Genomic DNA, 144,179 nt, shown 5'->3' on the forward strand with positions numbered 1-144,179 from the left:
AGCACCTAATACTTGTAAGTGTACAGCAATACAGAACTCATAGCTACAAGAAAACACCCAGTCCTATGTATAAATGTATAGCAAGCATCACATACTTCATTGCCTCACTAAAACACAATCATAGTTACAAACGTACAGCAAGCAGTACACAATTCCTAATAGCCCCCAAAACTTCAGGGCTAGAGAATAGTCCAGCACAGAACATGACTGTGGCTCAGAGCTCCCTCAACTATATAATTTCACGCTCAGCTCTTGTAATGGTCTTTATGGCTGGCTGTTGAAAGTCATCAGGCAGCTGCTCCATCTTCACACTTGCAGCAGCTTTTCCCTCTTTTTTTTCTCACAAATATTATGCAAGACACAACAGGCACCTACAGTCTTTGGGATATTTTTCTAGCTGAGATCCAGTCTAGCGCCTAAACACCATCAATGTTCCTTCAGTCTACCAAAAGCACATTCAACAGTCATTCTCCACCTGCTGAGCCTGTAGTTGAATCTTTACTTTGTCCTGGTGGCTGGTGTACAGCTTAGAGTTGCCAGGCATCTGATTTTCAAGCGAAACGCCTAGTCAAAAAGGGACCCAGTGGCTCCAGTCAGCACTGCTGACCAGGACACTAAAAGTCCAGGTATTGGAACAGGGGGCTAAGGCAGGCTCCCTGCTTGCCCTGGCTCCCAGAGGTGGCTGGCAGTCTGGCTCCTAGATACAGAGGTGGCCAAACCTCTCGTCCCTGGCCCCACCCCAAAACCTGTACTCCTAGCTGGAGCCTTCACCCCTTCCTGCACTCCAACTTGTACCCTAATTTGGTGAAAGTGAGTGAGGATGGGGGAGAATGAATGATGGAAAAAGGAAGGATGGAGTGGATGGAAGGTGGGGCCTCAGAGAAGGGGTGGGACAAGAAGTGGGGCAAAGGTGTTTGGTTTTGTGCTATTAGAAAGTTGGCAACCCTAGTACAGCTTCCTGAACAAGAGTGGGGTTCCCCCGGAATGACTGTCGTCATTTCCATGTTGCCAATGCTAATCCACCACGTGGGAAAGACTGTCCCTGCTTGCAGCATTCTGAACAGTCCTATGTTCTTATAGATGTGAGCATCATGCATCCCCTGGCCAGCCCACTCTTACTTATAACGGTGACCCATCAACACTTGCATAACTATAGAAAACCAGCCTTTCCTATGGGTGCACTCTGTGGCAAGGAGGGCTGGCACTAAAATAGGGATGTGCATGCCATCTATTGCTCTACTGCAGTTCAGGAATCCCATTGCTGAAAATCAATCCACTGTGTCCTGCATGATGCTGAGAGTCACAGTTCATCAGACAATTAATGGCCCCACTCACTTGCCTGACAATCACCCCCACAGTGGATTTTCTAATGCCAAAATGATTTCGCACTGACCAGTAGCAATCTGGCATTGCAGCCTTTCAGTTTGCAATGGCCAGTCCCTTTTCCAATGCCAGTGCAGCTCTCATTTGGGTGTCCCCCACAATGAGCTTGGCACACAGGCCCAGGGATGTGGCCTTTCACATCTGCAAGTTCGACAGCCGCTGCTCATTGTCCCAAGCTTGCATTCTGGTGCGATCCCACAACCCAGTGCTTCTTTCTTGAGTCCACAAGCAGCATTGCACCATCTGTAGCTGCTCAGAGAACATCACCACCAGCCTTGAATTGTTTTCTGCTATATCCCCTAGCAATCTGTCCTTGAAAGAATCATCGTCGCCTGTTCTTGCAGTACTTCCTGCAGATCTGAAAATACAAGAGGAGGCACATGTTTCCTCTATTTGCAGTGTTCATGAAAACTGGGCAGAGCTCCATGGACTCCATGCTTCTGTCAGGGATGGTAGACACTGAAAAGTGCCATGTGGAGTTGTGGGATGTTGGTGGCATTGGGGGATGGAGAAAGTTGCACGCTGAGAACTAGACCCCTAGCTCCCAGAGATCGTTGGGTGGCTAATTTCTGCCCACCATGCATTGTGAAAATTTCTCCAAAAGCATTGCACCAGCCGACAGCATGTATCCCAGACATACTGGGATACCTACCCATGGCACATAGCATTTTGCATTGGCGCAAGCAATCGTGGTGTGTAAGTGCAGCACCAAGCATGCATGTGCAAGGGCAGTATACTAAGTAACTATACTAAAGTTTGTAGTGTAGACATGGCCTCAGCAAAAAGGATCTCAAAAATCTTCCTGCTGCATTCTACTGCAGGCAACTGTATTATATGTAATTAAATCCACTGCAAAGCCTGTCAACAAATACGCTAGCTTTCAAACCAATTTGCTTTTTATAATGATGAAAACAATGTTTAACCAGCAGAGATTCAGTAAAGAAATGTACATGAGCTTCTATAAAATACACACACAAAACCATATAGAGGCTGCCACCATTCTCACGCAGCTCAGTGACTGTAGTGAAACAACTAGACACATGCACAGCCCTTTCTGTTTTGCAGAGCAGCTTATCGAATTGTCCCTTTCTGCTTCTGTAATTTTCATATCCAGGACATCCAGAACATTAATTTATTTCTATTATTATTTGTATTCCAGCAGCCTCGAGAAGGCCCCAGACAAAACACGGGGCCCCATTTTGCTAGGCACTATACCAACATAGATTAAGAAACAGCTTCCGCACCAAAGAAAATATACAGTAGTTTTTAAACTCTGCTTATTTCCAGGCACAGAATGAGGGGATGGCTTGGGGTGGGAGGAGGGATGTCTTTCAGCCCAACCTTAGACAATGCTGCTCTGGTCATTCAGTCATTCCATTCGGCATTTTATATTATGCTTGTGTTTCATTGTGCCCTTTGTGTCAGCTTTATGTAAAGCCAGGCATTTCTTTAGTGCCTAGGTACCTTGGGACATGTATACTAGAAATGCCTGGATGCATAGAACACCAGCATTTGGGAACCATTGCTCAGATGGTGAATCTTTTTCCTTGCATCCTTGTCTGTATTTTTCCTTTTTCAATTCTGAGCTCTTTAAGGATGGGAATATCTTCACGTATATATTCATATAGCTTCTAGAAGATTTTGGGTGCTACCCCATACAAATTACTACCAATACATATAGTATCATATATATTACTATGTAGACAATGTTGAGGTGACCTTAAATTTGGGAAGTCAAGAGGCAAAAAAAATCAAACACATACTTCAATGGAAATTGACTTAACGTCATTCTCATAGTGTCATGATTCTCCCACAGGCAGTTAGCAAGGTTTAAATGTAGGAACTTTATTTAGCACCAAAACACACAGACATCTACTACTTGAGTTAATGCAATAACTACTCTAGCTGGCAGCAGTAGTGGGCTGTTTTCCTTTACAAACACATTATACCTACACACTGCTTTGAAAATGTACGAGGTTAATTTTCTCATTTGCATGCTATTACCCAGAAAGCCTTTTCCGGTTCACAAGCTTCTTGTTTTAAACACCATTGATGTCTCCACTCTGAGAAGAAACCCTTCAAGTTTTGGACATGTCTGTATGTGCACTGAGTTCTGTTCTGAATGATCTATAGAATTGTCAGTTGCATATAATCACTTCTGTAAAAACCTTAAATAGTCCCTGATGTGTTCCATATGGCCTCAAATCCTGAACTGTAGGCCATATCAATTCCACTGTGCTAGTCAATCAAAGGGCCCCACCCTACAAACCTAGAAGGAGTTCTGGCTAAAGGAATGTGATGGTAGCATTACTGAAAGTGTTCGCAATATGTGAAATACCTGGATGTATCAAAACCTCAGTCTGTATATTATTGTCATTCTTACAACGAAAAAGCTAATTTTTCAGCATGTTGCCTCACAAATAATTATTCTGGTGTGTGCTCAGTGGAGAGTTTCTAATTCAGCCTTTCAATACCTTATCCTTCTCATGCGGGTGTAATGTAATTAGCAACAGAAAGTCATGCAAAAAATAATCCTTCCTGTTCCTTGATCTTTACACGGAATGAAATGCACTAATTGCCATTCATTCTGTAATTTCTGGAGCAATACTCTCTTTCCAGTGTCTGCTGAATCTATGTTGAACACAAGCTAATGGAATATGCAATAACTTATTGTTGTGGACCATCCTCCTGGGACAATTTCCAGGAATGCTAATTTGGGAGCCAGCATAATCTTGTTCAGTCATATTGAGAGTATTATAGTGAAGATTTCCAAATACTGAAGCCTAATAGCAGAGCAACTTCCCAGCTGGTCTATTTCTGCAGTATCTATTTCCACTGCTATTCTTTCTGAAAACTGTTTTCACTAGGGTGAAAATTTCATGTTTAGCAAGAATTAGGTTCCCAACTGCCTAAATCATGTTTGAAAAGGGGTCTTAAGCTCCCAAGTCTGGGTAAAAATGTCAAAAGACCTGAAGTCTATAATACTGGTCAGTGAATGAGGCACAATGAAGAACTTGTATATTTATATTTAACTTAAATAGTTTGTTGGTTTGGTTGTGGATTAAACATCCAGCTGTTTGCGGGGGGAGTGGGGGGAAGGGGAGAGGAAAAGAGCAGAGCACAGTTTTCTTTTGCCACTAGGAACTTTTAGATACAATAATGCCCCAAATGCCTCTCCTAGAAACCTTAATACCACATCAGACCAACATGGGTCCAGTAACTCAGCCTGGTTTTTGCAGGGGCTCTGGTTGGCACCCCTCTCCCTGTCCTACCTTGCCACAGGGAGACAGCATTGTGCAGCCATGTGCTGAAGTTCCTGCTTATTCAGGCCAACACTTAAATATGTGCTGAACTCCCATTGATTTCAGTTGTTAAGTATGTGCTGAAGCTTTCCTGACTCTCAGGCACTGGGGCCAGTTAATAGGAAACAAATACTGTGGGCCTGGTCTAGACAAGGATGTAAAGTGTTTTGTTAGGCTGTGTTTTCAAACATGTTCATTAGCCCGTACTAGCAAACTCTAGTGGAGACAAAGGAGTGTATGTATTAACACATGCTACAGTGATCAAGTTAAAAGCTGTGGGGTCCTCCTTAAGTTTTAACTCAATCAGTTTGGCATGTGTTAACAGCTGTGTGCCTTGTCTACACCAGACTTTTCAAAGGTGTGTGTTAGCGAATGCTTTCTAATAATAAATCCCAGCAGAGACAAGGTCAGACTCACTGTATGCCCTTTGGCAACATCTCTGTTCCAAGTTTCCTTTGCTGTAGAATCAATATAATGAAAATTATCTACCTGGCGTCAAGTGCTTCGAGATCTGTAGATGAACTTCTAGGGGAAGGTAGAAGGGCTCCAGGTTCATCAGATCACTTAAGATTCAGGAAGAAAAAGGAGTTTGATCCGGTGAGCTGGAGGTTGGGCAACTGAGAGTTAAGACTGCTGGGTTCTGTTCCTGGCACTGCCACTGACTTACTGTGACAGGTTAGGTAAATCCGGTGCCTTCAGTTTACCCACCTGTAAAATTACCTACCTCCTTCCCTGGGGCCCCAATTCAGCAAAAAATTTATGCATGTGCTTACTTTTAAACATAGGCTTAAATCCATCCCTGTTCAGCAAACCACTGAAGCACATCCGTAAGTCCCATTGATGTCAATCAGTTTTAAGAATGGGCCTCAAGTTACATATGAGTGTAAATGATTTGCTGAAGAGGGACTGACTGCATTTGGGCCCGCATGTTGGAGCTGGGTTCCCTCCTAGCCACTGTTGTTAAAGGCTCACAAACCTATATGACTTATCCAAAGATGCTCTCCCTAGGGAATTGCTGCCTTGAAAGATGATATTGCTGTTGTAATTAAGGTAATTGTTTAAATTTATTCTGGTAAGCAAGAACTCTCCCCATCCTAACCAATTATATCTATATCAACATAGGCATCACATGACCATTTCAGTATCTGAATAGATTTACAGATACAAACCTAGTTAAACTGAAAAGTCTAATAATGAAAGACTAGGAGAAAATCAGATCAGCAGGATAGAGTGGACATATGGCCTCTTTTAAGTCCTGTTATCAATGCTGCATCCACTGGCTACTTACTGAGCGAATGTAGGAACTGGAGTCCAACACTGTTCTATTTAAAAAGACAATTGAACAAATACCCCTACCCTGTATCACTAAACTTTCCAACTTGCTGGCCATATATCTTAAGATCAAATAGGACACAGGAAGTAGGCTGCTTGGGGATATTAATTTCCTTTTGACTTATCGCAGATGCTTTGTAATTCCATTGAAATCTTAAGATAATGGAATGTAATTGTTTAAAGAATTATTTAAATTACAGTGTAATGTCTGAAATAAAATGAAAATCTTCAGGAGTTCATTAGTTTTGTTGACATTTCTTCTGCCTGGAATAGATAAAAGTAAAGAATTTCATCTGATCAAAGTCCTAGGCATGTTGTGTATATATATATATATAGTATATATGTGCAAATAGTGTGCATGTAAGATCCAATTCAGCAAGGTGCAGCACACTTCTGTTGTTCTGCCGGACAAATACAGATAGGTGGCAAACATAGTTATAATCATGTTCAATATTACTGTAAAAAAATAATTGGCTCGGTGCAGTTGGGAGGCGGGAGGAAGAGTATTATTAGTGGTAGTGGAAATTTAAGATGTGGTGATGCAAGGGTTTATAAGGTTTGATTCTAGTGCATGGAAAAAAAGTACTCAAATGCTTTGAAGGGAGATAAACAAAATAGATGGATTGGGACTGGTCATATGGTTTATGCCTCTTTCTAGGCCAGTGGTTTGGCTGTCGCTTGGAGGCAGGTGTGGTTTGTGATCTGGCCTGTAATCCAAGAAGTCTTGACTTCTAATTCTGGCTGTAGTGCTAACCCCTTCTGCATCCTGGGGTCATTCACTTAACCTTCCTCTGCCTCCATTTTTCCATCATTTGCTTTAAAAGTTCAGTTCATAAGTTCTTGGGTTTGTCTCTGCTCGGAGGAGAGTGTGAAGGAGAGCAGCAGAGGGGAGGCTGAAAAAAAAATCAATACAAAATAATAGGTGCAAAGCAAATCCAGAGGGACTGTGATAAATGGAATGCCAGGGGGAGGAGGGTGGTGAGAGAATGATCAATGCATCTGGTATATTTACTGCACAGAGTGACCATATGTGCCAGGCTTGGCTTTGGTTGGTTTACCAACCCTTGTGCTAATCCACCTAGAAAAATCTGGATTTTTAAAAGCTGAATTGCCTTGAGATGGAGAAGGTTTACATGTTAGGTAATAAAGCCCTTCGCCAATATAAAGCTCACTGGGGTCAATAGAAAGCCTTCTGCTGAGTTAAGTGGGCTGTGTGGCTAGTATGTTTTCAAAGAGGTTCCCATCCAGCCTTTTAAAATGTCAGGTTCAACTTGCTCTCATGTTTATGTGAACACACATTTGGTTACATGTTTGCACATACACAGACTTGTGCATGCATAGCTCATGTACACATGCCTCGTGAGTCTTTCATTATGTAACTACAGTGGAGAGCAGCTTCAGCATGGGGGTGGGGAGAGCAAGCATGTATGGAATGACTCAACACCCTGTTAGTTAGTTAGAGCACTCACCTGGGAGGATCCAGTCACCCCACACCAAAGAATTTTTTATTTCGGCACTGTGGAACTGCTTCACCAGGAGGCAATGTAACCGGAGGTGAAGTGGTAAAACAAAATGAGCAGAGAACACCCAGTCATTTAATGGACAGAACAGGCCTCTCCACTGTGAATAAAAGCTGACCATAAAAGACAGGATTGCAAAACTACCGTATCCTTCCCTTATGGAAAATCCTATGGAATGTCCTAGAACACGCTATCTTTTGTACAATGTTGTACTGACATCGGCTGCATTCACACAGCTCCTAATGCATGCATTCAGCCCAAATATGTCTGTGCGGAATAGAAATGAAACTACTTTCCAAATGAAAATTAATGATGTGCCAGATTCTTAAACAGACCTGCCTTTTTTCAAAATGCATTCTCTCTATAGGGAGGTTTGTTTACCTACTACTCACAAAAGTTTGGTTGTAAATTAGATTTGGCTCAAAACCAGAATGCTGGGTACAAACCCCCTAATCTTTGGGGATGGATTGGGTTGAAATTCAAACACTGGTCTGAACTCTACAAATAGTCCATATCTTAATAATGGACCAAGCTAGAACCCCACATCTGAATCAGGCCCCCACTCCAGTTCTGTGATGATCAAAATCTGGACCTGCAGCTGAGTTCATCTATTTTTAACTCTTCAGCCATTTTCCCACAATATCTTACCCTCCTTTTTGTTTATAACTTATGTTGCCTTTCATAATACCTGGATGTTTTAAATTCCTAGGGCCAAAGCCTCTCACTGGACCCTGAAGACGTTAGCTGAGCAAATTCTGGGATCCTTCATCAATCCTCTGAAATCAATGAGAGTTTTGCTCTGTTTAAAGATTGCAACATTTGGCCCTAAATTAAAAAACGAACAAACTTTTTTAGTGTTGGAAAATAGCAATTAAAAACAAGCAAACAGTCCAGGCTGATGTCTTGGTGCTGTGCTGCTATGTCAACCGCTTGTGTTAGATCGCATTGGTAACATCATATGACATGATTGACATAACCGGACATGACAAGCCACAGCAACACATTTGCTGAGGAAAATGTAAAAAGACAGGGATGCCTGAGAATCATGCTCCAAAATTTTAACAGATTAGAAGAAAAGGAAGGGTCTTTAAAAAGACCCGGTCAAGATATTTTTTGATCACTAATAATTGTTATTGTTCAAACTATTGGAAACTCGAAATCGAAATCTGCACAGGTTATCAGTGTACCCTTGTTTTGTTTGTTTGTTTGTTAACTGTAGGATAATGTGATGGCCTGATGGTAACTGCATTTGCTTTTGCTCTTTTTCAAATAGCAGAGAGAAAAAAGTAAATTTAGGATCTGATCCCCAGCTGCCATAAACTCTTAGCTGAGAGGAACTTGCCTTTACTCTTGTTAAACACATAGACACACACACATGCAAATCACATGGGCTTCATAAACAAATATATGGGAGGGAGAAAGGTAGGTCGGATTTGTCTGATGACACTTCCCTTGCACGCAAAACTCCTGTTGACTTCAGCAATATGGGCAAGAAATGCAGCATTGCATCTGTTGAGTTTAACAGCCTTGTCAATCCACAATCTCTTCCCCTCCCCCGCCCCTTCTTTTGAGATATCAAGGTTTCTGGAAGTATATTTTTAAACAAATAAGGAAAAATACCATACTAATCACACTAATACTAACATCACACACATTCTTAATGCAGGGAATTAGTGGTGTGGGTTGAAATGTCTCATCTTACCTGCAGATTGTTGATTAATAGCTGTATGTCAGATGAATGCAATTCTAGCCAACTCTTTTAAAAAAAAAGTCCTGTTTTGCTAACATGTCATGCATGAATATCAAGTGTCAAGACTTGGGCCTCCTGCTTTGACACGAATGAGTGGAATTTTTCTTGTTTTTTTTTTCTGTTTCCATCCACTGCTTCGTAAATATACTGGGTTCAATTCCGATTTCAGTGTACGCAGTTGTAAATCAGAAGTGACTTCACTGAAATCAGTGAAGTTACCCCAGTGTGAAACCAGTATAAGTGAGACCACAGTCAAGCTCATCACACGTACCCACAGACGCATGCACGTGAATAGCCCTAATATTGGTAAGCTGTACATTTTGGCTTGTACAAGTATGTGAAATGGACAGCAGGGAGCTTTGCAACACTTTAAAACCAAACAGCCCCTTTACTAGTATAATGTTATCTAGCACAAACAAGGCAATGGAGCATGATGGGATTATGATAATTATTTACTGTATTTATTATAGGGGTTTTTTTGAACACCATTGAGTTCAGCGCCGTGCAAAATAAACGAGGATGCAGTTCCTTCTTGAAAGCATTTACAATCCAAATGCCATGAAAAGCTACTCCCTTATCCTGACATAGTACAATGTATGCTGATCATAACCCAATATTTTCATGTACTGTCAATATAGTTTTCTGTGCATCTCTACAGTATTGTACAGCGATTCTCCACACTCCAGATCTCTCTCTGTGTGTGTGTGTGTGTGTGTGTGTGTGTATAAAGCTATTCCCATGCATATATCATCATTAACTGAAATATCTGCAGCACCAAATCATTGATCTCTATTTTAATTACCAAAAGTCAAACAACTCATCCTTCAGGTTTGTGGGTATCGTGCAAGCTCAGTATTGGGCCACATTGCCGCATGATCGGGACAAAGAGATGATGATACAGTCTGGTTTCTATGGCAACAGAGGAGGGTAGTTAAAACAGAAATGTTGCAAACACCCATTCTGATCATCATAATATAATTAATGTTATTGCCAGGGACATTATTATTAAAAAAGTGAAAGTTCTATTACCTTTCAGTTTGTATGGATTTTAAATAAATAAATAAATAAATAAATAAATGGCAAAAAAAAATTTCTTAGTTTAGCTGCTAAGAGAAAGGAAACAACACACAGGCCTCATTTTTTGCGTGTAAAATGTGTGTGTTCTTTAAAAGGCAGTGGTTGGCTGGTTTTCCGGACATGATGTGGTTGAAGCTGTCATCGTAATGGAAATTCATTGCTGTAGCTATGGTAAATCGAGTTTTCTGCCTGTGCTGAATGCATTAGTCTAATGAGATGTTTGCAGCTGGAGAGCTGAGCTGCTGGAGACTTACAGTGTGCTAAAAGACAGGGAGAAGATGGCTTTTGCAATAGTCTGTGTGCATATGCTGAAAGTCATATGCCTGTTAGGTCGAAATACCTGGTCTCTGTAAGACACTGATCAGTGTTTTAACATAAGCAATAGGTAAGGGGAATGCATGCTTCTTCTGTGCCTTGTTTTTGTTGTTGAGCCCTGTTTTAAGCAGCTGTCATTCTGTTGTATGCACTGCTAGATGATAACTTTAGCAATCCTAAATTGCATACTGTATGTATGTGATACATGCATACAGTGACCCTGCTGTACGATGACTATGTACACTGAACCACACCTTAACTTAGTCATGCTACTAATATTGTGTTTTCAGGAACAGTTTAATAAAGAAAGGGGCAGGATATCAGTGTATTCAGCAGGTTTGGTCTGTGTCTGCGTGTCTGCTAGTCTATGAGTGTAACTGCTTCTCTATTTAAACTATTTCTTTGACTATGTGGAGTGTCTTCATGCTTTTTTCAAATGTAAATCAAAGTGGCTTTCTTTCCTTCCCTTGCCAGGTGTATGTCTCTTCCATTTTTAAAAGCTCCTTACCTGGAAACATGAATAGCGGGCAGCAGTATTTACAGCATGGGTTTGGGTTTTTAACAAACAATAGCTCCTCAGGCAGGCAATCTAAAAAATCATCTTTTTAATACCTCCAAATCATGTATTAAGTTGGATTTAATCCTTAGGATCCTTAACTGACAATTGCCAGAGGCAGTATTTTGATGTGCTGGTTTTTCTTTTAAGGATAGAAGGCTTCTAACTTACAAAGGAAGCAAAGGAGGACACTTTAGCTTAGTTGATTTGTCTTTTCAGATGTTTTAAAGATAGGCTTGGTTATTGGTACAACAGGCGCAAATAATTTCTTGATTAAGTAGACATACATCACCTGGGTGACGGGTGTGTGCAACTCCTGTTAGCCCTGCAATTGTGTCCCTTAACTTCACACGCCATCACTCCATCCAGTCTACAAAGAGCGAATCTTTTACAGAGGGTGCAGTTCCACCTGCTCAGTGAGTAATTTAACAATTGACATAGCTGGAAGTTGTTTCTCTCTCCAGAGCTCATAAATGAAAGAGGCTATGAATGCCATTTGCTTTGCTTGGGGTTTATGTAAAACTGCTAATTTGTTAGAACAAAATAGCATTGGGATTTTCAGTATGGATGAGGCAAGTTCCAGGAATCCAAAGCCAATGTAGAAATCTGCAGAAGGAACACATGCTAACTTGTCTGTTTGGGAGTGTGTGTGATTTTAATTCTGTATTTTATTTTAAGAATGTTCTGGAGACATTTTGACCAAGTATAGACCATGGGTATCTAAGGTTGCATAACACAGAGAATAATGAAAAATCAACTTAAAAAGGGGTTAGGTAGCAATATCTGGAAGATGTGTAATTGTTTGTGTCCACAGGACTGTATCTTAAAATGTACCTTTGTGTTCTGATAATACTTACAGCTTCTTCAGAAATGCTGTGCTGACACTCTTCCATTCAGATTAAACATTTAGAGCCAGGCAGCAGCTTGTGTAAATTAGTATAGCTCCATTGACTTCAAAGAACCTTTCTCAATTTACACCAGCTGAGGATCTGCCTTTTAGTTCTGAATGCCCAGTTTTAGAGATCTTGTTTAAACTCAGTGGCTTCCAGTCCTATCTGGCCACAGGTGACTTTTTGAAACTAAGATCTCACATTGATTTTTCCTGTACAATAAAAGAAAGAAACACAGTTATTAAGTCAATGCGAGCCACACTTTGCGTCTGAAAGAATTCCACTGTTGGGTGCTGTTTTACTTAAACCTCTGGGGAAAAATAACAAAACCCCTCAGTTCTTGGGCTCTATCAAAAACTCTTGAGATAAACCCATTGTTAAAATTTGTGGTGATGCAGTCTTGTCCGAAAGGGGCTGCTGGATAGATTTGCTATTTTTTTCATAGATCTATTTGAAATGGTGTAACCAGAACACTCTTAATACAATGGTGGACACTATGCAGAAAAGAATTAGTATAAATAGTTGATTTTTAAGTTTGAAAGACCTGGCCACATCCTGAAATCCAGCAGCAGCTGATAACGTATGAATGAATGAGTGACCACACTGCCTATAAAGAAGACACTGCGGAGAGAGATTTTTCTCAGACATCCCCTGAGCTCTGTGCTTGCCACAAAATGTACTTGTTTCTACTAAAAATGGACAATGCCAGGTTATAGAGTTACAGAATATTTCAGATGTCATCCCTAGAACTTTAAGAATATTCAATTTAATTTTGCCATGTTTTTTTTTTCTTTCTATAATGTAACGTAGCATTAACCACCCGCCTCCCTGACTGATTCTAGTCTGTTTGAGGTGAAGTTGGAAAGTGGGGTGTTGAGTGAGGTGCACCACAAACAACTTGTGTACACAGCAGCTGAAAGCCCTGCTTACTGAAGTGCTTCTGGATTTCACCCTACAACTCAGTATAAAGAGACTGTTCTTTGGATTGCAGCTCTGGAACTCTGAGTGCCTGCACTGTCCGTCAGGCATATTGACAGCTATGCACGGAGCAGCAGTGAGGGGCTATCCTCGCAAGAGACTGCAGCTTAGCTCCCAAAAGAGTATATTCATAACGAAACGAAATGAAAAGTCTCCAAAGCAGAACCACTCACTACTTATTCTTTAATCAATGGCAAGATTTTTTTTTTTTAATTTAGCGTTCCATAGTGGAGCCTTTGCTGCTGCAGTACAGCTTTGTTCTCCTCTGAGTTCACACCCTAAATCTGTGCCACTGTCTCTTCACTGCGCGTTTCGATGCATCTCAACAATGAGATAGCAGGAGGACCGATGCTAGGGCAAGAGTAGACTAGTGACAAAACTTCCAGCTGTTAAAGTATGTTATTCTGTCACAGGCAATAACATCACAATCTCGAGACAGTGAGTAGAAAAGCAGGCTGCCCCGATATCATTCCAATACTCTGTGCATCTGGGTTTTTTGCAAACCTGACCCTGCAAACCTTTACTTACCCCAGCCATCTCTTGGGCTCAATTGCATCTTTAATATGCAGTCCTGTGCCGAGTTGCACCCCTCCAGCTGCCTCTCTGAGCCCCACAGCATGCCGCTGGAGTGCACCTGTGCTTGCATCCCTGCAGGGGGAACTGCAATATACACTTGCTCTGTGGACCACTGCAAATGGTGGAAATAGCCATGGTGCTACCCCCTTGACTTCCCTCACATGCTTTGGGATGCTGTGTGCCTCTAGGAGAGCATGCAGGGAGCAGTGCCTGTGTTCTCCTTGGCCTTTGTAGGCCATACAAATGGGAGGGATAGCTCCTTGGGACCACTCCTGAAATGGCACACTCACAGGCTGGCCTTTGAGCTCCGTGCTATTATTCATATGTCTAAGGTACGCCTACACTTTGGTTAGACTCCCACGGCTGGTCTGGGCCAGCTGACGCAGGCTTGCAGGGGTGTTTCATTGTGGTGCAGATGTTCTGGCTTGGGCTGGAGCCCAAGCTTTGGGACAACTCCCCCCTCACAGGGTCCTAGAGTCTGGACTCCAGCTCTAGCCAGAACGTCTGCACCTCAATTAAACAGCCCCTTAGCCCGAGCCCCACGAGCCTGAGTCAGCTGGCCGGGATAACCGCAGGTGTCTAACTGCAGTGTTGACAACCCCTAAGTCTCACTGTAGCCTGGGTCCGCCGAAGGGAGAGGGCTCAAGAGAGAAATACCCTATTACTTCAAGTGATTATTTCTATTATTTTTTCTTACCCTTGCACAGAAGGCCGCTGTCCCCTCCAGTAAGGACTAAGTAGGAATTCTTCCCTGTTAAGGAAGGCCCTTACTCCACTCCAGCTAACAGAGTTATGTTGTTATTCCCTATACATACAAAACATGTACATGGCATGAACAAACCAAAGAGCGTGACGCATTCTCTGCCCCAAACTACTGGCAGCGGAGATAAATGAGGCAAATAAAACCAAGCCCCATGGACACAGGCCAGGTCAGGCAGGGGCTGGCGAGGTGTGTCAGGAAACTGTTTGGTGAGAACAAGAATGTTTGGAAGAACCGGGTTATAAGGAAAAATTTGAAGAAGCAAAATCCTTAGACTTGGTGGGCCTGATCCAAATCCCACTGATGTCAGTGAAGGTCTTTCCATTGGTTTCCATTAGATCAGGCCCTGTCTATACTGGTATTTTCAGCAGTATCACATCTTCAGAGTGTTACTAACACTTCCCCCTTTTTACAATGTAAGAAGAAACAGAGCTTTCCCCTAGGGTCCTCTTTCCCCCATCCCTGTGCGAGCTGAATAGTGGGTGGAGGGAGGAGTTAGCACTGATCCCAATGTGAAGGAACTCTCAGATGGATGGAAATCATCTTGCTGGCCATTAGAACTAGTGACAATATTTAGCAGGTGACTGTTACTATGGGTTTCACTGGACAGTGAAGGAACAATAATTAATAGTGTTTATTTGTACAATGGGAGACATGCCAATCTCACCTTGAATGAAAAATTATTTCTGGAATAAATTATTTGTTTTAAGGTGTTGCCTCGTGAAGAATTGGCTTCTTGAAGAAGGGAAACAAAATTATCTTTCTTTTTTAACTATGTTCTTATTAGCTCATTCACAACTGTGTCAGGGAGATTACACATTGTTCTGTGCAAACGTGAAGGAGAATTACAGTTGCTGTGTGTTAAAGATGTTAATTAATTTGCTATTGACATATATATTTCTTTAAAAATACAGTCTAAACTAGCCTCTTTGCACTAAGTTTTCCTGCTGACAAAGGTGAAGGATTTGGCAGAAGGAAACGTGGTGAGGGTGTGGTTAAATTTTGCTAACTAATCATTTAAATGTCTATGTTGTGGGGTTTTTTTTAATTGCCTTAAAACATCGTCAAAACTAGAGGTTGTTGACTAAGATTGAGTGCTACCTGAAGGAAACAATGTAAAACTGGACAGAGCACAAAGTTGCTGAGAACGTGCACTGGATGAGTAGTTATGTCACACTGAAGGATTGATAATTCTTCTTGTACTGGACAGTTTGCTCTTGTTCTGAGTCCACCTTTCCACACTCCCACTGATTTTCATCACATGAGAGATTCTGAGCTACAGTGCAAACCTTTTGCTCTCCACATGTTTTCACTTGTTCTTTTTGCTGGTGGGAAGGAAAAAGTTTCCTATTCACCCCTTCAGCCCTCCCTCCCCCACCCCGACCTCTTTGTGATGCACCAGAGCACCCCAAAGTCCTAGCTCTACTGAGGTACACTTTGCTTCTGAAAACCGTTCCTGCTCCTTTATGCAGATGTCTGTCTGTGTAGCTCTCCGTCAAAAGGTAGCTGGCAAAAAGGAGCCATTAGCACTTTACCAAATGCGTATCTGGATCATAATGAATATTAATTAGTAACTGGAAAATATATGGCAGGCATAAGAATTCCAGGTAACTAGGCAATCCCTGCTGAAAACTTCTTCATTGAAATTAGGGGTCTTGACTGCAGTTTGCAAGGCTGGAACCCAACAGGAGCTGAAGGAATAAAGCCTGGTGGTCTTTATATTAGAGATTGTGTAAACATCAGAGACCAGAGCCTCAGCTGGGCTGACGGTAAATTTGGCCCAGCTCAGGGGAGTTTGGAGTAGAGAGGGGAAAGTGCCTCTAAGCCACTTTGCCATGCCAGTGATCCTGGGCTGGTGTAACTTTGAGCATCTGAAATGAGTGCTGCTTGAAATGACATCAGCTGTCGTGATTCTAGAGGGACTGTGATGCTGACTGAAGATCAAATGGAGCGACATGTTCTTCATCTTGTCCTATCCCCACACAACCCCTATGTGGAGGGTGTAGGAGCAGGTTATTTCCTTCACCCAGGGGAAATCCTCCCCACACCTGCTGGGGAAACTTTTCAATCACTTCAAGGTGCTGGGGCAGAGCAACACTGCCAGGGCTGGGACCAAGAACCTGGCCCTCGTTTCTCCAGAGTTTTAAATGACCCATGGAACATTAGACTGTCTGCTTAATGAGTGATTTAGGGAGACACACATTTTGGTTCTGATCCTGCAAACACATACTCACATCCTTACCTCTACTCACACAAGTACTCCCAGTGGTGTTTCATTGATTTCAGTGGGACTACTCACACGAATAAAATTAAACCTGCAGGATCAGAACTATAAACTACACCTCTACCCTGATATAAAGCAACCCAATATAACACAAATTCGGCCATAACGCTGTAAAGCAGTGCTCTGGGGTGCAGGGCTGCGCACTCAGGTGGATCAAAGCAAGTTCGATATAACATGGTTTCACCTATAATGTGGTAAGAATTTTTGGCTCCCGAGGACACCATTATATCAGGGTAGAAGTATATTTTAAATCCTGGTGTTAAATTTATCCTCTGCAGAGGCTATATACGTACTCACATATGTACATTTATATACATTATATGTGTGCTAGTCAACATGCTCTTCTCAACCTGTTGCATCATGTGCAATTTTCTCGGCATATCCTTCTTGGTATTGATGCTATACTTAAAGTTGAGCAGGTTTCTGTGTAAAACAAATATATCTGAGCATGATCTACACAGATGGTGAAGGTAACTGTGATAGAAGTGTTGCTTTATTAAACACAAGGGGTTAATTTAAGATGTTACTTCTTGTGCTGCATCTCAGTGTATGTCACCTTAGTGTGACATAACACTAGTATGACATCATTTGTGATCTGAAGCAAGACAAGTTGTTTGTAAAAATCAGCTACTTTCCTCTTTGAAGTGCTCCTCAGGTGTGAATTGTGTGTTTGTGGGGGTACTTTCTGCTGAGGGAAAGCCTGTAACTCTAAGTGATGGAGATGCTCTATTTGTGCATTGTGCACACACATTTTCCTGGCACTTGCCTGATTCTCTGTGTTTTTGCCTGTGCATCAATGGACTGAGCAGAGCAGTGCAGAATGTACTGTGCACTGCCCTTACCTCACAGGTTAAATGTCCCTCTTCTTCCCCACATATCTCTGTTGGACTCCCTCTATTTTTAATAGATTAACTCATCATTAACATATTTATTTTCACAATTGCTCAGGGCAAGATGTCCAAGGGTGGTTTGATAATTAACTGAGAGCTTAACCTCTGCACCAGAGATGAAGGAAGGTCTTGGGCAAGCTCAGGCTGTAACCAGGGCATTTAATTCTGCATATGAAGGTTTCATTCTAGCAGTGCAATTTGTTAATGAGGACATTCTCCTGCTACTTCAGGTGTGGTGCAGTTGATGAAAGAGAGAGAAACACAGGCTTTGCCAGATCACGTGACTGTTCCATCAGAATCCCACTTGCAGTAGTGGCTGGTACCTGATGCTGCAGGGAGAAGAAAGTCTCTAACAATGCATCCCAGAGAGCATTCTCCAGTGTTTCCAAATACCTCCAGGAAAAATTATACTGATAGAACAGCCCCTGCACAGAGAGACACGGACGAGCTCCCTCATGCTGTAGCATATATTTCTTTTAGCTTTGAAAAGTGGAGGTCCCTGGAGGAAAATGCCTCCCTGATATTTCCATTTAAAAGATCAGGTTGGCTTGGCAACAACAGTTTTCAAGAGGGGCTTTATGCTGCACTCCCACTCCACTCCCACCCCCCCACCTCTCCCTTTCACCCCACTCTACATAATGAGAGAGACAACTTCCAACAATGCGGGGGAAATCCCTGGTGACATGAAGTCCTTGAAAGACCATTCCCCTCAAATAACCCCATTATCTCATTCTTCAAACAGGGCAAGCAACTCCCCTAAGACGTGTGAGATTCTAGGCCAAGGACCCTGTGCAATTCCACAGTTGGATATATTATTAATAGTTGTCTGGAGGCTCCCACCATGATTAAGGACCCATTTTTCTAGGCTGTATTTTGAATGAGGAACTTTCTCCAATAACTTACAGCATAAAGAGACAAGAAACTATGTGGTATTATTCCCATTTTATAGCTGTGGAGCTGAGACACAGACTGTGACTTGCCCAAGCTCCCTCAGGATGGCTGTAGCAGAGCTGAGAATGGAGCCAAGCTGTCCTTAGTGGTGCCTTAACCGCAAGACAGACCCCCACCCCACCCCCCTTGATGTGAAATCTCCCTTTCCTCTTCAAATTACCTCAGTAATTAGATATGGGATGTAATTCAATTGCAGTTTCACCAGAGTCTGTCACAGCCTGAGCTTTGAGAAGCTAAGAGGATAGTGCAGAATATCGTAGAAATTTCTATATACACTAGCATGTTTCTGAAAGAGTTTTGGTTTGATTCATTTACCTGTATAAACGTAAAACTGGGCTAACCACTGAGAAATCCACATGTTCACAGGCAGCATCCATACCCACGTTTCCTGACCTACCTGTAACACACTGATGGAACCACTGAGTTTGTGTTCCACTCCCAGAAAGGCCACCTCCCAACCAACCCACTAGTGTCTAAATACCCACAGGGTTTTACAGGCACCCAAAGTGTGTGCATGCGGAGAGGGGCGGGGTAATTTGGCTCATCATAAGCATATTTTATCCACTCTGACTAATGTATTTGTACTGTACCCAACGCCTTAGTAGCTAAGCATCTTTCAGGAGGTGAAGAAAGGAGCCAAAGAATGACAGAAATGTAATATAGCAAAGGGGTTTTTTTTGGATGTTTTATATAAAATGGCTTCATTTATGAAACTTAAACATAAGTTTACAAATGCTGGTTCACTCAGGGGAAGAACTGGGAACATATACATAGAAATGAAAAAGAGAGAAAAGGGAGAGAGAGAAATCCTGGAGGAGGGTTCCTCCAATTTCACCAGAAATAATATTTGGGCCTAATAATAAAGAGATTATTTTTTGTTTTTTGTTTTAAATGGGAAGCAGTTTTGAAAGGAGGGAAAGGGGGCACGGGACTGATAACTAGGGAGAAATTGCAGGGGCAATGTAGCATGATGGAATAGTAGTTTGGAGACAGAGCATCTGGTCAATATTTTCTTCTTTGTGATGAGCTCCATTTGTATTTGAGCAAATTAGACTGAATTGTTGAATATTAAGTCTTCATTCCTGAGTATGCTGGACTGGGTTTCTGGTTTAGTTAAGCACCAAACAAAAAAGCATGTATAGTCTGAAAAGTTCTTGGAGAACCTCCACTGAAAAAAGGCTTGTGCAGGTGGAAAGTATGATTATTTAGTTCTTCTCCTAGTCCCTCTCTCCCCGTCTATACAGGCAAACTGAGTGTGAACATCCCCAGAAGGAGTTCAGAGTCTCCCCACAAGTTTGAGAATTTAACAGGGATGAAAGCAGAATGTAATAAATAATGAGATCCTTGTTATAGATTTATTTGAACCATCCTACTGAGTTTGGTAACAGGTATGTAATTCTCTTTTGAAATTCCTAGGGTGGGTTTCAAACCCCCCACCCTAAACCTATGGAAAGGTTATTATTTAGGGCTTTGCTTTGAGAGGAATATAGCAAAGAGTAAACCAATGAACTAAGTACAAATGTAATGAGACATGTTGGTGTGAAAGGGAAATAATGAACAGCTCAGTGCGCTTTGGAGGATACACCTCTGTGTAAGGCATTTTTCAGTCACACCTATTGCCTGAGTGACTTGAGGTGTTTAAGGTGATGGGTTAATTCGCTTTCCAATACATTTTAAAAGGTTCCTTGGTGCAAAAAATTGGTTTTCTTCTGCTATGCAGCACCATTGACTTTAATTCTGACACCGTCTCATCGGTGCCCTGTCAAACAATCCCAGAAGAAAAATGTAAGAGTGAGCTAATTTTTTATTCTCTTTTCCCTGCCTGACTCCAGAGGCCATTATCGAATATACTTGGCTTTTGGTGTCAGGAAACCAAAGGGTTAAAGAGGGTTGACCCATCTTTCCAAGGCAGACTCGCTTCATTCATGCAAGTTGGGAAGCTGCCAAGTTACCAACCAGACCCTGAATGAGTAACCTGGTGAAATTACAAAGCATTATTCTGCTGCCCAGGGAATGGGTCAGAGGGAACCCAGTTTAACCAAGACAGAATGGCAATGCAAGAAACAAGGATCTGGAGATGGGTACCCAGGACACAAAAAAATGAACTAAACAGAAGACAGATTATCTGAGAGAAACTCAATTTATTATCATTATTTATGTACAGGCAGAGAGTCTATGTCCTTTTCCCCTTTGCAACAGAAAAGATATATTCATAACATTTATCTTCTGATTTCATCTGTCAGTCTCCATCTATTTTTCTATAAACGATGAATGAGAGATGTGCCTGGTAACTATCTCTTATGGCTCAGAAAATATTTGAATGTATTTGCATATTAAGTTAGCCACATTTACACTGCGTTTGCTAAATGCAGCAACACGAAATCCTACACAAAGGGGGCTTGTCGGCCATTAATGTGTGCGGGATTTATGTGAATGGCTTCCCTTAACGGTAATGGGAGTTACCTGCACAAATTGTCTATGCTTCTAAGAGGGGCTAGTGCATGTAAATATGTATCACTCTGTATGGTTTATTTGAAAAATGCAGCGCCCTGGCACACTAAGATATTGCTATGTTCCTGATTTTTGCCTAGTTTTTCCCTTCCACGTTGGAGTGGTGCCTGGTTATTGACTACGTGACATTCTTCCCTTTTAGGGACCAGTCCTGCAAACACTTACATGCACGTGCAGTCCCACTGACATCAGTGGGGCCTACTTGCAGGAGTAAAAGATTGATGGGAGCAAGACCTTACTGAACCAAAGTCTCAATATGATGTTAGGGCAACACTGTGATATTGCAGGTGCAAGAGGCAGGGTGTTAATTCCTGCCTGCTTGACTGCTGGCCAAACTTACACTCTTTCTACCTACTGTAAATTCCCCCTCCTTTTTTGGCTGGGTAAGGGATTCTTCATCTCTGGTCCTAAACTGGCATCTAATCTTGCTGTGCACTGCTCAGCACCTGCTACTTTCCGCCCCCGGCACGTCTGCATTTCGGTGTCACGTGCTGTGACTCTTTTGCTTATATAGGACCTGATTCTCCTGTCATTTACTCTGATGTCAGTGAGGAGTAAATCCAGTACATTCAATGGAGTACCATAGCTGTGTCACCCAGGAGCAAATTCTAGCCCAGTGTTTCTCAATGACCCATCTATGGACCGGCACCAGTCCCTGAGATCTCCCTGACACAGTTTAGGAAGGCAGCAAGCCAGTCCCTGGTATCAAAATAGTTGAGAAACGCAGCTCTAGCTTACTGTAAAAACAAGAGGACACCCCTATAATGAGCTATCCCTGATAGGAGAATATAGGACTGCCTTGTGACAATCCATTTCCATCTGCCTGTCACCAGACTCTTCCCTACACTGCCCCACTTTTCATTAGTACCCTATGTACTCTATTTATGCAGTGCTCTCCTTGAATACAGCCCTGTTCAAAGCCCCTGCCCCTTGTCTGGCTCAGGTGATAGTATACATGATAACAGCTCAGCGGCAAGAAGGTAGACAGCCCCTGTACCTTACTCCCATTTATACGAATGCCTCTCTATGCTGGCTGAGTGGTGTCTTAGTGTATAAGGCACCATGTCTTTGGAGAGCTTAGAATGACCCCAGACCTGACTACTGTGAAGCACAGTCTAAATCCCACCCTTTTTCAAAAGCCTCCCCAAAATACCAAGAGAAAGAATTGGAAGGAAGGAAGGAAATAAAGAAGAAAAAGCAGCTGCAGCTGGGAGCAGAGAAGGGCAGGGGCCACAAAGGACAAACCAATGCAAGTTTGGCAATGAATGGTCTTGGTGTCTGTTGGCCTCTTGAGAAAAACCTACACTAGATCATAATAGAAGATAATCATGAAAGGTGATTTTGGGGGAGAGTTATGGGGCCTGGGAAGTGGGTCTAAGGTTAATAGTGGTGTGTGTGTCAGAGAACACGCACTAAACCAGGAGATACGTGGATCCCAGCCTATCCAGACAAGGAGGTTTTGCTAAGTACATTCGAGTGGTTCTTTCCCACAGATCACCTGGGTTTTCACTGCCTGCCATCCCCTCTTGTGCGTCTCCTGCTTTTCCAATCACAATCAAAGCCACAGGTTTGGTTTCACAGAGCCTCAGTGCACCTCAGGTACATGAATACTTTTCAGTATTGAAGCTGGGTGTGTGTTTCCTTTCAGAGAGGGCACACAGGGAAGGCCTGTTCCCGAGTTTCCTGTTAGTCTAGTACTTCGTGCTGTAATGAAACAATGCATTGTATATGCAAATGATATTGATTGCCTGCAAGGTTTGGCCAGGCCACAGGAAATCTTTTATGGTTCCTTCATGGTGGAGTTGCTCCATTAATCATTTCATTCAGAGGTGTGCCCCGATTTGCACCAGATTCTCTGCTGAAGGCTGCCCTTGTTTTGGTTTTGGTTAGAACACGCCAGTTGGAAGTGTGTTTCTTGTAGGGGGGCAGTTGTTGAGAGAGTATTCTCGTGCTTGCCAGAATTTGTCATGCTTTTGATCAGAGTGGTTTTTACTTGTCAATCTAGTTTGTGTCTTCCCTCTGGCTGTTAGTTCCGCTTCTGAATTAATCCTGTGTCCTGCGGTGTTGGCAACATTTTCATTATTTGGGGTATTTTTGCAGGCTGCCAGGTCATGTGTTTTATCCTCACATAAGTGAGAGATACTGTCACCAAGGATGCAGTATCATCTAGTGGATAAAGCACTGCACTGGGACGCCACAGAACCGGCTTCTATTCCCAGCTCTGCCATTGACCTGCTGGGTGACCTTGAGCTAGTCACTTCACTACTGTACCTCATTTTCTCCTCTAACCCTCTGTCTGTCTTGTCTATTTAGAGTGTAAGCCCTTCAAGGCAAGGACTGACTTATTCCATGTTTGCACAGTGTCAAGCACAATGGGCCCTGAGCTCACTTAAGGCGCCAGGTGCTAACTATTACAATGATTAGTTGTTATAGTAAGTGGCTGGTCACATTATGCTATGGCTGACAGTCAGGTGCAGGTTTAGTTTAGGCGTTTGAAGGGGATTGTGCAGAGGTTTTTTGCTCTTATGGCCAGAAGTTGTTTCTTTCCCCCCAGAGCCCTTTTGGATGGGTTAACATTTGTACTTACACACATCACAGACCATGCTTATAGCTGCAACTCTGTGGCTTTTTTTTTTTTCGCGTGACGTGTATTTGTGGGGAGTCTAGATTTTATTTTGTGGTGATAATTTGCCCAGACATTAGAATGCAGGTTATTCCTTGTCTTACCTACACTCATACTAGCCCATCCTACTTAATTTGTAGACCACTGCCTTCTCTATGGGGATATCCATCTGTAGTCTTGCTATTTCAAGCATCAGCTGGCAAGCAGTGTTCATGCAGGAAGCAGCTTTCAACCTTCCTCCAAGCCAGCCTTACCAAAACGCTTCAACAACTCAGCTGAGTTGCCCCAGCTGGGGGAATGAAGGAGACACAGAAGCCAAGATTTTTCAAATGAGGCTAAGAGAATTAGGCACCCAGTTCCCACTCAGTTGGATTTGAGTGCCTAAATCCCTTAAGCACCTTTGAAAATCACAGCCAGGGAGACTGCTCCAGAGCACACTCCTTCCACACCACAGAATGCAATGCTACTACTGATCCTGTCAGCATTGTTCTTCAAATGAACTCCTGAATGCTTTTCAGTAGAGCTGTGCAAAATGTGTGCAATGAAAGCCGTGTGCAATCTGTCTGGCTTGAGGAGGGATTCTGATGAACTTGTAGCTCAGACCATCCAACAGTTTGCTAAGCTTTAGTCTGGGGCCTGGTCCCACTCCCAGTGAGTTCCGTGGTGAAACTCCCACGGACATCAATGGAAACTGGGCCCAAGCTCACTGCATGTTGTCACGGGTGTTTGAGCTTGGTACCCACACCGGCTGAGCTACTATCTTTGGTATCTATATGTCCCCCATTACCTTAGCATCCAAGCACTCACAGTCATTAACGTATTTACCCTCCCAACACCGGTGGGAGGTAGGGAAATACTGTTATCCCCATTTCACAGAGACAGAGTCACCAGACTTGGGTAATTTGCCTAAGATCACCCAGGATATGCCAGTTCTACAGAAACCTGAGTTGGTCCAAGTCCCAGGCTCATGATCTAACCACCAGACCCACCTTCTTCTCTATCCATTGACCCCTGACACAATATATTCATATGTTTTCAAGAAGACTATGTCCTTCCAATAATACACAACATAATTGCTAATCAAGGAAGATCAGTTTCCATAGGGATCTGTTAATAAAAGGTCTTATGAACAGAGAAACCCACCCTAAGAAATACAGCTCCCAGGGAAATGAATGCTATACGCTGTGGCATACATGGTGTGCCCTACACCCGGTGTGTTGTCAGCAGCTGCTACACATGCCAGCGTGTTATTTGTTGCCTGTCTTTTTATTGGATCGAATTTGCCCACTGCATAGTGAAAAAAAACCAAGAGCATGCAAAGCTCCTTCTTTGTGGCACTTTCTGGGGTTATAAGCAGCACTCTGGCACAAGCCTGCACCAAACACTGTTTTCCTGTGGGTATTTCAGAAAGAGAAGAAATAATTTTTTCAAACAGACTAGCTGAAGATAACTCAGTGCTAAACTGAAAATCAAGTCATTAGGCTAATGTGGTTGATCACAATGTTATTGTTTCGGTCTGTCTTAAGAACTCAGATGGCAATTAATTAGTGAAAGGAACACAGGTTGCTGAATTTCAGCAACCTGATAAAGGAGCAGTTCCTGGCAATAGCAGGAGCAGCATTAGCAGCAATCTAGTAATTTTACAGTAACTGCAGTGGCAGATAATTGCAGTCCTTTTGTTAACCTAATTCACACATCTATGAATCATATCAAGGTAAGAACCCAGTTGGAACAGAGGTTTTTTACGTGAGTCCTCTTCCATTATTAGGTTTGTACATGAGTTGTTGTGCTTTGTTTCACCCTGTGTTTTTCAAATAGCCATGGTGATCACTTTAAATCACCTTCTAATTCTAAGATGAGGTTATTACATGGAATTATGTTAATGAACACGATGACATTGACATTATAAAGGAGCACGCACTGGCTGACACAGCAGTTTGTCAGTTCATGTGGGGAACCTTGAAATACTAGTGCAAACCATGTGGGATAGTAACACCATCATTTGGAGTCACTGCCTTGACCTGTCTTCTTTAACAGGAGATACTGTACAACAGTTATGCCTGGCCTATTGCTTCTCTGCAGAGCTGGCCTCTTGCTCACCGTGCCTGGCGTGGTTGTGGTTTGCATGCTGTGCCCTGGCTTTTCTGCTCACCTCTGCAGATCTGAAAGTGACGTGCATGATCTGGGTGTGTTTCTGCGTGAAAAGAGAAGGATTAAAGAGAGAATGTGGGGCAAGTGAGAGGAAATGAGTGTATAATTAATTTGAGATGGAGTCTGTATCTTAATGTCAACGATCCACTCCCCCCTCCATCCTGGTTTTAAACAAGTAGTGACAAAGACTGTGCAAAGAAATGGTCTGAACAGTAGCCCTAGAACCAGGAACTCCTGAGTCCTAATTCAGCATTAATTCAGATTCTCTCCGAGGCCTTGGGAAAGTCACTTATGCCTAAAATTCTGGACACTTAACATAAGATGCTTGAGGCCTGATTTTCAGAAGAGCTGATCACCCACATCTCCTGCTGAAAACAATGAGAGCTGCTGACACCCAGGCCTTGTCTACACAAGAAAATTGTATCAATTTAACTAAGTCCTTTTTGAAATTGACCTAGTTAAATCAGACTTTGGACTGTGTGTGGACACTCTTCTTTCAGTTTGAGCATTTATATCAATTTTAGCTTAACGCTGTTCCTTAATGATGCAACAATTAGTCAGTGGAAAGATTCAAAATGGAAATGTTCATTTCAAATCAAATCAGTTTGGGGGGGAGGAAAGGGCTTGTTCTTGCCCTTCCTTTTCCTTTTTTCCTTTTTGTCTTCCCACTTTTTTCACCAGAAAAGGTAGTGAGGGAAAGGAGAAAAAAGGGAAGAAAAAACCTAAAGCCCCCAAATTTTCATATCTATTCCATTTGAATCCAAATTTGGTTTTCTTTCAAATCATTTTTGTCAAAAATCCTGGAAACATTTTAATCTCGTTTGACTTTTTTTCAGAAAAAGATTCCCATTTTTAAGCTGCCCTAATGAAAGCTAGTTATTGCTATTACGTGCACTGTTGTTGGAGCCGTATTGGTCCCAGGATATTAGTGAGACAAGGTGGGTGAGGTCATATCTTTTATTGGACCAACTACAGTTGGTGAGATATGGAAATATTTCTGGAAAACATTTAAAATATCCCTTTGATCATTTCTGACCTTTTGTATCATAATTTAGTTTGAATACAAATTATGACCACATGGGCTCCTCACATTTATGAGAATTACATACAAAAAAGAAAGGAATGTCTCCCTTTATAATTTACTAATTCGTATAGATGCATTTCACTTACAGTATAATCTGCCTTAAGCCTGTCAACAAAAATTGTTTGCATAAAAGATGTGGTTATTTAATAAGGCTTGGGGAGAGCTGCACTAGGATTGTATGGAATAACTTTTAGGGGTGAGGTGTAGTCTGTCACAATAGGAAATCACCCAAGGAAGGGGATCTCTTCACTATATTCTCCTTTCCCTTAATTCCCAATCTCTGGGGGCGGAGGAGGGGGAGAAATAGTCTTATAGTGAATGCTTTGCTCTGGGATGTAGTTCAGTTCCTGGCTCAGCCACAAACGTCCTCTGTGATCTTGGGCAAGTCACTTGACCCTGGTCTACACAACAGCCTTTTGCCTGCATAGCTGTGTCAGTCAGGGGTGTGATGAGGCATGGTCCAGGACCAACAGCTGGGCTGGCAAAAGACTCTAGTGTAGACACAGTGAAATCAGCAAAATTGTAGTTTTGTAGTGTAGACCTGGCCTCAGTTCCCGATTTAATAATCCTTCCCTCCCTCACAGGAATGCTATAAGGATAACATTAACGTTTGTCAGCATTCAGATACTACCGTGATATAGATAAATAAGTAGCATTAACTGGGGTCCATGCATTTATCACTCCCAAGATAGACATAGGAGAAAATGGCACAGACCAAGCATGTGTATATTTATATATTATTTACATGTTTATGTAAACACTTAGAACCCAGTAATCAGACACAAGCACAACTAGACTGACTTCTATGAAGTCTGCTCTGCTTATGCGAGCTGTGAATGTGGCCCTTTGAATGGGTAACTTTCTTGCTGAACAGATCCCCGAGCTGTTTCTGCTGAGTCGTCCTCACAGTGGTGGCCACTGAGTCACTGTTACAAGCTTTTAACAGGTGTCTTAAATAGAAATTTTCATTAACAGGAGTATTAGAGGCAGTAACATTAGTGAGGTGTCAGGTGTTTCAGGTAGTTATGTTACGTTTACCTGACGCATTTGCACATGATTTCTAATTAACTGAGGTTATTAAATTGGGAGAAAATATTGCAATGAACAATTGATCTCTTAGCCTTAACCATAATTTTCACACAATTAGCAGCAGCAGTCTCAGCTGATGAGACACCAGTACAGAGCTAGCAAGGCAACTAAATTACTTGTGATTGTTAAAAAGAAGATCCATTTGGCTGTGGTTCCATTCATCTTAAGATAGCAGGCCTTCGATCCTTGTAACATTTTAGAATCGCAGGATCCTTCGGAGAAGGAATTCAGTTTTTTTCTTTTGTTTGGTTATATAGGTATGTTGGAGAGCCTTTACTGTGGTTAGTCAGAAAATTGACTGTGAAAATGTCACATCAGGGTTCTTTATTTTTTCTCTTTCCACCTGCATAAGACTTTCTCACTTTGCAAGTCAAAAAGATTTTCATCTGTCTGCCTCGTACAGGATTAATCACTAGTAGTAAAGGTTGCACAGTCAAAACTCAGCCAACAGTTTTGTTGATGGGTGAGCTAGAAGAGAATCTGGCTCACTATCTCAAAGTTGTGTTGGATGTGTGGGGCTGTAACTTCGTATGTCTCAAACAAACAGGGTGCAAGAATATTATGTTGGGTGGGAAGGTACCGTTTTCATAGAGGGACTGATCCACACCTCACTGGAGTTAGTGGAAAAAATCCCATTGATTTCCTTGGGCTTTGGATCATACTTTACTGATAGGTCTATGGTCATGTTTTAGACAAAAGAACATTCACTTTTGCAGACCCTAGAGGCTTACACTGCCACTGCTTGTGCCAATAGGACCCCCATCATGAGGGAGGGCACAGGCAGTGAAATTGCCACCCTGCCTTGGGTATTCCAGAAGGAGGGAGCAGCTTTAAGTTCCGCTAGTGAAGGCTGCTGAAGGATCGCACTGCTTCAGTGCATCCTCCAGCATCCCTGGCCATCCTCTGCTGTCAGTCAGCTCTGCCTACTTTTAGAGGCAGAGGATCCACACCGCTCAGCCACATTCTCCCCCCGAGCATGGTGTGCATTTATGGGGAACTGTGCCAAGATCTATCCTGGCTTCTCCCGGTACCCACTCCAGGTTGTACCTCACCCAAGGACTTTTACCAGACCTCTCTGGCTCTTTCTGCTGTGTTGTAGAAAAGTCCCAACTCACTTTATATGCTTTGTTCAGTATCCTCTGTGGGCCCAGGCCTGACATCAGGCAAAGCAGTGCCTATCGCTACACTACCTTTTAAAATGATCTGCTGTGTTTGTGCCAGTTTGCACAGTAGTGGATTTGACAAGCTGCTGAGCAATGTGCTCCTACATATCTGAGATTACAGTCAGACACTGTGTCTTTATGATGGGAATAAACTGATTTCTCTCCACAATGAACCAGTTGGTGGTGTAATAAATGCAGTGCCGCATAGATGTTTCATCATGGGCTCTGTCGATTACATCTAAATATATCCTCCTCATATCTGTTCCTGGGCGACCTTGCAAAATAAGCAAGAAGCCATTCTAGTAACCCACCTATAAGCCATTGTTTTCATTAGCTCCTTTCCCCCTGGTGGCTATGACAGTACTTAACTTTCACATTTTGTTCAGAAGGCTGGTTTCACTTTGTTTAGGATTGAAAGATGGCAAGCTGTAGTAAGAGTTATTGTCATCTATCGCCATAATACGAATGCCTGGTGGAGCATGAAACATTATGCATTCCAAGGAGGATTGGTGATTAAGAGGGTCTTGGTGAGGAGTAAGTCCTCCAGGAGGCACAGAAATGTCATATTGCCTATCCATATGAGATGCAGTCTTTGGTTTGCTGAGACACACTTCCTGAAGGGTAGAAACAGAGTAGCCCAGGACAGGGCAGTCATGGGCTGCAGCTGCACCGAGCAGTAAGAAGAATTGTTACCTAATTTCTGTACATAGTTCTGTTCATTATAAAGAGTTTATCTTGGCACTGGTCTCTGCACACCAATGAGATACTACCTGGTACCAAGGGTGGGGGGGTGGGGAAGGGTAGAGTGTGCTGGAAGACCTAGAGGGACAAGTAACATTGCAATGGCTGCTACTGAGTAGCCTGTGTAACTGAAAGTAACTCCAACTCCCTTACCAGAGTCAGAGGAAATGCTGAATACACCTGGAAAAAAGTTCAAACAGCAATGTGAGCTCCATATAAAAGCCATAGCAGCAAATAAACTGGAGGATGAGCAAAAGATTGCTCTGCTGTTACCCGTGGCGGGCACAGAAGCCCTGGATGTACACAATGCACTCCATACAAAAGGCTGTGGGGAGGGAGAGAGGAAAGTTTTGCAGAAATCAAAATGTTTCAGGATCGTTATGTTCCTTTAGAAAAATGTTTTTTCTGAGAAAGATGTTCAGGATAAGAACACAGAATGAAGGGGAAACAATAGAGGAGTTTGTCACAGACATAAAACTAAGATGTGAGTCCTGTGAATATGAAAAATATTAAAAGATTCCCTCATTAAAGATCAGATTGTTTTGGGATGCAACAATGAGAAAATATGTGAATGGTTCCTAAGGAAATGGATCTAGTAGTAGAAAGGGTGATAGGTATATCAAGCAGCAGAATAAACAGAAACACAAATGAAAAGCCTAGAGAACGGAAGAGAGCTCATGACTTCAAGTACTACGGCTCAACCAGCAAGTGAAAAGTTTACAGAAATTAAATTAACCAATTACAGAAACATAGAAAACAAGAACCAATGCCAATAATGTAGCAACCAGGAAATCATGCCTGTGACATGGCAACCAGCATGAGTACAAGAAATGCCCAGCATCCAGGCAAATAAGAAGGAACATTAATAAATGCAACAATTAAGCTAAAACATGCAGCAAAAGCAGGAAAATGCATATATTATGGGCAGATAGGAATTCCTTCAATGAAAAGGAAGAGCTCTTTTTAAGGCCAATGATAGAAGAGGCTGAAAACTCAAAATATTGGCTAATTAAAATGTGCGCAAATGGCACATATGTGACAATGCAAGATAGACAGTGGGGTCCAAGTAAATGTAATAATGGAAACTGAATTAGAGAGATGTAAGGAGCCATTAAAAGTGGAAGAGTCAAAAGTGTCTGTGAAAGACTATAATGGAGGAACAATTCCAGTGTTGGGAGAGTACACATTGACACTTAAATACAAAGGGAAAATGAGAACACAAGAGTTTGTGGTTGAACACAGAGGCAATCAACCGTCTTGGGCCTACATGCATGGGAGTGCTTAGTCTCTTTAAGAGGATGTATATCACAGAGAAGACAGGAAGACAATCAGCTATGAAAATATTAATAGCACCACATGAAGATATATTTACAGGAAACGGATGCCTCCCAGCAACATGCAAGATACAGTTAAGAGAAGATGAAGAACCCGTGGTACATGCTACATGAAAAGAAAGAGGCAAGAAGAACTGCAAAACATGACAGCAAATGGTACTAGAAGAACCAACAAATGGAGTTCATAACATCATAACTGTTGAGAAAAAATAAGGAGGATTCTGGGTTGTGTATGGACCCTAAGGAGCTGAACAAAAATATAAAAAAATCCACTTCCACTTGCTCACAAGAAGTGAACTGTTGTCTGAGATGGCAGGAGACAAATTCTTCAGCAATGTAGCTGCATCAGCAGGATTTCGGCAGATCCTCATGGACAGCAATATCTCCAAGATCTACACATTCAATACACCATATGACAGATACTGCTTCCTCAGACTGCCTTTCAGAGTATGTTTGGCTCTGGAAACATTTCACTGTACAATGAGCCAGATGCTAGAGGGTCTAGCAGGCAAATGGAAAATGGACATTGATGACTTAATATTTTGGGGCAGCACTGCCACTGAACATCAGAAATGACTGAGGAGAGTACTGGAAATTGCAAGAGCTCATAACCTTAAACTGAATAAAATCAAATGTCAATTTCAAACGACATACTCGGGAGATTGACCTCCAAAGGAATCTTGCCTGACAAATCAGAAAGATTCAAGCAATACTGAACATACTGAGATATGAAAATAAAAGGGAATTCAAAGTCTGCCAGGCATGTTGAATTATGTCAGCAAGTTCATACTTAACTCTAGAGCTCTCACAACTCACCTAATACATCTCCTCCTGAAGGTCACTGAATGGGCATGGATGCCAGAGCATGAAAAAGAGTTCAGTAATGTAAAGCACATTCTGCCATCAGTTCCAGTGCTGCAATTTTTTAACTCATCAAACTTTCCACAGATGCCTCAAAAGGAGAGCTGGGAGCAGAGCTATCGTGTCATGGATCTGATTGGTTGCCAGTCTCATATGCATCTAGGGCTATGCAGTCGCAGAGATGACACACACCCACATTGAAAAAGAGTCACTAGGTCTGGCATACGGATGTACAAGATTTTATCGCTTTTTCTCAGTGGCTGTAGTTTCAAAGCAGAAACTGGTCACAAACCTCTGATTGCAATACACCAAAAGGGGCTTGAAGAAGAACCACCAAGGACACAGTGACTACTTTGGTCAATACAGAAGTATGATGTGACCTGGTGTTCCAACCTGGAAACTGCTTAATAATGGCAGAAGCACTCTCAGGAGTGTCTCCGTCTGCCAATACAGAGGCTGATGATTTGGAGCAAGCCATAAACATACAGCATGTGATGCTTTATAGTATGTTCGCAGGTATATTGGATGAACTGGAGACAGAAACAGCTAAAGATTAAATGCTTCCATAAGTGATACGAGCTATAAGTAAAGGAGGAAAAAAAACACTTCCTTACCTGCATATTCCCACTATAAAAATAAGCTTCCAGTGCTTTCAGGAGTGGTTTTCAAGAGATGCTGACAAGGAAAATATTGGGACAAATACCTGAAGGGCACCTGGGAATGACCAAATCAAAAAGGGCAGCTAGAGAAGGTGTTTCTGGGCATAGATGTATAGTGACAAAGAAATTGTGGCAAGTGTGGAACATGTCAGAAATAAGAGATTCCCATCAGAAAGAAGTAATGATACTGTATGAACAACTCACAGTTCAAGGGGATAAAGTTGGAACTGACATTTTTAACTTGGGAAGACATGCTCACCTGGTTATACTGGACTACGTTAACAACTTCCCAGATGTAGTCACTCTCGAACATACCACAGCAGCAAAAGTTGTCAGGCGTATTAAATCTGTATTTGCACATCAAGGAATTCCAAGAACAGTAATAACTTATCATGGACCAGAGTTCAAGAATAGGAAATTCCTGGACTTTCATCATGAGATATCTAGTCCCAGATATCCTTATACCAATGGATTAGCTGAATGTGGAGTATGTACAGTAAATAAATTGTTCAAAAAAGCAATGGATGCAAGAGAAGACCCATATTTAGCACTATATCACTGCAATGTGAAGGAGTCCACTGACACCTTAAAGAATAACAGATTTACCCATGAAAGCTTATGCCCAAATAAATCTGTTAGTCTTTAAGATGCCACCGGACTCCTTGTTGTTTTTGTGGATACAGACTAACACGGCTATCCCCGATACTTGACACTGCAACGTGGAAAGTCACCCGCTGATATCAGCTTCTACAACAGACATAAAAATACTGGATTACCCGATAGGGGACCAAAACAAAGGATGACTAAGGCGTCTGTTATCATGAGAAAAAGACTGGGAAAGTGCCATTAGACAAAATATTACAATGTAGGAGCAAGATCTTTTCCAGAGTTTAAAAAAACAAAGAATTAGTGAGAATTTGGCAAGATGGGCACTGGCTAGTCAGAACTACAGTGATCAAAGGGGAGTCAACTCATCATATTCAGGGAGCACGGGCTTCACAGCTGAAGGCAAAAATCTTACCAAGAAATCATAAGCAACTGCTCAAGATACCTGACAACTTGGCTGAGATAAGCAAAGTAAGAGCAGACCCACAAGTTGAAAACAATTCACCAGCTGACTTTGTTACTGACCATGAGACTAAACGATCTGTGACAGACAAGGATTTGACTAAAGAGAATTCGCAATATAGCAGAGCAGGAAGATTGCTGAAACACCCTGCGAGACTGATCGAGACATGGTAGGGTTGTGTTTAAGTAACCCAAAGAGTTGTTAGTTATTGTATTGGCAATAATTTGACAGTTTAATAAAGTTTTAGTTTAGGCAGGAAATTTTTCAAAAGGGAAGAAGTACTATAAGTCCTCCAGGAAGTGGAAGGATGCAGCCATTGGTTTCCTGGGACACACTTTCTGCTAGGGCAGAAACAGAGAAGCCCTGGATAGGGCAGTCACAAGCTTCAGCTAGACAAAGTAGTAAGAAATTTTGTGTTACTCTATTTCTGTAAATAGCTCCTGTTCATAGTAAAGTGTTTGTTCTTGAAATTGATCTGCTCATCAATAAGTTACTGCAGGTGTGAAATACTAAAGACCATTAGCAATTCTTTACAGCTGAGTTATATTGAGCCATACAAATGATGTACAAAATACAGGCCTCACGTGCCACTTTGTTAGTTCAGTTTTCTGTCAGTGTTACGCCATTGGTTTCACTGGAGTAAAGCAATGGTGGATTGTGCCCCATATATGAATGTTTCCTTACTCAGTGCCCTTGGAGAAAATAAATGCTTTCCTAAAGGTTTGTAACATAGCCTGGTATTCTCAAACCATTTGTTATAGAATTGTACATGCTGAAATGCCTAGGCACAAGTGAGAATTTGTTGAGTCTCGTGAGCTTATTTATGAAGCCAAATAAAACCTAACAACCTTAAAAAAGCCAGTGCAGTTTTGTTTGGGCTGTGGGCAGACACCACATGCTGTGGTCTAGGGAGGTAGTAATCCATCTCTATAGAGCACTGGTATTGATGATACTTTACTCCTGTGCAGAGGGGCAGATGCACCACTTCAGCGCCATATTAGCCTCTGTACAGGGGCAAATATTACTCTTAAACTGTATTTATGATCTTTTTGTGTTAATTTTTTACAAACATCCAGATGAGGAGAGCTGTGTGTATAACTGATTTTTCAGTTCAGTGGCCGAACCAAAAAAAAATAAAATTAAAAAATCAAATTTTTCATCAAAATCAAAAAGTTAAAAAGAAAAAAATTGTAGGCTGCATGAAACCTTTTGTGTCATTTGACTTTTTAAGCCTTTTTAAAGTAAAATAAAATAGAGGTAAAATTGTAAAATGGAGTCTTGAATAAAAAAAAGAAACATTTCATTTAGAAAATGTCAAAACGAAACATTTTGATTTTTTGGTTTTATTTAGGTTTTTTTGTTTGGCTTTTACATAAGAACATAAGAACGGCCGTACTGGGTCAGATCAAAGGTCCATCCAGCCCAGTATCCTGTCTACCGACAATGGCCAATGCCAGGTGCCCCAGGGGGAGTGAATCTAACAGGTAATGATCAAGTAATTTCTCTCCTGCCATGCATCTCCACCCCCTGACAAACAGAGGTTAGGGACACCGTTCCTTACCCATCCTGGCTAACAGCCATTAATGGACTTAACCTCCATGAATTTATACAGTTCTCTTTTAAACGCTGTTATAGTCCTAGCCTTCACAACCTCCTCAGGCAAGGAGTTCCACAGGTTGACTGAGCGCTGCATGAAGAAGAACTTCCTTTATTTGTTTTAAACCTGCTGCCCATTAATTTCATTTGGTGGCCCCTCATTCTTATATTATGGGAACAAGTAAATAATTTTTCCTTATTCACTTTCTCCACACCACTCATGATTTTATATACCTCTATCATATCCCCCCTTAGTCTCCTCTTTTCCAAGCTGAAAAGTCCTAGGCTCTTTAATCTCTCCTCATATGGGACCCATTCCAAACCCCTAATCATTTTAGTTGTCCTTCTCTGAACCTTTTCTAATGCCAATATATCATTTTTGAGTTGAGGAGACCACATCTGTACGCAGTATTCAAGATGTGAGCATACCATGGATTTATATAAGGGCAATAAGATATTCTCTGTCTTATTCTCTATCCCTTTTTGAATGATTCCTAACATCCTGGTTGCTTTTTTGACCGCCGCTGCACACTGCGTGGACGTCTTCAGAGAACTATCCACGATAACTCCAAGATCTCTTTCCTGATTAGTTGTAGCTAAATTAGCCCCCATCACATTGTATGTATAGTTGGGGTTATTTTTTCCAGTGTGTATTACTTTACATTTATCCACATTAAATTTCATTTGCCATTTTGTTGCCCAATCACTTAGTTTTGTGAGAACTTTCTGAAGTTCTTCACAGTCTGCTTTGTTCTTAACTATCTTGAGCAGTTTAGTATCGTCTGCAAACTTTGCCACCTCACTGTTTACCCCTTTCTCCAGATCATTTATGAATAAATTGAATAGGATTGGTCCTAGGACTGACCCTTGGGGAACACCACTAGTTACCCCTCTCCATTCTGAGAATTTATTCCTATCCTTTGTTCCCTGTCTTTTAACCAGTTCTCATTCCATAAAAGGATCTTCCCTCTTGTCCCATGACAGCTTAATTTACATAAGAGCCTTTGGTGAGAGACCTTGTCAAAGGCTTTCTGGAAATCTAAGAACAGTATATCCACTGGATCCCCCTTGTCCACATGTTTATTGACCCCTTTAAAGAACTCTAATAAATTAATAAGACATGATTTCCCTTTCCAGAAACCATGTTGATTTTTGCCCAACAATTTATGTTCTTTTATGTATCTGACAATTTTATTCTTTACTATTGTTTCAACTAATTTGCCCGGTACCTACTTTAGACTTACTGGTCTGTAATTGCCGGGATCACCTCTAGAGCCCTTTTTAAATATTGGTGTTACATTAGCTATCTTCCAGTCATTGGGTACAGAAGCCGATTTAAAGGACAGGTTATAAACCATGGTTAATAGTTCCACAATTTTACACTTGAGTTCTTTCAGAACTCTTGGGTGAATGCCATCTGGTCCCGGCAACTTGTTACTGTAAGTTTATCAATTAATTCCAAAACCTCCTCAAGTGACACTGCAGTCTGTGACAATTTCTCAGATTTGTCACCTACAAAGGATGGCTCAGGTTTGGGAATCTCCTTAACATCTTCAGCCGTGGAAACTGAAGAAAAGAATTATTTAGTTTCTCTGCAATGACTTAATCGTCTTTAAGTGCTCCTTTTGTATCTCAATCGTCCAGGGGCCCCATTGGTTGTTTAGCTTCCTGCTTCTGATGTACTTACAAAATATTTTGTTATTACCTTTTGAGTTTTGGGCTAGCTGTTCTTCAAACTCCTTCTTGTCTTTTCTTATTACATTTTTACACTTAATTTGGCAGTATTTATGCTCCTTTCTATTTACCTCACTAGTTTTTGACTTCCACTTTTTAAAAGATGCCTTTTTATCTCTCATTGTTTCTTTTACATGGTTGTTGTGCCATGGTGGCTCTTTTTTAGTTCTTTTACTGTGTTTTTTAATTTAATTTTTTAATTTTAGTTACAAAAAAACAAATTTGCAAATGTTTCAGCTGGCTTGAATCTGCATTTTTTGGCAAAAAAGATTTCAACTGAAAATTTTTGCCCATCCCTACTACTTTATCTGTTCACAAGAACCTTCCTGGGAAGAAAAATGCTCAGATATTTGTGATTATTATTATTATTATTATTTATTATTTTTGGCAGAACATATCTCTTCTAAAGCTTCCATATTGCCACATCAATCACCTCAACCATCCGGTCACCCTCAGCGTGCACACGGGGCTAGATTCCGAGCTAGTGTAAATCACCATACCTTCATTCACATCAGTGGAGCTCCACTGATTTACCCGCTCTGAGGATCAGGCCCATTGTATTTCTTTAGGAGGATAGGAACTAATGTAGAAGTGAAGTAGATCCTCTTTCAGTTTCCAGACTAAAAGAAAGATAGACAATGTACAATCTTCAAGAAAGCAAGAGCAGAATAATGCCCCCCTTCCCTGAAGAAAGAAAACATCTGCAAAATAAGAGGAGAAGGGCTAAGGGTTGTGGTTGCTGATTTATTGTAATTAATCTGGAATTGTTCTTAAACTCATTAATATTCATCACTGCAGGAACAGAGATTTCATATTTAGCAATACACATCAGGGAGTCAGTGACACACAGGAACCGTTTGTCCTTGGGCAAGATCTATAAACAATGTGAGGAGCCAGTGAAAGAAGGCTGTGAGACACCAGTTTCTACTCTCTCTCTCTCTGCACTGGCTATAAGACTCAGCTTTTAACAAAAGGGAGGTAGTTCCGAGTTCAGCTGCCACATCATCTGTCTCAGCTCAGCCTCGTCGTCCCTCAGAGTTTCAGCAAAGACTTCATAGCAGTGCGTTCCACGAGGAGACTGAAATGTAAGGGCTAGCTTGGGATACCCTCGCTCACACTGGACAGTTCTTTCATGGACTCCAATGAGGCCACTCGTGGAGTACCATGCTGGTATTTCAGAGCCCTCACTCAGAAGGGTGAGCAGTTTCTGATGTGAGCAGTCCCCCTATGTAGATGCACAGCTTTTCAGCCAGGGTTAACCTCTGAAATGACAAAGCAGAAACACATCTTGTGCCAGAGATTAACTGAAGCTAAGCAGAGAGAGCTTTATGTGTGTTTTCAGGCTGCATAGTCCACAATGTTGTGTGTACGTCACAGTTTGTGCCCATAAAGTAATCTCCTAGGTAGATCCTGAGGGAAAGTGGCCCTTTGGGTTGAACTGTTAAACCAACCACCTTGTTGGTGAGGAAAGCCAGCAGGCCAAAGAAAGAGTGATCAGTTTGAAGGGTACAGAACATGCACTGTGACCTAACAAATCTGTATGCTTTATGAGGTTTCAAGCTAAAAGTTTTTTTCCTGAGCTTCATGGGAGATTAAAGAAACATTTGATATTTCAGTCCAAAGGCAGAATAAAAGTGTGTTCCCCTTGAGTTATTTCTATCAACTGGGCCAGCATGTGGCCAAGCTGATTACCATAAAGGTGGAACGTTATGTCTGGCAAAGAATAAAGAAGCAGCTGTCCTCTGGGTTACTATATTATCAAAGGTTGATTTAAGTGCCTCAGTTACAACCATGTTTCTTCAGAGCATTATGCTTGCAGATTAGATTAAATACCTAATCTTGTTTTCAAGATCAAGCAGGGTTTGATTAAGTTTCCTGGCACAGGTCTATGAGATTAAAGCCCCTGCACCCAGGAAAGCATTAGCTATTTCCCCAAATAGGATGGGGTTACCCTGGTGGACAGTATTCCTCTCAATGAAAAACTTCCTTCAAATATTCCTTTAAAACAAAAAAAAACCAAACAAACAAAAAAAAAAGACACTGCAGTGATTTTTGTTCTTGGACATATTTAAAATCTTGATTTTTTTTTTTTACACTTCTCTTTTCAAGATCTAGTTGGGTTTGTCGTTTTTGATCTTCTTTCTTTAACCAAATTTCTCTGTCTTCATTTACGCACCTGCTTAGTTTATCACTGATTTGCTCAGAGGCTGACGTGTGTTTGTATTTTACCAGCAAAATAAAAATCCTAAGGAATGAGGTCTACTGGAAGTGACTGATCATGTTGTGTGCTCACCTCTGCATTTCCTGCTGTGAACAGAGCTTTATTTATTGCTAGATAAAGAAGTGCAGTAGAATGGTAGTTCAGGGGTGCTTTGTGTTTATTATTATTAAATCTGGGATGGCGTGAGTGATTTTTTTCCTGTCATAAGCCCCCCTCCTCACCCAACTGAAGTTTGTGTTAATTTGGAGGCAGTAAAAAGCTTGACATGGTTATCCTTCTAGCTGGTGATTTTTAGAAAAGGCAGAGCTGTCTGGTATGTGTGGAGGTTACAGAATCAGGGGGAAAAATGATGCAACCTGAGAGGACAGCAAGGAACCCTAAGTCAGGTGTAGATGGCACCGAGCCACAGACCCCTGCAGGCTCTTTGCTAGCTTGGAGGATGTTTCCGAATGAGGTATGAGAATTTGATTAAAATCTTCTCTTCTTGGGGGGATGAAAAAGGAGCTAAGAAATCTTGAGAAAAGTGATAAACTGTGGGGAAAAAATAACTTGAGCCAAGCAATCTGGGGCATAAAAATGCCATTGATTGCATTGGTCCCCATACGAAGTACAGTAAATATTACTTTGGGATTCAAGATGATACAAGAGGTGCACATAGCAGGGAACCTCTTTTGTGTGATTCTGGGCATCCTGAATATGTCCTATCCAATCCCATTTCAATTTAGATTAGGCTTTTGTAGAGCATTTTTTAATCTCCTATAGAAACATAATGGATATTTCAATCTACGATCATTGTTGTTTTTCTTCTGGTAGCACATGGAGGCCTCTATTAGGGATTAAGACCCAGTTGTGCCAGGCACTATATAGAAGTCCCTGCCCCAAAGATCTTATAATATAGCCATGTGATGAGACAGTGAGAGACAAATAAAAGAGGGGGGAGGACAAGGTAAATAGTGAAACAATCTTGAATAGCTGAATTAAGTAGAAGCATCATTACCACATACTGCCTAGCTGTTATTGAGTGAATTGTAGGCGTCACAGCCAAGGTGATACATACAACATTTTATCTGTGTAATAATCGTCTTCCTTTTCATTGGTGGGGGAACAATGTTAATATTGACTACATTCCATTAAACAATTTTTGAAATTATTCAGGAGCGGATAGGAACATAACTTGAAACCAAAGAAGTTTCTGGACACTTTCAAGTATAAAATTGGAAGGTTTAGAGCAGAACACACCACACTCATCACCTGGGTGTAGCAGGGCATAAAAAGAGGTGTTAAAAGTTTTAGGCTTAGCAAATGCAGAGTTTGACAGGTGAAAGAAGCTTAAAAGAGAGCTCTTTTCCAGAGAAGATTAACACTCCATTTGTCCCCTCTGATAGCTCACATACCTGTAAACTCTCAAAAGTCAATAGGGGATTCTAGCTATAGGTCAGTGAGCTGCGCATTCCTTGATGTAATGGGTGAGAAGCTTAAACTGACAATAATGTTAATCAGTGGAATCATAATAGGATGTTGTATTAAGTAAAAAACGTAGCTGTTGACTTAAAGATTCTGGCTGTCGAAGTCTCTCACGTTGCATTGGTATGTTCTCTCTTCTTTTTTTTTTTTTTGTATTTCCTTTTATTTAATTTCCTGATTTTTCACAACAGCATGCCAGGCTTTCACATAAGCAATAGAAGAGATTTGTTTTCTCTTGCTCTAATTATGATACATAGTATGTTACATGTGCAACTAAAATCCAGAGAACGTCCTCTAATTACAATTTCCAGGTAGGTCAAGCTCCATGCATACACAAGTTTACAATATCTTTCTTAACTCACAACATTCCTCTCCATATTCCAAAGACCCCTTTCTCTGCCATCAGCCCATCTCTAACACAGCAGAGGAACTCAAAGTTTGGAAGAAATACATTTTTTAAGTTCTATTCAAGTTTGGTCCAAACAATTTTGTAAAACAAACCCAAAAAGTGCCAAAATATTAACTCTGTGTCTGTCAATATGGAAACCCAGTCAGTTTATTTCTTTAACAAAGTAACTTACAATGCCACAAAGTTAGAATTTCTCTGGAAAAGCCATCATTTCTTCCTTGATTCTGTTCTCTATGTGTAATATAAAACTGCTGTCTGTATTCTGAAGATTGTAGCTAACGAAGATCTGTTTTTTAGTCTTCCTGGCTAGGCGCTGGGCTAGAGAATTTGAGGTGGTGTCAGAGGCATCTCCCAGGAGTGATGAAGACACTGGATTGGAGTCGTGGGGGCTGCACATGGCCACGGCCAGGCTGCAGAGTGCTGGCTCCGCCCCCACCCAGAGGAAGAGCGAGTCTCGCAGCCGCATGGCGTGGAAGTGCATGAGCTGCTCGCCCGCGCGCCCACAGAAATCGTGCAGGGAGATCCCGGCTGGCGCGTGGCGCGAGGACCCCGCCGCCTCCGCTAGCTGCTGCGGCTCCATCTGCAGATGCATTTTCTTTGTGCCACATTTAGTCTTACCCTTCTTTTGCTGATTTAGCTAATGGAATGTCTGTACCCATGCAGTTTACAAATGTATCCCTGTGTGGAAGACATTCCAAGTATGTTTACTGTAGGAGGGAATGCGTATTGTCAGTTTGGATCTAGACACAGGAAAAATGAAAATGCTGAAAATCTCAGGCAGCAATTGTTTACCACCTCTGTGCATCATGGAAAAAAATCACTCCTTTCAGAGGGCCAGCACAAGATCCTATTCACCACTTAAATCCCACTTAAGCTTGTTTTGAAGGGTTAAGTTGGATTTAACTGTTCTATAGGCCATTTGCTAGCTCTCCATACATAGAGTTACCATACATCCTGGTTTTTCCAGACACTGCCTCTTTTGGGGCCTCTGTCCTCTGTCCTGGTGAATTTTTCAGATAACAGGAAATGTCCTGGATTTTTGCAGAGCAGATGCTGTAGCTCAGAAAGAGCCCCAATTGGTCCTTTCCCCTGCAGCCAGAGCTGCCGGATTCTGCCCACTCAGGCTTGGATCCCAGCCCTGGGGAGGGTGTCTCTCAGGGAGGTGCTAACTGATGGCTGTTTCTGTGTCCTGGGATTGTGTCAGCCACCCTGCCACCATGACAGGGAGCAACACTGCTCCCAATCTCCAGTGAGTACCCCCACTACAGGTACCTCTTCAGCACCCCCAACTGTACCCTCCCTCCAGCTTCCCTTCCCCCAGCTCTGCCCCTCCTCACCACCACAGGGCCCTCTTTTTGGGAACTGGAAATATGGTAACCCTATCCATGCAGGAGTGAAATTCACCCCAGGGGAGCACTGTTGCAGTTATATGGGGCTGAGCTTTGTGACTACTAGCTAGTCTCCATATGATGTCTGAAAGCTCTCAGCTAGCTGGTTCTTGTGAATTCTGATAAGTCTATGAGATTATTGAGAAGTGTTTTTTCTACTAGCTGCCAATTGGAAAGGTGAAGAAAAACCATTCAACAAGAATTTTAATGTATGGTTTTTAAAAGAAGGTTTGTTTTTTTTTAATCTGTGAAAGCCGATGTTTAATAAGCAAAATCCTATAAAATTTATTGCTCAAGATGTATATACTGTAACCCACAAGCCAACGGGGCGTGGGTTTGGCGGTGGTTGTTTTTTTAGTGTAGAGTTTCTAGATGAACAAAACAGTTGTCACCAAGCTAAGTGTAAAGTAAAAATGCCTTACAAAACAGGAAACAGTGGTTGGTGGTGGTTGGGAGGGAAAGTATCATAACAGTTCTGAAAAGTGAAAGTAGTACATCTGCTTAGAAAATTAATTCAAGGTACAACCAGATTGTCTGACTGTAGTGAACATGGGCATCAGGTGACCTTTAGTATATTGTATGGCATTTGTTTTACTAACTATTCATAGTATGTATCCACTATTTTATGTTAGCCTTAATATGTTTCTCAGTTTATTAATGCAATGGGTGGTTTTTCTGTAGTCAAGTAGTAGTAGTTTGAGCAGGGGTGTGAAAGTCAGTATTCCAAGGTTCTAATCCCTTTCTTTGCTTGCTGCTTTACTGAGCGAGTGTGAGCAAATCACTTCGCTTCTCTTTGCCCTGGTTTACCCAACTGGAAAATGCTTCACAACAGGCCTGCGGGGTAGTTACATTTAGTTAATATTTGTAAAAAGTTTTGAGATCTTCTAATGAAAGGCTCTAAACACGCTGAATAAAATTCTGGTCTCCATGAAGTCAATGGGAGTGTTGCCATTGACTTCAATGGAACCAGGATTTCATCCTCTTACTGCAACATAGCAGTGATATTACAGTCTGTTATAGTACCATGTAATCCTTTATAGCAAAATGTACTTTAGCAATAGATAAAGGATATATATTTTTCTTGTTTTATGATTTAATAAATTATCTTCCTATTGGTTATATCACTGTTTTAATTATAAAACATGATTTTAAATATAATTTAAATCATGGTTATAATAACTTATATATATATAGCCTGAACATGAATATAAAATCTCATGGATCTTCAATATATCTGAAGTATAGTACCTGTTTTCTGTAAATGTAGAAATACGAAGCTACAACAATCTACACCAGCTCAGAATCTGTTCCAAAATGTAAAAGAACTGCAGCTTCCTAACAGGAATGTCATTTATTAATTAATCCTTTACTATTTTCTCTTTGAATCCAATCTAATAAGCCCCCAATTTAAAAGCTAAGACATTATAGTGAAATAGCAGGCATGGGGTTGCCAGTTGTAGGAAGCTGTCATTCCATGTTTCTAAGATTAATGGTAAGAAACAGAGGCTGATCACATCTCCCATTGTAAATTGGGAGTAACTCTTCTGAAATCATTGGAGGTACACTAGTGTAAAACCAGCACACTGTCAGAATCAGGCCAACAGTGTATGTGCGCCTGTAGTCTGTGAGGGATGTGCCCAATCCTTTTCCCACTACAGTCAACGGAAGTATTGCACTCAACTACTATTACTATTTATTATGTGTATAGTGCTAAAACTGTGCTAGGTGCATAGACTTTAACAGGAACAGGATTGGGCCCCAAATATACGTACCTATTAACCATTGCAATTTGTTTGAGTAGACCTATGTTTCAAAGGGCAAGGGTCGCTAGAGTTGTATTCCATTTTGTGGGCTCATGCAATGCAGGGGAGAGTGGGAGTTGTACGTCAAACTAGGGCAGGCTGGTGTTAAGAAATTATTGACTCAGTAAAGTAGTTTCACATTATATTATGTATGCAATCAGGGAATGCTTAGAACAGTACACAAGGCAGTAAATGTTGTCTGAAATGAAAGCACAAGACCATCCTGACTGCAGTGGGCTGAGCAACACAAAATTGGTTCTCCACTCTACTCGTTAGGATGCTGTGCTCTCTTATTCCCTATCAAACCAGAGGGAAAACTGCTGAAACAGGGCTGGGGGAAATTATTCAGCATTGCTCCAGTGCTTTGTTTTCTTTCTTGCTTTCTTTTAATGACTCTTTCACTGCTAATTGCAATTCAATTGGACTATAGATTGGTTGGTGTTTTATTGGCTGATAGTTGGCCATGCGTCATGAAAGAAATATTACAATCCCTTAAATGATGTTAGCTAGCCAGAACCACTTTTTAAATATCAAAGGGCCAAAGTGGAATCCGTTGCTCACAGCGGGGAGCAGTTACAGGAGTATTCTCACTAACTTCAACTAGCCTGCTCCTGTGAGTAACTGTTTATCAGTATGAGCCAGGCATTCCCGATCTGCCCCTTAGTGAATCAGAGAATGGGGGTAGGGGTGTGCATGCGCACACACAAAAAGCTATGTTAAAGGAATGTCTAGGTCACAAAGTGAAGTGCACGAAAGTTTGGAAATGCCAGAATTAAGATTGCCACCTTGCTTCAGCCCCCTTTGTGCATATCCATAATGATACAGTCTTTTAATTACATGATCACATTTTATTTTTTCCAGGCTTAATCCATTAAGGTTTATATAGTCCTTTATGATCTTTGAAGTGAAGGTATTAGAGAAATGCTAATGCACTAGAGTTTATATAGGCGTAGAGATGAGCTTATCAGATATAACCAAGCCAAATTATTGCCTGTCTCCTGAATTCCAATCTGGATCAGTTTGGTTATGTTATTCCTCAACTGACTATTTCTAATATATCTAGTTCCCAGGCTCTCTCATTGCCCTGTGAGAAGCAACTTTCCCCAGCAAAATCTTCTCCTCCTAGCTACTGCACTAAACCTCTCCTCCTCTGGTCTTGTGACAAGTGCACCCCCAAGAGGGAATGCAGGTGGAAGTGGGAAAAGAGAACGCAGGGCAGAAATGTTCAGATCATTATCCAAACTTTAGAATTCTTATCTGAAAAGAACTAATGGACCTTTTGAGGCTTGTCATCACTGCTGTGTATCATTTGAAGACATCTTCATAATGAATACATTATTGAAAAATAAAATAAAGCAGAAGAGGCCAGATCACTGCCAGACAATGATGGAAAAGCTATGAGTATCAGCCAATGATTTAGTTAGGGACTAAAACAAAAGATATTACTTCACTCTCCTTGTGTCTCAATATCTTTTATTGGACCAATTTCTGTTGGTGAGAGAGACATGAAATTGGTCTATAATATTCTGGGACCAACATGGGTACAACACTGCATACAATATATAAATTTGTGTGTATCTGTATAAGTATACACACACACACTATATATGTGTGTGTGTGTGTGTGTGTTAAGTATCAGAAGGGTAGCCGTGTTAGTCTGGATCTGTAAAAGCCAGGGCCTCATCCTCCCTGATTGAACTAACCTCGTTATCACTAGCCTACTTCTTGCTTGCATATATATACCTACCCCTGGAAATTTCCACTACATTTATCCGATGAAGTGGGTATTCACCTATGAAAGCTCATGCTCCAATATGTCTGTTAGTCTATAAGGTGCCACAGGACTCTTTGCTGTGTGTGTGTTGTTTATTCACTTCTTTCAAGTCTCAGACCATCTTTGAAAAGCAAAAGAAACCTTTGCATTGTCTGTTTAATGAAAGCTTCAGACCTTTATGTGATACACTGAAGATGAGAACAAAAGTAACTACATTTGAAAGAGAAGCTGGTGCTTTGCTGAGCTGAGAGTTGCGGATAAATATGACAGTGCTTCTTTCAGATGTCTTTTGTTCAAGGAAGACTAGCTTGTTAAACCATGCGAGTTTCAATAAGTATGGAAAGTTCTCTAGTAACAAGCTAATGGCAGAATGATACTCATAGAAGATAACCTGTAAATTACACTGGCAATAGTGTATGATTGGTAATGAAGTCATTTGAACTAGCAATCGCTTGGCTGAATTTGTGAAACAGGAGCTGTTAAAATACCAAATCCCAATATACAGTAATTGTAATTGCTTCTGAAACAGAATCAATCCAATCTGAGTTTTAAAGGTTAAAGCCCCATCAAGCCATATACCCAAATATCTATGATGAGACTTTTATTTCAGTTTTGCCTGATTAACAGCAGATACCTCAAGGAAGTTGGCAACCTAAATATCTACTGTCAAATTCACTCCGGCTGGGGAAACCTAGGCTCTGGGAATGCCGGGGTTGGAAAATCTGCTTGGAGTAGCAGGGAGATGACAATGATGCAAGGTGCTTGCAACCCTCACCCTGCTGGGCTGTATGCAACTGGCAGGTGCAGCTGAAACAGTGGACAGGGCCAGGCAAGGGTTGGATAGAATGCTTGGGAGATCTGCTGATAGACTCTAAGCAGGAATGGAAAGCTACTCACTATGGCAAAACCCCTGGTGGCAGTAGCACTGGCCATCCTCCTTCAGGTATAAATGGCTCCAAGAGTGCAGAGAGGGGCTGTGATGGGTTGTACTTGCCCCATACTGAGTCAGGTAGGGAAGGACATAACACTTTGCCAAGGGAACAGGGGAAAGGAGCTATCCTGCTCCAGAGAAGCTTCTCAGTTTGTCAGTTAGGATGGGAGAATTCCCACTTGAGCTAATTAGGACAGGAAGGTAAAGAGACCGTGGTAGACTGAGCGAGTAAGGCTCTCCCCCTTCCCAAAGAGAGAAATCATCTCTTGATTGCCAGTCCACCGAGGAAGCAAAGGAAGTCAGGAGGCTCTGAGAATAGAAACATTGCAGAGACCATGAAAGAAAGAGGAAACTGGAGCCTCTGGCTTCCTCTGCATGGCTCTGCTGGCTGCCAGGCTACTAGCAGACACTGAGTTAGATTGTTTCTCTGGGGACTGGGTGAAGAAAGCCCATCCTGTAGTTGTGGTAGCTAGCTGGGATTTGGCTGAAGGAAGCCAGGATTGAACCACTCTTACTTTCAGACTCAGCAGAACAAATCCGGGCCCTGATCTCATTACTTCAGGCCAGGGCTGAGAAAAGTTCTGCTCAGGCATGTGGGCATCAGAAAGCAGCAGGGCTGTCCCTTTTCTGCCACTATGGAATACAGCTAGGGACATGCACACATGCAAAGTGCACCCCCAGAGGGACAAATCCAGCCCTAAAGGTATCATCCCTGCTCAAAACCATGAAACGAAGGCAGCAGAACAAGATTTCTTGTTTGAAATGCACTGAGTCTGGATTTCATTTCGCAATCAAAACATCACAGGTGAGTTCAGATGGAGGTGTGCGATAGATGGCCCTCCAAAGTGCCACAGTTAAGAGGGCCATTGGGACAGACATTGAACTTTTTACAGCTAGCCATGAGCACCTTGTTCTCTGCCTGCTAACCTTGGAAGGGCACTTGGGAAATGGGCAGCTCCTCCAGGCCAATCAGCATTCTCCTTTTACCATGCTCCAGAATTTAGGCCTGCTGAATTTGAGATGCTCCTTTTAGCAAATTGGGATGGCCCCCTCCTCCTCACAGGCCTCTAGGATGGAGATGTCTTCTGAGCTTGTTGATGGGGGAGCAGAGGGGTCACTCATTCTGCTTAGGATGCAAAGCAGAGCTTGTCTTGTAAATCATAGACCACACTCTGAGGCACAGATCCATAACAAGATCTGCCACCTAGCATACTTTGTGGCCTTTATAGACTGAGTCTAGACACCAGCTTCCTTCTCTTTTCTCAACAATATCACAAATGGCAGTACTAGTGTTTCTGTAGCACTCACCAAAAAACCACAAAACCTTTAAAAAAAGAGAGGGAGAGAGAAAAAATTGCCTTTGTTTTCACCGTTCAGTCTGAGCACATTTTGCACACGTTTGGTTTGACTGTCACGGCAGAATAGCCCTGCCACTCATGTGACCTTGTCAGATCAATTGTTCACATATTTCTTTTTTTGCTCTGCCTGTATTCTCTTTCTCCATAAAGCCTCGTCTCGCCAATTCATTGCCATAGGCTACTAGTCTGCAACAAAAACATCAGACCAAATCAAGAAAGGTAAGATCAAAGAAGAAGTTCGCCAGTGCTACTCCTATGGGTCCCATTCTCGCAAGGTTTTCAGATTCTTCTGGCTCATTAACCAAACCCGAGTTAGAGGGGCATGCAGCTACTGCTTTTCCCAGTGTCACTGGGGTACTATCCTTCAAAAGAATAGCTCCTAAAGGACAGCAAAGTGTCACTACTGGTGAATTCAACTTCAAAAAAATCATTCTGTGGGATGACACCAGGACCCATTTTCTCCCACTCTTTGCTCCTAGTAGCGAGGAGAGAAGCAGACATTTTTTTCCAGGTCCCGAATGATGCTGTGTGATTTCTTATCAGTTACCTACTCCATCTTTGAGACACAACCCCTGAAAGTAAGAACCCCCCATCCTCATTATTGTGGAACACCAGTTTCTTTCGCAGCCCAAATGTATCCAGGATCATTGACAATCCATGATGCTGGGACCATGGATAAGCAAGTACAGAACAAATGATCCATTTGCAGAGACTTAAAGTAAGATCACTGCGGAGCCAATTTGTGAATTAATAGTCACTGGGATTTCCAATAAGTAAATACTTCATAAGATGAAGCAGCTGACAAAGGCACCTATACACCTCTACCCCAATATAACGCTGTCCTCGGGAGCCAAAAAATCTTACGGCGTTATAGGTGAAACCGCATTATATCGAATTTGCTTTGATCCGCCGAGCACTGCTTTACCGCGTTATATCCAAATTCGTGTTATATCGGGTCACGTTATATCGGGGTAGAGGTGTAATTGAAAAGTTGCTTAGGGCCTGTTATCTGCTGTGACTTGGCTGTGTGTAAATGGTTTTGAACCTTTATGAAATAAAGGTAAATGTAAGAGTTAAAAGATTTTTCTACTTAAACTCAGACCAGGAGTTTGCCTTTGCTTTTTCAGTGAAATTATTCATAAATGGCTTGGCTACACCTGATTCTTCTTGCTGGTGTTTCTTGTTGCATTCTACAGTTGTATAAAGTTATGTGCACTCAGGGAAACAGGTTGAAGCTGTATGGCCAATTGCGTTTCCATAGATGTGTGAGAAGTCAAACAATAGTTTTCAAGCATCAGAAGCATCCTATTCATCAATGTTTCAGGCTGCCCTCTGTACCCATTCCAACACTTGCAAACCAGGTGTCCTCCAGAAACATGCAGCAGTTAAAAAACAAACAAACAAACCCAAGACTCATCTATGTTCAGTGTGTAGCAGAACCTGACTTGCCACACTGGTGACTATCTTTCCTGTGTCACAATTACTAGCATTGTTACCTCTGCCGCTCATCTTTCTGCCCTGGATTTATTGTATTAGACAATGTGGGCAACTGTGTCTGTGAAGTAAAGGATGCCTGTGTACTCTGTTTTGAACACTACTACTTAGAATTCTATCAAGAAGAATTAATTCTCCAGGATGCTGCAGTAAGAAAACAAGATATGGCCTCCTGCTGCAGCCGGAGATTAGAGTGCCACATTCTCAGTGTCTGTGAACACGATGGAAGAAAGGGCCTTTCCTTCCTAGCTCTATTCCTCACTCATCACTGTAGTATCCAGATAGTTTACAAACTGTTTATCCATTTAACAAGTATTATTATTATCCTAGAGAGTAGAGCTGGTTGAAATATGCAGGATGTCCCCCCACCAGAGCCGGCTCCAGGGGTTTTGCAGCCCCAAGCAGCCAAAAAAAAAAAAAAAGCCGCGATCGCGATCTGTAGCAATTCAGTGGGAGGTCCTTCGCTCCGAGCGGGAGTGAGGGACCCTCCACCGAATTGCCGAATACCTGAACATGCCACCCAGCTCCGGAGTGGCCGCCCCAAGCACCTGCTTGCTAAGCTGGTGCCCGGAGCTGGCCCTGCCCCCCCACCGCCCCCCCCCAACTTTTTGTGACAGCTTTTAATTGGAGTTTTGAATCTATGAAAAAATTCACCCAGCTATAAAATGGTCAAAACACTGCAAACATTTTTAATGCAAAAATGTCCACCTAAGTATCAGCATGTTTTGCCACTGTTACTAGTCAGCATGGGCCAGTGGACAGGGGACTAGACTAGGAGGCCTGAGCTCCATTGCTGATTCTGCCACTGGTCTGCGTGGGACTTTGAGAAAATCACTTCCCCTTTCTGTGCCTTTATCTGTCTTGTCTACTTAGATTGCATGGTTTTAGGGGCAATGACTGTTTCTTATTCTGTGTCTCCAGAGTATGTAAGACAAAGGAGCTCTGACCCTCTTTGGGACGTCCAAACACTACCTTAATACTAATCCTCACGTTACACACAAGGAAACTGAGACATGGAGCGATTTAGTATGTGGCTTGTCTCAAGGCACACAGGAAGCTGTTGGGAATAAAACAGACTTTCAGTCCTATGCCTTAGTGACTAGGCCATGCTTCTTCCTTGAGGAAGGGCCCTGTTAGAGGGATCCCATGCAACTATTAGGAGGTATCCAAAAATCTCAGCCCATTCCTATCCATGATATGTGAGTTTCCATTTCATAAGTACATTCTAAGAGGGCAATGCATCATGTTGCAATGCAACACAGTCTTGTATTAACTCAGACTCACAACACGATCATGACCTGACAGTGTAAGGTCTAGAACAAATACAAGAGTCTAATTATCCCAAATGCTAGACTTGTGATACCCAGGATTGGCTAATGTATATAGGGGTGGATGGCAACCTTGTGTCTACAGCTAATACGGGTATGTAAAGACGGCCCTGGAAGTGTCTGACTTGTGAGTAAGAACCTCACACCTCTTAATAAAATGTCTGCCCCATCAACTGGCACTATAGAGTGACATAAAATAATCATATTTTCAAGTTGCACTGAAATTTGTGAGAGATGACATTGTTTCTATATGTGATTGTGATATGTGTGGTGTTCATGTTATTTATTTAAATGTGTCCTTCCACTTGGCTCATGTTGCCCATACAGCCAAGAATCTCTTATCAAGGGACAAAGAAAAAGGAGACTTTCCAGAACAAACAATCCCCTCTAACCTTAACTCCTGACATCCAAAAAAGAGATTAGCTATGAAATGTGCCTTTGCAGGTAACCTTTTCAATAGAACATTGCATGGCATGACATTATCATCAACTCTTCTCCCTGTGTGTTGGGAGAGATGGTCATCTTATGACTATGGTCACAGTCAAAAGACACATTCTGAGAGCAGAAAAGGAGGGAAAATTTGTCAAATTATTTGCTGCAAAGTGTTTGCTCATCTGCATTTTTAATATGCATATTTTGTTTTCTTTACAATTTGATGGTTGAAAGAAACAAGAAAGAATCACGAGCACACTATCCCTTATTTGTGTATAGAGGTTAAGGACTACCCAGAAGAACTGCAGCAGGCTTCAACAGCTGGAGATTTCTAGGACTCCAAGGTTCAGCAACTCAAAATATTTGAACTTGAGAAGAGTCAATACACAGATAGACTGAGGCCCCAATCCTGCAAAGGAAACCACTCGCATAGATCTTCATGTCTGGGCAAATAACACTGAAGTCATCAGAGCTCAGCACAGGCATGTAGATCTTTTTGCAGGACTGGGGCCTGAGAGTGTATTGAAAAACTAAAGTGTTCTTAAGAAACTGGGAAATGGGCACAAACTGCCCCATTTTGTGTCTGTGTGGTGTGATTTAGCTCTAGAGAATTAATAGTTGATCCTTTCCTGAGATTGAGTCTGGAATTATTGGAACTTTCCATGTGTCAATCGGGGTAGGCTAGTATCTGCACAAGACCTGGTATAGTCCACCAGGGCTAAACTGTCATCATCTTGGTTTATTCAGAGGTTATTTGTACCTTCAACTCTTGCTGTTATTGGAGTCCAGGTTTTAAAAGCTGCATTTATTCTAGAGATTTGCTTTTATTACTAACGGGTCTTTGTGGTCTATCAGAAAATACTAAACCTGGGGGAAGCACATTACAGATCTACTTGCATATCAGAGCTTCAGTAACTCCTGGTGCTGGCTAGAGAGGGACAAGTAAGTTAGTATGATCTAACTTATCACCCTGGCCAAGCAGAGTGCAGATGGTATCCAGTAAGATTCCCCCTGTAACTTGCCTATGCCTACTGACAGTATTTTTCTATTCCCATCCTTGGCCTTCCGCCGGCTGAGACTGCCAGTAATTCAAGGGTCTATGAGTGAAATCTGCTTCCGTTGGCCAAATCCATGTCCAATGGCAAAGCTCCTCTTGACTTAAGTGGGGCCAAGCAGGGTTTCTCCCTGGATGCAGTGGTTTGGGGAGGTGGGGGGTGATAGCCTGGTAGCAGTTCGGTTGTGGAGAGGGAGTTCTGAATTCTAGTGAAGAAGCAGCATCTCAGCAGGCCTCAAAGGAATGTTTTGGGAGGCAGAGGTTGAATGAAAGATGCTCAGTGCCCAGTATTTAAAAGGTGCTGAAGGAAAAGGTGACATACAGTGCCTCAGACCTACTCTGAATGCAGAGAAGCACCAGCCCTTCCCGCTGTACAGACACTGACTTCTCCTCTTGCTTCCCTCTGCTCCCAGAAGCTGCACTTGGACTTTATAGGTGCCATGGCATCCTCTTCTTAAGTAGCTCTGTCCTTACAGCTGACTGAGAGGGTTTGTTTTACCACAGCAACAACATGCTTCGGAGCCTCCTCCCAGCACAGCTGAATACATACTCTCCCTATTCCTCTCCAGGCTCTCCATATTAGACAAGGGGAAGCTTTCATGTGCTTTGTCCCTGACTGACCAGGAAGGGAGTAAGATCCTTCTTTAAAAAACAATAAGCAATCATGTTTGCTGGTACCTCTTGCAAATTACAAATGAAATCTCAGGCATGGGAAATTGGGGCGAGGAGGAGAACTGGCTAGTGCATTTCCCAGCAGGAAGTTCATCCCTGCTGAGCTCTTCCTGCAGGGTCAAAGGCATCTATAAAGCCTCCCAGGCTAGCAAGCAGCTGCTCTAACAAGCATGAGTCAGCACCTGATCTCCAGCAGATCAAGTTTCTGACTCTCCACAGGAACTTTTAACTCTGGAATAATAACACAGGAAAAAGCTATGCCAGGAGGCTGCATTTGAATGGCGTTTCCTTCTCCCTTACCGGCTTTGATCATACAATATGTTACAGAGTGTGAGGCCTGTGTTTGCATCTAGTGGACGGACTTTAGAAAGGAAGGGGAGCTGGTCCCTCCATCACAGGGACAAGGATCTACTGAAGACCGTGAAAACAGACTTCTAGTTCAATGCTTGCATTGTCTTGTGTGGGCTTCCAAATTGTGGCAGCCAAGCAGGAGTTTGATCAAATCAAAGAGAAGAAAAAGAAAACTATCAGTGATAAAAGATAAGCCCTTGTAGGCGTTGCATGGACAGGGTGAAACTCCAGCCCCACAGACATCAATGACCAAACTTTCACTGGCTTCAATGGGCCTGTATTTTTCCATATTAGAGAAAGCTATTTTCTCTTCTGTAATTGGAGATCCCTGGTTTATCAATGCCTTCATCAGCTTCCATAGGACAAAGGCGGCCTTTTTTTTTTTTTTTTTTTTTTTGGTTTTCCCCACAGATATTATTTATTTCCCCACAAATAAAGCTCAACAGAAGCATTGGGCCTGATTCTGATTTCATAAACACCAGTGGCTCTCAGAAATAGTTCCATTGATCTCAGTGGAGTCACACTGGTGTAAAATTGGAATAAAGTGAGATCAGAACTGGGCCAGGTACATATTGTTTGAATTTTGAGATTTTCAATTAAAAAAAACAACATAAAATTGTTGAGGGGGAATTGTCTAAAAGATAAGGAAATGTGCCATGACAAAGGAGAAAAACACCTTTAAAATCTCAAAGCAAAACTTCAGCCTTATATTAAAGGCATTTGCTGCATTTAGTTGGAATAATTTGTATCCGATTTATTTTTGCAGCTGGTTGGTGTGATTGTAAATCTAATGAACTGTTAAGGTGGCTAGAGCTTTTCATATGGGCTTTTAAAAAATATTGGTATTTAAATTTAAATACATTAAATAATACAGCAAACAGAAAGGACCTGATTCTTCTTTAACACCAGTTTTACATCATTGTAAGATAACTGACTTCAGTAGAGACGCTCTTGAGTTACACTAATGTAAACAGGAGAGGAATTAGGTTGTTGGTCATCTTTGCAATTAAATGTAGTAATTATAATGTATTTATACAGTAGATAAGCTTTTGGTTTTGGTGCATCAGTTCAAATACAAGACCTTGGTGTGTACAGTCAAATAGGTTAGTTAGGAAGCCAGTACAAACATCAAAAATCTTGATTTTAAAAATCCCTGGCAGATTCAAGAGATCATTAGTTCATAGTCTCATGGGCAGAGGACAAAAACTATTACCAATGTTTGATGTGCTTCCCGGGCATAAGATAATTGACGCTGTAGTAATTACACAAGAACTATGCACAAGGAACCTAGAACAGAAGAAATAGTATAGCAAGACTGTCAGAGTTATTGCCATTGCAAGTGGAAGAGAATCTTAGAATTCAAACAGAAAGAAGCTGGCAATTTTCCTAAGAAATAGTTATATCATCCACACCGAAGGCTTGTCATAGCTGCCTCTGTGGGTCACTCCCACAGAAAGAATAGAAATCACTAAACAAAACCAAAGAAGACACTGCTTCCCTGTTTCTTGGGGACATTCAGAATTCTATTTACAATGCTTGGATCATGAGGAAGTGACATGCACCCACCCAGACACTGACAAGGTAAAACACACAGACCAGCAGACACAGGTTCCATGCGGCACGTTCCCATCAGGCCATTGCGAAAGGCGCTTTTTTGAGAACAGGAAATGGCTTTGTGATAAGAAAGCCACTGAGGTTCAGAGACTGTAGTCGCTGTCATCTGTCCAGCGGTTTCAGCTCATCTGTCCTAACCTCCTTCCTACATATATGTTGTTTTCATTGGCAGCTTTAGCTTGTGTGGTTGGTTTTGGTTTACTCTGCTTTTGGTGTTTGAAAATCAAACAGTGGAAACAAAGTCCATCTCAGACTAGTGCACTTTTATTATGTTCATTGCCCCAGCAGCACACTCCCTCCCCCACCATCTTTTCTCCACATGCCAGTTCCTAGGCCTGTGCTCAGGGAACTTAATGCTTCATAAAACTAAGTTCAATACAGACTCTTGATGTGATAGTGTAATAGTATCCCAGGGGATGGCTTTGAGCAATTGTATTTTCAGTTGTTGTTAAGGCATTTGTGATCTGAACACTGAAGAGAAAGGGTGTTCTATCAACACCTGGAGCGAGGTTCTTGGTGATGGACTTCATGGCAATGCACCAGGGGCAGGCACACGTACGTACTGTACAAAAACATACAAAGTGGTGTTGTCAAGATGACACACTTGTATAATTGCATACCCTGCCATTTGGTTATGCCTTGTGTGGAGCACCCTATAGCTTCTATTGTATTTTACTGCTTGGGTCCTAGAAACAACAGTGTTAGGAGCTTTAGAAATGCCTAAGGTAGGTAGATAAATACAGAAAAAGTTTAATAGTGAGGATCCTTTGACTTACAAAGTCAATTTGTTCTCTGAATGTGCTCAATATAGTCATGTAAGTAAGGTTTCTTTGAATCATATTGACTGTACTGGCTTATTGTTACCTGAATCCATTCACATGTTTTTTCTCACTTAAGAGGTTTATTCCTTTAAAATGTCAGCTCTTCATTTGCGTTCACTCCAGGTGATACATACCTAGACTATAACTTCATTGACCAGGTTATTGCTGTATCGGACGTCCACTGAACAGAGTTTTGTATTCAAATAGAAGACAAAGGTTGGAGTGCAAAGGTTGGAGTGGGGATGTAAGGGCTAATCCAAAGGCTAGTGAAGTCAAAGGAAGGACTGTCTATGGGCATCTTTCCATTGGCTCATGGAGTCTCTCCACTGACTTCAATGGGTTTTGGATCAGGCCCTTATTCCCTGTCATTTTGTCCTTTCCCATAAATGAACAAATACATATGCAATGTACAAACCCGCACTACTTTAGGTTTCTAATTGCCTGAGAGTCTCCTCTGTGAAGTACTATTTTTTCAGTCCTTATAAAAAGCAAACTAAAAAGAAAAAACTAACTTTTTTGTGCCAAACGTTTATGTCTGTATCTGTGAGTCACACCCAAAATGTTGATATGCTTCATCTTCTGTTTCCTTTCCTTGGAAACAACCTCGTTCTAAGATGATCTGAAATCTCAAGAAGAATTTTTGTTTTGGGTGGCAGTAGAGGATCAGAAGGCACATTCAGAAAGCATCACAGTAAAAAAAACCATACATTGTATAAGAAGGAAGGAAAGAAGCTGTGGTGCTCAAGATACACAGAACCTTTCCATTTGACTCATGCTGTGTTCAACCTGCTGCTTTTAACCCAGCCTCTGTGCAAGAACAACCTGCATATACATACGGAGGAGACTTTGACTTTGTGTGAAGATAAGATTTACATATTAGGTTTCCACATAGCTCCTGAGTTAGCATTGTTCATCTAGAGAGCCTAACTGCACCATCCCCGGCCCCTCTGTATTAAACACTCTATATTTATCATACAGCATTTGCTTTGCTCTGGTGTGCGGCATCTACCATTTGCTTGAGAGTGTTGGGCAGCTGGTGTTAAGCACTAATGACTTGTTGACTGGTCTGCAAATCTTACAGTACGTCATGGGTCTGTTCAAGCTGAGCAAGTCTCCATCATTTTATTAAGAGATTGTTGTTAACCTATTTAAAATAAATATATTTTTGTGTGATGTTGGGAGCTTTTTGTTTTTCTGATCCAGTAATAAACACCAACAAAAAAAAGTACAAATGAATGCAGAAATGGGAGTCTTGTTTGTCAAACCTTTTTGTTAGGCAAAATATTTTTTAACCTCCTTGATATATTGAGCCCTACTCTTGCAAACACTTATTACCAGGCATACTGTTTACTATTGTAAATAATCCAACTGAAGTGAGTCTACAGCACTACATCAGCCGTAACCAGTCAAATCATGAACCAGGTCCCCAAAATCATGAGATTTTTAAAAATAATTTGGGAGGGGTTCTTTTTAATTGCCTTCTGCTTTCCTAGCCATGCACTTGGAGCATATTTTCAGGCTTTTCTCTGTTACCATGAAGGCTAGAAATATAGTTTTAACAATGAAAGCTGAGATTCTCATTTTATCACTTGCCTCAGGGAGTGGGGCTTTAAGAGACCACCAGATATTATGAGAATCATGGTAAAAGTACAAGAGCTGGCAACACTGAATTACTAACCAGTAATGGGAGGAATGGGACCTGAATTTGTAGTCCAGAAAAACAAATGGCTGGACAGACAAATATATGAAAATTCAATGTTTTCGTTGGGTTTTCACATCTTTCATTAGTGCTTTTTTTGCCAGAAGCGGCAAAGAATCTTTTTTATTCCCTCAATATTTTGCATATGTTTGTACACTTATTTTGTTTATTAAAAGCTGAATGGGAGAATATGAGCTAGATTCTGCTCCATTAAACCTGCTTAACTCCATCGGCTTCACGGAGTTGTGGGGGAGTGACAGAGCATGGTGACAAAAACCTGCTTATTGAAGTTCAGTAACAGATGCTAGAAAAATTGTAGAGAGTAAATATTTAACCATAACAGTGGGAAATTGCCTTTCTTTAACATACAAACCTCAGTCCCAGTCTTACACTCTTCACTCCTGGGAGTAGTTCTTGCACATCAGGTAGTCCCATTTGAAGTCAGTGGCACAACTTGTTTGAGTAAGGGTTGTACTAAGACAAAATAATAAAGTGAAAAAATTGCTGTGTTTTTTGCAGAGTTTGAAAAATTATTTTCAATGTAAACAACAAAAAATGCTTGGTGTTTTTTGTTGTTTGTTGATTTGTAGCTCCTCTGCAGATGAGTCACTTGTCCTCGCTGCCTCCAAGACTGGATACTGTTGACATGCAGTCTCCAAGAATACCTGGTAGAAAACGAGGAAGACCCCCACTCCATTCTACTTCGATGAAAATGGCTGTTCACAATCTCTATTCAGCGCCCTCTGGTTCCTTGCCAGTAGTGAAGATCCCAAAGAAGAGAGGAAGAAAACCCGGGTACAAGGTACATATACTCAACCCTGCCACTCCCCAGGTTCCTTTGCCATTAATGATTGTGCCTGATGCATTAGGATATAATACAATAGATATGAAATTTGAAATTTAAGATAAATGCATCAAAGGCCTTTGCGGTGCAATGCAATAATAGAACAAGAAATAAGCTTCTCATTAAGGAATTCATCAAACTGATTTAAAAAATGGGGGGAAATTGCAAAAATGTTGAAAATTTGTTTTCATTTGGAAGTATTTGAAAATAATCTATTTTTCAAAAAAAAAATTGTGACATTTTATCCACATTTTTTAGTGTTCTGATTTTTTTCTTCCCTTACCCACTTATTTTTCTTTTTCAACGAAAAAGAAAAAGAATGAGAAAAGAGGGAAAAATGGGAAACTGGGTGAAAAAATAGAAGTTTCCATTCAAATAACTTGAAATTTTGGAAAAATTGATTTTTAAAAAAGAAATGTGTATTTTGGGAGAAAAGGCCATTTTTCGATGACATTTTTTTTGAAAAAACTGTGACCAGCTCTCAGTGCAATTTACAGCTAGGGTTCCAGGGGAGTGCACTGACAAATCTCAGAGAATTTGGGAGTTTAGAGTATTCCCAGACTGAGACTCCTGAAGATGGAGTGTGTCTCTATCCACAAGAAGATATCAGCACAGGCAGGAACAGTGGCAGCTTCCCCAGGCTTCAAACCTGACCTGGAGGAACCTCTTCTAGGAATAGAAGGTTAGTTCACTTTCACTCTCCATGCCTTCAGCTTCTCTGCTGAGGCTGCCAGCTCTGCTGGTAGTTTGTGTCATAGGGACAATTGCCAAGTCGCAATTGAACTAAGACCACAGACTTCATTTAATCTAGGTGAGGAGAAAAGATTTAAAATCTGTAGTGACCTGGAAAATTATGCCTTAGGGTCTGTTTACACTAGAATCATAAGTCGGCCTATATTAGGTAATTACAGCCACCTCAGTATTTACTGCAGTGGTGCATGTCCACACTAATCTCTTTGGGTCTGTGGTGTGCATCCTCACCAGGAGCACTTCCACTGACCTAAGAGGTGTAGTGTGGTGAGCTGAGAGCCCAGGCTCTCAGCTCTGTTGACAGCTAAGCCTGGCTGCTCCACAGGCTCCCAGCAGGCTGACTGCCCTCCTGCCCTCTGCTCCCCGTCCCTGCCAGGAGGAAGCCACCCGGGGCTTCTCGCTCTGACTCCCAGCTTGGAACGGGGTCTAGCTGCCCAGCTCTCAAGGGGAGTGGGGACGGTTGGGCTCTAACCACCCAGCTTTCTTGTCAATTTCACGGCTTTGATGTTAGTAACGCAGTGTCTACACAGATGCTGCCTCATCCTAACTAACTGACATATGCCCTACGCCTCTCGTGGAGATGGAGTTATGATGTCGCTGTAGTAATATAATTGTCTGGGTAATATATAATTAGGTCGACGTACACTGCCTTATAGTAACCTAACTATGTAGTGTAGACCAGGCCTTAGTGAGGACAGGCTCATCTTTAGTTCTTGCTATGAAGACAGTAGACCAAATTCTGCACTGAATTGGGGGTGAGGAGATTTGGGCTGCTGGTGATTACCAGATGTAGGTCTTTATCTCTTCTCCTGCCAAGGAAGAAGCTGCGTATTTGTAGCTAGCCGCCAAGCTGCACAGTGGGAAGAGCAGGAATAAGGTGTTGTGGCAAGGAGGATGTACCCTGAAGAGTAAAATGAGCTATTTAGTAAGGTGGATGTTGTTGGCAGCAGATTGCTCTGTTGTTTTCTCAGTGAATTTTTGAAGGCAGGTAGGTGTATAATGCATGTTTGTTATTCATGTTACTTTATTTTACCCAGACAATTATAGATATGCAGCCTGTTTCTGAAAGATTGCAAACTGCCAAAAGTTAGAAAATAATAAACTGCTAAAGATCCTAAACAGAAAATACAGTTACTCCTGTGAACAGGTAGGGCCTTTTCCAATCTTCTTTAAAACAAAGCCCACATGCTGGTTAAGTCTCTTCCTGGGAAACTCTTCTTGCGCCATCCTCTTCTGGGATTTTGTCTTAACAAATACATTTACAAAAACATAAGGTTCACCTCAAGCTTTCTTTCCAGGTCTGACTGCTTCTCGAGCTCCCACTTCAGGGCTGCTTAGCCCTCACCTTACATTCTCTCTGCTCAAGCTGCTCCTGCTTCTCTTATATCTGGGTCGGGTAATGAGACACTTGGCTCTGTGAGTCAGGAGAACCCACTCAATCCTTTCTGAGCACAGACAACAAATGATAACAAGGCCAGGTAACACTGCTAGCCTGTTACACCTATGCACCAAAGATCCCACCTACAGTAGGAAATCCTTTGTCTTCTACGCCTCCCCAAGGCTTCCTGAATAATGTTATTCAACCTCTCATTACATGTGCCTCTTCTGTTATTTAAGACTGAGACACCTCAATCAAGCTGGGGCCCCATTGTGCCTCATGACAATCCCTGCTTTGAAATGCTTACAGTCTAAGGCACCAGGGGCCTGATCCATACCCCATTGGAAGGATTCCTGTTGACTTCAGAGCCCAGTTCAGAAAGAACTTAAGTATGTGCCTAACATTGAATTCAGTGGGACAACTCATGTGCTTAAAGTTAGACACATGCTTAAGGGTGTTACTGAATCAGAACCTAAAAGAGGGAAGGGGAAGATCTGGAAGATCTGTACCCTCTGCTACTGCTTGCCTACTGCCTTCTGTCAGACCTCACCAATGTTTGATGTGAGGGGTTGAGGGCACTGAGGTGCATTGGCTCCTCATAGGGTCCTCTTCTAGCCACAGGTGCCCAGCCAGTAGCAATCAGTCGTGTGCTGTGCTGCCTGTTGCTCAGACCCAATGCTTCAGGAGGCTGCCCTCAAACCACAGAGCCTGGCAAAAATCCAAGCATCATGCCTTAATCTGAAACTGCCTGGTTTTAGGGTCCCCCCTCCCTTTGATGGCCCCTCATATCCAGTCTCCTCCCTCTCTGCCATGTTCTACCTTGTTCCTATGACTATGCGTGGCTAGATAATACTTAGTCCTGCCATGAGTGCAGGGGACTGGACTAGATGACCTCCTGAGGTTCCTTCCAGTCTTATAATTCTATGACACCTTCCTCGTCTTCCCCATCCATCCATCTTGCGATCCCTTCCCAGGATTTGCCTTACTAGATGTGGAGAATTTTCTCCTTCCTCCCATACTAATCTTACCATAGCACCTTGCACCATCTCCAGGGCCTCTCTCTCCGGCCACTGATACTTTCTCCTTCTTTTGCTGTCTTCTCCCTGCCCTCACCACACATCCAACACCTGATTTTTCACTGTCCCCTCATGCGATTGATTCAGATTTTTAAGTGGCCATCCAGAGTTCTGGGTGCTGCGTGCGCACGTGCACACACACTAAAAACAGATTCATGAATGGCTAGAGAACATCTCCCAAGTCCTGTACCCAGTTCCCATAAAAAATGTTCCCATTCACCTTTTAAGATTTCACATTATTAACATCCTTGTGAATAATGTAAGTGAATGACAAAGTAGCATTAAACACACATCCAGCTCAATTACAGGCTTTGATGTCTGCTTTGGAAATACTGAAGGATTCTATAGTAACCATCCAAAATACTGTAGCAACATTATTACAAGTAGTAATGTTTTGAACAATTACTGTAAGATGTTGTGGTTTATTTATTTTAATATGGAATAACTAGCTATTTTCCAATACACTATTTATTGTTTTATTTAAGAGTTATTATTTATGTGGTGCCAGAAGGGTGCATAATAAATACCAGTGTATTATGTCAGTACCTTGGAACTGGAACTTTTTGGTTGTTTTATGCTAAGTATTTATTAGTAGCAACATTTGCACCCTTGCAATACGTTTATACCAAAAATCTCCAAATGCTTTCCAGTGCTTTGATGATAATAACTCTGCTTTACAGATGGGGAAACTGAGTCACAAGCTGATTAAATTATTTGCCCAAGTATCACAACAAGTTTGTGTGCAGAGTTGGAAACAGAATCCAGGCCTCCTGCTGCTACCGTTACACTAGCTGGCTCCCATTTCTTAGTACTGTAGCATTGCATTTCAACTTTAATCTGAAAATGTTCTGGAGAATCTATTTCTTCATCCTAGTCCTTCCGCTCCTCGGACTGTAGTTTTACCAAATACAGAACACTTTCAGCAAAGAGATGGAAACAATAACAGGATCTGAAACAATGGAACTGCAAAGTGAGTAGCAGTGGCACTGCAGTTAGGAAATATATAATGTAGCCAATCCAAATGTTTAAAAAAATTGGTTCTTCAATGCCTCCAACCTTATTGAAGGGAGAGTTTTGTCCCCAAGAGATGTAAAGCATTGCTGCAGCCAAAAGAAATCAAATAGACTTGTTTCAAATCATCTTTATGTACTGATTCTCCAAGGCATTGAGCACTCTATTTATTATACATATTTGTCTGGCTTGCATCACTGCAGCAAATGTGCACCACACCATCTTTAATGTATTTATCCTCACAACACTGCTGTGAAGTACGGAAGTGTCAATATGCCCATTTCACAGATGGGAAGTGGAGGCACAGAGAGGCTACATGACTTCCCCATGATCATACAGATGGCCTCTGGAGGAACAGGGAATTGCACCTGGGTTTCCCAAATTCTAGACTAGTGCCTTAGCATTCCTTTATTTCTCCTTCCAATCTCCATTCACTTGCATGGGAGTTGAGGAGTCTCATTACTCTGTCCAAGTCCTCAGCACTTTTCATGCAATGACACCTTCAGGGACAGATCCTTAGCTGTATAAATTGTCATAGGCCCATTGATCTGCTCCTCCACTCTGACTGAGCATCAATAAGAGTTTTACATAACTAGCGGAGGATGGTCTGGCAAAAAACATTCCCTCTCCTGGGTCTCAGTGGCTCCACATTTGCTGGCAGCATTAGGAGAAGAAAGAAAAGCTTGGAGATGATTCATTATTTATGGGATCTGCTTTTACACAATCATTTCTGGCCTCCAGTGTGTGTGACTGGCATCTTTAGGGACAATGCTATTTCTTGATGTGGGAAGGACAGAAATAGCTGCTGGCTTAAGTTTCCAAAGTTGACATTCACAACTGGTAACATTCAACACATCTGGCTTCGTGCTATTTATTTGCTTTATAGGATTTTCACACCAAAGCAATGTTTCTGCTAAGACTCTGTGTATATGATGTCCTCTACTGAAGTGCGCAGCTCTCAATAAAAACACACTCTGAACACCAGTCAAAGATTACATCTTGTGATGTGTAGCTCTTGCTTGATTTAACTAGCTCTCAAATTGTATGACTTTCTGATACCATGAGACTTCTATGCATTTTTAAAAGCGACTCCATGCCCAAATGGCAGACAACCAACTCTATCTATATAGCAACCAGCAAGCTGCATTATTACAGAACAGATGGACAAATGCTTTCTGAATTTTAGCAAACTATGAATTTACAGCCTGGATTCAAATATATTTTTGACTGAGATTTGAACAACAAAGACATTTTATCATACACAATATAGCATCTAATGACCCATGGACTTTTTTTACATAGACAGCTATTTCCTTTTAGTGTAAACGTGTTTCGAAAGTCCCATGCCCCATGTCAACATGCCCCATCATCAAGTGAGGTTTTCTCCCTGAGACACTGCTCGTTCTGCATCGTTCTTGTTCTAAGATTTCATCAGATGTTTTCCTCCTGTTCTAAACTCTTTTTCTTTCTGAATGAAACATTTTGAAACAAAAAGTCAAAATATTGTGTTTCAAAATGGCTGCAACACACTGTTTTGACTTTTAAAATAAATCTTTTTTTTTCCTGTACAAAATTATTCACCTGATTCAAACCCAAATTTGCAAATAGTTTTGGCGTCTGAAAAACACACTTTTCATCTAATTTACTATTCGCTGAAAAAATTTCTCCCAGCTCTAGTTTTCATTACCTTCTAGTTGAAGACCTCTGGCAATATCTCTAGTTCGTGTAACAACCATGGGCCCTGATCCCACAGTCAAATTGACAAAGGTGGACCCTTGAACCTATTTAGTCAATGAGCCTCATTGACTTCAGGAAGCCTCCACGTGGGAACAGGTACCACCTTGGGGAACCAGTTGCAGAATTACAGCCATAAAGCCCAGTTCTGCAACCTTTCATGATTACTGAATAGCACTTATTCATGTGTATGATCTCACTGAAACCAATAGGACAACTCATGAGCATAAGTGAGGCAATGTGAGGCAAAGGTGTAGAAATAGGCTCTTGCTATTACTTAGAAGGGGGTATAAATTTGCTTCCCTTGTTCTTCAAAGAGTAGGAATTCCTAGAGGAAAAATGTGTCACCGAAGTGTCCAAAATGAACGCCAGAAGTTTAGGGAGGATGGTCCCTCATTAAGGGTTCTGGACTGAGAGTCAGGAGACCCAGATTTAATTCTCTGCTGTGCTACAACCTTCATGCGTGACCTTGGGCAAGTCACTTAGGGTAACACTTTCCAAGGTACCAAAGTGACTTAGCAGCCTAAATTCTATTTTTAAAAGCCATTTAAGAGCTGAAGTCTCACTGAAAGGCAATGGAACATAGGGTATGTTTACACTGCAATTAAAAACCTGTGACTGACCCATGCCAGTTGGCTCAGGCTGCAGGGCTGTTTAATTGTAGTGTAGACATTTGGGCTCAGGATGGAACCCTGGCTCTAGGACTCTGCAAGGTGGGAGGGTCCCAGAACTCCGGTGCAGCTTGAGCCCGTAGGTCTACACTGCAGTTAAACAGCCCCTCAGCCTGAGTCCAAATCAAGTGAACCACAGCAGTCTAATTGCAGTGTAGACATACCCTAAGGCTTCTGATTGCCTAGATCACTTTTGAAAATGGCACTTAGACTCCTAAGTCACTTAGGCATTTTTTAAAATGTTACCCTTAGTCTCGCTGTGCCTCAGTTTCCCATCTGTAAAATAGGGATAATAGCACTTCTGTACCTCAGAGATGAGTTGCAAGGATTGTGAGGTGCTCAGATACCGTGGCTGGGAGGGCATGTAAGTACTTAAGATAGATAGACAGACTGTTGACAAAATAGACTGCATGCTTTTGTATGTGTAGACTTTTTAGGTGAAATCTTGGCCCCAGTGAAGTCAATGATAAAACTCCCCCTGATTTCTATGGGGACAGGATTTCATCCTTTGTGTACAAAGGATCCAGTCCTATAAACATTACTCAAGCTAAACGTCCATTGGTTTCAACTGGTCAAATCCTGACCTCATTAAAACCAATAGCAAAACATTAGCTCCATCCCCGAAAAAAGCTCTGGAAAATTTGTTCCTATGTACTGAACATTAGTAACAATACATATTTTGGGCCAGAGCCTCAGCTATGTCTTTGTTGTGCTTGCGCATGTGAGTGGGCCAGAGGAGAGGAGCATACTGCAGATGGCTTCTGGGAACAGCGCATGCTGGAGAAGTCTGAAGCCTGCTCTAATCCGAATTGGCTGGATTGGCTCAGGATCCATTGGAGCATTCTACATTGTAACAGAGAATCTGCCCAGAAAACTAAGAATGCTGTCCCTCTCTTTTGGTCTTAATTCTCAGCATATGGTAGCATAAGTAATGGGTTAGCTGTATTAATAAAACACCCCGTGACTCAACCCAGTGCCTTTCTTTAAGGCTAAATGTACATTACCACTTATGTAAAATGCTCACTGACATCAATGACACTTATGCGTGAATAAGAAATATACGATCGGGGCATGGATCTAATTTACATACTGTATCATCTGTTGGATTGGTTTAACTACTGAACAGCCTGCCCCTGAATCATTTGCTCTGACGTTTCCACTACTCCATTGTCATAGTGGTTGGGGCATGGTTAGCTATATTCCCACAAATCATTCATGAGCTTTTCATTTTGACTCTGTGCATAAAACATATCTGAATGATTTACAGGGAGGATTTTCCATATATTCTACACCATTTCAACACATTTGCTCTGACTGTCTGGCTCACTCTGTTTTTCATTTTTTTTCCATATCTGCCCTATTTTCTTCACAAACTCACTGTCCATCGTGGATTTGGTTAGATTTCCAGTAGAACAGAGTCAGCCCAAGATAAGAAGAGTGTTGGTATTAAATATTCAGAAACTCATGGACAGCAGTAACTCAGACTGAGATATTCAGTCTCCAAAGGCATTTAAGCTTCAGTAGCACTGTTACTATGTCATCTCCTGTAATCCTGCCATTACTTTATTATGGTCTAAGTATAAAATTTCCCCCTTCCCTCCCTCCAGGAAGTGGCATTTATTTGAACGTGGATGCTTTCGTGCAAATTCAGTTTTAATTAGATTTGCAGAAAACTGTTTACTAAAACTGAAAGAAGAGGCTTCCAAACTAGTGAGCTCACAGCAGTCTAGTACCCTGTTTATTTGCTCTTGAGCACCAGCCTCATCTGCACCGACTAGGATGAAGGTGCAGACGAAAACTTAAAAGAAGGCCAAGAATATGCCACTAAAGTCACATAAGCTGACAGATCTGCACTGCTCACCTCACAAAGGGCTCCTGTTAAAGTGATTCAAGAGACTTGAATTCTTGAGAGCTCGGGGGGACTAGTGTGTGTGAGTCAAGTTTGAGGCCAGCCTGCTGTGAGTCACTAAGAAGGACAAACAGCCAAACCGCAAATAAAGTACCGCTTTTAGGTGCCTCTTCTCCGAAACAAAAACAAACAAACCATATCGGACTGAATAGGGTTGCCAACCCTCCTGGATTGGCTGAGAGTCTTCTGGAATCTAAATCGATCTCCCGGTGGCTACTGTAACCACCCTGGGAGATTTTAATAGCCACTAAAAGTCCAGTCTGCCGCACAGTGGGGCTAAGACAGCCTCCCTGCCTGTCCTGGCTCTATGCAGCTCCCGGAAGCAACCAGCACGTCCCACTGGCTCATAGGCGCAGGGGAAGCCAAGGGGTCTCTGCACGCTTCCCCCACCCCAAGCACTGACCCTAGAACCACAGCCAGTTGGAGATGTGGGGAGGTGCCTGCAGGTAGGGGCAGCGCACAGAGCCACCTGACTGCCCTGAGCCTAGGAGCTGGACATGCCAGCTGCTTCTGGGAGCTGCCTGAGGTAAGTGTCACCCGGAGCCTGCACCCCTCACCCCTTCCACACCTCAACCCCCTGGCCTAGCCCTGAGCCCTGTCCCACACCCAAACTGCCTCCCAGAGCCTGCACCCCAACCCCCACTCACACTCCTGCCCCAGCCCCAAGTCCCTTCCCACACCCTGCACCCTCTCCTGCACCCCAACCCCCTGCCCCAGGCTCAGCCCAGAGCCCTCTTGCACACTCTGAACCCCTTGGCTTCACCCCCAGCCCAGAGCCCACATCCCCCGCACCCCAACTCCCTGCCTCAGCCAGGTGAAAGTGAATGAGGGTAGGGGAGAGAAAGTGGGGAGCGGGGCCTTGAGGAAGGGGCGGGGCCTTGGAGCTGGGGCATGGCAGGGGTGGGGCAAGGGTGTTTGGATTTGTGCAATTAGACAGCTGGCAACCCTAATTGAGAGGCGCACAGAACTCCAGCGTGAGGGACCCTGTAAGTTTCGTAGCATCAACCCACACTACCACGGATAAACTAACAATTTCACTTTCTGACTTACCACATTTTGCAAACGCCAAACAAGCTCCGGCTTAAGACTTTCCAATGCTTATCCTCCCCCCTTCCACAGCCATTGATTTTAATGGTTTAAAAATTACCAGTGGCTCTGAGCAGACTTTCTCAATTCTAATTTTAACACCCAAAGATTCTCTAAGTCTTGAACTGCGCATAATGCTACTAAAGAATGGACCAGAATGAACCACCTGCTCTGCCTAGCTCCCTGCAGGCCTGACCTGTGCATTGACTTAACATCAGGAGCTGCCACGTTTTATAACCTGATATCGCAGCAAATTTAAAACTGGTGAAGGAAATGCTTTTTAAAACAATGAACAATTAGTCTGTGGAGCTCATTGCCACAAGATCTTATTAGGACCAAGAGCTTAGCACTCTTCAGAAATGGATTGAACAATTAGGCCCTGATTCAGCAAAGCACTTAACCAATTCTTACCTTTTAGCATATATTTAAACCCCCTCTTCCTCCATTGATGTAAGTGCCATTGATCATCTTACTTGTTTATAAACCACCAGGCATCTCTCTAGTACTATATATGGATCATTATTTATCGTCATGAATAATGACACAACTAACATCACAGTAACCCATTTAATCAACGAGCTAGTTGAGCCACTGTACAAAATGCTAATATACAATATCTCATGCCCACACTTGCGCATCCTTCTGCCCCATGAACCTGGGGTTGGGGGGTGGGGAGTGTAGGGAATAGTAACTCTGCAATCATCTCAAAAATATTTCAGCTCCTTTGAATGTGCTAGTCAGTCCCCTGGTTTTGATTTTTCACCAGGGGCCACTAGGAATACCAAATGCAGGGGCTTTTGCTTTGTGTCTTCACAATAGGATTAAGTAATCGTGATCGTATTATTCTTCTATAGTACTACAAATGAGCTTGTTTCTTTCCAGATAGCAATGAGATGAAGTCCCTGCCTTAAAGAGCTCACAGTCTAATCAGACAACAGAGAGGGCTGGGATACAAGAAAGAGCACAGTGACTGCCTGATGAAGTTTAGATTTGATTTTATTAGGTATATATTGTATCAAGCATTCTGGAGCAAGTCCCCCTTGAGGGAAGGACTAGGTTTTATAAACCTCGTGGAGAAGTGTTTTTTAAGGATGGAGGACTGGCTGTATGGCAGGCTGGGTCAGGTAGATAGTTCCAACAGAAATTGCACCAACTGCAACAATAAGTTGTTTTTTTTAATTGAGAATATAAAAGTATTTGCTTAATCCTGTCCCAGGATTCAGGAGATATGGGTTCTAGTCCCAGCTCTGCTTCTGGGTGACCATGGGCCAGTTGCTTCCTTTCTTTGTGCTTCAGTTTTCTCATCTGTAAGAACAGTTGTAAGAACAGTCATCCTAGGGCTGACTGCTGATCCACCTATTCCAATAAATTGTTGTCTGACAGTGGCCAGTGCCAGGTGCTTCAGAGGGAATGCACAGAACAGAGCAATTATGAAGTGATCCACCCCTTGTCATCCAGTCCCAGCTTCTACCAATCAGAGGGACACCCAGAGCATGGGGTTGCATCCCTGACCATCTTGGCCAATAGCCATTGGTGCAACTATCCTCCATGAAGTTATCTAATTCTTTTTTGAACCCAACTATACTTTTGGCCTTCTCAACATCCCTGGCAATGAGTTCCACAGGTTGATTGTATGTTGTGCGAGGAAGTAATGAAAATGATACTGCTCTCTTCTGTGAAGTGCTTTAGGACCTACTGATGAAAAGCACTATATAAGCGCTAGATGGTGATATGATTACACAACTGAGCTCAAGAGATGCTGAAGCAATAACTTTGCTGAAGCGATAATTGGAATGAGTCTGTATTTGGGGCATGATCCAAAGTCCATGAAATACAATGGAAAGACTCTTATTGACTTCCATGGATTTCGGATCAGATTCCTGATCCAGCTGTTTTTACCACCATGATGAACTGAAGTGGTAGCTGTTTTAGGCATTTGCAACCATTGGCAGATATCCATCTTACCAATGAATTGTTGGACAAGACAAGCCTTTATCAAAGAGTGTCTGTCTCTCCACAAGATCTTGGTCACAGTTTGGTGTTTCAGCTAATGGTACCAACTTCTTTAGAACCTAAAGGATGCTTTGCACACCTTCGCTGGTTTGAGTGAAGGTTCATAGGCAGCGACATCCCTTATAATGAGTATGGATGTGAAAGTTGTTTAATTTTCCCCAAACCATTGTTCTGTAGCATTCTGTAGTTTGTCCATTAAAAACAAAGAAAAATCAGTTGTAAGAACATCTTGAACTGGCTGATGCAGAATGTGGAATTCACCTTTTTGTGTGCTGGAGAATAGCCAATATTCAGTCATGTGTTCTTGAAGCTTATCACTATACCAAAAGAAAAATCAGGGTGATGCTTTCAGGACTCATAAATCATCATGCCAGCACTCTTTAATTACAAGGTAACCGGCCATCATTTGATTGGATAGACATTGCCAGGTATTGTAAGAGTAATCGCACTGTATTATTTCACAGTAAATACTCATGGCGCTTATGGATATGTCTACACAGCAAAAAAAACCCTCTTCCCTTGCAAGCCTTCAGAACCCAGGCTCCTGTCCAAGCCTGACCGTCTACACTGCTACATTTAGCCCTGTACTGTGAGACCTGTGGGCCAGAATCAGTTGACCTGGGCTCTGAGACTCACTGTGGCAGTTCTTGTTTTTCTGTGTAGATGAACTCTTTGTCTCTAAAGCATACCACAAAGTTAGCAGGATTCCTAAGTGTAACTACTTAACAATTGACATTGACTAGGTAGTAATAACATGACTAGGTAGTAATAAACCATGTTAAGAGCCAAATCCTGTTTTCATTAGCTTCACTTGAGTCGTTGAGTTTTGCACCAGATTTACACTTGTGTAACTGAGAGCAAAACTTGGCCCTAAATTACTATGTAGATAAAGAGCCCGATTCTCTGCTGCTTTGAGTCTCGCCTAGTTATTTAAACCCGAGTAAAGGGTGTGTAAAATGCGACCATTGTGATTTGTTTGATTGTACACCCACTTTGCTCAAGTGTAAATAAGTACACGGTGGGGGTATAATATTGTATCCTGCTACTTAACGTGTTACTGCTCATTGCAAATCAATGTCAGTTTCTTTCAGTCCATTATCTTTCAAAGAATGAAAGGCATCTCTTGGCTGGAAGTAAAATGATGCGAGAGCAAATTGCTAATAAGTGGGAGTTCAGTGGAAGTGAAACGTGTGGGATACAAATCAAATGCACTGTACATATTTTCATTACCCAAATTGGTTATGTCTTGCAGCTGAAGTCTCGTGTCCTGATGACTCCCTTAGCAATCTCTCCTCCAAGAAGCACACCAGAACCTGATATTAGTTCAATCCCTCAGGATGCAGCTACAATACCCAATTCGGCTGCCCCACAAGCTCTCACCGGTATGTTGAATCAAATGCCGCATTGCAAAGCAGTGGGCAGATATAGTAGTTTGATACTTGTGCTTTCTATAGCAAACTTAATCCCTGCAAAATGCATACTGAAAGATTTAGTATGTTTGCCTGCTAAACTGATTGCTAAACACACAGAGCAGAGATGGAGCACGTTGCCTTCTGAGCTGTAACTTTTTATAAGACTGTACATTCAGGAGTGCTGGAACAATTTGTGCAGTGGAGGTGCTGAGAGCCTTTGAAACAAACTGTAAACCCTGTGTATGATGGAAACCACTTCAAGCCAGGGGGTGAGGCACCCCTAGCTCCAGCACCTAGGTTTACATTTTGACTGAGTAGTTTGAGGGTTGGCTAAGAGAGTCAGTGGGCCTGATTCTCCTTTGCCCTGCACCTTGTATTGTCATTTCCCCCTGTGCAAAGTTCAGGTAAACAGTATCATTCTGATTTTGTAGCATTTTATGCACATTTTGAATAGATGTGAATACCTATGCAAGGTACAGAGAAGTGGAGACTCAGGCACATGTATAGACGTCCCGCTTCTGTGTTTTTAATCCAGGTTTGGAACAGATCTCAAACCTATTCCCCATGAATAAATATATCAACCTCTCCCATGCACTTGCATTTCTAATATCAGAGATGCACCGGCATTGATGAAGCAATAACCAGAATCAGTGGTGTAGTGTGAACCTAAGGCACCTGTTAATTTAATTTTGGGAAAAGAAGAAACTTACATTTCTTGGAGAGGGAGGAATGTGATCTAAGGACTCTGAGTCAGATTCTCAACTGGTGTAAACCAGTATTGGTCCATCAACCTCCCTTACGCTGATTTATACCAGCTGAGGGTCTGGCCCTTTCTGTCTGACAAGGTTTAATGATTTATGGAAAATACGGGCCTGATTCTCTTCCCACTGACATTGGAGTTATCAGAAGTAACTATTTAAGTCATGTAAGTGAGAGGAGAAGCAGGCCATAATTTGGAGGAGGGTGGATTTCTCCTAAGACTTTGATACAGAAAAAGATTTGATGATGTTAGATATAAACGAAACCAAAAATCCTCCTTAGCTCAGGCATGCAAAGGAAAAACCTCACTTCTTTTTTGGTAGCATTCTAATAAGAATATAATATTTTGCATTTATTTAGTTCCTTACATTCTGGATCACAAAGTGCTTTACATATATTAAATAACAGAGCTTCACAATACCTTGGTGAGATAGATTTTGCTATTCCTAATTTACAGAAGGGTAAGGAGAGGCACAACGGTGAAGTGACTTCTTCAAGTCTGTGACATTGCTGTAAACAGAGTTCATGAAACTTGAGCTCCTAAATCAGTGGTTCTCAAACTTTTGTACTGGTGACCTCTTTCACATCGCAAGCCTCTGTGTGCGACCCCCTTATAAATTAAAAACACTTTTAAATATATTTAACACCATTATAAATGCTGGATGCAAAGTGGGGTTTGGGGTGGAGGCTCACAGCTCACGACCCCTGATATAGTACCTCATGACCTCTTGAGGGGTCCCGATCCCCAGTTTGAGAACCCCTATCCTAAATCATTTATGCCCTTTTGAAAAAATCCCTCTAAGTTTCTTAAATGTCAGAAGACTAAATGTTATCCAGGAGAGGCCTCCTTCCACCAAATCCTTCTTATTCATCCTTATGACCAAGAATGGGGTGCTGCAAATGACCAAATCCGGTTTTAGGCAAATTAAACAGATTCCAGAGCCAAATTCAGAAACACAAACACAGATAGGAATCAAGTCTTGATATTCTATTCTATCAGAAAAAAGAACAGGAGTAGTTGGGGCACCTTATTCTTTCAGAGGTTCCCCAATAGTGGATGAATGTTTGGGGGGGTAAAGCAAGGCCCAGGCCAGCCCCCATGTGGGGGGGAGTGCCACCCAGTCCTGCTCTCCTCCCAGATCTGGCTCTGCCCCCAGCTGGGGCCCCAGATCCTGGCCCTGGCCCTGGCCCTGCCCCCAGCCTCAGCCCCCAATCAGGGCCTGGCCACAGCTCCACACCTGGCCCCGGCCCCACTACCGGCCCCGCCCCCAGCCTCAGCTCCTGGCCAGGTCTCCATTCCTAGCCCTGGCCCCACCTCCAGCCTCAGCCCTGGCCACAGCCCCATTATCCCTGTCTGCACTCTCCCTCCACCCCAGAAGCCACAGCCCTGCTCCCAGCCCCAGCTCCAGAGGGGGCATGGACAGGGGTAAGGGGGGGGCACGACCCTGAAAAGTTTGGGGACCACTGTATTATATCTTATGTTGTATTTGGTTAGTAAATCTACAGCCTAAGAGCTCTCCACAGCTCATACATGCTGCTTATATTTTTAACTATATTGCATCTTTCTACGTACAGAACTTTGAAGATATAAAGCACTATGTAGTGTTAAGTATTATTGCTATTATATTCATATTTGCCCAGGATTTATTGCTGGAGTCCTTCCTGTTGTTCAATATGAGTGGCTATATCATAACCGTTAGAGTGCACTGTGACATTAGAACTAGATTTTCATTATGGTGATGCAAACTGTACGTTACTTCCAACATTACACAGCTGTCACCAAGTCCTCCGCTATGTTTGATATTTGTTGTCACATATCCGATTTCTGTCAGAGGATGATGTTATATTGCCTGGAAGATGACAGCTCTAGCACACTCAGTCAGCTATTATAATATATCTTACTTCAGACTTACCCAGGCCTTGTCTTACTCACCACGAGCTCATGTATAGTCACCCTGAAACTGAGATAACCTCCCGCATGCTTAAACAAGGCTCCTGCTAGCCAGGTGTTAACAAGGATTATCTTGGTATAGCTGGGCCCCCTAACTCCGTTATACATTTTACAAAACGGTGCTGCAGAACGGTTCAATGTGCTGCTGCCTACATACAGTTTTAGTCCCAGCAGTGCCCTCTATTGGGCAGCTACCCATCCAATTACTGTTATCCATATTCTCTACTTCTCTATTCTAAACATTTTCAATATAGGGGCAAACTTTTGCCCTCGCTTCTCTGAGGGCTTGGGATGGTAGCAGCCGAGTGTGTGGAGTGAACTATTCTGCCTTTGCAGGGTATGATGGTTCCTGAGGAGCTTGGAGGCAGCACAGTCAGCAGTTCGCTTCACTTCTGCTTCGGAAAGGCTCAACATGTAAATCTCACAGTGCCTGTTGCAGGATAGCAGTTTGTGTACACAACCCCAGGGCCTAGTCGTGCCCCTACTCTGCCCAGAAATCGCCCCTAGCAACCGCCTTTCTGAGGCTTGCATGCATGACCGCCTGAGGTGTACAGATCATATTGCTAGCTGGCCCACACCCTCTTTCCCATACACAGCCCCACTGCAGATCTTAAATGGTGCAGAGGGCCTTCCTGTGGGGCTTCTAAACTCCAGGCTTAATTTCACTCTAAGTGAGAAACTTTTCATATGACACAATCAGGAAGAAGCACGTGGCGTTTGAGCTCAAGAGTCTATGACAGTCTCTGTGAGCAGGCACAGAGATCGAATTTTGCACAGCATAACATTTTTAGTATCACACGACTCAGCAGTTTTTTCAGTAACTTCCTTAATTGCAAGTGACTTGCTATCACTTATCCAAATATAATACAGGGCCAATTTCTACTTGCTTTACTCATCCAATGGGCGTAAAACCATCAGCATTTAGTAATTTGTGTCACTGCGCATCATGATATTTCACACTGGAAAGGAATCTTAATTAAATATCATGAAATATACAAAACCAGAAAACAGGGTTGGTTGTGATGTGAATATCTTTTAACGACTGTGTTGGGATTTTGTGTCTACAGTCTGCATTTACGTCAACAAACAGGCAAACATGGGGCCATACCTTGACAGGAAAAAAGCGCAACAGCTTCCAGATCACTTTGGCCCTGAAAGACCTTCCATGGTCCTACAGCAGGCAGTTCAGGCATGCATTGACTGCGCACATCAGCAAAAGACTGTCTTCTCACTTGTCAAGCAGGGCTATGGAGGCGAGATGGTGTCAGGTAAAACATTGAAAAAAGGCTTTGCAATAAATCTGAAAGTGCTATAACATCATAACCTTTCTTTTAAATCTCAAGATCATATCAGCGTTATTCAAATCATCAGCCCAGCCTCATTTCCACCCAGAGAAGTTAGGAGTAACTCTACTGAAGTCGATAGAATTGTACAGATTTGAGATTAGAATTAGGCCTCAGGTATACAGTATATTGGCGCAAGATACAACAGTATCTGTTTTTGGAATGCTATTAAGTGATTACAGTTCTTGTAGAACTAGCTTGGAAGCTAGTTCTTGTTATTGACAGAACACATCGTGTGTTTGAAAATGTCATTTGTTTGGCCCAACAAAGCAGTCAGTAAAAATCAAATATCAAAAGAACTTCAATTTCCTATCTCATTTTTAAATTAGTTTCCCTTTGTCTTCTCACTTTTTTTTCCTGGTTCAAGAGGGTTTTTTTAATCAAACAGTGGGAAAAGAAGCAATACAGGGGAAACAAAAGGATTGGACTAACACAGACTGTGTATTAAATTTAATTGTACAGTGACACACAGCATTATCCATTTGCTTAAGCTATATGCATTATGGGTGGGTCAAATACTACTCCTCGGTAAAACACCCATTGACTTCACTGGTACAAGATTGCCCTCTGTGTACTATCCATGGGACAGATCTGCTCTCAGCCACATCCATGGAACCCCAATGAAGGATAGAGACTAGAATTTGCGTCCATGTCTGGGGCAGCTGAGAGCAGAGATCACTGTGAACGGAAGGCTTAGCATGAATACTTTTTATATAGCAGGAGGTTTAGGTTGTTGCTTTGGAACAAGGGAATAAAATAAAAATAATAATTTTCAAATGAGCTCCTGAAAATAGAGAGCTGCAAGCAAGCAGTAAGGCTGAAATCACTCGGGATCTAGTCCAACCTGCATTGCAAGGACCATCCCAGCTTTGCCCTACCACTGAGACTTTCCCTCTGCTTTGTGACCTAGATCTCTGTCCTGCTGGGCAGCACTTAATGATTCCTCCCTCCTCCTTTTGTTTCCCCTTTGGGCACTTTAACTCCAGCTACAGCTTTCTTGAGAGAACCCAGATACACTCAGCAAATTATTCTAACTCATTCCTGAAAACATGCAAATCAGCGGTGAGCAGTGCAGTGTAGTGTGAGGTTTCTACTGTTCATTTATTCTTCTCTCCTTGTGTGAGCATGATTCTCATTAACATTACTGAGGGAATTGCCCTATGGGCCAGGACTGAACAATTCATTAGACTCAGGTCTTCTGATTAGAATCAAACTCAAGTACCAAAGCTGAAAACCTTATTCAGATATTTTTTCTCTTCTTTCCCTCCCAGCAGCAACAGAAAAGGGACAGCAGTGACCATTAGGAACAAATGGCATCATAGTTGTTTCTACTCTTAAAAAATGATATTGGGTCAGAACTTCAGCTGATATAAATTGACACAGCTCCATTGAAGTCCTTGGAGCTATGCTGATTTACATCAGCAGAGGATCTGGCCCATCATCTCCCACTCCCAGTAAGAAGCATCCAACAAACAGAGGAACACAAGTCCTTCCACCGGGAAGCAGAGTGGGAACCTTTGCCCTTTTCTTGGAGTCATCTCAGCAGATGAACTTCCTGGATCTAGGAGACTTGAAGCCCTTATCCAGGAAGTAGCTCCTTATTCGCTCACCACACACTTGCCTCCTTCTGACAGGAAGTTGAGTGAGGCTTCCAACACAATTTCGGGCTGTAGACTTCACCTCCTTCCAGCCTAACTCCTTTACATAAATATTTTCTTCAAATGCTTCCCAATCCCAGCGCACCCCCCACTTTCCACTACTTGAACCACAAAGTTCGTCCTCAGATCTGATCTTTGTCAAAGTCCTGGCAGGACTAGCCTTGAGGTTAGTCCATTACAAAGGTCAGGGCCAGCTGCAAAATTTGGATCTGGATCTAGGGTTGTGGTTCAGATTCCTCTCTATGGAAAATATTCTATGCAACCAAAACAAACATTGCCTGGAACCATTTTCATGCACCATTAAAAAGACCTCTCAGACTGTTTTGCTCCCATGCATCGTTGAGTGCACTAAACTGTCCTCACTTGCTTTTCAGTTTCTGCTTCGTTTGATGGGAAGCAGCACCTCCTGAGCCTGCCAGTGGTGAACAGCATTGGCTATGTCCTGCGCTTCCTCAAGAAGCTCTGCCGCAGCCTCCTGTGTGACAACCTCTTCAGTAATCAGCCTTTCCCACAGTACAGCAGCACCTCTGGAAACCCAACGCAGTATGAGAATGGAAGGCTGGAGTCAGGTGGGTTTTGATTCAACTGCTGTTAAAGATGTGATGAGGACCAATAAAAATGAGGCTTTTCAGTGCTCAGCCAGAAGATAACTCTCATCGATTCCAAGGCCAGAAAAGACCGTTGTGATAATCTAGTCTGACCTCCTGTATAACACAGGCTGTACAACTCCCCCAAACTAATCCCTACAACAGATCTTTTATGAAAACATCCAATCTTGATTTAAAAATCTGTGGATTCTCCATCACTGGCACTCCCTTGGTAAATTGCTCCACCCCCCACTAGTTACCCCCCACTCAGACTGGGAAAGAAAGCTATTCTGTATGTAGCTTGTGGCAATTTGTAAGCAATCCAACACATTGGGCCAGGTTCCTATTAGTTACCTACTATAACTCCAGGGTAATGCCATTACCTTAACAGAACTATTCTGGATTTAGATAGTGGTAAACTGAGATTAGAATCAGGCCCAACTTCTCTCACTTTTAGATCTACCTAGTGAGTATAAATCTAGACTGGATTTGTGATTCTTTAAAAGATTTGGTTTATTATTTGCTGAGCACAGGCAATGTGCTCAGTGCTGTACAAACAGAAAAAGGAAGGTCTCTGCACCTTACAATCTAAAGAAGATATAGACCAAACAAACCATGCATTGAAAACCAAAACATCAAGCAATGCGCATGGGTGTGCGCGCGCACACACACACGCAGAGTGCTTGATGATTTAATATTGCTAGGTCTTGCAGATGCTGTGTGTTTTAAGGGAGGTGTTATGCTTCACAGCCTACAAAGAGAGAAATTAAATAAAAACATAGGATACTCTTGCCGGAAAGTTGCAATGTAACACTACTTTATTTCTTACAATTCAGAACAGACAAGAAGCCCAAAACAGAGAAACAAAACCTGCTGCTCCCTAAAAAAAAAAAGAAGACACAACTTGCTTTGAGCTGTCTCTTTTCAAACTGACTCTGATCACACCCACTATGCTGCAGAGTCCCCGAGGCTGCAAGCATGACTAAGGAACACCCCACCCCCTCTGTCTTAGGCCTAGTCTACACATGGGAGTTACATATCTGCAATTGTGAGAAGAATGCTATAGCGTCCACAGTTATGACCCCCAAATCACTCATTCCTCAGGAAGACCATAACCCTGCCTTCTTTACACACCATGCTAGTGGGAGTTTGCAGTGCACAATCCATGCAGGAGCAGACTTTTCTGGAAAACTGATGCAGCTGTCACCTCACTCTGAAGCCACATATTATGGGGGAAGAGATTTAGGAAACCAAACATTGTAAAGTTATATTGTCCTGCTCAGAATAAGGCATTTCCAGCACCCCTAATGTACCTGTGAATCCTGGACATTTGTATAGTAGTTGAAGGCCTGCTGTCTGGAGGCTTTGTGTGGAAAGTCTGTTTCTGATGGAAGGCTACAATTTATTAGATGTGGCTATTTTGTACTCTCTGCATCTCCTTTACAATGTCATTTCGTAGCAGCTGTTTCAGAAAACACTGGCTGCATTAGATATAGGGGTCAGTCACGGCTTTGCCACAAGTCCAGAATAAGGAGCAGCATGCTGTTACGTTGCCTCAGGAGCAGCCGGGGAGGGGACCTGTGACTGCTCTCCCTCTGGATCCACTCACTGCTGGAGGGAGAGAGTAAACTGCGCAAGGTCTATACACAGTGCCATGTGCATTCACCAGCACAGCTACTCCCTCCCCATGCCATTCCCCCTCTCTCCCACCTGCATGGGGTGGGGAACATAGCGGCCCTGGAGAGCTTGCTTCCCTTTGTCTTTACCTGCACTAGCGAAGTTCCTCTCATCTTTCCCAAAGCCAGCACTGCAAAGTCTCCTCTGATGTCCCATGTGAACCAGTATCTGTGGCCAAACTGAGCAGAATTATGAGCACCAAATTCAGACCAGCTGTAAACTCGTTAGTCTCTAAGGTGCCACAAGGACTCCTTGTTGTTTTTGCTGATACAGACTAACACAACTACCCCTCTAAAACATCAGACATAGTGTGTTCAGGAAACAAGTGCAAGTAGTAAGGGAATGTAAATGCATTGAGGCAGTGAGTGCGTCAAATAAGTGTCATTTACACACCAAAGGGCATAGTAGGAAAAGCAACATACAGAGAAGTGTAGGCTACAATGATGAGAGCCAGGTAGGTGGGAAATCAGTGGGAACTGGAGGGCTCAGCTCCTCTGAACATGAGGCTGCTTTTAATCACAAGCCTGAATGTGGATTCAGGAACCAAAGGTTAGGCATCCAGTTTAGGACATTTGTCCTGTAATGGTAGAGACTCTCTTCTAAATGACTGACAAAACACCTGGGCCATAATCTGCCATCTCTGAAGGACTATTTGAAGTGCCATTTTTCACCCTGAACTTGTGTTGGCCTTAGTGCTCAATTGGCAGTCAATGAGGAGTGTCACTTCAGAATCTGGCTGCACATTCTGACTGCAGAGTAGATCATGAGGCTGTTCTGAGCGAATAGCCCCAAGAGGGGAAAGAATTTCTTTTTCCATAAGGTTAACAGAAATAAAATGAGACAGAACTTACACTTATGATTAAATTGAGTGTCAATTACATGCTGATTCTACTGTACCTCACTTTGTGCAAATGTCATAACATGTCAAAAGGCAGCATAGAAAATCCCCTGGAAGCCACAATTCCAAACCTCAGTTTGTTCAAAAGTATTTTCCTAACACGACTATCGACATCAGTGAATTTTGCAATGACAATGCCACAGTGATCTCATATCACATCTCCTGTCATAATCTATTAGACCATTGGGGGCAGTCATTGCTCTGTCACCTACATGATTTTTCCTTTCCTTTTTAAAGTGCAGTTAATGTTTATGAAAGATGCCAGGTGAACAGAGCTGGGAAGCAAACGCTTATCGTTAGCTACTGAACTGGTGGGGCAGCAGCAGTGTGAGGTTCCCCACAGTGACCCATTCAAATCACTTCTGGCTTGGAGACACCAACTCAAGGGGAGAGAATCTCATGTCCATGCAGTCCTTAGCCTCTCTGCTTAGGCTGTCACTAAGGGGGTCTGATTGTGATGCTGGTTTTTGTAATGTGGAGATCTGTCTACTAGGAACTGGACTGAGATAGCCCTCTCATTTCACGAGGAAGAGACACCAGGTGGTAACAAGTCTCTGTCACTAACAGCCTGGTTTGGATGGGAACAAGTGAACTAGAGGTGAAAGGTTCTATAACCAATGACTATTCCACTACCTTCATTTTTCATCTGAAGTCACATTAAGTCAGGTGCTTGCCATGCGACAAGCGAATCTGACAAAGCATAGCGCTATTATACATCAACCTGGTGCTATTAGTTTGGAATGGCTAATATCAGGTTCACATCAATCACTTTCAGCCATTTAGGAGTGAACAACTGATAAGAAACATCATCCGCTCCCCCCCTCCACAGTATTTGCACTGTAGATGTGACGAGTGGCAACGTAGCTTTGAATCCAGTATTAAAGAATGATAGATTATAACGTATAGTTTTGTTTCTTTAATATTTTTTTCTTGGGCATTCAGGATAATTTTTTGTCTCTTAGCCAGTCAGCACCAGGGCAGGGTTTGTTTATTTAGTGTGGCCGTGGTTTCTGCCAGTGCCAGTGCTAGCCCACTGGGGGCCCTAAGCAGGAATATTTCACACACACACACACACACACATGCAACACATACTAATAATTAATTGGGGGGTGGTTCTTGAACTGCTTGTGGCCCTAAGCAATTGCTTCGTCTGCTTATGCGTAGCACTGGCTCTGTTCTGACTGAAGAACTATGATCCAAATTCTGCCATCCTTTCTCACTTTGAATAGCAGCTTACTGTGCTACCGGTCCCATTCATTTCCTGGTACTACTCAGCCTGAGTGCGAGTGGCAGACTATTCCAGCCGTGCTACTCCCTTTGCAAATGCTGTCGTTGTAGCTCAGGCTCTGTTATGTGTGGGGTAAATGGACAATGATGAGCCACTGAAGGGATTATTTTGTCACTTCATAGCATGAGGAATCCATATAGTGGCAGCATGTTATGTCATTGCTATTAGTGAAAAGATTACTTTCCTATGGAATGGCAGTGCAGCCCAATCCCATTCAGCCATACACTCCAGGAGACACCATGAAACAGGATTTTGGTGAAACTGGGGAATCAATGCATAATACATGTCGATGGTCTTGTGTAAGTCGGCATTTTGATTGAATGAGGTGGCACATACTGTACTGTACTAAGTACCTCAGTGTATATATCCTTGCTACAGTCAGTTATTATTGGTTTTGGAAACTCATTTACAAGATTATTGTCCAGACTCATAAAACACATTAAAGCATTTAATGAGAAATTGACTTTAGCCACATAAAGCCTATGAAGTGTAGGAGAGACGCTGGGGATGGTGAAGACTACCCTGTCAACCCTTAGCCAGCGAAGGGAGCTGAAATGCAGCTGCTACTCCAGGCTGTGAACTGGATAAGTGACCACAGCCCCTCATGCCACACCTACAAAGAGCCAATTGACCAACTACTACCCCCACTGATAGCAGTGTGAATCCTCAATCACTCCATTGCCATCAGTAGAACAACTCCAAATTTACAAAAGCAGCAAAGAATCCTGTGGCACCTTATAGATTAACAGACGTTTTGGAGCATGAGCTTTCGTGGGTGAATACCCACTTCCTCAGATGCATGTACACACTACATGCATCTGACGAAGTGGGTATTCACCCACGAAAGCTCATGCTCCAAAACGTCTGTTAGTCTATAAGGTGTCACAGGATTCTTTGCTGCTTTTACAGATCCAGACTAACACGGCTACCCCTCTGATACTTGACTCCAAATTTACACTGGTTTAAGTAGGAGCAGAGCTTGGCCTGCTGTACTTATGTCTCTTATGAACCTTCCTCTGGCAAGTTACTAACCCCTCCTTCTGCATCTTTGCAGCAGAGCCAGTACAGAGACCTCCTCTGTTATGTGCAATGCAGAGACCAATCCCTCCCCCCAAACCCTGTAGCTACTTCTGATGTAGCTCCCCCTGCACTTGTCATGATAATACCTTGTCCTTAGTGCAGAGGGATTGTGCAAGGCCCTGTACACCTGTGTGAATTTCACATCGAAGGTGAAATTCCCATAATAAAATGCCATAGGACATCATGCAAAGCAGCAATGTTTTTCATGGTTTCCGTTATCCGGTTTGGAATCTAGATGGTCTTTCTTTTAAAACTGCGTGTGCCTTTTAGCCTTTGTGCACTAATGAAAGTAACCCATATGGTGACTTTAGGGCAGTTATTCTTGAGTTACATCGGCAGGAGAGAGAGGAGAATCTGCTATTGCATCCAGTCATTAATCCACTGACATCAAGCAGTTGTCACCTTTCAACCCTGCCTATTTGCTCATGCTCACAGTCAGCTACCAAATGCCAATGGCTACATAAAGGCCTGGTGGGAATTGTTGATATATTTATTTAAGCATATATCATGTACAATGTTTTAAATGTCTGAGAACCCAGAACCATGAGGTCCTATTCATAGCTAGCCCCTGTGCCTATTCTTACCGTTGCCACCCTCATCTTCTTCATAACCCATACTGTTTGTTACAATCATTTGTTGCCTCGTGAATTAGACTGTGAGATATTGGGGAGGAGATCATGTCTTCCTGTGTGAACAGGGCCTAGCACAATGGGGCACTACTCCTTTTTGGGGCACTATCACAGCCATAGTATGAGCAGTCAGATTGAGTGGGTGGAGCTGGAACCAGGGGACAAGAACCAGAGCTGAGGGTCAGAACCAGAACCCAGAAACCAGAGCCAGAGCTGGAACCAAAGGCCAGGAACCAGAAACAAGGCAAAGGAGCAGGGTCTGTCACAGCAGCTGGCTGGGAATCCACCTAGTTGCACAGACAACTTTCTGGTGTCCCCACCAGGTTTAAGTAGTACACCTGGACCAATCAAGGACTCCAGGAGCACTGCCAGTCAGGTCCTTTATGGATAGCCCATCCTATAGTTCTTGGGCCCACAAAGCTCACAACCTGTCAATCACTGCACTGCCAGAGTTATCAATGGGTGGCTTGGATGCACCAGTTGCCAAGAGACTAGCAAACCCAGGTTCTAGCCCTCTCAAGCCTCACAGGTGCTACTGCAATACTACTAATAATATGTCCCACAGCCACATCACTCTGTGTTCTGATTCCATTAGGTTTCACATGGGAAGTGAGCATAGGCTTAGGTAAGTTCTTGGATGGCTGATCTCCAAAGAACTTCCAGGTGTACTGCAGGAAGTTGTGCTGGTGAAACAGAAGGTGTCAATATCCCCCCCTTGAGTCATTCCTGACCTGATGCCCCTTGCAATGTTAAGAAGCATTGGCTTTCTGGAGGTACCATCTTTTGGATGAAGTTCTGACCACATGTGGTCATTGATATTCCAAAGGCACCTTTGACAAAATCTGGAGTGTTAACCCTAGTAGCTACTTTCAAACCTGCCAGCTGTGTTTGACTTCTTGAAATTCCCCCTCCAATATCAACTGCATATTTAATTTGTTTACTCTTTTTGTCTTGTGTTGTACTATGCTATCAAATGACTGCTGTGTTCTACCACAGGGGTGGCTGCATTTAAATGAGGGGCAAGAGACAATTCCTCACTTCTCCCTATGGCCGCTGCTGATCCTTCTCCCCAAGGAAGGGATAGGAGGATCTGTGAACAGTGAATCTTCCAGATTTAGAATCATAGGACTGGAAGGGACCTTGAGAGGTCATCTAGTCCAGTCCCCTGTCTCATGGCAGGACTAAATATTATCTAGACCATTCCTGAAAGATGTTTGTCCAACCTGTTCTTAAAAATCTCCAATGAAGGAGATTCCACAACCTCCCCAGGCAATTTATTCCAGTGCTTAGCCACCCTGACAGTTTTTCCTAATGTCCAACCTAAACCTCTCTTGCTTTAAGCCCATTGCTTCTTGTCCTATCCTCAGAGGTTAAGAAAAACATTTTTCTCCTTACTCCTTGTAACAACCTTTTACGTATTTGAAAACTGTTGTCATGTCCTCCCTCAGTCTTCTCTTTTCCAAACTAAACAAACCCAATTTTTCCAATCTTCCCTCTCAGGTCATGTTTTCTTTAATTATTTTTGTCGCTCTTCTCTAGACTTTTTCTAGTTTGTCCACATCCTTCCTGAAATGTGGCACCCAGAACTGGACACAATACTCCAGTTGAGGCCTAATCAGTGCAGAGTAAAGTGGAAGAATTACTTCTCGTGTACTGATTACAGCACTCCTGCTAATACATCCCAGAACAATGTTCACGTTTTTTGCAACAGTGTTACACTGTCGATTCATATATTTAGCTTGTGGTCAACTGTAACCCCCAGATCCTTTCCGCAGTACTCCTTCCTCGACAGTCATTTCCCATTTTGTACATGTGCAACTGACGGTTCCTTCCTGAATGAAGTACTTTGCATTTGTTCTTATTGAATTTGCCCTTACCCTTTTCGGGTCCTTGCCATGCCAATGGTCTGGAAAAATACCTGTGGACCAGAGATCTGTACTGTGCAAGGGATGTTTGCACCCTATATTGTGCTGCCTACATCAGGCACTAGCAAAACAATACCAGTTCACCTGCAAAAGACCTCTCACTAGCTGCAAGGGGGGGAGGATTGCTCCTCTCTTTGTAAACACTCTATCAGCCTTGCACAGAACGCGGTATAGCAATCAAAGTAGTTGTGTGGTCCAGTGGAAAGAGCACTGGAGTGCGAGTCAGGAGACAGGATTCTATCCCTGGCTCTGCCATTGGCCTGCTGGCTGATCAGGGGCAAGTTTCTTCATGTCTCTGGGCCTCTGTCCTCATCTGTCAAATGAGAGTAATGATTCTCGCCTTCCTTTGAAAAGCCCTTTGAGCACTGTGGATGAAGAACGCTGAATAAGAGCTAAGGAATATTCTTACTATCTAAATTATTATGGAAATCTTGTCCTCAAAGTGACACAGGAGATACTGAATAAACAGAGGCACAGAAATTTCAAACCCTCAAAGGCCATGAAAAACACAGTGTTTTCTCTTGCCAGTGTTGTGCCTTGTTAAATCTTGTCCTGTCATGCACTAGGAGCAGTGCTCGTGGTTTTAGCGTATGCTCAAAATAAATGGCTTTTATGGTTATCAATAGCTTCAGCTTGGCTTCAGTGTTTAATTACCTGCAAAGGCCATTTATTGCCTCATATATTCCTCTACCATGAACATTATCCCTTAAATGCTAAATAAAATATTACGGTCACATTTAAAGTGGGAATGAAGGCATTGTGCGAGCCACCCAAGCACAGCCAAACTAACATAAAACATTTGCCTAATCTTAAAGTTGTTTTTTCTTTGAGGAGGGGGTGGGGGGCTTGGATTGATCACAGTGCTTGAATTGGAGTAGAGGGGGAAAGTATTTGTATTCTCAGGCTCTTTTCTTTCTTTTCACAACCAGCAGCTCTGAAAAAAGGGAGTATGACATTATCCACCCCGCAAAACCTCTCTCCCCTTTCAAGAACTGATTGACTGTATTTCAGTGAGGGGGTGTTACGTTACAGTGATAAGTCATTTATACCCTTCATTTAGATGGAACAGAAATTGATCTTTATGCACAGTCTTGCTTTCTGGACATAACATTTAAGGTGATGACTTGGTGAACAAGCAGCGAGAGCTGCAAATGTTGAGTATATGTTACTTGTGAACTTGTCTTTCAAAAATACCAAGGAGGGAGAGGAATTCTTGAGGGTGTTACGTGGGGATATAAGTAGGAAAAATAGATGAAGTTAAGTAACAGAAAATTAAAATACAGAATCAAGAGAAGTTTCCCTATAGAGTAATCTGTTAGGTTGTTGATAGTCTCCCATTGCAGGCAGTAGAAGTCCCATTGTCTGCGACCTTTAAAACTGAACTGGACAAAACACTAGTAAAGGTATAATGGGGAATAAATCCATCTTTGGCAGGGGGAGGGAGAGGGTGATCCAGCAGGTTAGATTCACCCAGTGTAAATCCACTGACAACTATGTAGTTCCACCAAGGAGGAACTTGACCCAGAAGATATTTTGGATCTCTAACATCTATGAGAGTATGTTTGCTAACTCAGTGATGGATTGAGGAGGCTTCTGAAAATTCTGCTATGGTGTTATCAGTATTCAGACATGAATAAATGGCTTCTCTTACTTAGCTCAGGAAAGACCAACACTTTCAGCTATGTTTGAAATTGAAACTCATGTGCATGCCCAGTAATGGAGTTGCTCCCACTTCCTCGGAACTGTGTCAAATGATGTGAAAAACCTCCTTCCAGCAGTCAGCCCGAGAAGAAACATTTCTCATTCTCCTCTGGATTACTGCATCCATGCTCACACTGCAAACAAACCGTCCCCTCTGAATAAGACCCATCACATGCTGAAGGCTGGAGCCTTGTTGATCTCTCTTCTTTTAGCAAGTGCCACTAAAAACAACTGAAAGGGAACATGAGTGACTTGCATTATTGAACAAACAGTACTTTCAGAGCAATGGCTTGGAGTCACCTGGTTCCAGTGCAAGATGATTTACAGCAGAATCAAAATGTTACTGATGCTGAGATCAGGGCAAAGGAGCCAAATATGGAATGGGCCTTTCCAAAGGAATCTAGATAAATCTGTTTTTGATAACACATAATTCAAAATGGGTCAACAAAGAATTTGGATGAAATGATTAGAGTAAGTGCCCAGAGTGTGATGGATGAGATAGCAGCCACTATGAACAAAATATACATGAGACAAGCATTTTAATTTATGTCTTACATGTCCAGATGTGCAGAATGAGTGTAAAATATATCTAGAATCCTAGTAAGATGTAGAATTTCATGCTTATGATTATATTTGTTTCAACTTGTTAGGATTTTTAAGATTTTCTTGGAATTTTTTTTCATTCTTTTGAAGCAGTTTGAATGTAAAATATCAGCAAGTTCTTTATTTTCAAATGTGTTAAATGAAAGTTAAATATGAATCTCCCATTCCTAAAACAATGTGTAAAATATTTCATGTTGGTTAACAATGTAATTCAAAATGCCCCTATTGCAAGGAGTCAGACCAACAGATGTGCTTAAAAATCCCACAGGCAGCAGTTCACCATTATCAAAAATATCACTTACCCAAGCGACATTTACATTAGTCAGTAACTTATAAAATTCATCATAGCCAACAGGGGAAGAAGGGCCTCAAACTTTTACCTCATGCCAGTTTGTGCCATGCTATATAGAGTTATTCACGTGTTGTGTGATCATACACTTAGTGATACTATAGAGAAAGGCTGTGAAATTTAATTTTCCATTGTTCATGTACAGGAAGCCCATGTATGCACACACGTGTAACACCGATGGACCCCAGTTGGAAGGAGGGATCAAACCTGGGGCTTCTGGAGCTTAGTGCATGAGCCTGTACTGCATGAGCTAAAAGCCCTATGGCTGTTAACTAAGGCTGTAGAGCAGACTCATTAATCTCTCTCTCTCTCTCTCTCTCTCTCTCTCTCTCTCTCTCTCTCTCTCTCTCTCTCTCTCTCTCTCTCTCTCTCTCTCTCTCTCTCTCTCTCTCTCTCTCTCTAAATGGTCTTGGTGCCATTAGATGGGCCAGAACATCACACTCAGAAGGTGTGTGCGTTACACGTGCAGTATGTGAATTGGATGCTTATGAAAGGAAAAGACTAATAGAACTGATTAGAGTGAAGTACAGTGCAGAATGGCGCAAACTCCTCCTCACAGCTATACCTGTGCAACTTGGCACTCAGGTGAAACACTTCTGCTATTCTAGTTTTGAACCTTTTCAGAGACTAGTCAGGTGCACTGAATGTTGTGGTTTGGTGACAAGGACCAAAAACAGGGGGGCATTCAATGGAATTAAAAGGTAGCAGATGTAAGCAGAGTCAGAATGAGCTCTACCCTGACATCTGGTGGTAAACTGTGGAAAAGGACTCCAGGGGCTGATCTCGTTTGCCTGGGCACACCCACCCTACCTAGCACGATGGGACTACTTTCCCAAATGGTCACTTTGGCCACTGTGGGATCCCCAGTCTCTTTGTTATTGGGGCAGGAGTAATGAAGTGTTGTTATCCTGGTTATGTGAATCAAGGACAGTAAAACTTTACTTGGCATTTTATGACGAAGGGATTCACCCTCTAGTAAGTAGCACTCGCTAGGCAAGGGACATGGGTTCCAAAGCCTAGTGAATTGAGTGAGTTTGTCTGGCTGTGCCTGAGTGAGTGAGTGAGGGAGGGAGGGAGGGAGGGAGGGAGGAGGTGGGACCTTCTGAAGGCCCTAAACATCACTTTGACTCCTCTTCTCTCCACTGTGTAATAGCAGAGCTAATTTTGATTCCATTGAGAGTCTTGTTACATGCTGCAGAGCTGAAATTGCTGATACCTAGGTCTAAGCATTAGATCTACTTTGGACTAGTGGTTCTGAGTACACCAGCACTGGGCTCCCCAACTAGCAGCTGAAATCACTGAAGAGCTGAAGTTACTAAAAGCTGAAATGAGTGAGAGCTATGTTAAGTAAGGAGGGTAGCTGAAGACATATTGGTGGTGAGCAGTTAGTGGAGAGGAGTGGCCAGCGGGGTGGCTAGCAGAAAGGAGCAGACAGCAGAATGGCTGGCAGTGAAGACTGCAGCGAACCCCACAGAGAGGCATGGCAATTGGCTGTTAACCCGAGCAGTGGAGCATGTAAGGTGCTCCCATACCTCCCCCCACTTCCACCCGGGCTGGGAAGTGAACTCTGCAGATGAAATTCTGAACTCTGGGGGTTGCACTGACCGAGGACAGAAACTGTGGGTGGGGTGACTGTTGGGTCGCTGGACTTAAGACCCTGAAGGGAAAAGGACACTGCCAAACTTACCTGAGAGTGGGTCTTTTGTGTTATGAATCTTGTTTGTGGTGTTTCCCCAACATAATGCCACATTGTTTCCCTCCTTTATTAAAAGGCTTTTGCTACACTAGACTCTGTGCTTGCAAGAGGGGAAGTATTGCCTCTTAGAGGCGCCCCGGGGGGTGGAACATAATTGCCCAGGTCACTGGGTGGGGGCTTGAGCTGGTTTTGCATTGTGTTATTGAAAAGAACCCCCTAGATACTGAACCCTGCCCTTGTTGCTGCCAACTCTGAAGGGCAGAAGGGTTACACAAATATAATACTGGAAAGAGGAAATACTTTTTCACTCATCCTGTTATTAGACTGCAGAACTCATTGCCACAGGACACTGTTGAGGCCAGGATTTAAAAAAAAAAGGAATTGGACATTTATCTGGAGGAAGACTATCAAGAGTTATAATAGTGAATGCTTTAAAAATAGGTTTGATTAGAAAATAAAACTTATGATTCAGGATTTAAACAATGTCTAACTATTAGGATGAGACCTTCATAGAGGTAAGATTATCCCACATCTTGCTACTGTGGGCTTCTTGAACATTGCTCAGAAGCATCTGGTGCTGGCCACTACTGAAGACAGGATACTAGACTAGATGGCCCTTGGGGCTGATCATTTGGCAGCTCTATGATCCTAAGAGCTCATTTCCATTAAGGCAGAATTTGAACTTGCATCTCTACAGGTGAAAAGAGGAGGAATTGCCCAAAAAATGTATAAAGTTGAAAGGTCATTTTTATTGCCCAGGTTCCCAAAAGGAATGTTTATGCAAAATTCTTCGTGAGTGACATGTTTACAGTTTTTCCTCCCCCCACTGTTTCTCCCTCTTTTTTTATCTCCTTCCCCTGCTTTTTTCAATTCTTTTCTGTTTCCATTTGCCTCTTACAAATAACAGGAGGGAAGGAGAAGGAAAACCAAAAAAGAAAACACTGCTACATTTCCATTTACCAGTTACAGCGAAAAAACAACACCGACCATTTTTTTTGAAAGCTGTAGTGTACGGTGAGTGCTTTAACTCACTCTGCTACCCAAACTCTGTGTAGTATACATTCATTCATAGCAATTATTTTATAGCACCCAGAAGTTTGCTACGTGCTTATATGTCATAGAAACACAGAGCCTGCCTCAGTTAGACTAAACCCAGGAGAAATAACTCTTTAGCAGTTCATCTCTACAGCAGTGCCGTGATTTCAATATTCATAATAAATATAGGCACAAATGGATGGGGTTTAATTATATTTCCCTGGTCCTGCCTATGGTTTGATTGTTTTGAAATGAGTCTGATCACATATTCCTGTTGAGGACGCAACAACTGCCATCCTATCCTTAGAAAAATTCAGATGTGGCTGCGATGAAATGCTGTCATCATGTGCCACATTCTTGCTGCTCACTGGCTGTTTGTGGTTGCCTCAGTGATGCTTTGACTCCTTAGGGAAGCATCTCTGTGTCACTCTCTTCTCTTAGTAGTGAGTTGCTTAGCTCCGCTGCCATAAAACAGATGTGGCTCCTTTAAAGGTTTTATTGCCTGACTAAGCTAAGACAGCCAGGGCATGGTGTGGAAAAGGTACTGTAAAGTTAAATTGCTTCTTTTGATCTGGCTTGTGTTGGATTGTGAGGGATATGGGAGTAACTTGTGAGCAGATGCTTTGTTTATAACCAGAGTCACAGATGGTGCTGCTGCCCGCAAGACTAGCACTTTATTGTAAAGAGCCCCTCTACATATTGCTACTGGAGATAAGAGCATGACAGTTATTTCTTGACAAGCTGTGAATAGTGCACATATGTGCATGATACTATGGTGCTGAGACTATGGAAATGCCTCTGAGTGGGTGACATATTTTCATGGCATTGTATATCTGGAGTGGGGCTTGAGCTAAAAGGAATGGGTGGTGTTGTCATCATAATGTAAGTCAGTTGCAGTAATTCGGAGCTGGAAAACCCCAATTCATGATCAGGCTTAGCTAGACGTATCAAATATTAAACTACAGTGGAGACAAGGTATAAAGAAGTATTTTGACCTGACAGAAATGTGTGAGACTGTGTTTGATAGACACAGAAAATGTTATTTTCTGATCCTTGGAGTCCAGGTTAAAATGAAGGTTGGCAGCTCACAGCTAATGCACGCCTGGTTGGTAAATATCAGTTAAATCTTCCTCTGTCTTTTTTTTTCAACTGGTTAGATTAGAATAAAAGGATGGTATATAAAAGTGGACCGTACTGCACCTCTTTATTTGATCTTTCTGTACTCCCCTATTCTATTTTTTCACGTGTAAAGTTTGAGAGGCAGTATCTTCATTCCTTGTTAATTGGAACTCATCAGATGAAAATGCAACATGTTTTCACAGTGATACCCTATGTTGTACAGAAAGCTTCCAGTAAATTAATACAGATGTCACTATTTCCACATCCATTCCATCTCCCCAATGCCTGAGCACAATGTGGGAGTTCCCTGGGGAAACAGTACTTAAAGATCCAACATAGTGGATCTCCTCTCTCTTGCCAAGCCTTATAACTCTAATGTGAGAAGGAAATAGGCAGTGGCTATCATGGGAAAGCTGTAGAGATTAGGTTCCGTTATGGTTAGGCAGCACCTCTTACAATTTCAATTAAAAAAAGAGAGAGAGAGAGCAAGAGAGAGAATGCATTCCCAGCAATAAACAGAACATTTAGCTAGCTAGAGACTCTATCAACATTAAACACAGGAATGAGGAATTTTCTGGGTCAGATCTTGAGTCTCTTAAGTTTCCTTCTGAAAGTTAGTGAGGAAGCTCTGGCTCTGCAAACAGGATGGCAGACCAGTGTTTATTCCAAGTTGTGTTGTTTCTCCTTTGGACTTTATTCATGAATACTAAGGACCAAATTCAGCGTTGGCGTAAGCAGAGGCAACTCAGTTGACTTCATCGATGTTACACTCACTTAGGCTGAATTACATACAAAGTACTTTCCTAATGTATTGAAATATCAAATACCAGGCTTCCACCAGAGTAATATGTGACCTTGGCAAAGGAACTGTAGCTGTGCCCAGTAACCACAACCCTTGCTTGGATAGGAGGCCTGTAAGCAGCTAGCCTAGCCCCATAAGTGGGTGATGCTGGCTGGGGAAGGGGTGTGGCCAGGAATCTGATTCAACAAATCCCCTGCCAAGTTAAAGCTGCTGTCCCCCAGCCAATCAAGCAGGGGAGGGTGTTGATGCGGACACCCCTTGCCATTCAACAGGGTGAATCCCTTTCTGATATAGGAGGTAAATTAAGCCCAGTGAGTATAAAACACAAAGGAATATAAGCTGTTTAGGGAGCCTCTGAAAGAGACTTTGAGAATCTGGTTGGCTCCTCTCAAAATATCTGGGCAAGGAGTAAAACCTGGCAGATTAACCGTGGCTAGGAAAGGAGAGGACAGAACTGAGGAAGACATGATATCATGCAGCTTAAAATAGTGAGTTCACATCTGGTCAACCCATTATAAGAAAAAATATTGTAGCACTTTAAACAGCCCAGGAAAGGGCCATAGGGTTGAGCCTACAACTAAATGATATGAGCAATGGGAGACAGGCTAAAAAGAGAGAGAGAGAAAGAAATCTATATTAGCTGGAAAAAATGTTAATGGGGAATTTAATGGGAGCAAATAAAATGACAAACCAATACAGATGGTGGAACAAGGGGTTATGAAGAGACAGTAAAGAAAAGCAGTGTCAGAACAAACGTTACAGAACCGTTTTCCACACGGAGATAAAAACAAACACCAGACCCTGACAGTTGTCCTGGGAAGCTACCAGTGCTTTGAAAAGGAGGTCTCTTGTTTAGGAAACTAGTACCTATGTCTCCAATTAACCTCTATGGGGATTTTCTCTAAGTATCCTCTGTCCTATGTGCACATCCTATATGGTATGAAACATACCAGACTGAAGGCCCTGGAGCTCTTTGACAGGCAAGAACTTATTGTGTAGCCTATAACACTGACAGGGGGGCTTCCTTTTGAGATGCTGTCTTGGGAATTTTTGGCAATGTTCCTATATGGGGCGAGGCAATTTGTAGCTGAATAACTGGCATTGTGGCGACAGAGAGACAGCTCGTGATATACTAGTCTAGACGAACTCATTACATCTAGTGCAGGGTAATTGTCAGATTTGCTTGTTGTGGTCTCTGTGCTGAAGGATGTTTTTGCGTAATGTCTGCAGCATGTAATCCAGAGCTATGACAGTTGTGTTTTGTTGCCCTGATTTGCTTTCTGAGCTGTGCTATGGGGATGGGGATTCATTATTATTAATAATAGTTTTTAAAATGGTACTTGGCAATAAATTTAGGTAGCATGTTAGAAATATAGGCCCTGATCCTGCAAATTGATCCATGCAGCTGGACCCCCTGACACTGCACAGAGCCCTGCTGATGTCAGTGGGGATCTGCCTGCGTGACACAGTTGTCTGCCTGCGTGGATCAGGACATTAGATTAAGACACTGTTGTGATGCATGACATGTAAATGTACACACAGGAAAGTAGATAGATCCCTTCCCCTTTATAGGAATTTATAATCTAAGACCTCAATCCTGCAAACATTTAGACTCAAACTGAACTTTGTACATGTGAGTCATCCCAGTGTGGAAATATTCCTAGGAGTGAGGTTAAGCATGTGCATTTGCAGGATTCGGGCCTTAAATAGCCAAGACAAAGAAAGGCACAAGAGTTCAGGAAAGGGAGAGTGTAGAGAGATTTAAGGATGAGAAGAATAAAATAGGAATGCTTCCGGGAGGAAATGTGGTTTAAGGGGGATTTGCAAGAGGAGAGAAAGGACACTTGGCAGGAAAGAAGAGGGCGATTGTTCCAGGCATAGGAAGGCAGCATTAAAGACAGCACAAAGTCGAGATGAGGGAAAGAGATGAAGGAAGCAGTAAGAAGGGGTGATAAAGGGGAGCTTAGGGAGAGAGGCGGGGAGGAGGAAATAAATTTGGGTATTTATATATATGCATATATAGATAGAGAGGTTTATGGAGGATGTTGAGTTTTAGGACAAACGGATGTGGTAAGAGAGAAAAGCAGTGGAAGGATTTAAGGAGGGAGGTGATGTAAGTGGAGAGGTAGAAGAAGATGATGACTTAAGGGGGTTTTGAACAATCTGCAATGGGCAGAAGCAGGCAGGCTGCAGGGGATAACGTTTGAGTAATAAGGAGATGAGGAGGAAAGTGCAGTTTTTGATTAAACTAAAAAAAGAAGTAGGAAACTGATCTGCCGGGAGGGAGAAGGGCTGTCCATCCTGCATGTTCTCTGTTCATGCTTTCCCTGTTAAATGTGTAGTTTAATGAAGGGGTTACATTCCTAAATTTATTCTGTAAAATATATTATTTGCATTTGAGTAGTACCTAGATGCCCCACCTGAAATCAGGGCTCCCTTGTGCAGATGCTGTACATATATGCATGCTAAGAGAGAAATAACTTACAAATTAAATAGGTAAGAGACGAAGGAAGTACTATTAGTATTATCCCCATTATACAGACAGGGAACTCCTATTTGCTAGCCAGGTGCATGGGGATCATAAAGATAAACCCATTCATTGGCCTCAATAGCTCAGGGTTTGTCTACACTGACAGTGTTGCAGTTATGCTTAGAGAAGACATTACCTATGCTGATGGCAGAGCTTCTCCTGTTGTAGGTATCCACTTCCCCAAGAGGTGGTACCTCTTCCCCACCCACTATCTCCCAAATGGAGAGTATCTGCACTCACTCCCCACCCCTCGAAGTGGGGTGCACTCCAGACACTGCACTCTGTATTTTGTAACCTTGGAAAAGAGCGTTCCTCCACGCAATGGACCTGATGGGCAGGCAGAGAGGAGGCACGACTGCTGTGACTTTAGACAAAGCCCAGTACCACAGGGGCTGTGAAAGAGTCAAGCCGATCACATTAGCTCTTCAGAAAGATGGAGGAATCTCCTTCCATAAAGGCCTGCTCTGTGGCTCCAGCAAACATTGCTGTGTAGTCAGGAGAAAACAAGACAAATCTTTGCTCAGAACGCCTTTAAATGTTCATCTGTTTACCAAAGTGTGCCTCCTGGAGCCTGCACTTATTTATTGTGAAACAAAATAGAGTTTGACAAGACCATGCAATGTTGAAGGATAATATTTTGACAGAGCAAACCCCCAGGGAGCTTATCCACTGTAGTAGGTACATTGCATCTCATCTATAATAGAATTAGGCTGTCCTCACAATTACCTTCCGTGTGTTAGAGACCATGTAATTCTTCCATCATAATTCTAGGATGCACTTAGACAATTAAAAAATACAACAAACCTGCCACTAAGGTACACAGATGGCAATATTGTGGCATCATCTTTTATCAAACCTGATTCCTACTCTGATGCTTTTCAAGGCCCTCTTCTCTGATTTCAGTTCCCTGCCCATCTATTACCCCTCCCCCCCTTGCTGGGGATACTGTTCCTCCCTTTTGGTTGGAGCTGGTTGGAGGGATTCATAGTTGTCTGGTGGCTATCTAGCTCTGCTCCCCTTCTCCTTTTCTGTGCCCCTGGGTCTATGAGGCTCCTAGGCTTTCTTCTCCACATAAGTCAGTCTCTGCCACCCCCTGCCCCTTGATATCTCCCTCCTCTTTTCCTGTGCTATCTTCTTTTACATCCATAGTTTCCCTTAGCCCTGTGCTTCATTTAAAAATTAGATTGACAGCTACTTTGCTCAAGGCTGTGAAAAATTTGGCACCCTGGGTGCCATAAGTCAGAATGACCTAACCCCCAGTGTAGACAAAACCAGGTTCATAGGAGAATTCTTCAGTCGACCAAGTCAACACTTCTCAGAGAGGTGCATTAACTACATGGATGAAAAAACCGTTTCCATCAATGTAGGAAGCGTTTACACTACAGTGCTACAGTGGTGTAGCTGGGGCTGTGCTGCTGTCGTGCTCATAGTGCAGACACAGCCTTACTACCACATCTCTTCCCTAACAGACTGTATTCCTGTTTCCTCTGGCCTCCCTGCATCCTCTTCTTTGTACTCTCTCCACCTCTTCCTGTGTGCGGGCTCTTTAGTTCTCCTCTCTAATTCCTGGTACAGCGCACCATGCTGCTTCATGGTCTCAAGACTGTGGACATGTCTTGACTAGAAAAATAAATTGTGCTTAAAATGCATCAGTGACCACAGTTTTAAACAAGACTTTGCACCTGCATGGATGCGGAGAGCCTAGGATTGACATGACCAGCTGATGCATTTTCAAGTTGCAAATCCCTGTTTAAAACTGGGTTAGTTAAAACATGTTAGGTAGCATTTTCCTAATCTAGACTTTGCAAATAACTAGATTTTGATTCAGTGGCTGAACAAAAAAGTTGGGGGGGAAACTGTTTCATGTCATGCTCAAACAAAATTTCTTGAATTTTTGTTGGTTTTTTTTTAATAATATTGAGGAAAATTCTGAAACAAGAGTCTTTCCTAAGTGAAAAGTCGAAGCAGTTTTGACCTTTCCAAATTGTTTTTTCTTTTCTTTTTTCCAAGTGAAACTATTCATTGAAATCGAGCCAAATTGGCAAATTGTTTGGGTTGACCTGAATCTGCATTTTTGGGGGGGAAAAAACAAACAAAAAAGCATTAGCACAAAAAAAGTCACCCTATTCCACTCAGCAGAATGTCTTGCTCAGAGGAAATTCCTGGTCAATCCAGAGTCAGGCTACTATTGTAGATATGATTATTCATGGTTGGAGATGATATTGGTTAAGCAGGTCATCCTGAAGACCAGAAGCCTTTAAACGGCACATTTTGAAGCCTGATGTTTGAAGAGGTTCATGTTGTTCCTATCTGTAGCCTGTCCTTCCTAATAACAACAACATAAAAATCACACTGTCAGCATCCTATGCACCTTCCCTTTGAGCATCTCAATGGGTTTATTAAACACGAATGAATTACACTTCACCACATTCTTGCAAAGTAGGTCCCTTTGTGCCTCTTTTACCTGTGGGATAATGGCGGTACAGATAGGTGAAATAATTTGACCAAGGAGGTCAAACAAAAAGTCTGTGGCAGAGCTCAGAATGGAACTCAAATCTCCTGGCTCCCAGTTGTATTCTTTAACCCAAAGACAACATTTTCTTGGGAATATATATTGACACAGGAGCCAAAAAATCTTACCATGTTATAGATGAAACCGCGTTATATCGAAGTTGCTTTGATCCACCAGCGTGCACAGCCCCATGCCCCAGAGCGCTGCTTTACATGTTATATCCAAATTTGTGTTATATTGGGTTGCGTTATATCGAGGTAAGGTGTATTATATATACATATAATCATCCAACTTGATTTCTACCTCCTTGTGTGTTCAGCCTGTGCACTGAATGAGACAGGGGTCCTGTGTAAAAAATAGTATGTGATCATGTAATTAAACACTGTATCATAATACAGGTACAAGGAGGAATTAAGGTTGTCCCAGCAAACATAAATCTGGTATTTCTGAACTTTCAAGTGCTTGTTTTGTCAATCTAAGTAACATTCTTTTAACACAGAGTTTTGTGGGGTTTTTTTAATTTAATTGTTTGTTTGTTTGGTTGTGATTTCCTACATTTTCTTAAAAAGGAAAATAAAAAAATCCTATTATATACAACTGCAACAACCCCCTCATCATGCATCAGCAGTAGGGTTTGAATCCTGTAGCTTCAGCATAATAGCACAGACTTTTACCACTTGGCCCGTAGGACTAAATAGGTTAACTGGCAGCAGGAGGGAAGGCTGTTATCCCACAGGGGAAAATGGGCTGCCATCACTGTGTGCTGGGGCCAGGAGGTGGCTGGGGGAGGCCCAACCAAGGTCTCTCTCTTTTCCCTGCACTGCTATCCCCATTTGGGAGTTGAGGGAGCTTTTATCCCATGGGGGGCCCTAAAAGGGAGGCTGGGCTGCCGAGGTTAGGGGTAAGCTGTTGCAGGGAAGGAACCAGGCCTGGGTCTCCTTCCTCCCCATTGCTACAGTTCCTCTGGCAGCTCTCACAGATATTGCTGGCGGTGCTACTGCTGCTGCTTTGGTGATGGTATGGCCTGTTCTGGGTTCAATTATTATTTTGCCAAACTTCCAAAATGTTCCTGGGGGAATGCAAGTGAAAAAAGGGAACTGGTGATTTTTAATAGTTTGTATCTCAGCTGAACCTGAATGGAATTTCATGGGGTAAAGAAAAGGCCCTTGTCTAATTTAAGGGCTTTCTCTCTTCCTCCAAACCATGGAGGTGGTAGCACTTCCTGAATAAAAGTTCTAAGAATCTTATATAATAGAAAGTGTTAAGCAACCTACGTATACAGGGTTGCTAACAACTCCCCCTATATACACTGTACACACAATACTATCCATCCTATGTATTCATGCCACAGTCCTTCCCAAACCAAACCCCTACTACTCCATCCCCTCCAACCTCTTCCTGTTGCAGTCTTCTCTCTTCCCCACATCTGGCTCCTTGTCCCAGTCCCAATCTCCACTCAGGCTTCTTATCCCAATTTCCTTGCCCAGCAAGTCCTAATCTTCCTCTTCAGGTTCCCTGTCCAAGTCTCAGTCTTCCCCCACTCCCCGTCTCCTTGCCAGCCAGTCCCAGTACCCCTGGCTGGCTCCTTCACGGATCTGTCTTTCCACTTTCCACAGCTTTCAGTCATCCTCCCGCACCCTTGTTTCTCCCAGTCTCAGTTTTCCTCCCTGGTCTTCTCATCTAATCTCAGTCTCTGTTCCGCGCTACTCTCTCCATGGGTCATTGTCACAGTCCCTTTGCCCAGCTTATCCCAGTACTGCTCCTGCTCCCTGGTTCCTCATCAGTTCTGCCTTGCCTCTCTCCCCATACTTCTTCCCTGTCTTCTTATGCAGTCAGTATTAGTCTCCCAGTTTTCCCCCGTCCCAGCAGCTCCTCATCTGACCTCTGTGTCCCCCCCACCACCAACTGGCTCTCAGTCTCCCCCCATTTCCCTCACTACCTCTCAGTTCCACCCTCCCTTCACTTGCTCCCAGTCTCAGTTTCCTTGTCCAACCAGTCCCATTTCCTCCCTGGTCCTCCAGTTCCCAATCACAACTTTCCTCTGCCCAGTGCCAGTCCCAGAAAGCGCCTTGTTGCAATCTCCTCCTCTCTCCCCATCTTGTGCTGTCTGCACTTGAGTCATGTGCCTTCCTCCCCTTTGGTGCCTGGGCCCAGCAAGGGGGTCACTGAGAGATACAGGTTCTCTTGTCTCATTTCCAATGCTTAGGCCTATCCTGACCACAATCAATCACTTGGTGGGGACGGTGCACTCACAGTCTGGTCATACATATTAGCTGTGAGCAGCTGGAGCATGCTCAGTATGCATGGAATCTTTGGTGATTTTAGCTACAAATCTCTAAGTCTCTACTGAGCTTGTGTGCAGTGTGATTTTTTCAAACACTTTATAATTTAGTCAATGTCGGGAGATTTTCACAGGAACAGCAAAAGGCACATCCCTAACATGAAGTTCACTCCCTTGGCAAATTTCAAGTCCGTGCTCCAAAGCATGGGAGACGCAGATAAAAGTTTGCCAGAATGTTTTCAATATTGAAATATAATGTATTTTTCTCTAGCCTTGTTCTTGCAAGTAGTTTTACTGGTATGACTGAAACTTTCCAAGCTACATCAATCTGAGGCAGATAGATGACATGGAAAATTTTAACTCAAACAGTTAAACTTTGGCAAAGTTATAAGTAACTGAAAACAGGGCCTTAAAATGGAAATTGTCAGGCAACCTTAGTAATAGATTGTGGTATCAGTCTTGCCTATTGTATATGCGAAGTGCCATAAACACCTATAGGACTTTATAGATAATAATATAAACTGATGGCTACATGATAAAAGGAAAGGACATTCTGTTTGGGTTTGGATAGTTATTATTTCAGAAAGCAACAACTGTTCAAAACAGGGAAGGGGTGCAACAGGACAAAAACTTATAAATGGCTGTGTAGCCTGTATTCATGTTTGCACCTGAAATGTATTTGGAAAGCTCAATTATCCCTCTCTGTTGGTAATCAAACTTGGGAGTGCTCATGAATTATCTAGTCTTTCTTTCCCTTGGGGAATATCAGGCCTGACGTCTGTCTGGAGCCGATTATATTTCCTGATTAATTTTTGTAATTGCAGCCAGAACATTTTGGTTTATTATCTTTACTCTTTCTCATTGGGTGACAGGAGTTTTTACCCAATAAATTGCATGCCCCATTGTCCTCCTTTTCCTTCTGACTTTCATGCTTTAAGTGCAAGGGAATAAGAGAATGATGGATTCATAACCCGCATCCTCTGTTATTCATGTAGCACCATTAAGCAAATGAGACCTGTGCCTCATCCCATCAGGAACATACTTCCCCCACCCTCCTTTCAAATTTAACCGTAAATGTCCCCTGATTCTGAAGAAATAATTACTCCAAAACAAAACTAACACAGCTGAATCAGACTGAGCCACACCCAACCCTCCTGTAACTCCAATCACATTGGTGGAGTTACACCTGTTATTATTATTTAGTATCAGAGGTATGAATTTGTCCCATTACCCATTGTCACTTCTTAAAACCCAGCAGATGCATTCAGTTGTCTGTACAGCAGTTGCAGCAGCAATTACTTTTATGCTCCCAAAGGCATAAATGCTACTCTGCCCACGCTGAGGGCTCTGGCTGGTGGATTCCAGTTGGCTATGTGTGATATTGCCAAGAGAGTTAAACTAATTGCACAAAACAACTTTTTAAACAAGATGTTCAATGGCTGAATAGAAATGATCTACATTTCATTGATCTATATTTCTCTTCACTGGCTTCCCGCCAAGCAGAAACTATCATACCTGAAGATTACCTGGTTGACCCTATGAACATGAAGCGCTACAGTGTTGATCCTTCTGATTCTGCCTTTAATTGCATGGGCTCCCTGTATACCATGAGACAGAGCTCTGGAGATGGACGTCTTGCTGGAGGCTCCTCTTCCTCTTGCAGTCATCGTTCCGGTCCGATGTCCTCCGGGGGACCTTCATCTACTGGTTTGAGGCATCAGACATCCAGCCCAACTAGAAACGGAACCTATCTTGAAGGAAACAGAAGTGGTAACATAATATATATATATGATTCCATCTTGATATTAACCATGTGTGTTATTTTGTTCTCCTGTAGCTCCATCCCACTGTCCTTACTCACCTCAAACTCCCTTTGATGTTAGGTGTGTTTCATGTAAGAGCTACAGAATAATAACGCCAGTGGTCAAATCACAAACATTGAGAGTTAGAGGAAGCAATAGCAAACTATGGAGAAGGAGAAATAAATGATGAACATGTTGTCCAGTAGAAAACATGAATGTTTTCTTGTACTCTTACTATTCAGTTTAAATCTGTTATGTGTAATGCATATGACAGAACTGGAGTAACTGATTTTATGGCTACAAATATTCATCTGAATATCAAGTTATTCATTCCCCAAATTCAACACAATTCAAACATATGAAGGTACCTATTATTTATAGACCTCGATAAGTGTACATGGTGCTGTGCAATGCAGATCCCAACAGCCAGCTGGCAAATAAAGGCATGATTCTTATCATTAATTATCTCAACAAAAAGGATTATTTCCTAGCTGTACTTCATAGCCCACTATCACTCGTCATCTACGAATTATGTCAAATTTTGTCACAAAAAGTTTGTTGAGAAACATGTAATCTTTATAAACCCAGGCTGCTTACTGCTCATTGCTCCATTCTCCGTTAAGGGCTCGCTTCTGCTCCCATTAAAGTTAAGAGTTTTTCTATTGAATTCAATAGGTATTGGTTGAGCCTTATGTGTTTAATGATTTTTTCCCCGTCTAATTTTTTGTTCCAATATTTTACATGGCCTTAAGCTTATGTAACCTGATCCCTTGACCCATTAACACTGCTTTGTACTGCTCTGGTTATACAAAACAGCCTATATAACAGTTCAGATGGCAATAGGAGTATTCTGTCAGTGAAGAATTCTCTGACGGTGTAGGGCCAGTGTCGGCGTATGGATGGGTTAAAGAGGCAGCCAGCCAGGGGTAAAGTAGAGGAGCCCTGTGGGACCAGGTAGAGACCTATCCAGCAGCCAGATGGCCACAGGATCAGGGGAGAATGGAGGAAGGGGTCACAAAAAATGGCTTACTGCTCCCTTTCAATGCATCCCTTCTGAGCTGTGATGATTGCAGTGTAAGAGCTCAGTCATGGTGCAGTAACGACTGGAATTGTTCTCTTTTCCTTTTTTAGGAAATCAGAATTAATTTACTTTTTCCCAGCCTTTTAGTATCCACAATTTTTCAAAAATAATTGTCAGTTTCCTTGTTAACTAATTCTCTTACTCTAAAATCCATATCTTTGTTCACTTTTTCCAAGTATTCCATTAGCTTCTCTTTATCATTAGAGTGATTTTAGCAGTGTCTTCCTTCCTTTCTAATTATTCACACTCCATTTACATGTTTGTCATCTTAAAGACAGATTTAACAAAGGAATTGAGTGTCTCAGCCATTTTAAGTTATTAATTTCTTTCCCTTCCTCCTTTATTAATGGGGCCTACTGTCGTTCTAGTGTTTCTTTTTCCCTTGATATATTTGCAGAAGCCTTTCTTATTTCTCTTCACACACACACACCTCCGTCTAGCATTAACTTATGACAGCAAAAAAAGCATATTTCCCTTGCAAACCTTACCTGGCTATGAGCATTGCTGTGTGGTTTCCGCCCCAATTACAGTTGTCAGTAAAATATTATATTAACATCAGTTCTTTGAGTAATCCTTCATGAATCCACACTGATCTTTAATGCAGTTCCTGCATTCTGCACGCTGAATTGCATTGAACTATAGGCCACTCCTCTTAACTGTAGTGTCTTTTTGGATTTAACAGTCACTTTTCAAAACAGTGCTGTGACAGACTGACAACCTTCTGTAATATCCCGAACAAACCTTATGGAATTAAGATAAACTTTATTGAGCTACTTGAACTCTTACTGAATGAAGGTTAATACCATTGGGGTACATTGTATTAAAAATGCAGTTGTGTATGTGGTGTTGTGGCTTTGTATGTACCTTCTCTAGTAGGAAGAGGAGATTTTACAGTATTTGCTCCATTTTCAAATCTTTGAAGCCCTCTCGTCCCCCAGAAGGTATACGTGCACTACATGTGTGCAGTCTTTTTTATTCTTTTTCATGTGTTTTCTCTGTGGTGCTTTCCTCTTCAGAATAAAATAGGCTTGTTTAGAAAGAACTGTGTGGTACTTATAACTTTAGCAATCACCCCTGGTGACCGTCCCTGAAGAGAAAGCAAGCAGGTGTCCTTGGGCAGCCTGTCTCTGTTGGGAGCAACACAGTGAAGGCAGGGAGCTTTGCAGCCTGGAAATACCCTGGTCAGAAGGGAGAGAGATGCGGGTTTCCACCCGGAAAGGCAATGGCTGGGGAGCTGGAAGACTGATACCGGGTGCCATTGCTGGACCAATGAGGGGAAATACAGCTGCAGTTGCCCTGAACTGAGACAGGGGCTTTTCCAAATTTCCTTGTATTTCACCTCCACATCTCTTTAATCCTTGACCCTGGTCTTCTCATAGGCTATGTCTACAGTGCAACTGGATTGCAATCGAAGGTGTGGTTGCAGCTTAGCCAGGCATACTCACACTAGCTTTAATCTGGTTAGCGGCACTGACTTCAGCACAGGCTAGCAATAGGAATATGTACCCAGGAATATGTACCCAGGAATATGTACCCGTGCTTAAACAGCCGGGGCTGAAGCCCGTGCCACCGCGTCTTCATTGTTATTTTAGCTGTGATCGCTAATGAAAGCTAGTACGGATATGCCTAACGGAGCTGCAATCAGACCTTCCAGTTCAGTTCAGTGGCCCTGGAGACATAGACCCAAACACTATCATGTTTTCAATATTGTTTCAAAAACACTGTAGCATTCTGGTCAATCAGGGCTCACTCGTGTACTCGTTTAAGTGATCCTCTCTATTGACTTCAACTGGTGTTGGAATGATTTGTTCTGCAGTATATTCTCCATTCAGCGACTCTCTTCTCAAACACTTAAAGTTCTCTTGCTCCCAGCCCGAGTTATGCACCTAAAGTGTCTTTCCAGCATCCCATCTGTTCCCATCGGGTTCTATCTAGCTGCATGCATCCAGGATGTGGAAAACACCAGTGACTGCCCAGGAAGCAGTTTATTACAATTTTCACAAAACCGATAGCCTTTGAAACCTGCCTACACTTTATCCCAGTATTTAGAGTCAGCTCTTCTGTAGCAGGTTAGGAAACAAAGCAGGGGAGAGGGGAGGAGAAATGTTTAAAAAAGTAGCTTGGGCTCAGGCATTAGAGCCATTTGGTTGTTTTTGAGGTGAGTTGGCAGAACTTCAGGCTGCCGCATAAAACACAAGGAGATAATGAGTCTTTGCCAAAACCATTTAATACTTTTTCATGTGACTCATGCACACGAGACCAGCAAGACCTGGCCAGCTAGGGAGCTGAACAAGTGTTCTAGCCAAAAAAGGAAAGGATGAGGGTTCCATGTAGTTGATATTTGTTATTTGTATGTGAAGCTGAAAATTGGCAGATTAATCCGCAACGTAACATTGATATGCTCGGTATTGTCTACACAAACAAGAAGACAAAGACCTTGCCCCAAGCAGCTTACTGCCTACAACAATATCAATATCAGTTTCCACACACATCTCAGATACTCTAACATGCAGGACTGTTGCAATGAACTGGCTAGTGTGCATCTGTACCAGTGCTACCTATTTAACCAGAATTCCCAGAGGCTCTGTACTGCTAGCTGAGATTCTCCTTTAGTCAAGGATAGAAGCTGGTGCTTTTTGGAGCAGAGATCTGAATTCTACTACACAGTGTCCCTGTGAAGTTGTGAGTGGCCCATGTGCTGCAAAGTTACAGGTGGTCATGATTTCATTACAATACAGCACACAGATTTAGGGAAACAGTTACATTCCCATTCACCATTTGGTTTCATTTTTCTTCTAGATATTTGTGATTGTATCAGTTCTCAAGCACTTCTCCACAATAACACTGAAGTTCTTACCATAGTTTTTGCAAAGTATTCTGCACATTTCCTTAAACTTTATGTATTTCTTCACAGTGATTGTATGTTTCAGCTAACCTGCAGCATTCACCTTCACTGGTATTGCTGGGCTTTGTTAATAACAGATTTTCCTGTGCAGCAGGAGTGAAGTTTATTTATTGCCTTCACAACACACTCAGCTGGAAAGGTTTTAGAAATCTGCAATCTCACTAGGATGCTTCTTTGTGTTTTTCTTCTCTCTGGAGCTAGTTTACATGCTGCTCAATCATAAGCAAACACAGATGAGCAATTAGAATCTGTACTTATCCATCTCCGTTTGCATACTAACAAGGCGGTGACAAGAAGGGCTTATTAAACTGAGGTGGCCTTAAAAGGGGAACAAATTTAGAAGGACTTTTTTTTTTTTGAAGCCTCAAGCCAAATCTTCTTTATTCACTGATATTTTTGTAAAAGAGCAAGCATTATTTACTGTAAACGACACTTTAAAAAAAACCACATTATTCAGGCTATAAAATATATACTGATGCATAGCAGAACCCATTTTTCAAGTGCAATACATACGTTTTAACCTCAAAGTTCCCATGATGAAGTCAGGTGAATGGGAGGTTGGTGGCTAATTCCCCACAATTACACTAAAAACATCTCCAGATTGTGGTTTTAAGGAGGTGCCTCCACATTGCCACCTGCTGTGGCTTCTGCCTCATCTTAGGTCATTGTGCTTCAGCATCTGCTAGTGATGCTTGTGGAATTATTCTGCTGTAACCCACATAGCCTTGGAAATCTTCCTGCTTTCTAGAGCTTTAAGAGTTTGGAGAAATCTGCCAGTTTCCCTCTTCACCAGGCTTTCTAATGTCAGTAGTTCTCCCTCTCTGACACACTTCCAGATTCTCTAAATCAACATCTTTAAATGCTGACTGTATGGCACTCACATGCTCTCTAACAAGCTTGGGCTGCTCTTGTGATTTTGATTTCAGCTACAGAACAGCCATTGCTCCATTGCAGATTAAGGTGTGTCGAGCTATATGCCAGGACCCAGCACATAGTTTCATCATTAAGGTGGGGAGCAGGAGCCAATATTACTAGTCACATGGTCTAAACCAGACATGCCAAATCCGCTAAAAAAATGCAGAAATTGGACCTGTTTTTGTCTTAACTGGCTTGTGAGTCGCTTGTGGGCTATTTTTTTGCTTGTAGCATGTTGCTTGTTGTCCGAGACAGATGCAGGTTCAAGTAAGTATTTGACTGAGAGGAAAATCAAAACGTAACAGATTGAAATTTCAAACCACTTGGCTGTTTATTAACGAGGTTAAGTTACAACTTGGACTGGGGAGAAGCAATTTATCAACTAGAAATACTACCAGAATAAAACCATACACAACTTGAAACAGTCTATTTACATCCAACAACAAGAAACCAAACGATTTATAATCAACTGCTCACTAAAATCCAGAGCAGAAACACAAAACTAAGTAAACTGTACACGCATTAACCATATGCTGTAAAATGCACCAAACAACCACCATAGCAATCAGTACAACAATTTGACTTTCATATACTATATACACAACTTTGCACCAAGTAAGGGAAGGAAAAAGGGGGAAAGGCTAAGCAAACAAAGTATTTACAGAAATTAAAATGCATATACCATACTCCAAGTGCGGCTGACCAGCAGTACAGACACCAAGAGCATGACGAATTGGTGAGAAATAATCCGAAAAACAAAAAGAAATGACATGACACGAGCTGGCAAAATCCAGAGGAGACCCTGGCTGAAAGGGTGATCAGGCCTTTCAGCTAACATGCGGATACTCCTGCCGTTTTTGGCACGAGACATAGTTTTATTCGAAGACTCTTACTCGTGTCAGCGTCTGATTGGTCCCTAGCTCCTTCACCAACCGGGTTCCAAGCTGGTGCCCTTTACGTAAACAGGATCTGCACCCGGCACACTAGGGGCTGCAAATGGCACATTTGTAGCTCATGGCCCTGCAGTAGCACGTGGCACACAAGTGGCACACAGCCCACTAATAGCACACGGCCCTATACTGACCTTTTGACCAGACAGAAGGTTCGAGAATAGGCACACGGCACTATAATATTGCACACCGCACCATAGGGTAGCACACAGCACTACAGTGTTGCACATGGTACCAATGTGACCTTTTGACCGACAATTGGCCATACAGACGCCATATTTGAGCATAGGTTTAGGGTTGCTACACTTGTTTGGCTTGTAGCTTGTTGCTTGTTCCTTCTCTTTTTTGATCGGCTCCCGACAAGCAGGGGTGGGGGCGGGAGCAAACAGGGGCAAGAAGGGGAGAAAGTCAGGGGTGCACAATGGGCCCACCACAGTCCCAGCCTCCACGCTGGAGGGGATCTAGTCACATAGAGTGTTGGGGTTCTTAGGGATTGGCTTGTTTGGGCCTTGTTTGGGGATGGGATTAGCTAGATTTTTGACTTATTGTGGAAGTCGGGGCGCTTATTTACCGTGTTAAAGTTGGCGACTGTGGTCTAAAAGTATCAGTACTGGGGATGCACAGTGGTAGCTGGGAACCACCGAGGTGTATAATTTGAGTAGACAAGTCAAGCATGAGCTATCTTTTCATGGATCTTTGCTGACTGTGCCTTCCTAAATTTGACTGTTCCTTTTAAATAGTTTGTAATTGCATTCCCATGTTTCTGATGGTTCTGTGCTCCCTCTGTTCTGTCTTGTCCCTTTTTAAAAGTATGTTATCCATACTTTTTACGCCAGTCTATAGTAAGCTTTTAAAAAATGTTTCCTTGATATATCTTTGAGTATTCTTTGCCTGCTAGTCTTGTTTACTTTCAGTAGATCTACTTTCCCTTATTATCTGTTCCAGGGCAATGAGAGGGAAGCTTTTCAGATTTCATTCCCATCCCTTTCCTCTGAGGCAAAGAAATCATTTAGGCCCATGGCAATATTAAAGATAATCTGTCACTCACTTTGCACTCTTATCTTTCAATGGCCTTAATCTCTCCTGGGCCTGTTTGTTTGCCTTGTATGTATTTAAGGAGCACATTATTTATCTTCCCTTCTTTTCCTATTTTTATCTCCGTTTCTGAATTATGTTTCTTTACTATGTTTTGACATTTAGTTGTTGGGCTTTACACCACTTTATCATCCTCTTCGGGGTGGCGCCAGGCCCGGGAGGAAGGCCAAAAGACTAGAATCAAAGAAAAGGACAAATGGGGCAGAGAGTCCTTGGGCTTAGTCACCCCAAGGTGGTACATATGGGCCTGATCCAAAGCTCACTGAAGTCAGCAAGAGTCTTTCCATTGACTTCAGTAGGCGTTAGATATTGTCCATGAGTCTCAGAATTCTTGCTTAAAGCCTCCTTGGCATATACCATTCTGCTTCTCATCTGCAGCAACTATTCCCTGTTACTGATGTATTTTTGCCATGGACTTTCCAAGAATCAGTTGTTTAAATAGGATCCATTCCTTTTCTTCCACATCATCTGGTTTTGGGAAGAATGGAGAAGTGCTTTCTTCTCCCTCCTTTCATTGCCTAGCTTTTCACATCCCATTCCATTAATTTGGTAATTTTTTGCCACCTGTCAAAAACGGGAAATTGGATTTGACCTAGATTATGATCTCTAAAAATAATTATTCGTACTAAGCATTCGCATCTCTTTGGAATCTGAGTATTCATTAACTTCTTGATTAATTCTGATGACAGGATGGCATAAAATACCCATGAGAGATGAGACTTCTTCTTTTATCTAAACCCTGTGTTAAGTGCAAGTACCTTCAGACACAAAAAAGTACAGTACTTATCATAAAACCATCAAGCAATTTTGTTTATAATGTAGGATTCTTCCAGCAAAATGATGTTACCAAATCACCTTATATAACGTGTAATAAAGTCCTGTTGAAATTAAGGTTTTGTAAATAAAGACGTTTGAGGGGGGGAGGGTGTTTAAATTCCCAGATCAATAGATTATATGACCAGAGTGAAAAGCTTGAAAAATGTTCTAAAACATATTGGAAACTGATCTTCTTGTACTTGCTTACCAAGACCTGAGTTCTGGATTTTGTGTGCAAATTAATGGTATCCCAGTTTCAACAAGACCTTGAAATTTTAATGCGTACTCATATGAGGTGGTTATACTGCTGTGATAAACCCTGTAAAATAAATAGGGGTAAATTGGCTCCAAAACAGGACAGATAATGTCAGCAAATAATCTGTTGTAGGTGCTTGTGATGTCATTAACTAATGTCATAGAAACACATAACCCTGAATTCAGGTTCTAGCGGGGGAAATGGATTTCAAATATTAATATTTGGAAAAAAAACTAACTGTTTTTAAATCTGTGCTCTGTTATTGATTTGGAATTTGAAAGAGTGATTTTAAACTTCTGGGGCTTTTCAGATTCCCTTGAAGAGTTCTACCAAATATGGTCTCCTTAAAAGGGTCATTTATATTTTATCTTAAAACCCTTAGCTTCAAGTTATTGATTGTTGCATTGTCAGGGGCGAATTGAATTCTCTTGTCATTTCAACCTCTTTTCTCCACCCTCCCCCTTCCTTTTATTAGAGAAATGGCTGATACTGTTAAAGACTTCCTGCTGTTCCCAGTGGGTCATGTGTTCTCCTCTGCCCTTCCGTGGCATTTCTGGAAGCAATGCACAGACCAGACAAGAGTCACTGGGCCATACTCTGCCCTCATGTACACTGGTGTAACAGAAAGCAGAGCTTTGCCTGCCATTTTCACTGTCATGCTCATTCAGCACAATGGAGGCTAGATCACCCAGCAGGAGCAGTATCAAGGTCATCATCTTCTACAGTTTATAGTGTCAGGGAAGAAACTTCCCTCTCAAATTCACTAGGTGCATCTGACTCGCCACGCCACTGCCTCACCACCCTTTTCGGAGTAAAAACCTAAAGTCTGCCCTGGCCGGCCGCTGACAGCCTTCCCTTTGAACAGCCAACTGGCAGTTTCTAGGTATCTCCACGCACATGTCTGCATCTGGATTAGACTGAAAGCAAGGCTCCACCTGAATCAAGCAGGATAGAAATTGGTGTATTTTTCTGTCTAGCTGAAATCTGCCTCCAAGATGCATCCTGTTTCTTTCGCTTGTCCCTGACAACATTTTCTATGTTACTGATCATCCGATGGCTGGCAGAGATTGTGCCATTCATTCAGCATGCTTTGGCTTCACAGCTTCATGCCATTGATCCCAGATGTGCACTGTATTTATTCTGCTAGTGGAACCCAGAGTTGTGTGATTCCATATGAACATGAACACTAGCAGTCTAATTAGAGGATCTGCAGCTACCCCTTGTCCTGTATATCCAAAAGAGTGACCTAGTAAATGATATTTACATCAAATCCCAATACAAAGCCCCATCAATCAGATCTGCACATCCATAGTATTGCTGCTTATTGGAGTCCATCTTTCATAATAGCAAAAATATACCTAATTATGTTACACTGGGAGATCCTTAGGGTGGCAAAAAAGTACCAGTATGCACAGCCTGGACATTATGCAGGGATCCGGCTTGTAGGGGCAGATCCTCCGATGGTGCAAATCAGCAGAGCGCCATTTAAGTCCATGAGATACCAATTTACATGAGCCGCTGATTCAGCCCATTCCATTTGCTCACATATATTTATAATGCTCTCACTGGTCCATGGGATTCTTACAGAGTTGATACATTTTTCCAAGCTCAGTGTTTCTTTGGACCTCTCAAATCTTCTCTAATCAGCTGCTTTGAGCCTCTCTGATTCCACTCTTAACTACTCTGGGCTTCTCTGGCCTCCATTTTTTCAACTCGTCAGGTATTTCTGATCTCCCTCTGCCTGCTCTGTTCTTTTTCTGTTGTGCCTGGTCTCTTACTGTTCATATCTACTCATTAACAATTCTGTTCTAACAAAGAGACACGAGATGGTTTTGGCTACTAACGTGTTCTGAATCCGTGTGCTGCTTCCAGTTAATGTGAAGTTTGCTTTTTGTAGCTATAAACAAATGTAAACAGCTTTCCTGTAATCTAATGTCATCACATAGCTCTGGAAATAGTGCAGCAGCACGGAGGAGGTGTGGGGGGCAGGTTGCATACATGTGATGACTGAGATTTATAATTCTGCAGAGACTAGGAATAAAAACATAAATGCACTTTCATTCCAATGTGCCTTTATTGCCTTGATTTAAAGCTGGAACAGGCTGAAGTGACCTTAAATCATCCTGGGCTTATACCATTAAGAAGTCACATGTGCAACGTTCATCTTCGCACATTTTAGTAGTTCTCCAAATAGACAATCACTGGGGACCTTCAGCTTCATGAGAGCCCGAGATTAGGAGGATATCAAATGGAAATGCTCTTTTAAACTGCAGGATAAGTCAAAATATCCGAACACTAAGAGCAAACAATTTGCTAAATCCCCATTTCATCCTCCAGCCTTTGCATTGGATGGCTAATTCCTTTGTTTAGCGCTGTGGTGTTTTATCTCCAGGTGGGAGAGCAGTGCCTTCTTGAGCCAATATCCCTGCTGCCTGCAGATCAGACAGTAGTGGCTGCTCTGTTAAGAGCATGGCAGCTGGTACATTTTTTCCTTCCCCAGCAGGAGACTGAGTATTTCATCATTTTTAACACAATTCACCAGCTGGGATCGATTCTCCTAGTAAGGAATCAAATATCTCCCCCCAACACATACACACCAGCCCAGACGCCAACACTGTAGCAACCATGTAAGGCTGCCCTACTCCAGAGTGCTCTCAAAACACGTTAACTAGTATTAAGTTGTAACATGCTGTTATGGGCTTTTTATATCAATAGCCTCAAGTCCTTCACCGGAAAGACAAGATACAGCTCGGCCATCAAGCAAGAACCCTTCAACCTGGACTGTCGATGATGTGGTTTGGTTTGTGAAGGATGCAGACCCTCATGCATTAGGTCCACACGTGGAGCTTTTCAGAAAACATGTACGTAGGAGGCAGTCCATGGTGTGACCAGGCTATTTGGGCTAAGTCTACAGGTCATTGACTTTACCAAGTGAGAGCCTTATCTTGTGAGGCAATGAGCATTCCCAGTGCCCATTGGCTGCAGAGGGAATTGCTTGTGCTCAGCGGCTTACAAGACACGGCTGATCTTAACATCTAAGTGTTGGAATTTAACTCTAAATTTAAATTAAAAGAACTTCTAGGTCCAACCAGGTGATTCGTGCCAGCAGAGATTGAGAGTAATGTGTGGAGGAACTGCTCTCTCAACCCCTGGGAGGGAAGCAATGCCTTATGTCATTCTATAGCTCCTCCCCTGGGCTGGAAGCTTAAGGCCATATCTTAATTAGCTCCAGCACAGTGTTTAAATGAAGTTCAGGCCACTAAGGAGCTAACTTAGTTTCCTTGACCATTACAAACAGGGCATGACTCTCCTATAAACCATTTGACAAAAGCATGGTATAAACCAGCAATGTAGACAACACAGTTTAGCCATCTGCAGGTTGAAAGAAAGTTGCCTTGCCAGAAGGTTTTGAGTCTGGGGCAGGGGAGGGAAATTAGGGGAAGCAGGTGTGAATGTGAGGGAGGATCCCAGAAACATGTGTAGACCTTCCTTGCTATTCCTCACCTCATCACTCTGTCCCAGAAAGAAGAGCATTTAGGAAGTTACAAGTCTCCCTTGTACAAAAGCGTCAGGGTATTTTTTTGTTTTGTTATTGCATATGTAGCAGATTCTGACATTATATTGTCTTATACAGCATGGAGCCTAGTGCATTGACACAACAGTCTCTAGGTGAACTACGCTGTAGGATTCTATGCGGTGCCATAGTCCTACAGTATTTGTGACAAAAGAGACTTAGCTAAATGGGCACTAAAATTTTCCACATCATCCATTGTGAAGCACCTCGCACCTATTGTATATACTTAAAGTCATTTTCATTGTAAAATATGCAATAGGTCTGAGAGCTTTGGTGAGGCTACTGCACAACTCAATTCAATTAGGCCTTTGAAAATATATATACCCCTTCAATTTTCCAACCTTCTAATCTAAGCTGGATTAGCATGGAGACCCCAGAGGGGAGAGACAAGTGATTAGTCCATTAACCTTAGCCATATCTTCCTGTGTGTTAAATCTTTCTATGAAGCATAATTTACTTGGAAGCACTTAATGTCATTGACAGGCCCAACAAGCACCTGAAATCATTGCTTTAGCAATCAGCTAATCTTAGTCATGACACTACTGTTGTAGCAGGGAGGTACAATAAGGAGAAAGTGGGAAAAGCAAAAGCAAATGAGGGCAGTGCTAGCCCTGTTATATTTAAAGTGACCATCAGAGATTGGGGATTGACTTACACTTACTGTCCCAAATTCACCTAAACAGCTGTAGCAAGAGACAATCCCCCTGAGCCAGTCTACTCCCCTATCTCCACAACAGGGAGGGCAGTGCGTGGTACCATCACAGCCCTCCCTTGTGTTTTTCCCACATAGGAAGGCAGCTCTTGCTTATGGCCAAGATTCTGCAGTTACTCTGTCAAAAGTGGCTACTGAGGGTGTGCACTGAATCCACAAATCCCCAAACCTCTGTTTTCTGCATTGCAGCCTCTCCCACGGAGAGTTTCTGCATCTGGAGCCACTGCAGCAGGGTCCAGTCTGAGAGGAATCTAGCCCATAATTGATAGGGTCACTGAAGGAGGCAGAATTAGTGTGAGACCATCAGCTGCACACCTCTCTCGCAGTAGCACTTCTGGCAATGAGTGTGAGCCATTTTGCAGTGACCTCTCAGCAAGAAGAAAGGAGCAAAAGTGAAACCAGCAGAGAGAAAGAGAGAATGAGTTCGAAGGGGATATTACATGAGGGAGGAATATATGGAGAATTAACAAGTAGCAAAATCAAACCAAGAGGGAGCAAAGCAATGCAACGCTCTGATAGTTTAATTATTGTCAGTAATTGGCAAACGCATATGTGAAGGAGACTAAAACCTTTATGTTTAAGGTAATTAAACCTGTTCATTCAGAATTATAACCTACCTCTTCCAGTGACGGATATTGTAATTGTGAGCACACACCGTTTTCTAGACCTTCTTCCTATTGATTATTTTAGCTTTGTTCCAGTTAGCTTACCACTGACAGTATTGCTTGGAGAGGGTGACCTTACTGGGAGGGGAAGCCTCCATTTCCAGCTTCTGAAGTGAGAGGCGCAGTCTTAATCTTTTCATTCACTAGCGGCCTGATCCTGCAAACCCTCATTACTGAATATAGCACCAGCTATTCCGGATAGTCCTAGTGAATCAACCCCACAGGGTTAGTGCCCCTTTAGGGACTACTCACCATGCTGAGAAATATGCTCGGGAATAAGTGTTTGCAGAAACAAGGCTTAATACAATAATACTTTCCTATTGCAGCTGGAAGCTGCTCACTAACTCCAAATGCTATTGCAGTCTTGCAGGCTGTACTTGAGAAACCTGTGTCATTTCTTGCTCCCAATCCCTTATAAAAACACTCCAGTGGCCTACAGTAATGATCCAAATTACTGTGGGCCAGATCTCAACTAGTGTAAGTCAACCTAACTCCATTGGCTTCAGTGATTTACACCAGCTAAGGATCTGGTCCTGCATCTGCTAATAGCACTATTGCAGAGTTTTAGATCACTACGATAGAATTCTGCAGTATATTTTTATAAGCGCTGACACAATATTAATAAAGAGAAATCAAGCAAACATACTTTTTCTTCAGAGGGACATAGCTATTGCAGGATATTTAAATATGAATGCTCCCTCTGGCACACTCATGTCCTGTAATTTAATTCTAACCTTTATATACTAATAATGTTAAAGGGAAAAAAAGACCTTCATTAACATTTTGAAAAATCCGAATTCACTCTAATCGCTTGACAGTATTTTATTTTACGTTATTCTAAGCTCCTGAAGTTTGTTTTTCTTTATGCTATGCCCATGTTTGTTGTATCCATATTTGAATGCAACATTGATTCTTCCTTTATCTTACCTTCCTAAAATGATAGGAAGAAGAGATAAGGAGAAAGTGGTTTCTAATATGGAGAGGGGAGGGGAGGCAGGGAGTGGAAATTGACCATCAACTGCTGATTGAGTGAATCAGAAAGTGATCGTACTGCGGATCATCAGTAAGCACAATAATGGTCCATGCAAATTAAGATCCATAGTAATGCTTCATTAGTATAACATGGATCACGCAGACAAAATCTGGCCATCAAACAGAAACAACGCAACGTATGGAAGGCCATGCTAATACTTAGCACTGATATGGCACTTTTTAATTTCAATAGGCTTTGATGAAACTTTAAAATTGACAAAATTTCCACCAGCTCTACTCTGAATGAAGCCCTTTGAAAATGCAGCTGGAAGATGTCCTAGCTGCATTGGAATGCCTGCTCTCTTACTTTTTCAGCACTGGTCACAGATTAAACATCTTGATTTTCTCTCTCTTTTTTTAAAACAGGAGATTGATGGCAATGCTTTATTGTTGCTGAAAAGTGACATGATCATGAAATACTTGGGTCTGAAATTGGGACCAGCATTGAAACTTTGTTACCACATCGATAAACTCAAGCAAGCAAAGTTCTGACATTTCCTTGAACAGTGACCCAATCTCAACATAATCCGAGATAGCAGACTAAAGGTAACATGTTGCCTTATAGAAATACATCAACTTGTGAATTGTTTTTCTCTCTTTTTTAACAAAGACTTTGTCTTTTTTAACACTTGTGCATCTTCACCATTTTTTAATCCAATGGGGTCTTTTGGCTGTTCTGTGTTAATAATTTGCCAAAAAGTATATAATTACAATAATTATTTTATATCATTAATATTCTTATTATGATTATAGTAAGTCCTATTTTTGTAATCAGAAGTGGGAAGTCGGAAACAAATACAGCTTTGACACATTCTGAGGACTGATGACAGATTATAGAAGAGTCACTCATTAGCCACCTGTCAGCTTCTGGGGCATAATTAGTAACTTGCCAACATCTGGGGTGTGGTTATTATGCAGACCCAAGAACAACATCATTATAAGATAAAAGGCCCGGAAAAGGTCCAATTAATGCCCTTTGTTTGGTCAGCTATTGTTGTTTTATGGGCACTACCCCATGTCTTGCACTATCTGGAAAACTTGAAATTCTTTAGTTAAAAAAAAAAAGTTTTTCTGAAGATTTAAGTACCTTGTTTTCCCACTAGAGGGAAAAAATCCTAATAAACTCCAGGCTTTAGCTGCTGATGACATGGTGGCTTTCTATAGGGTGTGATTGAGCCACTTTGATTTTACGTCTAGTATACACACAAATTAGGAACTGCAGCTCCTAGCGTGATCGACCCTTCACTGCTCAAGGACAACTAGTTCACCATTTAGAAAAACCAAAACGCAGAAAGCGTTCCTGAGAGAATGCCACAACACACTGCGTCTCATTAAGTCAAAGAGTGGTTGGATAGCTCCCAGAGCATCTGGCATTCTCAGCAGTCTGCCTCCTTCCTTGAGCCATGACTGTGTTCCATACATTTTGTGGCACTCTTTAAAAAAGCAAAAGAATACAGTGGAAATGTTCTCCAAAACGAAGTTGAAATCACAACGCACACTGTACATTTGCAACTGTGTTTGATCTAAAAGGTATATTTTCTAGATTAATTTCCTGACTGAAGCTGCCATTGTGGGTAATCTTGTTAACGTTCAGCACGTATGCAGAGGTGTTGAGCTTTGGGACTTAAGTGGATTCAAAATGTCCCTCTGCACCATAAAAGAACCAAAAAATGATGATTGTCCACATCTTATGTAGCCATGCCAGGACAAGTATATTTTTAAAAAATAGTAGATTACTTATGGGTTGGATATGCTCTTATTTTCTTCTTTAAAAATGAGATTTATCAAAAGGATACCTCCATCCGTTCAGCTTAAACGGCATTCTCTTTAAATGAGTGTCCAGATTTTTTAGCAACTCTTTGAGACAGGGCTGTGTGATAGCCAGGCTCAACCTGTCTCAGAGAATGGATTCCTGAACCTTTACCTGGCAGTGATAAGATAGTACCATCCAATGCTGTTCATGTAGAATAAAATGTTACCAAAAATGTCTTGCAGAATAAAGCTCATTTTTATGTGCAACATTAGAATAAACCTGCTACAAAAAGATACAAATTCAGGGCCTGTTCCTGAAAACACATATGAATGTGAATCACTTTAATACCATGAGTAGTTTAATAACTCACTGGGGTTATTCACATGAGTAAAGTTACTTAGGTGTTTATATGTTTGCAGCATTAGATCTGCAAATGACTGACCAGTTTTCAACAAGTCCTGTATGCACACTGAAATGCCTTTTAAATGAACACCTGAATAAATGTGTTAAATGAAATTCCTATAAGACTAAGTATAAAATATACTAATATCTAAACATACTGACTATTAGAACTTTAAACTGAGCTGCATTGCTTTATGTCCAGGTTGCACAGAATGAAAATCTGCTCAGCCAGATGTGTGCTAGGGACATAAATGTGTTCACAACAACATGACAGTTACACAGTTCATTGTTCACAGTTGCATTTTTGAAAGTTGAGTCTTTTACTTACAATAATGCTACTTATTTGACCTGCTTTTAAGTCAGCCCAAAAGAGTGTAAAGACCTTGATATAGCTGTAATGTCAAGCTCAGCAAATCCTAGGACAATCTAGTTTTCTTACATGTTCTTCAGTGTAGCCCATCTTTCTTATTTAAAAAAAAACCTCTCTGATTTTAGTTCCTTCCATCCAAAAACTCACTTCACTGTAATATAGCTAACTCCAAATGAGAGCAGGTGAAAAATTTCCCAGTGGAATGTTTTTTTCCATTGCAAAATGCCATTTCCTCAAAATCTAAACTTTCCATGGGAACCTGTTGATTTTGAGAAAATTTTGTTTTGGAAACCTCCCTGAAACAAACATTTCACCATTATTGAAACACTTCACTTTTGACATTCTTGGGAGGAAATATTTTTGGGGTTTTGTTCTCAAAACAACTTTGTCATTTGAAAATGTATTTGATTGTATATTATGTAGAAAGTCAAACTTGAATGAAATGTTTCGATTGACCCAAATATTTTTTTTCTTTCATTTTTCAATTTCTCTAAATTTCTAATACTGGACTTTCCCACAGAACAGAAGTTCTGGTTCCTCGCAGTTCAATTCCTAATATACTTTCTTTCCTCTTCCTTCCCCTCTTTTCGCCATTAAAATTGAATAGCAGTCAGAAGCCTGAGACAATTCTAACAACATATATAAATTAGTTAGCAACAATGATATTTTTACATCCAATGTGCTGGAACAATTTTCATACACCATTGTATGAATCTTGTACATACAGTCAGTGGTGCTATTTTTTTTATATTAAACTTTGAAATATGACAGACCATTGAAGCCAGGATGTTTAATGTTTTGTCCTTGGTGTTTTGTTTTCATTAATTGTATTGCATAGAAGTACAACATATAGCAAAAAAACTCCTTTTTGAGTGTTTTGAAATTAAAGGCAATTAGAGGGAAAGTATTATTGTAGCAATATTGCAATTATAACTAATTTTTCCCCTCATAAGTCTTGTCCAAAATGGTATTTAAATAGCTCTGCTATGTAAAACCAGTCAGGCTACTTCCTCTGAACAAGCACGAAAGAGTCAGAACATATATGTCATTCTATAGGCCTTTTAGTTTGACATCTGTAGTGTGTAAGGTCTTGGAAAAAATTTTGAAGGAGAAAGTAGTTAAGGACATAGATGTCAATGGTAATTGGGACAAATTACAACATGGTTTTACAAAAAGTAGATCGTGCCAAACCAACCTGATCTCCTTCTTTGAGAAGGTGACAGATTATTTAGACAAAGGAAATGCAGGAGATCTAATTTACCTCGATTTCAGTAAGGCATTTGACACGGATCCACATGGGGAATTATTAGTTAAATTGGAAAAGATGGAGATCAATATGAAAATTGAAAGGTGGATAAGGAACTGGTTAAAGAGGAGACTACAACGGGTCGTACTGAAGGGTGAACTGTCAGGCTGGAAGGAGGTTACTAGTGGAGTTCCTCAAGGATCAGTTTTGGGACCAATCTTATTTAACCTTTTTATTACTGACCTTGGCATAAAAAGCGAGAATGTGCTAATAAAGTTTGCGGATGACACGAAGCTGGGAGCTATTGCTAACACAGAGAAGGACCGGGATATCATACAGGAAGATCTGGATGACCTTGTAAACTGAAGTAATAGTAATAGGATGAAATTTAATAGTGAAAAGTGCAAGGTCATGCATTTAGGGATTAATAATAATAATTTTAGTTATAAATTGGGGACACATCAGTTGGAAGCAACAGAGGAGGGGAAGGACCTTGGAGTATTGTTTGATCACAGGATGACTATGAGCCGCCAATGTGATATGGCTGTTAAAAAAGCTAATGCGGTTTTAGGATGCATCAGGCGAGGTATTTCCAGCAAAGAAAAGGAGGTGTTAGTACCATTAGGCACTGGTGAGACCTCATCTGGAATACTGTGTGCAGTTCTGGTCTCCCATGTTTAAGAAGGATGAATTCAAACTGGAACAGGTTCAGAGACGGGCTACTAGGATGATCCGAGGAATGGAAAACCTGTCATATGAAAGGAGACTAAAAGAGCTTGGCTTGTTTAGCCTAACCAAAAGAAGGCTGAGGGGGGATATGCTTGCTCTTTATAAATATATCAGAGGGATTAATATTAGGGACGGAGAGGAATTATTTAAGCTTAGTACCAATGTAGACACAAGAACAAATGGGTATAAACTGGACACTAGGAAGTTTAGACTTGAAATTAAATGAAGGTTTCTAACCATTAGAGGAGTGTAGTTCTGGAACAGCCTTCCAAGGGGAGTAGTGAGGGCAAAAGACATATCTGGCTTTAAGACTAAGCTTGATAAGTTTATGGAAGGGATGGTATGATGGGATAGCTCAATTTTGACAATTGATCTTTGATTATCAGCAGGTAAGTATGCCCAGTGGTCTGTGATGGGATGTTAGATGGGATGGGATCTGAGTTATTGCAGAGAATTCTTTCCTGAGAGCTGGCTAGTGAGTCTTGCTCACATGCTCCGGATTTAGCTGATCGCCATATTTGGGGTCAGGAAGGAATTTTCCTCCGGGGCAGATTGGCAGAGGCCCTGGAGGTTTTTCGCCTTCCTCTGCAGAGTGGGGCATGGGTCACTTGCTGGTGGATTCTCTGCAGCTTGAGGTCTTCAAACCGCAATTTGAAGACTTCAATAACTCAGACATAGGTTAGGAGTTTGTTATAGAAGTGGATGGGTAGGAATCTGTGGCCTGCTTTGTGCAGGAGGTCAGACTAGATGAGCATATTGGTCCCTTCTGACCCTAAAATCTATTTGTCTATGAGTCATTGCCAAATTAGATGCCTTTTTAGACATTGTTAGTACAAATTACTTTGCTTCTTGTTCCGTTCATGGCTTTCACTTCAGACAGTAGCCAATCAAGTTCTATTTTTGAACCATTCTGAGAGATGTATGCATGTATGTATCCTCATAAGCAATTATGTGGGTCTGTTTTCTACTTTTAAAGAATCATAGTTGGATCAAAAGTCATTTGCTACAAGAAATGTCAACATTTTATGAGTATTCCCTTTTGTAAACAAATGTAGGCATAGTCTAAGAATTTGGGAGAGAGTTGTGAGTGAGTTCCTTAGATGTAATTAAAACAGCCTATCCTCCAAATATACCTGCTACTGACCTTTTTTTAAAAAACTGACCAATTCCACCTATTCTGTTAACACAGCTCATTCATTTTTCCTTCTCATTGACCACTGCTATTGTCATGGCATCTTCTCTCTCACTGACAAATGCCTCCCTCCAGAGCAAGGGCTAGGTTAGCTCCACAAATTGCCCCATGGCAATCCAGTGCTGTTAGCCTCCACTTGGGCTGAGCCTGCTTTTGAACCTAGGACCCTCTTATATGGCAGCCAGGGGAGCTGCAGCCTCTGCAGAACTATCAGTCTCACTCGATATGATCAATGCATAAAGGCACTCTTGAAACAGGCTGTGGCAAAAGCATTGTTGAGAGCCATATACTGCCCCCAAACCATACACTGAATTCCCATGGAGTGAGCTGTCTTAGAAAGATGCTGTCATTTTATTTTTTAAAAAGGGTGAACAACATAGGGGAAAAAAACAAATAGAACATTAGTAGTAGTAAAAAACTGGGAATATACTGCCTGGACTTTTGACTTAAAAAGACTGTTTGCAGCTCAGTTAGCACCATTAACAAATGGGAGGTTGAAAATGGCTTGAGAAATGAGATTATGGGTTTAGATTTGAAAGGTTTGAGTGCCAGGGCCTGATTCTCATTGGCACAAGCACTCCTTTGAAGCTCTCTGGCATAACCTGCTATAACCCCCCTTTGTGCTGCTAGAACAACATAAATTGGTTGTAAATGAGAATTGTTTCCCCCACCTTTGCCCCATAACCATGCTTGTATCTTTAGTTGTTCTGATCTGAAAGACAGAGATGTACCTGCCAGTGGTCGAGCAGCAATATTTGCATTGAAGTAGGAGGGGGGATGTCATTTCCATCTCTAGACTGGGATACGCTCACACTTTACAGCGCTGCAACTTTCGCGCTCAGGGGTGTGAAAAAACACCCCGCTGAGCGCTGCAAGATACAGCGCTGTAAAGCTTCAGTGTAATCAGGGCGGCAGCGCCGGGAGCGCGGCTCCCAGCGCTGCACGCTACACCCGTAAGGGATGTGGTTTACATGCAGCGCTGGGAGAGCTCCCTCCCAGCGCTGCCGCTCCGACCACACTCACACTTCAAACCGCTGCCGCGGCAGCTTTACCGCAGAGCTGCCGGGGCAGCGCTTTGAAATTCCAAATGTAGCCATACCCTGATGAGATTAAAGTGCCCCAGTGACCCCCAGTAGGTGGTGGAGCTACGGCAGGTCATCCCTGCAGCCCAGCTGGATGTGTGAGGATTCAGCCAGGCTGCCAAATGGGTGAGAGGGATGTCAGAGGTGTGGGTGCAAGCCAAATGGGTGACACCTGGCAGCCCTGTTCTCTGCTCACACTACTTCTGATCACAAGCCCACTGATGTCATTAGAAAAGAGTCCCATTGGCTTCAGTGGGCTTTACTCCGGCCCTAAATCAGGTGGGAGTCTATTCAAGTCAATAGTGATACTGGTGTGAAACTAGTGGAACAGAGATGAGACTCATGCCTCTAGTGTTCCTGTCCAGAGGATTACTGTGTATTGTTTGTAAGCCACAGTGAAGTGTTCAGTTCTGTACACTGAGTCCATTTCTACACATGGGTTTTCTCCAATCTCCCCTTTGGAGTTAATGTTATGAGAATGTTCTGTTGGCACATGCTTCTTCTGTATCAAAGGACTTGGGACTATTAGGAAAATAACTCACGATAAGCCTTTTGAGGGGAAAGTGGAGGAGAATTGTGTCCTTTTCCAAAAGAAGACCTTAGTGTAGGGGTTCCAGAATGCAGCACACAAACACAAAAAGTGTCACACTTTTTATAATATTGCAGTAGGTCAAACAGGGTTGCAGAAATGGGAAAATCCATACCCACAAAATATGGTTCTAAAGCTGTACAGCTTTGCCAGAAAATGCTAGCAAATCACAGCTCACACTGCCTTTGAGTGCTTGCGATAGTTACATGCTGCTTCCTAATCCACACTCCCTTCATGGACAATTGGAAATGGTTTCTCTTGGAAATCTAAAATTGTACTTGAAAAAGAATCACTTTTATTCATTGCCATGAGTTCAATATTATGGAAACATGTCTGCTAACCATTTGCTTTGTGTAATTTGTACTAATGCTAATAAGAAACAGCTGTGATGCTTCCTGTTGTAAATTCTTTTGTGGTTGCAGTGGTATTATCACATATGCTTCCCCAAAGTGGTAGACTCTAGTAAGACAGAGCTCTTATTCTGACACTACGCAGCTTGAACAAACTCCATCCACTCAAAATTAGAACTATGAAAAACTTAATTTAGAGGATGTGTTTCTTTGTTCTCAGTCTCTGAACTACCAGGTTCTTCGCTCTGAACTGATGGGTGAGTTCACATGATGCATTGGAGATAAGTCACTGCGTGTGTAGTGTTTTCAACAGGACTGGATTCCGCATAAGTGTAAGCGGCGGGTTAGGTTACTTGCAGTGTAAGCAATGGGCTTTCAGTCTGAGGTTAAGCAGTAGAGGAAGACAGTTAATTTTTTTTAAAAAATGTTCTAGTAAAATATGTTGGCACTTTAAGACTCAGATTGAAACACAGACGACTTTTCTCAGCAGCAGTCCCAAGTAAAATGTTTCCCTTATCTATGACTAAATCAAAAATCTTGATCCTACTGTGGCCAATGTAAGTTTCGCTATTGACTTCAGTGGGACCCGAGCTTGGCCCAGAAAACAGGGCTAGCTTCAGCCAAGTTCTAAAGTAAGCAGAACCTAACAAGGCCCATTCCATCCTCCCTTGATCTACTAAGAAATAACAAAAGCCCACCAACCTACACCAGCCCCTCTCCCATACAACTCTTTCCCTGCTGGTTTATATACTCTGCTGCCCAGGGAATCATTTCCTGTTGCTAAGGAAGCCTATTAGTATTCCAATAGGGAGCTTTGCTAATCCACCCATTTTTGCCAGCAAAGTGCACGTTGGGTGGCAGTGTGAGAGGGGGAGGTGTTAACCCCCTGCCTACCAGAATCTTTTTAGGAGCCTTTCAGCCCTGTGGCAGAAGGAAACGTTCCATAAGACTGTTACGTACACATGGATGTTTGATAAGTTCTCAGTTTTGAAAGGCAAATTAAATTCTATATACAGAGCTTTTAAATAAGGAACCAAGCAAAATCTCCCATTCATTTATACATGATTCCACTGGGAGTTTTCCCAGCATAAGGACTCTGGGATCAGACCCTTAGTGGAATTTAAAAACAAAACTGCTTAAAACCTATCTAAGTGGCCCATTACATTCAGCCACTTTAATAGTAATGGCACTCGATAGTGCTTCAAATGCATCAGTCTCTTGGATGGTGTCATACTAAAATAATAAGGCCAGATAGGACAATAGGAAAGCGTCCACGTGCTATTGAAAAGTCTTCCTCTTCTTGGTTTCTGAAGAGCTGCCAAGAACAGTGCTTGAGAGACTGGGCAGGAGAAGGGCATGTGTGTGGCTTAGCTAGGCTGGCCTGGTTATGTAGGCAGGCAGTGAAGTGAGTAAAATAAAAGCAGGGCTCAGAAGCTGAGAAGAGCAGGTTTCAAAGAGGAGGAAGTTCTGTGTTTTCCTGGGGCCCCCTTCTCGTCTGTGGCCTACTTCCAGAGGTGTATAAAATCTTTCCTGAACGTATCAGTGTTTCTTTATAACTCGGAGTTTTCATTGTTATTGTTAAGGGTAGAGATCATGGTGCCCTTCTCTTTTAAAGATAAAAATACAGGCTGCAAGTTCCTCATTATAAGTACTTTATAAAAGAACAGGAATCAGTAAAGGGCTGCGGACAAAGGGAAATAATAGTAAGGACATTTTAGAATGTAATTGCTATGCAACTGTCACTGTCTTTGTACCCAGAACTAAGGCAGGGTGAGAGAGAGAACTTCTGAACTTGGGTGAATCTAAGCCGGCAAAAGACTGATGTTTAATTGTATTCCTTACTTTGATGGTTGCCTGATCCGTAAAGAGTTTTCTGACCTGCGTATTTGCTGCAATGGCAGTTTTGAGAATTGATCAGCACACCTGAGTTTCAGTGGAAAAAAACGACTGTCTGTCAAATGTAATCTCTCTTCTCCATGGCATTTCTAATGTGCTATAGTACCTCAGCGTGTCCTTGCCAATTTGATCCCAGTTTGTGTTATATTTAAGGAAGAAGCATTCTTCTTTTCTTATGGTACAGTAATTCAAAGAGTTCAAAGAGCAGATGCTGCTGGATGCTGTAGGCCAGATTCTCAGGTGGTATATATTGGCATCACTGCACTGACTTCATTGGAATTACACTGATTTACATCAGCTGAGGATCTGGCTCTGTACGTAACATGTACAGTAAAACCTCCGAGTTATGAACACCTCGGGAATAGAGGTTGTTCATCTGAAATGTCCGTAACTCTGAACAAAACATTAAGGTTGTTCTTTCAAAAGTTTACAACTGAACACTGACTTCATACAACTTTACTGTGAGGAAGGAAAATGCTGCTTTTAACCACCTTAATTTAAACAAAACAATCACAGAAACAGTTTCCTTGTCTTGTCAATTTTTTTTTAACTTTCCTTTATTTTTTGAGTAGTTTACATTTAACATAGTGCTGTGCTGTATCGGAATGAGGTGTGTGGCTGACTGGTCAGTTTGTAACTCTGGTGGTTGTAACTCTGTGGTTCTACTGTAAAATGTGACTGGCAGAAGTTAGGAATCTAGCGTCTGTGACGGGGAGCCTGTGTGCATTTTTTTACACCATAGAGCAGAAAATCAAGACCCAAACCATTAGTGCACTATTCCTCTATCACACAAAACCCACTGCCTGTGATTCATCTATGCACTTTGCAATCCTAGAAATGAAGAGCAGAAAAGAGCTATTAGCTCATCCAGTCCATGTCCCCATAAGAAGCCAGACCAGATTACAGTCTTTCAGTTCCACTGCTGTAAATTCAGTGCAATTAGTCCACATTTACACCAGTGTAACTGAGAGCAGAAGCTGACCCTCCACCCCTGGGTGCTAATGAGGTTCAAACCCAGGATCTCTTGTTTACTAGAGAGGTGTGTTAGCCAGCTATTATTATTAACAACAATAATAATTTCTATTACAGTAGCATTTAGAGATTGAGAGTCCATTCTGTTAGGCCCTGTCCATAAACATACTAAGAGACTGTCCCTGCTCTGAAGCGTTTATAGACTAATTAGACCAGATAGGCAAAGGTGAGGAGAAAGGCAAGGGTGTTTATTCTTCTTCCCTTATTGCACATGGGAATGGAAGCACAGAAAGAAAGTGACCTGCCAAGGTCACACAGGAAGCCTGTGGCTGAAGCTGGCTGAAAAACATGGAAAAACTGTAATGAAAAGTTTTTGAAAATATTTTTGTGACTTTTCTTTAAATCAAAAATTTGAATCTTTGAAAAGCATTGGCAATTCTGTGAGATGGCCAAAACGGTATCACCATTTTCAATTAGCATTTCATGAAGCCTGACCTTTGGCAAAGCCAGGAATTTGTACGTCTATTGAGGCCTAGGCTAGACCACAAAACAATCCTCCATCTCGTTAGTCTGCCCTTTTTCCTTATGTTGTCCACATCTAACCTGCTCTCACACAAGTATCTCTTGCATCTTCCTTAGTCCTTCTCCTATTCTTCTTCTGCCTCCTCCTTCCCTACCATCCTATCTCTTTACTCATTCCTCTCTGCATCTCTCTTCTCTTTTCCCTTCCTCTGCATCTCTCTCGACCTCTCTTCCTCTTTCCCTCCAGTTCCAGCTCGCTACAATTCCCCTTCCCATCCTTCTCCTCGCAGCAACCTCTCTTTTTTTCTTTACCCACCTCTACCATCTCCCTGCCTCTCCATACTATCTCACCTGACTGCTTTTCGTCTGTCCCGCCCCTTCCCTTTTCTCTGCTTTTCTCTTCTCCTTTTCCAGACCCTTTTCTCCTTCCACTCCTTTCAGGAAAGAGAACACAAAGTGGACTTATTTCCAGTACAAGATTTCTTCTGACTAAGGTTACCACCTGCTGATATTTTTGGATTGGAATCTCTTTTTTTCCCCTAACCTCCTCATTATCTTGTCTGCGAAATGTTCCTCTGTTTTAATGTGCCAGCATCAAAGATACTTTTTAAGGGAGCTTTTCAGGTGTCTAGTTAATTATTATTTGCAATCTATACCTCATTAAAAGTCTCAGCAAATTTACACATGGTGAACACAAGTTTTTCTCTAACTTCTGTCTGTCTCTGCTGCCTGCTAACATTCCCTTTTGCCTGGGCTTTTAAGTTAAAGTTGTTTAAATGTTTAGTATTTCTAGGCTACAATTACAAAACATAGAATAATAGATCACATCATACATTGTTCTTTGGAAATCGTAGAGATGAATCAGATATGGATCGAGATCTGTTCTCATGACTACACTGGGTCCCACAATGTTTATTGTTTCTTTTATAGTATGTGAGGGCTAGCACATAGGTGTACACTTAATAGCCCCCTGACTGATGCAGTATTAGGCAGGTGCAGACATCCTCACACACAAAGCCAACCAGTTTGCTCGCACAAAATCTAAAGAGATTCCACTTTCCCTCCAGCTTGAGTCTGACAGTTGGCAGCTCCCAATGCCATCAGTGGGGGATAAGGAGACAGGGAGGCAAGACATAGCCATTGGAGAAAGGGGAGAACTAGCCCCAGCGATCAGGCCAGTGGTATGCTGGGACATCTTTAGTAAGGCATGTAATTCTACACTTGCATGCAAGGCATGACCATGCACTTACAGTGCAGCCCTCCTCACACTGCTTGAAGGGCGTCATTTTGTTCACAAAATGGCGTCCTCCATGCACATTTGGGGGCTGGACAGAATTGTCCCAGGGGTATAGCTGGTCAGGAAGTCATCGTCATGGCTTTCATAGCATACAATGCATGTGTTGCCAACGTAGAGGGTGCACCACTGATTCAGGGTACTCGTGGTGTGAGAGGGAGAGCGAGAAGTCAAGACGAGAGACTGTGTTCAATAGCACATAAAGTATCCTGTAAATATTAATCTTGTTACTTTCATTACAGTATTTGCAGGGTCCTCATGTCATCCTGAAATGTGCAAACAGATTTGAACTCAGTTACACCAGTGTGAATTCAGAGTGACTCCTTGGCACATCCCCAGCATTATCCTGGTGTTACTGATATCAGAATTTGGCTCTGTATCTCTTGTTTCAACCAGTGGGAGGGACATGTGCAGGAGAGTTTTTATCCAGCTGTGGAAGGTGGGGATCCTACACCATGCCTCAAATAGCACAAATCCTGCATACACTTTTTAATATTGCACTTAGTTAGGGTTACCAGATAGCAACTGTGAAAAATCGAGACAGGGGGTGGGGGAGTAATAGGTGCCTGTATAAGAAAAAGTCCCAAAAACCAGGGCTGTCCCTTTAAAAATGAGACATCTGGTCACCCTACACATAGTTCCCTTCCAAATCCCCAGCATTAGATCCCACAGCCAGTGAAGTGTGGATGAGTTTATGTATGGGGGGAGACGTTTAGTTGCTAATTGGGCTCAAAATGTGTTAGCTTTGATCTTTAATGTGCTGTAATTTGATAACTAAGCCTCAGATTCTGCAGTGACTGAATAAGAACGGTTGCTTGCATCACATTCTGTAGCAATTTTACAATCTCAGACTGTTTTAAAAATTTAGTATATATTAACCTTGACCTCATCAAACCATGAATTGCATCTTCTCCTTCTCCTTACTCTAGATCCCTAGAAATAGCTATTTTGCAAGGGACTTTACATATCAAGTGAGTTTGTAGATACTTTTCTTATATTTTTCATGTTTGTACAGCATCAAGCGGCAAACTGAATAGAAGACAGTGAAATCCTATTCAAATTCTCAGACTCATGTTGTCTTCGATTCAGTTTTCCCTAATTTGTTATCATCTAAACAATTTACTACCGATAAATAAAAAACCACTGCATCACAGATTATTAAGAGCGAATACCTGCATTCCTGGTCTGGTTCAAAGCCCATCAAAATCAATGGAGCCTTTCCATTGACTTCCAGCGGCTTTCAATCAGGCCCCTTGTATCTGGTCTCTAAATGGATAAATTAGCTCAGCTATATTAACTTACCAGGGCTCTTCAATAGCAATTTGTATATTGCGAAATAACTTGTAAATAAATGAGATTTCCTTTTTCTTGGAAATGTGTTATCATGGTGCAATTATGGGATTGAATGATGTTGACAGAAATATTAGGTCTTGTGACTAAATGTCAGGTGTGTACATAAGCCTCTTTCGTTTTGAAACTGTTTGACTCAAGAGCCCTGATTACTTTCATGTTTCTGCTTCATTATTCCACCCTCATACTGCCATATTGGGTTGACCAGGCTTGCTACTAGCAGCCTACCTGTGAAAGGCAGCTTGGTACATTTCCCCGGCAGGATTGTTTCCGTATAAAACTATTATCACAGCATACAGTGCAGCCCAATGGCAATGGCTCGATTCAAACCTTTCCTCATCTTGCTAAGAAAGCCCCAGGGTCAACCCCTGTCCCAGTGCATCATCCACCAGTAGCTGTAGAGTCTATTCCCTTTTGTGCTCTTATTGGCTTTTTTGCATCATGGGCCAGTTTACCAGCATGTCTGATTCATGCACTGGCTTTTAAAACGTGATTCTTCTCTCACATTGGTATAAATTGGGAGCAACTCCATTGACTGGAGAGGAGAATCGGACTCACATTTTTCTTGTTTGGCCTTGGCACCAGGTTTTTTCCTTCAATGAGAGAAAAATCATCATGGTCTGGGAGTTTGTTAAGGCCCTGACTGAGCAAAATACTTACACACATTCTGAAGATCCATTGACTTTAATGTGACTAAGGCACATGCTTAGAATTCAATCCCCGTTTAAAGTGCTTTGCTGAATCTGGGCCGAAGCTATGCAGTTTCTGACTCATATGGAATAGGCAATCCTTTCATGTATGTGGGGTTTATTCTGCAGCTCTTTTTGTTCAGTCAGTGCAATATTTTAGCATTACTTTATTTTTTAAATATTTTCTGGGGATTCCCAATAAATTTGTGGGTTACAGAGACACTTTAGAGGCCTGTGATTTTTTAAAATGTTTATTTTACTATGCTTATTATTAATAATAATAATAACTAATAATTAATAATGCGAGTGCTCTCTATTTCAGACCTGTCATACTTACTAAAGATGACTCATAGGGTATATTGTTAATTATGCCAGTGTTATAGTATGGTACTAACATCAGGGAACAGACATCTTATTTCTTGGAAATACAATGCTGCCTCTTTAACACTTTAATATTTTCTCAGATGGCAAAATCTCTCAAAGATTCATGTTTGACAATAATCATTTCATACAAGTGAATACTGTATTATATGAAATAATTTTGTATTCACTTAGCGACTACGCATACAACAGAGACCTAGCAGCAAAGACAAATGTGAAACTTATACAATGGGTGAGAATAATTAAGAGATAAGAAGCCTGGAGTTCCAGGAATGGCATGAGTATGACAAAGAACACAGTAGTATTATTGGCCTCAGAATTAAAGAGATTTGGCTTCAATTTATATGCTGTGTGCACACATATGTGTATTATAGATGCAAACCCACGCCCCTGGATATGTGTACATACACACATGCAAACAAAACAAAGACTTTCAATTTAGCATGTTCTGTATGGGTGGGTCTAATGTATTCATTCTGACTATGTACAGTGTTTTCATACATTTATTATCCTGTAACAAACATTGTGTCAAACTGTGCTTTTTTATTTCTTCATATCGATTTTTTTTATTATTTGTAACTTATTCCTTCAAGAGGATTCTCTGTCACTATGAGAGGCATGTTTTAATGTGTAGTTGTATACTGACTATTCTGTGTGCTGTATTCTGCTGTTTGCATCTTAATTAAGCTGGTTATTACTGGCCTTAATGGTTTACAGTTGTTTAAAAACTAAATTTGTCTGGGTTTCAATATTTGATGCAGTATGTTTAAGATACAGTATATTGGAGGACCAGCTGTGATTAAACAGACAGGTCCCAAACTTTCAAATTTATGTTTCATGAGCAATGCCAGTACTTTCTTTTACTATTGCAAAATTATTTCTGTATTTTTAATAAAGAATTGCATTTACTTGGTTCTATGTATGTTTTATCTAATAAACTGTATTTTTAAGTAACTGTCTGATCTCAACAATATATCTGTATGCATGCATGTATACACACTAACACGGCATTTTTACTAGCACAACGCAGCTAGCTTGAAAAAGTCCCTGTGGTATTACACACTTCAGCGCTGTTAATGATAGAATTACCACCTAGCCTGTCCTGTGCAGAGCTAGGCTCATATTTTTAGTCTCACGCCTTTGGTACACAAGCAAGGGATGGATACTGTGGTGTCAGTCTATTGATAAATCTCCACTGCAGCACATTAGCATCAATGATTAGTTGCAGGAAAGGCAGTTTCTCCGGGTTCTGCACTGAATCAGGGGTGTTGAAGCCGCTACACACATTGTCAGACTCCTAACGCTCTAGGCTGTAGTCATAGGGCTAAACTGTGGTGTCAGTTAAGCCAGTGTAAATCTGAAATAACACCACTACAGACATAACTGCAGTGAAGATAGACGTGCCAGTCTCAAGACAGACATGCCATTCTTCCCCTGCCCACCTAACAGACTAAGGACAGTTAGAGTAATCTAGCAATGCATTAATAAAGGGCCTGATGAAGCTCCAAAAACCTAGCCAATTGCCCTAAGAACTGCTGTCCCTAGAAAATAAGAAACGGTTACACTGTTGCATATTATGGCACCTAGCTACCTCCACTATATCCATGCATTAAATAAACTGTCTCCTCTTCTTTCTCCCTCATTGTATTTCCACCTCTATAATGCTATCAACCCATAGTCATGTTGTTACTTCCATGTAGAGCTGGCAACTTTCACATGCAGTAAGTTCACAGGCATTAAATGTTTTAGCGGAGGAAGAAAAGCTGCCTGGGATGCTAGTTGCTCCACATCAGAGACGGTCCCGCACTCAGCTGCTGTGGTGGAAAATGGAGTTCCACTGGGATGCTGCAGCCCCTGCCATGTCTGAATAATGCCTGACGCTACATGGGGTTCCTCCCCTGCCCTATTTCACTACAACTAACCCAGCCCTACTCCTGCCCTGACACTGTAAAAACACTTTGAACATACCCCTGTGGTGGCAGCTCTGCTAGAAGTTTCTAACCACATTTGGACCCAGTCCAAAAATTCATTCTGGCTAAGTCTTGTACTTTCTGCGTGACCCTAGCCCACAGTGTGCAGCATTTTCCTGCACCCACTGTGGAGAACCTGCCCCTCTCCCGAGACAGTCGTTAAAGCTGCTGGGCAGGGACACCTCTAATAGTATATATGCAGTTGCAATCAGAAGTCACTGAGGGGCCAGATTTCTCAGCAGGAAGTGTGCAGCTTCTTACAGGGTCTGGTCTGTGCATCTATAAAATGCCCAGTCACTGTGAGCTGAGGGGGCTCAGGATAACACCTTGGCTGTACAAACACAGGAAGCCACCTTCTTCAGAGTACTCGAAGTCTAGCAGCTAGAGCACAGGGTTGAGCCAAGAGTTTGGAACAGTGCTTGGGGAAAAGGCTCTGCATTATTATTCATTGCTATTTCTTCTGCAGTAGGGTCTAAGGACCCCAGTCAGGGATCAGAGCCACATTCTGCTAGCCTTTTTACAGGCCTATAACACAGAGACAATCCCTGCCTCAGAAAGCTCACGCTGCAGGATTTAGCCACCATGCAGCAGCTGAAAAAACAGTCAGGGCCTGGGTGACAGTAGAGGCATCTGCATTTCAATGTGCAATTCTATGTACTAGTTGCTATATAATTATTGGGGGTGATTGTTTCCCTGTACGAGATATTGGGAGTGAGAGTTTTACTGTAGGCAAAGCTGGTACACCACCTGTAGTTACAGTTGCCTGACACTTCCCAGTATAAGGCTATGTCTACATTAGCACGTTTGCTGATAGTACTTATGTCGCATAGGGCTGTGAAAAAACACACCCTGACCAACATAAGTTACATCATTCCACCAGCTGCCCTCTGTTCAGAGAGCCCCCTTACAAGGAGGGTATACCTTGATGCTGGCTCTGCTCCTTTCACAGATCTGCCTGAATCAGACCACAAGAGTTTGTTTCTGTTGGTCCTAACAGTGCCCAGTAGCAGGCCTTTCCTTCTGATCATTGACTTCTATTTTGCATTTCTTTTTTCCCTGGTGACTTTTAAAACTAATATGCACATTTTGCTCAAAAGCAAATAAACATCTTTATAAATACTATTACTGCTCTCCTTGAACATTTCTCCATGAAAGACTTGATGTTAGTCTGGTAGTTGCTCTTAACTAATTGTTAACCTATTAGTTGAGGCCATAAAAATTATTGAAAGGTCAAAGCTAAAGCTGTTTGAATGAGAACTATTTCTATACAATTCCCCTGAGATGAAATAAAAAAGCCCCTGCTGGCAGAGTGGCTGCCAGTTTCAGATTAACAGGTTTGAAGATGATGTTTTGCTAATAGCAGTTAATCAGTAAATTCCTATTACTAATAAGGCCATCACTCTTGGCTGAAGCTACAAATTACATGTTATGTTTCTTTAAATATTGCATCTGCATCTATAACATTTAGCACAAACACTATCAGGAAAAACAAGAGGAAAATTGAAAGAGTGTCATATACATTCAGCATCAATTTGCTCTTCTGTCACTGAAATTATATGTCTTTTTGTTCAAGTATTTATTATTGGCTTAAAATGTGTATTTATGAAGGGAGAAAGCAAACACAGGCGGGTGGATTCTGATTTCACTAATGGTTTATAGCCAGAGCAACTCTATTGAAGTCAGATTTAATCAGCTGTAATTGAAATCAGAATCTGGCCCAGTCACTAGCATAATATTTTTAAAAAGCTTACCGTACTTACTTAATACTGACTGTACTTACTTAATATGATATGCTGGTTATGGGACAGCTTCTTCTTTCAGTTAAAGTAGTGTAAATCTGGAGTAATTCTACTGAAATTACAGAGTAATTCCAAAAAGGGAGGGGGATGGTTTGACCCTTTAAAGAATTTTTTTAATTAATTGGTTAATTTCTGCTCTGTTGCATGAGAGTAAATCTGGAGTAACTTCCATTTACGATGGTTTAACTGAGAGCAGAATCAGGGGCAATTACTGGGTACGGAAGAAGATGAGTACCAATAATTATAGGGTAGGAAGGAGTTGTCCAGTGTGGAATGTTCTTGAGCAATATTTCCAGCTCTTGCTATTCAGCTGCTACAATCACAGCTCATCTTGTTTGATTCTGAATGATTATTAGGGAGAGTCATCAGCCTTATGTGTCTCATTTCTGCCAACCTCCTGAGGTTTAACTCTGCTCTCCTCTACACTCATTAGCACTGGTGTGAGTGAGAGCAGAGTTTTATCCTCTGAAATATAAATTCCATAAAGATAGTCACAAAACAAACAAAAACCTGTGGGCCTGCCTCAGACCTCACTGAGATTGGTTTAAATCTGGAGTAAATCATTTGGCATCACTGGAGTCCTGCGAGTGAGCTGAGAATCAAGCCGCTATATGATTACATGCGTGTGTTTTCAGCTTGCATTCAGAGCACCCGAGCCTTTCTGCCTTAGCCAGAGAAAGTGCTTTCCTATATCCATCAATTCCAGCTCCATTCTGGAATATATACAGAATGACTGACCCTTGTGGAAGGAAAGATGGTGTAATGGTATACAGGCAGCAGATAGGAAATACTGTGCTTGGCTCCAAGGGAAGCTTACTCACGCAGTGGGATAAAACTGCAAGACAATAGTTGGTTTGAAGCGAAACATATGTGACCCAGGAGAAAACACAATATGTGCTATACGTTAAAGTCCCTCTGCTAGAGAGGCCAGTGTCTCTAACTGGCTGAGAGAGAGCACAGAACAGGGTCACACTGAAGCTGCCCTCGTCAATGATGCCGGAACATCTTTAGAATTTCTCGTGCTGCATTTTCTTGGCACTGACTAACCAACCAGAGACATTTTCAGTTAAGATTTTGACCTCATCGCCAGCTGATGATGTCTTGTGTTTTCTTCTTCCCCTTCTTTTCTGTTAACACCCTGGTATTTCTTAGTTTCCTGCTGGGTGGGACCTTGTAATTTTTGGCTGTGTTTTTCTTTATATGTTTTATGCAGAATTTTCCCTCTTTTGGTTGCGCCACTGTATGCTTCCTTCAGCCCAGTGAGCTTTTTTTAATTATTATTTTTCCTTCCAGACCCCTTAGAACAGCCATGTTATTCTCTTACATCTTGACATTTTCCACCAGCAAATTTACATCCAAGGAAGTCTTGTGAAAAACTCTGTCTGCATTGGTCTCCTGGAAACTGAGTATCAGCTGAAAGGTTTCTGTGTCAAACTGGGAAATTGTAAGAGACACAAAATACGTGTTCCAGAGAGCAGGTCTGGAAAGCTACAAATTCTTCTTCAGTTGTAGCTATGCCAAACAAATGGAAGGAAAGGGAGCAAGTGAGCTGGAGTCTGTTCTTCGGTCCTTTCCCCAGAGCTGCCAATCACTTACTCTATATCTCAGTTTACCCAGCTATAAAAGGGAGTTAATAATAGTTCTTGTCTACACTAGGGATTTTAGCCAATGGTGCCCAGACACTGGTCTAGTTGCCCCAGTCCTAACCCTAGTGGCTATAAACTTGAGATCATGATAAGCTGAACTAGTGCAAACTTAAGTTTACAGTGACTTTGTTTCTCTACACCAGGGCTTTGCACTAATGGCTGTAATTAGGGTAAATGCAGTGGAGGAGAAGGCCATAGTTTTGTCTTTCCCGGGCGGGTTGTAGAAATCAATTAGTGTACGAACTAGAGATGGGCCTGAACAAAACTCCTGAATCTGAACACTCCCAGTTCAGATTTGAGCTCCATAACCGGGTCCTTGCTCTAAAAAGCCCACAACAGAATCCAGAAGCTAAGCATTCTCTCAGTTGAGATCTGGATCTAATTTCTCAGCTCGCTTGTCTCTTGCTTATATGGAGCTTTGAGATCCACCAATTAAAGGTGTTTTACAAGTGTAAAATAGTATTAGATATTTTTAGTCACATTCAGCTACACTTCCGAGAAGAAATTTTGAACTGGATTCTAATTTATACTCATAATTATGTACCACATTGCATTGTGACCGTGGTATCTCATTACTAAGGCCATTCATAATGCCATGTATATAGGGCCTTTCATCCACACATCCTCAAGTGTTACAAACTAAGGGCCAAATTCTGGCCCATTACAGAATGCTCCTCAGGACACATGCACATTAAGGAGCAGATCCTGTGAGTTGCACAGTGCGCTCAAAACCCTTCTCTTTCCTATGGATTTACACCTGTAATCCACATGGAGTTTGCCATTTGTTTGTGTCCCAGGGAGCCCTGTTAATCCAGTTTCATTTGCAACAGTGACCAGGAAGAAAAAAAGAGTCCAAAAGCTTCTCATTGGAGCTCTGGTTTTGGCTCAAACTGCCAGATCAATGCTAGTCCTGCCTCTTCAGAAAGAAGCCAAGGGTGGCTGAGAAACGTCACCAGAGACCTTCTGAAGAAATCAAAAGGGTCCCTTTCCCAGGAGAAAGAGATGAAATGGAATTTGGAACAGAGGTGTCAGATCATTGCCTGCAAATGCCAGTCACTGCTATTCACCCAGGGAACCCACTACTGGTGTGCCTGCAAGAAAGATGACAGTTTAGCAACTAGAGTCTGAAGCCAGAGGTGAATGAGTTCCCTTATCAGGGCAGAGGGACTTCCTGATCCTGCCTGCCTCAGCACCCAAGGCTTTCTGGTAATATCCAATAACAATTTAATTAGATTAGTCTCCACAGCCTCATCTGTACCTAGAGACATTGTGGTTCCCAAGGGATCTCCATCCTATTGCTGTTCCGTGCTTCCTCTCTTTAATCCATCTATTTTTCATGCCCTGTCTTTGCAGCAACAGTTCACATTGTCTACAAGCCATCTGTCACGTGTGCCCTTCCCACTGAGTTCCTGTTTGCCACAGAGTAAGTAGTATAGTTAGCTAATGGCTGCGTGTGTGTTGGGAGTTAGCCCTTGTGCAGGAGGGCTCCATTCACTGAGGGTGTTGGTAGGATTGAAATCCATTTGTTCTCCAGCCTTTTTCTACAATTATGCCAACCCTTTTCTATTTTTGATTTTCAGTTTCCTGAGGGTGGCCTGTCCATCTCTGGTGTTTTCACTGTCTAAATTTGGGCGTTCATTTGTTCCTTGGATTTGTGTAATGACCCCCATCACGGCTTATCAGCTGGAATTAAAGAGGAACCTACACAACCAAAAGGACATGGCCACTATCACTCGAGCTAAAGAAGTAACTACTACCTGTTAGCAATAGTAGACTCTTATCTTCCTTGAGGACCAACCACAGTATGGAAACATAAGACAACTAGCCATTGTGTTACATAAGCGATGCCCCCATTACAGGAAATGGATTACTCTGGGTTTCCTTTAATATCTGCTGGCCTTGTTAGTGGGGTCACTGGTTGTTCCTCTTGCACAGACTTGTGAAATACAAGTTTTAAAGGTGAACTGATTTGAAGAACCAACAGGAGATTCTAGATCGCTGTGTACATACCCAGAACTTCCACACAAATTTAGCACAGGAACATTTTCAAATTAATGTTCAGGGCAATAGATTCTCCAGTCCAAGAAATAAACTAAATTAAACAGAAATAGAGTGATTTATTGCTGCAGCTTACTTAGCCACTGAATTCTCTGCTTGCATACTTATCAGAGCAATGAAGGTACCACACATTTGGCACTAATAAAAGCTCTATTAATGCTAATTAATTTTTACATTGTAGATTTATTACAAAGAATTTAATACTTTGCAGATATATTATGTAACCCTTCTGCCAGTCCAAGTTGGCAGCAACAAGGGCCGGGTTCAATATCTAGGGATTCCTTTTCAACAATACAACATAAAACCAGCTCAAGCCCCCATCCAGTGACCTGGGACAATTACACACCACCCCTTGGGCGCCTCTAAGAGGCATTACTTCCTCTCTCGCAAGCATAGAGTCTGGGTGTAGCAAAAACTTTTAGTAAAAGAAGGGGAGTAACAGCATACATTTGGGAAAACAGTGCAACTAGGTTAATAAACAAAATACCCACCCCCCAAGTAAGTTGGGCAGTGTCCTTTTCCCCTCAGCATCTTAGTCTGGCAATCCAAAAGTCCCTTTAATGTGTCCATCCCTTCTCTGCACCCCACTCACAGTCGCTGTCTTTGGTCACTGCAGCCCAAGAGTCCAGAGGTTCATCCGCAGAGTTCACCTCCCACCCTGGGTTGAAGAAGGGGTAAGGAGGCACCTTACACACTCCACTGCTTGGGCACTCGCTCGCCTCCCCACCAGCTGCTTGCTGTGTCCTTCTGCAGGGCTCTGCTCTGGCCCTCTCCACAAGCCACCCTGCAACGGTGTGACACAAGGGCTTCTGGAGGAAAGTGGGGGCTACCCCCTGGCTCAGCCTCCACACCAGCCCCAGCAAGGGGCAGGAGAAGAAAAGAGCCTCAGCGGTGGTCTGGTGGAGTGGAGGAAGAAAGAAGACCCTGACGCTCATGTGCTGGGCAAGGTAAGCAAGTGCTTCCCCACAGCTCGGCCTCAGGCGCCTGTGCTCCTGCCCCCTTGGTCCTTGGCTGGTCCCTGCTCCTGCTCCCCTTGTATGTGGGCGGCTTGAGAGAACAGCAGCCTGCAGAGCTGAGCTGCCCGAGTGCCCCCAGGCACCTCCCCTTGACCCCATCCCCCCACAGCCCTGACCCCCAGCTCCGAACCCAGCCCCTCTGAGCTGGACACCACCCTGACCCCATCTCCCCACAACCCTGAGCCCAGCCCCTGTGAGCTGGGCACCTCTGAACCCAGAGCCCAGCTCCCCACCCAGCTCTGGGCAACAACAGCACCACCCCCAGGCAGCGATAGCCCATTGGTACCAACCATCACAATCACCCATCATCTGCCCATTATGTAATTGCAAATGTATACAGACCATTACAGCTTTTAATGTTTTTAAATAATGTATTTAGTGTATTTTCAAATTATTACAAGTTAATTTTTGAATGTATTTCACTAGTTATTTTTTACATTTCCTAATACATGTTACTATAGTATTGCAAATGTTTTATGGAAAGGGCCCCCAATTTTGCTTTGCCCAAGGCCCCCTGAATCCTCTGGGCTGCCCTGTCTGAGTTTTAAGCCCTGCTGCTGTGTTTTGCCTGCAACAGGCAGGCCTAAGCCTGTGAGTGACCCCCATAGCAGCTGCCTGAAGAAGTGCTTGGGGGAATCATGCAGAAGGAGCGTGATATTTGTTTGAGTTCTCTCCTCATGGAGGCTGTGCTCCACTTGGTGCAGGACAGCAGTCTCAGCAGGACTCTAGGCCCAGCACTTTGCCTCAGTTTGTGGACTTGTACTGCACCCATCACCGGGCTCAGTCTGGCACCGTTACCCCTCATCAGTGCCCAAGAAGCAGTCAAAAAAGTTGGATGGACTGGTTAGGTTAGTTGTCGTGCTGTTGCTTGGCCACTGCAGAGACCACTGAATGCATAATATTCCTCTGTGATGTTCTGTCCTGAGCACAATTGGCATGTTATGAGGTAGTGCCTGTGAGGGACAGGTGTCTGTTTATGTCATCCAGCCATCATGTCTTAGGTCTTTTAGGGGGAGGAGCTTTTCCATCCTGCTTTCATTGGATCAAAGTCAAAGATTATTTTCACAGGGAAGTTAGTAGGCATTTAGAGCAGATGAACATATCACCACAGAGAGCACTTGGCAACCATTTGAGTGTGTGTGACCTATTTAGTTAGAAAATGGAATTTTTCATTCAAATTGAGTTTGTACCATTTCATGTTTTTAATCATTTGGAGGTGCATGGCTAGTCAGGCAGAATGGGTTTCGCAGCACTCCCAGTCAGATTTTGATATGAAGGAAGGACGTATACGTGACTAAAAAAGGTGTATTTCTGATTACAATCAACATGGCTTAATTTTAAGGGAAAGTCATCTTGATCTCTTAATCAATATTTACGTCAAACAGTTGATGAAATTCAAATAGTTAATTATAGTAAGTGACATGCATTCTCTATCCTTTACTTTTAATAGTGAACAAGAAAAAGGACTGATAGGAATAAAATTGCATTTTTTTTTCATTTACAGTTGATGCAGCCTCATGGCAGATAAAAAAAAAAGGTCTGGGGCACAATTTCATGACCGTGTATTGTGTATAATGTATGTGATTTTGGGGGGGGCGCAAGATGGAATTTTCGCCTAGGGCGCAAAATATCCTTGAACCGGCCCTGGGCAGAGTCAGCAAAGGCCCCCCCCCCGCCAAGCGGAGAAGGGACATGGGGAGGAGGCCCAGGCCCAGTGGAGGAGTCAATGAGAGGTCTCCAGGCCATGCAAAGGAGGCAGAAAGAGCTGGTACAGGGCGAGTGGAGGAAGTGGAGGGAGCTGGTAAAGGGGGGGACTGGTCCAGGAAAAGAGACTTGGCCAAGGGCGGGTGGGCCAAGCAGAGGGTGGGGAGAGCCCAAGGGAGGATTTGCTGAACCTCTAGATATAATAACTAGCAAAAATGTTTGTGCGACACTGACAGATCCCGGCTATCGGTGGGTGAGATCGTACTTGTGGCCTTCGGAACTTAGTGCATGAGCCTCTACTGCGTGAGCTAAAAGCCAACTGGCCTTTAGCTAAGGCTGTAGCAGACTCATTAATTTCTTAGTGGTCTTGGTGCCACTAGATGGGACAGAACACCCCACCCTGGAGGTGTGTGGGTTACACGTCCACAATACAAAATGTTAGGCTTTTTTTGAAGTTGTAAAAGCTCAGTTTACTTTTATTAAATTTTAGTTTCTTAAATTATCACCCTTCACGGGGCTACTTGGTCTTACAAACACCCGAACCTTTTTTTTTTTTTTCCTCAAACTTTCCAAATAACTTTTAAACCTGTATCATTAGGTAACGAGCAGGCCTGGAAATTTTCTTTTTGTGAAACTTTTGAATAGTTATAAGCAACTGAAAATAGAGAGATATAATCTAAGGGAAACACTTTGGCAGCCTTTATGATAGCCGTCAGTAACACTCCAGCTCTAACAAAAACTTTCCTGAAGTGAGGCAGGGCTGGGTTCTTTAACCCAAGGAGGATCTTCCAGCTCTAATCTTAAGATAACAGCCAGCAATTCAGAAGGCCCTTTAGGGCTGTTCATTTCCAGTGTTTGGGGCATCTTGACCAATCTCGTGTTCCTGCATCAGGTTCTTGTTCCACAGCATTTTGACTGCACTCTGAAGCACTCTTATGTCCTCCTTGGGTACTGTGATAGGTGCTTCATGTGCACAAAATATTTTCACTGTAGTTGTTGTTTTATTATGGTGTCTAGAAGCCGCAGCTGAGCTTGAGGACCCCGTGTATTGTTCTCTGTACAAACACAGAGTAAGAGTTAGTTCCTCCTGCATGGACTTCACAGGCTAAATAGACAAGAGGTGGGAGGGGAAATAGAAGCATGGAGAGCAGAAGTGACTTGCCCAAGGCCACAGCAGAGGCACATGAGAGATTATTGTGCTCATGTTCCACAAGAAATGTGAGCTGGTCTTCTCCTAACTCCCACTCCAAACACCAGTCTGGACGTATTCCCTCTTCTCTTATTACACTCCCATGTCATGTTACCCTGGAACTCGACCCGCACCATAGCTAGCAATGGGAGAATGCTGCACGCTGGACCTCAGGGCTTTCCGCTAGGGCTTTCCTGATCAAAAAGTTTTGACAAGGGACTTTGGATTTGCTTTTTGATAGAGGCTCACAGTACATTAGGTGAGGTATGTGGTGTGTTTGTACATGTGTAGATCCAAATTTTGCTCTCCTTTGCATTGCTAGAAATCCATCTTAACGCCAGTGACTTGAAACTCTAGTGAAGTTACTCCAGATTTCTATGGGCGTAACTGAGAACAGAATTTGGCCGAGGTACTATTTATATTAGACATATTCCTGATAAAAATCTAGCCATTGAATTACTATTAAATACTGAAAGTTAATAATTTAAGTCCGGATAGTTAAAAGTATCAAGGCATTGCTCCACTGAGTGTGGCAAGGCCTAACTGAATTTAGTCTCATTTTCAAAACTGATGAGGGGCCAGCTTTTGAAAGGTATTTAGGTGTCGAGTGCTGCAGCTAGGCAGCTAGAGGGATTTTCAAACCGCAACTAGGTGCCCAACTCCCAGTGATTTCAATCACAGATAGACACTGAGGAGCATTTGAAAACCCCACTGAGCATCTAGCTGCAGCTATAGGCACCTAAATACCCTTGTATACAACTAGGCATCAATCATTAAAAATCACTGTCTGTCCAGGCCATTAGGAATCTTTTCGGTTTGGTTAAAGCAGCAAAGAATCCTGTGGCACCTTATAGACTAACAGACGTTTTGAAGCATGAGCTTTCCTGCGTGAATACCCACTTCGTCAGATGCATGAAGTGGAAATTTCCAGGGGCAGGTATATATATATATATATGCAAGCAAGCTAGAGATAATGAGGTTAGTTCAATCAGGGAGGATGAGGCCCTGTTCTAGCAGTTGAGGTGTGAAAACCAAGGGAGGAGAAACTGGTTTTGTAATTGACAAGCCATTCACAGTCTTTGTTTAATCCTGAGCTGATGGTGTCAAATTTGTAGATGAACTGAAGCTCAGCAGTTTCTCTTTGAAGTCTGGTCCTGAAGTTTCTTTGCTGCAGGATGGCCACCTTAAGGTCTGCTATAGTGTGGCCAGGGAGGTTGAAGTGTTCTCCTACAGGTTTTTGTATATTGCCATTCCTAATATCTGATTTGTGTCCATTTATCCTTTTCCGTAGAGACTGTCCAGTTTGGCCGATGTACATAGCAGAGGGGCATTGCTGGCATATGATGGCATATATTACACTGGTGGATGTGCAGGTGAATGAACCGGTGATGGTGTGCTGATCTGGTTAGGTCCTGTGATGGTGTCGCTGGTGTAGATATGTGGGCAGAGTTGGCATCGAGGTTTGTTGCATGGATTGGTTCCTGAGCTAGAGTTACTATGGTGCAGTGTGCAGTTGCTGGTAAGAATATGTTTCAGGTTGGCAGGTTGTCTGTGGGTGAGGACTGGCCTGCCACCCAAGGCCTGTGAAAGTGTGGGATCATTGTCCAGGATGGGTTGTAGATCCCTGATCATGTGTTGGAGGGGTTTTAGCTTGGGACTGTATGTGATGGCCAGTGGAGTCCTGTTGGTTTCTTTCTTGGGTTTGTCTTGCAGTAGGAGGCTTCTGGGTACATGTCTGGCTCTGTTGATCTGCTTCCTTATTTCCTCGTGCGGGTATTGTAGTTTTGAGAATGCTTGGTGGAGATTTTGTAGGTGTTGGTCTCTGTCTGAGGGGTTAGAGCAGATGCAGTTGTACCTCAGTGCTTGGTTGTAGACAATG

The 144,179-nt window shown here is 42.2% G+C and overlaps 2 protein-coding genes across 3 annotated transcripts; one reads left to right on the plus strand and one right to left on the minus strand.

The window, feature by feature from the left end:
- Positions 1-10,456: 10,456 nt before the first annotated feature.
- Positions 10,457-116,632, plus strand: SCML4 (Scm polycomb group protein like 4). 2 transcript variants are annotated; one of them, XM_050951408.1, is made up of 8 exons: positions 10,457-10,535; positions 58,582-58,793; positions 71,716-71,845; positions 75,653-75,853; positions 77,961-78,155; positions 101,802-102,068; positions 112,834-112,979; positions 116,468-116,632. In XM_050951408.1, the coding sequence occupies exons 1-8, from the start codon at positions 10,511-10,513 to the stop codon at positions 116,591-116,593; spliced, it is 1,302 nt and encodes a 433-aa protein (XP_050807365.1). In that variant the 5' UTR covers positions 10,457-10,510; the 3' UTR covers positions 116,594-116,632. The 2 variants fall into 2 exon arrangements, with proteins under 2 accessions (XP_050807365.1, XP_050807366.1); XM_050951409.1 differs by lacking the exon at positions 10,457-10,535 and adding an exon at positions 10,624-10,749.
- Positions 41,393-41,853, minus strand: LOC127049984 (proteasome assembly chaperone 4-like). The gene has a single exon (XM_050951443.1). The coding sequence runs from the start codon at positions 41,851-41,853 to the stop codon at positions 41,458-41,460; it is 396 nt and encodes a 131-aa protein (XP_050807400.1). The 3' UTR covers positions 41,393-41,457.
- Positions 116,633-144,179: the final 27,547 nt, after the last annotated feature.

Source organism: Gopherus flavomarginatus, chromosome 4 (assembly GCF_025201925.1).
Source record: "Gopherus flavomarginatus isolate rGopFla2 chromosome 4, rGopFla2.mat.asm, whole genome shotgun sequence".
Taxonomy (NCBI): domain Eukaryota; kingdom Metazoa; phylum Chordata; order Testudines; family Testudinidae; genus Gopherus; species Gopherus flavomarginatus.

What these genes read in the sequence shown, in the direction of transcription:
- SCML4 (XM_050951408.1), top strand. Translation starts at nt 10,511, where the DNA reads ATGGAAATTCATTGCTGTAGCTATG. An exon ending in TGCCCCACAAGCTCTCACCG is followed by an intron (nt 71,846 to 75,652) that starts GTATGTTGAATC and finishes TTGTGTCTACAG; the next exon opens with TCTGCATTTACGTCAACAAA. An exon ending in TGGAGCTTTTCAGAAAACAT is followed by an intron (nt 112,980 to 116,467) that starts GTACGTAGGAGG and finishes TTTTTAAAACAG; the next exon opens with GAGATTGATGGCAATGCTTT.
- LOC127049984 (XM_050951443.1), bottom strand. Translation starts at nt 41,853, where the DNA reads ATGGAGCCGCAGCAGCTAGCGGAGGCGGCGGGGTCCTCGCGCCACGCG.